A 103,470-nucleotide genomic window follows, 5' to 3' on the forward strand; every position below is an offset into this window, starting at 1 on the left:
TCTGTTGAGTTTCGATGGAAGGATTATTATCCTGTGGTCTTCAGGTATTAGGGATGAAATTTCATGTTGACACATCAGATTATAAAATATTCTCCTAGCATACCACATGTTCCTACCAAACTTTTTATTTTGCACTGTATTTTTGGACTTCGTTCGCTTCAAGCCTCCTACCGATGTTGTGCGAATTCAATGAGGAGCAGCTCTGAGAGTTGGCGTTGGGGCTGGAGGCGAGTGGCCACCCGTTCGTGTGTTGTGAGTTGAGAGAGAGAAGTGGATGCCAGAGGGATACGAGCCTATGAGGAGAGGGTCGCCAGGTAGAAGCTGGTGGTGCCGGGGTCGGTGGTGGCCATGGACGGTGGAGGGCGAGGGTTTGGGATCTTGAGGGCTCGGCCAGATTTGGGAGGGGAGCTGAGAATAGAAGGGTTTAAGACTTCCAGATGAGGTTTTTTAGGGTGCGAATTGGGTCGAGTTGAATATAATTAATATATATGCATGTACATATATGCATGTATAATAGAATAACAAAAGCAAATGGCTTGCATGATGTATGTGTGTGTATATATATATATATATATAATAAATTGTATTATTCAAAATAATAAATTTATCAAAAATAATAAAAGGTTAATTTGAGTTTGGAAATAGGGGGCATGAGTTTATAATAAATAAAATTTAGGATTCAATGTGATGCTAAAATTTAGAAAAGTGGATTAGTTTTTTATAAAAAAAATCGAGGTTTTGATTCCAAAGGGCTTGAGCATGGATCTAGCATCGTTAATCTTATCCATTAATCATATATACAATCATAATCTTAGCTTAGTTAAACTTGAAAATAAATAAATAAATTAGATATGGAATAAAAAAAAAAAATCTCATGCATCATGCATAGAAAAATAGTGTAGTGAGACTTGATAATTGTAATAAGCATATGGAGAATTAATAGTTTTCATAAGGAGAAATTTTTCATAAGCATGTCGGTGCTTAGTCATCGACATCGATAGCAGTGGGGCTAAGGTGGTGGATGCATGTGAATCGCTGCACGGTGGAGCCCAACTTTCATGCGAAAGGACTTCGGGGGGCCCGAAGCAGACAATGATGATGGTGGAAAGGGTTGCTCGAAGGCAGAGCAACAGCTTCAGACAAAGGGGTTAAGTAGGCTGCAATCCAAAGGTCAGATGTTCTTAAACAAACACGCTATTAATTAAATTTTTGAAATACATTTAGAAAATGATTCAAATACAAAGATCTGCACCGTCGTTATTGTTATAAAAAATATAAAAAACACTCTAGGCTGGTATTATATAGCATGTGAAAAATGCAAAAAAAGATCAATAAGATCGATAGCTACTTTTGGTGTGCTTGATCGATGCAACAAAATCTCTGAATTTCCAATGACAAAGTAAGATATTTCACAATCTCATAATGTATCATTCATTTAAGTTGTTTCTGGATCTTCAGTGCTCATAGAGTCTCTAATAATCTATAGATATAAAGTACATATTGATGTCAAAGAAAAAAACGAATCTATCATTTTTGTGATATTCGACAAAAAAATGAAAAAATTAGTCCAAATATCAGCCATGGAGCTTCTAAATGTATAAAATGGTGATGCTGAAGATATTCTTCCTATTATCAACAAACTATGTAGCAGAACATATATTTTTCAGATTAAGGATTGACCTTGAAAAGATAGCTGATAAAATTATCCATGAATGCCAACTACCAACCATATTCAAATAACCAAGAAAAAATACAATCGTATATTCTGATGAAGATTGAATGATCTAAAACAAAGCATTATATACTAAGATCCTAAAATTATACTTCATATTTCACGATACCTAGTATATTCTAAACATCATAAATTACTAATTTCTAAATAATTTTACTATTTCAGTTTGTTTTAATCTAAACTATTATTTTGAATGTTTGATTTATTTTTCTGTTTGCTCTAATTAAATTGTAAACTAAATTATAACATTTATAGTTTGTTTTATATTGAAATCTATTATTATGGTGACTATTTTTCTACATTTGCAATATCAATAGGTCTGGGCACCGTCCGGCCATTATACTAGTAGTAAGTTAATACAAAAAAAAGACAAATAACAACATGTGAACATTAGTTAGGCTACAAAAATCTCCTCCCACCCTATTATGACCACCAAGACCTATCACATTAGCAAATGGGCTGGGATGTATCTTTTGCTTGAAAGAAGGATTCGTTTTCTTTTAGCCGAATCCACTGCTGGACTGTGCAATAGTCATTTTGAGTCCGTGCAAGTAGATGAGTGAAGGAGGTTGGAGTGCTTGGAGCTGTGTAGGGTGCACTTCAACGGTCCATATCGTGAAAGGAGATCAATCATTTTTTTGCACAAAAGATACAAGCTGAATCGTTACCGCACACGATCCATGCCGTGCTACCAATTGCCACGATGACAGTGCTACGCCTGCCATTTAAGGAGGGAACCATATGAAATCTTGGAGCATTTTGATACGAATCAAGACGTCCGAAACAACAGCTTTTTTAAAGCTCCTGTTTTTTTGCGGGAGAGGTTTTAGATTCAAACCTTAGGGTTGCACGTGACTTGTGATTTTTCCAAAACGAATACGTTGTCTAAATGCATGGCATGACAAACATATTACATGGGTGTCATTTTAACTGAAGTAGGATGGTGATCTTATTATAACGTGAGCTTGTCCCTTCCCCTAACTACTTTCATCATCAAATGACTGATCCAAGAAGTTGACGGTCTCCCCATTGGAAATCTAGGATGCTACAGCATAATTAAGATTGAAAAAATAATCAATTAAGTAATACTGACAGAAAGTTAACTATCAAATATCAAGAGATAATTCGAAAGAGAGACTGAGAGGTATCTCTTATTATTGGAATACACAGAGAATCTTGAACCCCCCATCCCCTCGTACATATCTTCATTAGGAATCTGATTAATGCCGAATTTCAAAGTTTAAATGTCACAAAGAATAGGTCATTTTTCTCATCATTTGGAAAGGGTCTAAGTGAGTGGCTCATCAAGAGGGATACCTGTGTAAAATTTTTACTATATATCTTTCAGCAAACCATAGGATTTACTGCCAAAGTAAATAAAGCTATCAGTGATACCTTGTATGTATCCTCATTAGAAATCTAGTTGTCGTTGATAATGATTTTATGAAAAAAAGTGTCTCCCATCGGATGAACACATCATTATATCTTCTCTCTCGATCTACCGGTTCTCGAGCTACCGGAGTTCCTTATCTAAGAATCCTTAGATTTATTCATTTATATCTTGTTGCTTCACACCATCATTCTCTAAAAACTACGTCGCAATGCAATTTATCTGCTGAATGTCGCATCATTGACAAGTCATGCATTAATATTGCCAAGCTAATGAAATAATGGATGACAAACACAGCCACATGACCATCCAATGTAGGCCGCCACCAACATGGCTCTCCACTTTCCAGCATATGCTATGATGTTGTACATCATGCTTGTGGCAATCAAGGAAACCTTCGTGACCACACGGGTGTGAATGTGAATATTGGTGCCTTTATGTGCAATTCCTCAGCCTGTTATTTCTCTGGATGTGATATGTCCCTTATCTCGTGGAAATTTTGCCCACGTGTACTCTATTTATTCTCTCTCCCTCTCATCTGTATCTCAACAGAGATTTTATACTTCACTGTATCTACCACATGGTCATGCACTTGGCCAATCACTATCATTCATTTTTATAAGCTCTATTCATCAAGTATTTATCCCAATGCACTGCTTCGTTGTAGAATGAACGGCTGTCATTATTAACGTGCACGTGGCGCATGTCATGTGTGATATAATTTCTCGTACCAAGGATGTGTTGGCAGTTTTTACTTTCTCTTCTCTCTCTGTGGACCCATGCGTTCTGTTTTTCTTCAAAAAATAAAATTCTCAACCAAAAGTCACATCATATTTTCAACAAAGTTAACCCGTACATCAATAATTTTGCACAGATTCCTGCACATCAGTCGCTCACCAACCAAGTTTTTTCCTTTCCAAATGTTCGTTAATTACTTCGGTAATAACCATGTGTGGATCGAAAAAGTATAGCATTCGCAGCAATGTAAAATTAATAATAATTAGAATTCTAAATGCAATTTGATCGGAGTATCGAACATTATATATACTGTTTGTCAGCTAATAAAAAAGTGTTGTATTATCTGTTGAAGACTTACTCCTATGGCATCACTCTTGGTGTTAGATCTCAGTTGAGATTAGCACCCTAAGAATGAGATGAATATATAGAGTGGCAAAGTGAGGATTAGCCCCTCCTAATTTTAAAAATATATATATATAAAAACAGAAGAAAATCATAGTTAGGATACAAAAGCCTCCCCATTATGCTTTCATATTAGCACTCTCCTTCATATTAAAAAGCAACCGCTGCTTGGATGGTGTCGTACTAGCCATTTGAATAAGCAGCGATTTGTAATCTTGGAGCACTTCAACAAAAATATAAAAAAACTAAGAACAACTGAATGCATGGTATGATAATTGTTGGGCCAAACCTTCAATGTGAGAAGAATGTAATAAGATGCAGTTTATAGATAAAGAAAAATATTTGCTGTTAGTGTTGGTTATCATCGACAAGCTACGATGGTAATCTTTACACAAATAACCAGTGCATTGACATGAAAGCGTATTTTTTAAAAAAAAAAATAAAATTGCATTGCATATCTTACTCTTGTAATGCGGATTAGTCCTAATCTTTTATATAAAATTATTAAATAGATAATAATGACAAATTAAATATCAAATTTCAAAATAGAGACAGGAGAGGGATGATGAGATATTCAAGATTGGGTATTTCTTTTTTTTTTTTTTAAATGCTCGTAATGATAAGTTTCTATAACAAGATTATTTTTTTAAGAGTCAAATAACATTCCATCCACGAGCAAATTTGACAGATCCATATTCTCAATATTTTTTAAAAATAGCATACATACTGTGAATTTGTTCCTCAGCCTGACTCGTAACCACCCATTTCAATCAAGCCTATCCCTCCACTAGAAGTTTATGATATCCCACTAAAATAAGATTGAAGAAAGCAATTAAGTAGCCAATCCAAAAGGAAATTAACTATCAAAAAATCAAGAAACAATCTGATAGAGGTTTTGAAACCTAAGAACTTGCTCATGATTGAAATTCCAATGGATTATCTTGAGATAAATTACTACAGATCAGGTGTATGACCATGGTCTCGGACTTTTTCGTGATTTTTTTTTTTGATACAAGCAGATGCTCACATTGATCTAGTGAGCATGTCTCAAAAGATCCAAAAATAAAATATCATGTAGTGGACGTGGACAAGTCTGACTCTAACGTCAGATCTAGTCATTAGGTATGTTCAGCCACATGAGAGGCAATCCAATTAACGACATTATTTGTCTCATGGAAGATATGCTGAATAGAGACTGTAGTGAAATCACGAAGGCAGATTCAAATATCTTGAATGAGCAGATGCACCTCCGACTGCATCGTGTCACTCCGAATCCAACCTATCACGATAGTAAAGTCTTCCTCAATAATGATCCTCTCCACCTGCAGCTCTTGTTGGGACAGACAATGCCAGCCCAAGGGTGCAAACGGGTTGGGTCGGACCAGATCATGAGTGATCTCGATTCGATCTAGTTTTTTGATCGGATCTAAATAATGGACCCAAATCCAGCCCAACAAAAAATCGAGTCGGATTGGATCGGATCCATGATTAAATTTTTCGATCCAACGGGTCATTCGAATTGGGTAGGATCCATGTATAACCTGATCCCGATCTATGAAATACGGGTCCGATTTGGATTCGGATATGGGCTGATTCGGATCTGAGTTATAAATAACAAGATCAATAAGTAGAAAAATCTATAAATAATTTTATTTGCACTATAAATTTTGATCTTGATATATGAGACTATTAGAGTCCCCATATCCCACACTTTTCATCCAAGAACTCAAAAAGTTTAATCACATTTTTTTCACCACTGCTCCTGATTTGGTTAATCCAAATTCAAAATATTCTATCAAAATTTTAAAAGATAAAGATTTAAAATTAATAGAATACCTTTTTAAGAATAACAGATATTAAAGCAGGCTTGATCAAAAATAACATTCATGTAATATAGGAATAAAGAGAGATGAGAGATAGATTCGGATCGAGTTGGATTGGATCATTTATCTCAAGATCCAAATCAACCTAAAAGCCTCTAAGGATCGGATCGAACAAAGTCGGATCAAAATTTAGTAAACCTAGATTCGATCCAAAAAATAGAACATGTCCAATTTTAGAATTTGATCCAGATCCATCGGTCTTTTAAAATGGTTCGGATTGGATTTGTGCGGGTTAGATCGGATTGGATCACAGATCAATCCGATCCATTTGCAGCCTTATGCCAGTTCAAGCAGTGCGGAGCTCAGCACCTGGGACAAATGGCTCAAAGAGATGTGATCCTTCCATCGTTAACAATCTAGCATCAGATCTCTGGATGATAAAGTCAGTATTATTTTTATCATCTCTCGTACTATCATTAAAATTTATCTTGATATGTCCCGAAGAAGGAAGTCCTCAAAATTGATAACCTCAAAATGGCTGTACTCATCGGCATTTCATCTGCTAACCTTGACACAAGTCCAAGTACAGACCCAAATGGTAGCTCCTAAGGCCTCAGACGCCGAGTCTTGTTGGTTCCGCAAGATGTGAAAGTCTGGCCAATGGCCAAACAGAACAGATACGCCAACATCCTTGGGTTCGTAAAGGGTTCCATCAAGCATATGCTCCTTATTTTGGAGAACACTGTAACAATAATTGCATGATGATTCAAGAATAGTTGAATATTTGAAGAGAAAAACCGAGAATAACTCCAAGATTTCTCAATATTCCGGAGAACGCTAACAGAACTTGTGAGATATTTTTAGATTTTTAAACCTTTTTTTTTTTTTTTTTAAACACTACTGTTATACGCCGGTAACGGCGGTCCAGCTGTCACCAACATTTGGAAAAATAGCTCTCTTTCAAAGGAAAAGGTCTCACTCTATTCTGTCTCAATCCACCTCCACGGATGCATTATTTACTTCCTTCTATTCCCCCCAATCCCCACCTTGTTCTGTCACGGTCACCTGTTCCTATGCCAACCTTGAAGAGCTCCGTCGGAAGCAAGAGCAGCAACCTCCACCTCGGCGGCGGCGCCGGCGATGGTTTCTTCTACTGCGCGCAAGACGAGCGCTCCAGAGCCCTCCGCTCCTCCTGGATCAGCCGCCTCCGCCTCCCGTCCCTCCCCCCCTCCCCGCCAGTCGTCCTCCTCCTACTCCGCCGCCGGCTGCGCCCTCCCCCGCCCGGTGGCCGCCGACTCCCCCTGCACTAGTGATGGAATCCTCGGCCTCAAGCACACCGTCTCCACCGACGAGTCCTACACCCCGACCTCCATCTTTAATCTCAATTCCGCCTTCATCGTCCGCCACCACCTCAATTACATCCCCAAGAAGCCAGCCTCCCGGCCGCCGCCGACCCTGCCTCGGGCCCACGTCGTCACCGGCTTCGGCCACTTCCAGGTCAGGACCGGAAGTGCCCTCTCCGGACGAGCTGATGGGAATCCCGGCGGTGATGGTGGGGTGACGGAGGCTCTTGGAAGGCGGGATAATGGAAAAGATGGAAACTTTGCTTGGTTCCGGACGATGGCTCATCTCGGAGAAGACCGAAGAGGAAAAGAGATATATGGGGAGGAGGGAGAGATTGGATTTTGCAAAGGAAGGCAGCAGAAATCTTTAAATTGGGAGGAGATTAGGGATCGGAATGCATGGTCCCTTCCGCAGCAAAAGGTGGCTGATGGCCAGAATGCTGTCCGCCTATCGCCAATCTTTCAGTTTCAACCTCCTCTACGTTCTGGCTACTTGGGTGATAGCAGGGTTGTTGGCCATGGAGAGATGGCAAGAGACACGGGCCTATTTGTTCCTCCTGTGGGCGAGGTAAACTCCCACTTTGTGGACACTGACCCTGCTTCTTCTTCACAAAAACTAAGTCAGATGAGGCTTGCAAGTGATGAAAATGCTCCTTCTTCACAAAAACTAAGTCAGATGAGGCTTGCAAGTAACAAAAATATGTGCTCTCCATTAGCGATATCATACCTCCCTCCACGGGATCTGATCAATGAGTCTGCATCTCAGAGGGCTTGTGATCAGCGCTTGTCTGTCGATCCATGGCATGCTAGTTCTTCTGTTCAACATGTAGCAAGAAGCAGAGGTGAATCCTCAAGTTGCCTATGCTATTATATGTGTTTCTAATATGGAATTAACATAGTTAAGTATGGTCTATTAGAATAACTCTCTTTCTTTGCAGGCATTGCTTATCATGATGGCACTGACGACACTGCTCCAAGTAGAACATTTTCTGTAAGAAAACCTATTGCTTACTGTGATCACACTACAATGATATGATACATCGTTGTCTTGCTTGCCTAAACTTCTTGTTCTTTCTAATATATAGAAAATCTTACTCGAGATGATTATGATAATCAATATTTTAGTACCTTCAATCGTATATGGAACTTAGGTAATGCTTGTGCATCACTATGCCGAGGTCCAAGCATTTAAGGCACTAGGACTTTGTCCAATTAGTCTCCAAAGAGGCGAATGCTAATGAAATGACTCATTTCTCACAAGCTCAGTTGAATTGCTTCCTCTACACAGTGAATTGATTGGACTTCATTGTCAATCTTATTACGATTGATAAGGGATCGACTCCATCTTCATGATGGTGCATAGCTTCTCTAAGATGGCACCTTTTTTTTTCATTTCTCTAACATAGTTGGTACAATGGATGCTGCTTACATCCTATTTTGATATTGTTTGATTCAATGAGATTCTGTTCACCCCTGTTTTGGAAGAGGAGGTCATGTTTGGAAGTCATTCTGGGTAAGTTGTGGAGGAAGATAGGCAGCAAGCTGCAATTCTCAAATGGCCATCATCCCCAGGTGGAACGGCAGACTGAAGTCACTAAATAGCAGTTTAAGGAACTTGTTCCAATGCATCAAAGAAAAATGTGTGGAAGCATGGGAAAAGAGAAGTCAATCAGACCATCACAAGGGTTCTTATTTGAGCTGATTATGGTCTTAAGCTATAACATTCACTGGATCTTGGTTGAATACATTGTAATGCCTGGCTAGTGTTGTATTACTGGATACCTCATTTTCTTTTTAGGAATTATGGAGTGCCTATACTTTGGGACATGACATAACTCTGTGGCACTCTGGAAAAGGAGTGTCTCTTTTATGTTGGCTTATGTCACGACGTTTTGGAATTTCCTGCCAAAAAAAGCAACTGTTGATGCTTGATCTCTCAACTACTTTACTGATGCAAAAATAGTAGTCTAAATTGTTTAAACTTTCCAGTGAAGCATTTTTCATGTTTCTTCCTTTTCTTCTATGTTATTATGATGCAAATATAAGATTTCTTTAATCCCAAGTGCTATATCCTCATCAATTTTAGTCATCAGCATATTTTTATATAATTGTTTTTGCATATTGCATTGTATCAAAGTGTACTATATCATGGTTTTTAGAGATTAAAGTGCTGGACACTTATTTAACTATAAGGGCATCTTATGCATGAGGGAGACCACCAAATTTTATCAGCATAACTGTCTGCATCATTGCTAATGGCATAAAAGGTTGGGAATTATGGAAAAGTGATTTGGTGGCAATACATCTTAGCATGTAATGCTATACTGTGGGTTCTAATACAAGCTAAGCTTAAAAAGATTGAATCTTGCAAGATCATATGGATGCCATGTGACCTAGTCTTAAAGGCATCTTTCAAACAAACATCCTTGTAATTCTGAGGCATGACCAAAACTACTTTAGAAGAGATGACCAATAAAAAAGTGACGTGTTATGAAGTGATCATTGAAGGAAAGTATGAATTACTGAAAGAGGAGTTGAACTTAGATCTAGAAGTTTATTATCAGACTTTCTTGGAGTCAAGATCTCAGCAAATTAATCACCACCAAATGTGGAAATTTTTATGATAAAATCAATATGTTGGAGACACTTAACTTGAAGGCTATGATATAGTGGGATTTCTATCATTAACAAGTCCAGCCTGCAGACCTCTAGTGTTATTCCTCACCTTGCCAACATAGATTTGTCTTTATTGTTAGTTAAATTCCCTAACAAACCTGCTTTTCTACCAGTCAACTGCACTGACCAGACATTCTATTGCCATCTTTTACTGTCATTCTCCTACAATGGATGTGTTTAAGTCACTAATTTAGTGGATAACTCAGCCATCAGTATCATATCTCAAAGCTCGTTTCACTAGTTGGAATTGACCAAGTGTGTCAAAATGGTCAGTGAGGTCCAAAAATTTGATTTTCATTTCAGTTTTATTTGAACCAATTGTCTTTTACTTTCAATAATCGGAACCTCAGCTCCGATATGGGTCAAAATGCTAAAAACGAAGCTTAAAAATAACCAAGGAGAATATATTAGACATCACAATAGTGTATATAGCATTGTTTGTAATCTTTTGATGTATTATTCTGTATATGCATGCCAACATTTTTATAATTTTAAAAAAGTTAAAAATTTTGCTCTTCACATCATCTAGTAGTTTGGTATATTATTCTTTTCTTTTTAGAACAAACTAACACATGACAATCCATATGTCTATTAATTTTTTGCATAATTATTACAAATCTCTCTTCTTCTCTCTTTCTTCAAAAAATCTCTCAGAACCTATAAAAATCTCTTAAACCTTGAAAAGAAATTTATATTTCTCCAGAATCTATATATCTAAATGTCTTCAAGAACTTGACCTTAAAAAGACATTTCTTGAGAGATGAATTTATTGCCTATGAATAGTTCTGCTCTATATTTTTTCAAATAAATGAAGATATAGCTCCAAAATAGTTAACAAAATAAATATTTGAAAATAAAGAATGGATTAAATGAAAGAATGGATGATATAAAATTAACAAACCCCTGGATCTCAATTTAAGCTTTAGTTTGCTTTAACCAGAATTTGCTGGCTGAGAATTAGATGAGGACTAAACAGTTTCAAACAAAGTAAACTTATCTGCTGAAGTTGTCCAAGTTGAGACATTTTCAGACAATTACTGGGCAAAAAAATTGTTTCAGTTTGGAAGAAAGCTTAAGTTTGTTAATGATACTTAGTTGGTTTTATGTTAGTTCTTCAATGGTACAAAAAGGTCACTTGCTAATATACCCTGTCATCACTGTTGCACCTTCTCTGCTTTGACTTAGCTGCACTTGTTACCTCTTGTGCCTGTGGTCCTTCTTTTGTGATCAAACTTTCTTGTAAATCATACAACTCATTCTCAATCTCATTGCTTGGATCTTTACTTATATAATCATGCTTAATGCCACTGGTTTTTGCAATTGGACCTTCACTCTTTGACAAGCTCTTAGTGTGCCTATATATTGTGGGGCAGGGTTGGGAAGATGGCATTATGTTCTGGAAAGAGGTTATAACTTATTACTGTACATCTGTCACATCAAGCACATGCCTAATGTATCATTTTGTGATTTATATGGATCTTGATTTGACTGTGTAATGTTTTATAATGATCCCTAATGCAGTAACATTATCCTTGGTTTTGAGTCCCGTAGGAGTATGTTTGAATACATGTTGCATGGGAACTGTGCTTTTTTTCCAACAGTTGCTCCTTAAGTTTTGCTGATCACAACTACAATGGAATTGGTGATAACTTTTACTTTCTCTAAGGATATTGTCTAATTTTAAAAGAAAGAAGGAGAGGGGTCTCCACCTAAATGCTGCTTTGTCATGAATCACTATCATAGATCAAACTAAAACTTTTCTTGAACATTCATTTAAAGCTTATCTATGCATACGTAGTGTCTTTAAACATTTGAATTGTGTTACACTTTGGATGTTCCAGATATAGGTGTAGATTATCAAGCAAGATATCCTGCAATATTGTTCAACCATAGGGCACAACCATGTGTATCTGTGTGCTATGCACATGCATGTGTATGCATATTACATAATCAACAACTTTATCATTGAATGTACAGATTTCATAACAGAAAGGAAAATATGTCCTTATTTTTATCATTTTCAGGTTAAACAAGTTATTGTCATATTCCTTGGTGAGCTAGAAGTTTGTTCTAGATTCCATTATAAATATACAAGCATCAAGATACCGATCAAACTTTTGGGAGATTTACCAGGAACCAAAGACTTGGGTATCATGTGCCAATGGGTATGTCAATATGTGCTTACTGGGCTGTGCCAGTGATAGCATATGCAAGCAGATAGCATGCCAAGCGTGCCATACAGCTGGTGGCCTGTTGTTGTGCCAGTGTTGCATGCAATAAGTTATTGGTATGGTATGCATGTATCCTGTCTTGCTGTACTAGCCAGCACTTAAATCGATGCTTGCTACCACCCAAGCAATTGCTTTATGTTTTTTTAAATAGCTCAAATAGCTTATAAAATATCAATTAACATTATTTCTTTATGCATTTCTAACTAAAAGCGCAATAAATGCTTTCTTATTCAATTGGCCGCCATGCTGTTGCTTGTATTTTCTTTCTTTTTTTTTTTTCTTTTTTTTTTTTTGTTATCAGTTGCTAGTTTGTCATATGCAATGCATGTTAGCCTGGCAGACAATAACAATGGTTACTTTCTCCTCCTATCATTCTCTCTGCTTCTTGTAGGAATCTCATATCTTGCATCACAATGTGGCACCACGCCACCTTGAAAGACATGCTTCTGCTTACATGGATGAGCCAGAGGAACCTTTTTCATTTTGGAACATGGGAAGATTAAAAGGAAAGAACACTGTTTCCTCTGTCTCTCAAACAATTGCTTTGACTAGCAATCTTAGCAGGAAACAAAATCCAAATATTGATGACTTTCATCCTTCAAAGTCTAGGAAGCTGAGCAGTGAAGATTAGAGGCTGGGTGTCATGTCAAATGATCTGCTGAATTTCAGAAACCATAGGTGGGAAGATGAAATTACAGTGGTCAAACATACCGAAGCAGATAATCAGTAGGACTAAAGAGCTGTATCTTAAAGTCATTAAGTTAAGAACATGGAAGATGATGGTCAAGCCATTAGGTTTAGATGAAATCTTCACTTCAAGCACCCTTTTCCACCTGTGAGTTATTGGCAACCTGTCATTCAATATTTGTAAGCAGCAGTAGCTGTTGTTTTCAAGCGTTCACCAAAAATTTAACAAAAGGTACTTTTTAATGATTATGTAAATTACTGTATCTTTGTCTTAAGCTTTCTTATAATTCGTGGACCATTGAATAACATATCCTACAAAGTTGACTGTAATATAGCATTTTGACTTCTAATTTTCTTTCTAATAGCATTTCTTTTGAAATTAGGGTATCCTACATGGAAGTGTATCTGATCTCATTTATGCAGTGATGTGTGCTACATTTATGTTGGTGACACTCCATTCAGCATATTTCCATTACCTAGATCAGTGGCTAGCCTTGTAATTTGATGTCAGATCAATTAGACCTTCAGAAGAAAGTGTTGTTTGTAAGATCCCTGTTTTGCTTGGTTGCAAAAACAAATGTATTTGCTTTGATTTAAGAATAAATGGGAACATATAATTTCTTTCTAGTTATTGATATGGGTATAAGAAGGAAGCCATATTGACATGCACAAAAAATAGAATAATAGGGAATAGCCTAAATGAAACAAAAATTAGGAAGGAGAATTATGACCTTGTAGCTTCAACTTGATGGTTGATGCAATACTGTCTGCGAAGGATAACCTGACTGCAAACCATTGCCAAGAATATCATAGAATAGGACTGGTGTAGGAGAATTTTAACGTTGATTTGCAATAAGCAATAAAATACAGGTTTTGGATGGGAGGCAGAGATGACAAAGATCATTAACCATACATTCCATAGGTTGGAGTTTTTAATTGAAGTGTTTACAGTTTTTAAAGGATCTATAGTATATGCATTTGGGTGGACTGATTATGGGGTGATTTTGATTCCACTCCTTCCTCTCTTTGTGATATTTTATTTTCTGATTTTTTAGATGTATTCATATTAGAATTATATATTTCCTCTGTCTCATCACAAAAAAAAAAAAAATTATTTTCTGATTTTTTAGATGTATTCATATTAGAATTATATATTTCCTCTGTCTCATCACAAAAAAAAAAAAAAAAAAAAAAGAGAGAAAAGGGTCCATAGTGTATTGGTACTGCAATTAATAGAGAATGAATGGTGGTTGATAACTTTAATATCATTTACTTAATATAGATGAGATTAGCAGCAGGTTGTTGCAGCCAGGATGCTCAAAGAATAAGTGGTCATATTAAGAATTATTCAGTCTTCCGCGTTTATAGTTGTTCAGCATTTACTTGTAATGGCGCAGTGGAGCTATTGAAGAATAATTATAGGGTTAAAGGTATAGCCTTCTGGCTAATAGGAGGGCAAACAGATCCGAGCCGGCTTTTTTTTATGTTTTGCCCCCTTTTTGGTGGATAAGTGTTGTGGCAACTAATAGTTACTTGACAGATTGTGTACAAAGAAGTACATCACCGAATGCTGAGAATATCTGAATAAGAAAACTGAAATTGAAGTTGAGAGGAATAATCTTTTCCACATTAAATAATTTATCAATTATTGGATTAGAAGTGGGTGATTTGCACTGGCTCAAGAATTTTGAACAAAATTCATTATCTCGATACCGAACCTCATACCGATAAAATTTTACTATAGTGTTGGTATACGGTATGATATGATATGTCTGTGTTGGTACGTAGCAGTTCGGCATATCAGTAGTAGAGTGGTATGGAATTCTATGATTTTGAAACTTAGCTCCGAACCGTCCTATTGTTGCACCCACCAATGGTTGTTCAACAATCCTGAACCCAACAGATACTCTAGTCGGGCCGACTCCCACCAGCAGATAATTGAACCTGCTTTTCTTGATGATGCTCTTTCAAGCCACTAGCAAATGCAGCTACCTGTACAACAACCAAAATCAAGGGTTCTTCGAGAAAAAATAAATTTTTTTTTTGGTGGCTTCTAGAAAGACATGTTTGCTGTGATCTGATTAAGACTTCTGTTTTGGCTGCTACATGGAAGTCCAATTTCATGTAACCTATCCTCAAGTGGTTCTTTCAAATTTATAATTGAATCTTGATTTAGGTCCACATCCTCTCACCAAATGCGGAATTCCAATCCTATCAAAAGCAGAGTTCTGGTCTAGACCTTAATTTACTTTTAGCACTTCCAAGAACCTCTAATGACAAAAGGGTCTTAAATTAAGTATCTAGATCTCGTTTTCTAGTGATCTTCTATCCATCTTTTCCGAGAACACCAATCTTGCATCCACTAAGAGACATATATTGTATTATATCAGAATCCTTCATTTTTTTGGTTGAGGGGCCCAAGCTGCTTTAGGACACAAGAAAAGCATACAAAGTTCTGATTATATATAAGCAGACATAACCAAACCACCCACCCCCAGAACCAACATCAAGGAGTTCTAGGTATTCATCGAAAAGGGACTAAACTCGCTGATGCCACCGACACAGTTTTATCCTACAAACGGATCCCCAACACATACTTACATCATTAAACCACCAACTAAATAAGACCATTATCCTGATATCCTGCAGTAGACTGGTTCAGAGTAACATAGGTACATAATTTAGATGAGAGGTACGTACGTTGATATGTGAATTAAGTATGAATGGATGCATGTCTGTCGGACCAACAACCTTAATATTTGATTGTAGAATAGAGGAAGAACTTAATGTTAAGTATTGCCACAGTTTAACAAATTAATTGGATTCCATTGACACCAGGAAGTCTTGCGGGATGGCTTCCGCCACAGTTGGGCATGAGCCATGGCCCCTCGCCACCATTTTCTCCGAAATCTTGACTCCTCCGTTACCAACACCAAGAAACACTACGAAGGTATTTGGTTCATAATCAAAATTGAAATGGCTGAAAGTCGAAATCGAAATGATTTAAAATCGGAATCAGAATGATCAAATCCTCCGAAGCGTTTGGTTCGTGATAGGAATCGGAATCAAAATCAAAATTGGAATAAAAATTTAAATCCATAGAGGAGAATAGGGATTGAATTTTATATAGATTGAATCATTTTCATTCCATCCTGAAATTGAAATCGGAATGGAATTCCTTCCAACCAAACGATTGGAATGGAAATTATTCATTCCGATTCTGATTTCTGACCCCCACTCTTTTCGATCAAATACCTCCTGTATCACCTCAAAGAAATTCAGATTAATTTTCACCAAAATAAGTTCAAAATTCTTTAGAAAATTCATGTTTTCGTGATGAAATCGATGGAGAAAGAGATGTATATCGCTCGTAGGTTTTGCCGGTTAGGAGGGGAGATTGAAAAAGGTTGATAAAAATTTAAATAATAATAATAATAATTTTTTTAAAAAAATAATAAAAGATAGAGAGATCCGTAACCAATAAAATAATAATAAAATATAAAATATAAAATATTTTTTTCAAAAAAATAATAAAAAATAAAAAAGCTTGGTAACCTTTTGGCTACCTGCCAGTAATCTGTTAATAAAATATCTGAAATAATAATCTGTTAATAATAACAGAATACCGTAAATATCCTAATAAATTGGATTGTTAAGACGTTTTTGTGGCCTTTTATAAAGTAATATAAAAAGTAACGCAGCAAAACCTACCAGAAATAATAAGCATTTATAAAAAAAAATACTGAAGCAAAAATTTTAGTTACGAAATAGATCAACAATCTCGTACGAAACCAAGCCCCTCAATTATTTGACTCTCTTGCCGACGTCGGAGTGGGCCTTCTAGTTGAGCTAGTTCTTATGGACATAATACAAGTGCACATGGCTACAGACTCACACCAACTCCACTTGTCCTATAAATTATTAGATGGACCACTCCATCTAATAATTTGTCTATCTAATAACCTCTCCTCTCATCCGCTAATGAAACAAAAGAGCTAGTGGGTGGAGAGAGAGAGAGAGAGAGAGTCTGGGGGATGAATGACGGCAATGGCAGGAGAGAAGGCACAAGAAATGGAGAGATTAGAGAACGGCAGAGCAGCGGAGCCAGCAATCAAGTACAGGGGATGGAGAGTGATGCCATATGTGATAGGTATCCAGTACACACACTAACAGTAGCTTTGATTTCTTTTTCAGCGGGCTTCTTTCCTTTGTTCATCATTTGATTGAAATAAGGTGGAAAATATATATATATATATACGAGCAGGAAATGAGACATTCGAGAAGCTGGGGACCATCGGCACGTCGGCGAACCTTTTGATCTACCTCACCACCGTCTTCCACATCAACAGCGTCACCGCGGCCACCACCCTCAATATTTTCAATGGAACCACGAATTTAACTCCCCTTCTCGGGGCTTTCCTCTCGGACGCGTACTTCGGCCGATACATCACTCTGGCATTTGCTACCGTTTCTTCCCTACTGGTACTTCGCTCTAAGATCTCTCTCTGTGTTTTGTTTTTGTTTTTCTTTTGGTAATTGGTAGAACTCTGCCTTCCATCTCAGAAAGTGGAAATTCTGCCTCTTTTCCTTTATTTTTGTGGACCAGCTTGGTTTTGCCTGATGCTTACACACATCATAATCTCCCCTTAGATCCATAAGGCTTACATTGCGGAGAAGGACACTTAATTTACATCAATTAGCACGCTCAGCAAACCTTTATAAAAAAAACAATTTTAGCTGAGGCTATATTTTAGTACTCCTAGATAGTTACCCTTCCTTAAGAAATATATATATTGGCTTGGATTACTAATATAATATTCTTAGTCAGTGGGCTCAAAGCTGGAGTTCACTTTTACTTTTTGAATTTGGCTTCGGCTGAAGCCCATAGGTTGAAAAACTCAATTGTCTGTGAATGGTGACCAAACCACAGCCTAACTACTCCAAACCTGGCTAATTTCCCTCATCGTAAAAGCTGTGGAAATTGAGCATGTGAGTCATCGATCTGTATTCAAATATGTACTCCATCCAAAGGATGGGAGAAGATTCGTCCTCGCATGTGCATTTGGTAGCGGTGGTCATGAATTACTGGCATGTGCGGTGGTTGGGTTTGTGTTCTTGTTCTACTTTCCATGGATGCCATCCATCCTCTCTTGGGATGTGTTACTTTTTTCTTTTTTAATAGCAAAACTGTCTCTTGGGTTGTTACTTAAATGAGCAATATATTTCTGACACATCCCTTAGAATATAAGTGTGTATAGGACTAAGCAATAAATGGAACTGGATATAAATATAATTGTCAACTTAAGGACCGAGTGGTAAGATCCCCTCAAAAAAAACCTGGATCTTGAGATCTAGATAAATAGCATAAGCATTATTAGTTAGTATTAGATATTTGCAGATTGACACATGTGAGTGTAGCATGAATCATGATTATTATCTTCTAATTTAATTTAAGTTTTTGATCATATATAATTTACTATATATATATATATATATCTCTAATTTTGATGAGTGTATTTAACTTGTTCTTCTCTCTCTTCCAAGGCAATAACAGCAACAAGAGCAACAAATTTAATTGAACCAAATGTAAAATGAAGCTAGATCAGTGAGAATTAATTGCCAAAATGATAGTTAAGCAAAAAGCTATATGTTAAATCTTTCTATGTTTATTTCAAAATGGAAGCAATCATAACGTAGAGGAAATGGGCTGCAAGAAGCCATGCTTTAAAAAAAATAAAAAGTGGCACATAAAAATTACGGGTTAATACAAGAGAAGATAATGACTAAGAAAAATGATGGAGAAATTATATATCCAGATTATTCGACAATGGTAATTACTATTCCCTTCTTTTATTGTAGGGCATGCTCATCCTTACCTTGACTGCTGCAATTTCCAAGCTGCACCCTCCTGAATGCTTCCAAGGCCAATCATGCATGGGTCCTTCGCCAGGCCAGCTTGCAGTCCTCCTTTGCAGCTTCGGGCTGCTGGTAATCGGCGCCGGAGGAATCCGGCCATGCAACCTACCCTTCGGTGCCGACCAGTTCGACCCCCATACGGAGTCCGGAAGGAGAGGCATCGACAGCTTCTTCAATTGGTACTACTTCAGCTTTACGTTGGCCATGATGATTGCCTCCACGTTGATCATCTACGTCCAGAGCAACGTGAGCTGGGCACTGGGCCTAGGCATCCCCACCATCCTCATGTTCTTCTCCTGCGTCCTCTTCTTTATGGGGTCCAGGCTCTACGTCAAAGTAAGGCCTGAGGGAAGCCCCTTCACAAGCATTGCTCAAGTTTTGACAGCAGCATTTAGAAAAAGAGGGCTGAAGCTGCCTGCTGACTCCAAGACATCCCTCTTCAACCCTCCCCATCTTAGTGCTCTTGTCACCAAGCTTCCCCACACGGAACAATTGAGGTAAACATTATTATCTATCTACCGCTTCTTTAATTTTGTTATGCGCAGACATCATGCACGCATATAAAGATGGAGACTATAATACAACATTTTACGTATTGCATATAATTTATATGATCTTAAAATAATTGTGAGAATCTTATTAGGTCAGTTGAGTCATATTTGAATCGGTTTTAGGTTATACTGAGCATCATTTGGATAGCACTTTTTATCCTTTTAATCTTTACTTCATGTAGTGTGGTGGTTTATGGTGTCAGGTTTCTTGATAAGGCTGCGATTGTGACGACTGCAGATGAAATCAAGCCCAATGGCTATGCTGCAAATCCATGGAGATTATGCAGTATCCAACAAGTTGAAGAGGTAAAATGTCTCGCAAGAATCATTCCCATATGGTCCACGGGCATCATCTTCTACCTCGCGATCGTTCAAGAAACAACTTATGTGATCTTTCAAGCCCTTCAAGCTGATAGGCGTTTTGGGAAGAGTAAATTTCAAATACCAGCTGCTTCTATCAATGTATTTGCCATGCTGGCATTAACAATTTGGGTGCCTATTTACGATCGCATTTTAGTCCCACAACTTCGAAGAATCACCGGGAGAGGAGGGGGCTTAACACTACTACAAAGGATGGGAATTGGAATCATTCTCTCCATAATTGCTATGGTAATCTCTGGATTGGTCGAAGAACGGAGGAGGAGTTACGCCCTTCACCGGCCGAACCTTGGGACTACACTGACTGGCGGTGCCATCTCATCCATGTCTAGCTTTTGGTTGGTGCCTCAGCTTGTGCTTTTGGGTGTTGCTGAGGCTTTTAATTTGATCAGTCAAATCGAGTTCTACTACAAGGAATTTCCTGAGAACATGAGAAGTGTTGCTGGGGGTCTGCTCTTAAGTGGTATTGCATGTGCTAATTACTTGAGTGGTTTCATGGTGACATTAGTCCATCGAACAACTGGCCACAATGGGAAAGAAAATTGGTTGGACGGAGATCTAAACAAGGGAAGATTGGAGTATTTTTACTACTTGATTGCTATAATTGGAGTTCTCAACTTCATGGTTTTCATTGTTTGTGCCAAGTGGTACCGATACAAAGGCCTAGAAGATGGCTCTGAGATTGCCTTGGAAAAAAGCAAATTAAAACCTTCCCCTGCTTCAATTAATACTTGAGATGAAGATTATTCTTGTCTGTATGTTGTGTTTTAGTTGTTACAATACCGGTAAGGACATAAATGAAACAGATCAATGATGATGTATTTTAATTTTTTTTTTTTCCTGCACATTTGTATGGTCGCTAGCCATTCTCTGTCCCATTCCTTGTACGTGTTTAGAAGGTCAGAGGAAATCAAACCCATCTTGCAAAAAGAAAACCTTCTTAATGTTAACAAGCCATTCATATGTTTCTTTGTAATTTTCCGGATAATTTTTTTTTTCTTTTGTTTTTAAATTTTGGAAAAGGGAGGGGAGAACTTGTCATCCGCTTCACTAGCGAATGAAGGCAATCTGAAGGGATAGAAGTTCTTATTCGGAACTTCTGCTAACAAGACGAATTGTAACATTCTTTGTTGCCATCTGTGAAACATGTAGACCGTGGGTATCCTTGGCAAGGAGACAGAGTCTGTGTCTCGTGTTCAAACAGGGGAAGTCGGGCCAAGCGGGTGAGGCCTCGTACTTCTCTCCGAATTAGCTGGTGGGTTAAAAAAAAAAAAAAAAGGAAACTATTTAGGAAGTGTCAAACCAGCTCGGCTGAGAGCAGTTTCCACGACAAGTTTATGCACTGGAAAAAGGGTCTTTACATAATTTCTCTTGAAATGAGGTTGTGACTCTCACGATCAAGCATGATTCTAAATAAGTAAAGACGATTTTTTCCGGGATGTCTTTTGGGTACAAAGCATGGATCCACAAGTCCATCAAAAGTTTTTATCACCAAACGCTTAGTTAGTTTTTTTTTTTTTTTTTTGAGAGGGACGTGGTAAAATTGGATTTTATTAAACCAATCTAGAATAAAAATAACTGCAAGAATCAGTAAATAAAATATTAAAAAATTCCATAGAAATATCTAGAAAATTTGTCTACAGTGTTAAGCCTTAATGATTAGTCACATATTGCTATCCAATTTATCGTACTATTTATCTTTTTATAAACATATATAACTTCAAAAGAGTATAAGGCTGTCTTTATTTTTCAATAATTCTATCAAAATGGATGAGAACCAACCTCCAAAAAAATAGATCTAGATAACCATCTAGTAATTATCAACAAAATTTCTTTCAAATATAGTTTGAGTAGTCTTCAAATTTTTCTAATTAAGCATATGACATATATATCTTCCTCATGCTGTACTTAATATCCCAATAAGATGAGAGCGTGGACATCAAATAACAACAGTCAATCCTCGGCACTAAGCTATTATTACTTGATTTTTTTAATCTAATTCTCTATTAAGCTGTCATTGGACCATTCTTAAGCTAAAGCTGTATACCCTGAGACCCACATAAACCGGATCCGGAGTGACTAGTGAGGGCGCATGCAGGGCAACGGATCTCAACTTCCATCAGTCCTATGGAGCAACAACAGCGCGCGCGGATAGCCGGGACAAGGATTAGACCAGGCACCATGTAACGGCCGCCTGGGACAACCTTTTCCCACGCGGCGCCCATCCACCCCAACGCCCGCTTTACCTTTCGCTCTTCCACTTATCCCATGCAGATGCTAACGTAGCTTAATGTGTACGTATTTTTGGGTCCAAAAAAAAGGTAATGAAAAAAAAACTTGGCTCTCCCTCTCCCCCCCTCTCTCTCTAACCATTTTCTTGATTAATTAATATTAAAAGAGAACACCGTAGCTACTGTTAGATCTCCTCCAGCTAGCTCTCTCTCTCCCTGTCCCCCCAAGGGAGAGAGGGCCAGGAAAGATGGCGGCAGACACTAGAGGTGATCTAGAAACAATGGAAGAATCAGAGAACGGCACAGCAGTGGAGCCTCAAGTCAAGTACAGAGGCTGGAAAGCAATGCCCTATGTTATAGGTACGAGATTCAAATATATATGTATATATTAAAAAAACCTTAGTTCAGATTGGTTTTAGTGAGTGACGGGAATGGGGAAATGGGAGCAGGGAACGAGACATTCGAGAAGCTGGGGAACATCGGGATGGCGTCGAATCTGCTGGTCTATCTCACCACCATATTCCACCTGAAGAGCGTCACCGCGGCTACCACCCTCAACGTGTTCAATGGGACTACAAACTTGGCCACTGTTATTGGGGCCTTCATTGCAGATTCATACTTGGGCCGCTACACCACCTTGGGATGGGCTTGTATTGCTTCGTTGATGGTATGTGCTTCCCTCCTATGCGCTTCTCTCTTCTTTTGGATTGTGGATTAGCAAAGTAGCTGACAATGCCAATGTTGTCCGACATCCACTATGCACACCATTTTTCTCAATATCCTGTCTGAATTATAGCGTGCTTTAGCTGTGCTCACGTACAAAATGATGCAATGTGATTTGTAAGGCTTATTTCATATCCTAGCAAGCAACTTGAATCCACCAAATTGTGCAGATTGAGGTTGAAGGTCGTGTTGAACATGTTGATGATCTAGCATGAGTTGGAAAAATCTTGCTCCATTCCAAATTTAGGATGCATTTTGTTTTCTATAGCATCATCCCGAAACTAAGAGTTCGGGAATAAGGAGAAGGAATTTTTGTCTACTGCTTAATTAGTCGTAGGGCCTACTAAATAAGTAAATAAGAAGAAGAACAAATTGGAGAAACGACAAATACTGAAAATTTCATTACAGAAACTAGATTACAATAAAATTGATCACTTTGCCCCACTTACAAGATGAATGATCACAAGAGTTTACACAGATACAATGACCCTTTGTATATCCTTATACAAATATATCATTATAATTCAAAAAATGTAACAATTAATAAATTCATAGAACTCAAAGAGACATCACATATAAACAGTCAAAGCCACATTCATGAACATTAGACTAATTAATTACTGCTAATTAACACCTCATTAAATTTAGTTTACTTTTTAACACAAATTTTTCAACCAGATGTTGGAAAAAAATCTTAGCATCGTTGCCTTCCTCAGGGCATGCTCGTCATCACCCTCACAGCTGGAATCCCTGAGTTGCATCCTGCCCCTTGCATCCGAGGCCAACAATGCATGGGGCCAACAACGTTGCAATTAGCCATCCTGCTCATCGGCTTCGCCTTCCTTGTGATCGGCGCAGGAGGCATTCGGCCATGCAACCTACCCTTCGGCGCAGACCAGTTTGATCCCAATACAGGGGCGGGCAAGAGGGGCATCAACAGCTTCTTCAACTGGTACTACTTCACCTTCACCATAGCTGTGGCAGTCTCCTCCACCATCATCATCTACATCCAAAGTGAAGTAAGCTGGGCTTGGGGCTTCGCCATCCCCACCATCCTCATGTTCTTGGCTTGTGCTTTCTTCTACTTGGGGTCGAAGATCTACGTGAAGGTGAGGCCGGAGGGAAGTCCCTTTACCAGCATTGCCCAGGTCTTGGTGGTGGCATTTAGAAAGCGACGGCTGAAGCTGCCTGCGGAACCAGAGAAGTCTCTCTTCAACCCTCCCCATGCCAGTTCTCTCGTCTCCAAGCTTCCGTACACCAACCAGTTCAAGTAAGCATAGTAAAAACCCTCGCTTTTTCCTTAAATCGTTAGAATATTGCTATAATTTTATGATATATATAGATTCTTCCCCTTGTAATTATTATTGTTGCCTTTGTTATTGTATTGCTTATTTATCTTTTCTTCAGCTATATATAGTGACAAGGCAGAAGTGCAGGATAATAGAAAAGGAATGCCTTGGCGGGACTCGATTGTGTCTCGGACCAAGTTTTTAATTTAGCTTCTTCAAGAGAGAGGAAAAGATAATAGGGAGCGATCCTCTTTATCAGGAGGACTGATAGTATCGCAACATCAAAATTTGACTATTTAGAGTCCTTTCTACGTGAGATAGTTACCAATGATTTCTGAGCGAACTTGGTCAAGCTGCGGTGATCCTGGTGAATGGAATCGGCATAGCGTAAATGTCTTTCTCTAGCAGGCTGACCATGGCCGTAAGAGGAGCTAAGCGACTAACGAAAGTGAAAGTCTTTGTGCATCGTGTGCAGAAGTGTAATAAAATTGATATAAAATATATCATTCAATCACATTGAAGTATATAATTATTATTTTTTAATATATATTTAATAATATATTTAATATTTATAATATTATTTTTTATTTAAAATTTTAAATGATAAAAATATTCTTCTTCTTTCGAAAAAATTATGACATCCTATGATCATATCATTACATCTTATGATCAATTTATAACTTCATGCATGCAGGATATCATAATTTTTCTTTCAAAAATTATAAAGAGAGTGGGATATTTTGGTTATTCAAAATTTATAAATTTTTTAAATGATGAAAATATCCATCCTTTTTTATGACATTCTGTGTATAGGAAATTATAATTTTGTTGTAGGATGTCATAGTATGGTCATGGGATGTCATAATTTTTTTAGAAAAAAAAGTATTCTCGTCATTCAAAATTTCAAACGAAAAAGCGGATATGCAGGCATTAAATGCGCGTTGGAAAGTGATGACTACGTGGCCCAATTAGATTGAATGGTGCATTTTTTTTCTACACCACATGTGATGTACAAAACATTACTCCAAACGAAAAGGTTAGTAAAGCCCAACCCAAACTACCGACGAAAAGCTGGATCCATTTTAGGACTAGGATTCAAGTTTTAGGCCCAAACTCGCCGATTGGACATGATTCCTATGGGCCTAGACTAATTCCACCGACATTGGGCCCAGAGTAACCAATTTTATGATAACTAAGTATATACTGTAGAACCTGATGCAAATTGTGGGCTGGGCCCAATTTGTTTGGTTCCTCTAAGGGTAGCGGTCCTAGCGGAAGGTGTTAGCCAGGCAACATGGCAGCCTTCACATTGGGAAATCCTAGTGGTGGACTGCCGCTACCACCAATACTTTTACTTTTAAATAAGCTAGACAACACTACAGTATGACCTAATGCAATATTAGGACTGTGTTTGGATCCTGGTGTTCAGCAAATATTTTGCTCCTCCTCTAGTGATATTAAACTCATAAGTGTTTCTCACTTTGCTCAAAAAAGAAAAAGAAAGAAAATATGTTGCTTACCCTACAATTTATGAAAAGAACTGTGATGATCACCAGCGTAGAACAAATTGTCTACCAGTATAGTTTGATCAAAGACTTCAATTATGTTGATAAGTGCTAGAGCATACCATTTCCGGTGGCTATTAATCAAGCATCTTATCTAGTGCTCTAACATATCCTTTTATTTTCTCAGCTTTCTTGACAAGGCTGCAATTGTGAGTCACACAGATGAAGTGGGACCAAATGGCTTAGCTTCAAATCCTTGGAGATTATGTAGCATACAACAAGTTGAAGAGGTGAAATGCGTACTGAGGGTAATTCCCATATGGTCTACAGGGATCATTTACTACGTAGCATTTTCCCAACAACATACGTACATAATCCTTCAAGCCCTTCAATTTGATAGGCACCTTTGGAGGGGTAGCTTTGAAATACCTGCTGCTTCTTTCACAATCTTTCCCATGCTCGCCCTCACAATTTGGATACCTCTTTACGATCGTGTCATAGTCTCAAGGCTTGAAAAGTTTACTGGAAAAGAAGGAGGAATCACATTGCTTCAGAGGATGGGAATTGGGATCATTTTCTCCGTCGTCGCGATGATCATCTCTGCAGTAATTGAAGATCAGAGGAGGAGGCATGCGCTTCACCGGCCGACCATCGGGATTGCGCCTAGTGGTGGTGCAGTTTCATCCATGTCCAGTCTCTGGTTGATTGCTCCTCTCATGCTCTTGGGCCTTTCTGAGGCTTTTAACATGGTGAGCCAACTTGAATTCTACTACAGACAGCTTCCTGAAAACATGAGAAGTGTTGGTGGGTCTCTACTCTTTTGTGGCATTGCAATCTCTAGTTATTTGAGCGGTTTGCTGGTAACAATTGTCCATCACACAACTGAAGCATATGGCAAAGAGAATTGGCTGGCTGAGGACCTCAACAAGGGAAGATTAGACCTCTTTTATGTGTTGATTGCTGTGATTGGAGTTGTCAACTTCTTTCTTTTCTTAGCTTTTGCCAAGTGGTACAGATACAAGGGCTTGGATGATGGCTCGGACACAGACTTGGAAGGAGAACAAGTACTTCAATGCTAGAGGTAGATATTTTATGGGTAACTTATGTATCGAATGCTAATGCCATTTGTTACTACATCCATCATCTATGTGATAAGTAATGTCATCTCGAGTTCATGTACATTGTTCATTTTTCTTTCCTCGGTGGAAGATAAAGCGTTTATTATATCATTATTTTTTTAAAAAAAAAAGCTTCCTTATTAAGGTGGAGTTGGAAATCATTGTTAAATTGGCATAAATGATGAACTCTGGGCTATTTAGTATGCACAAAAAAATATATACCACACTGCGCTGCCTTGAAAATGCTTGCGTATGTTTTTTGTTGAATGAAAGAGAGGCAGAAATAGACATCTAGCATTTATTGAAAATTAGAAAAAATTATAAGAGAGAGAAAAAAAGATTTTAAAAAAATTATAACATTATTGGTATATAGAATAACATTAAACAAAAAGTGAAGAAAGAATACATTAGCATTCGTAAAGATTTCTAGGTATATTTTTAACCTTCACCTAAATTCTTTCAAAATTTGAAAGAAGATCTTAGTCACATAATGTAGATTTGTCATTGAAAATATAAAGTCTTTCTGATGCTACAGCCGCTACAGATTATTCAGAAAAATTTTGAAATTTTATTTTTTTCAATACACCCACACAATAGCCACAAGAAGTATAGGAACAACCATCTGAATCCTTTTCTGAAAGTTTCTCTGAATTCAATTAAGATAAAAAAAGATAACTAAAAGAGGTAAGAATGTAATACCTTAAGAGCCAAGCACTTCACCTTCCAAATAGATGAGAAGAAGTGGTAGTAAATAAAAAGATGGTCCACTATCTCTGAATTCTAGTTGCACAATAGACATCCACCAAGGTTCTTATACCAAGTTTCTTTCCAATCACCTCTCTAATATTTAGTTTTTTCCTCCAATACAATCAAAGAAAATATTTAATTTTAAGAGTAATAGAAAGACTCCAAAGAAAAGATGCGGACCTGCATTTAATGCCCATAGTATTGAGAAATAAATATAAAAAAGCTATAGAAAATTTGCCATTATTACTTGATTTTCAAATGATTTGGTCCTCTTGATTCAAAGTGATTGTGGCAAGAAGACCTAGATGAATTGTGATTAGATCAGCAAAGAAGCAAAAGAAGATATCCTAATTATCCAATTCATTATCCTTTGATTAAAGAGTTCGGCCACTGTTCTATTTTTCTTCCAACTCTTGGAATATAAATCTGGGAAGATAACTTGAAGTGGGTGTCTCAAATCCAGTTTCCACCCCAGAATAAGATATTTTGACCATTACTAATTCTGAACTAGATCTGTTCCATAATGCCGGCAAAGCATGAACTACATCTCTCTGAAGGCTAGAACATTTTTGCCCTGATTTTCAGGTCATAGAAAGTTTAATTTTTTTATGATAAGCAAACTGAATCTACTGCTTCCATAATCCTATATCAGGGAGGAGTCTCCAATCTCATTAGCAAGAAGAGAGAGATTTAGCTAAATGATATCTTTTGTATATGAATTATTTTGCCAATTCATTTTGCATGAGATCTTCAAAGAACTTGAAGCATCGGACGACGGCAGGTCCTTGTATTTCAATAGAAAAATATCAGGTGGGAATGCCTACATTGGGGTCCCCTCATCTAAATCCAATGTTTTATAAAATATTGCTTTTAACCTCGCTGCTTCTATGACCTCTTCCACCATGTGGAGTTCGAACTTTCCTCCATTGTTTTCTTCTCTAGTGCTTGCTGATGCCCATTTGCCCAGTTTCACGGTCCATAATGGGGGCAAATAGCACCCCTCCTTGTTACTAAAAAGATACCTATCAGGCAATTACGTCTATGATGATCTCTTCTACCGTTTTGCTTTAGGGTTATTGAGGGCAGAATAGCAGCTTGCTGATGGGCATTTGTCCGGCCTTCCATTAATTTGCGTTTCTTACTTTTCTTTTACCCATATACTCCTACATGTTCACTTTCTGACATGCAATCAAGAAGAGAAAAAGAAACGAATGAAGAAAAAGCATACTGTATACTTTAACAGAAGTATATTTATCAGATATGTGGTGAAAAAAAATTGTAACAACTAAGATCCTAGGCATATATCAAATACCCCTTTCTCTAGATTAACCATTGCAACTGCTTCTACAACATCACAGACACGACAATATTTCTGGACATTTTTAGAATTAATTTTTTCTAACTTTCTACACCCTACCTGGTTCTCTGTTAAGCCTTCTCTTGTTGCTGACTTAATTTGCTCTAGAAGACGACGGCTATGCGTCATTGAACTCTTCTTTGGATTCTTCCCTTTCCTTCTAATTCCTGTTAACTTTTGAACTGTATTCCCCTGTTCTAAGCTTATTAACTCTGTTTTCTGATCTTGGTTCTATAAATAATCTATTCTTCAGATTTTAATAGAGGGGTGGCTTTTAGCTTCCCTTTCAATCAAAAAAGAAGAAAAAACCCAATAGGACAAGTAATCCCAAGCCATCCAAAGTTAATATTATCCAGGATGTAAGGGAATGGCTTGATCCATTGGTCGGCAGTATTTTAGTATTTTAGGATTCATTTGGTTCGGAAAGTGAGGGAGGAAAGTATGGCCAACAAGAAGTGTAAAAAATTTCTCTTATTTGGTAGGATTTTTCAAAAAAGAGAGCGATTGAAAAAAAAATGTTTTCGTACAAAAAAAAAAAACTATATAAGACATAGATTTCTGACTTTCTCCTGAAATAGAAATTGAAGACTTTTTTTTTCAAAAAATATCCATTTAAATCATCAAAAATTCTATCCACCATGATTTACAGTAAAAAATATTTTTAATCATCATAAATCTTTAATTGAAAATAATGATAGTACATAAAATAAGATCAGATTTTTCTTGTATCAAGGATATGATAGGTATTTTGTATAGTTTTCTTAAAAAACTGGATGCTCAATTAAACATAAATCATTTTGAAATTAATCACTTTCTTATAGTTAGGGTTGGAAGTAAGTCAAGTTAGGCCAAGCCACACCCCTACCCAAACCCAACTTAAAACTTTTTTTGGCCTTTGGGCCGGGCTTAAGCCTGAAAGTTTTTGAAAAACTCAGACTCGAACCCGATCCGAGCCTGGTCCGAACCCGATTAAACTAGTCTAATCAAGTTTTCCTCTCTTAAAAAATTAAAAAAATCTAAGTCCTAATTTGTTACAGCCACGATGATGACAATGACGATCTCCTAGAGCTCGAGCTTAGCTTGATTAGTGCTGATGACGTCGGAAAAGGTGACGCTGATCTCCGAGACCTCTTAGAACTTAGATTTGGAGTGGTCGAAATTTATGAGACCGTTGAGGCCTCCCTTGGGCGCAGCAAAGAGAAAAAAGAGGTTGGTGAAGGTGAGAAAAAGAGAGAAAGAAGTTGCAATGAAGGTGAAGAGGCTATTACCACTGCCGTCTATAAAGACAGAGATGTCGACAATGTTCATAGCGAGGATGTCAATAAGGTTGGGGTTGTTGGGGATGATGACAGTGGTGCGACGGCCATTGATGGCGATGAGCTAGAGGGCACCATAGTCCTTACTGAAGCGGATGCGCTCCACCTTGCTTTCTTGACGGGAGCTCTCGGAGAGGTCCGAGGATGCCTGAGGCTTGGCGGCAGTCAACAGGGACTTTGGTTCAACTTGTCTGGTGATGGGACTTTTGCAGACTTTTGCGGCCTGCTGAGGGACTCGACTAGGCTTTTGCAAGTTGGACTTTAAGCTTAAGCTCAAGTTTGGCCAAAGATATATCCGAATCCATCTTAAAAGACAAACGGACTCGATAATCAGACCCAGATTTGGCTCGAACTGTTTCGGGCTTATCTCCAAATCCGATTCGAACTTAGTTTCAGCCCTACTTATAATCAATCAAATATGTCAAAATTACTTTCTTAGACATCACATACGCAGAAATCAGCTTTCAAGAAATGATATTTTTAGAGAAAAAAATCTCTCCATGAATCAAATGAATTAGTTTTTTTTAATAATAATAATTATTATCTTTTATTTGGTGGAACGAACAATTAAATTACTTATCCAAGGGTGTGAACAAGCACCCAATCTTCAAAGCTGGGTGTCAAAGAGGATTTGCTCTGGCAGCACAAAATCCGGATGCAGACGCATCTTTTTCCACAAACTCAACCTCAGAGCACCCACTCCATGCACGAGATCCCCACCGCGTAGATTCTGGTAAAAAATGCAGCAAACAGGTCGTCCACATCGGTCTTCGGTAGTTGGCCAGTCCCCATCAAAAGGATAAGATTCGGGTAATTGGCGTTGATATAATCTGTTTGGTACGTTCCCTTTTTTGGTCTAAAGTTGATAGGTATGGTCAACCACATCACGAGTTCGAAAGCGCCTTCTATAATTCGCGCACCGACGAGCTTTTAAATTCTCAATCAAACCATGTTAACAGATACACCATTCAAGCCACGCCCAAGACGCCATCGCCATCTCCATCTCCACACGCTACGGATGGAGCCGCCGACTTGTAATATATCACTCATCGGCACCAGTTGTGTCTTCGCATTAATGGTGACTTCCGGGTAGGTCACCGTCATTTGAATATCTGATGGCAAAAATTCTGGGAGTGGGAAAGCTCAGGTTCATCAATCCACCAGCCATTGGTCAATTTGACAATGATAGGTGATTGGGGAAGATAGGTATATATGGCCGACGTGCCCTACTTATTAATTTTTGTTGTCATGATTAATTCGATGGCATAATGTTGTATGGAAAAGATGATTGGTTATGGCATGAGTGATGCACGAATCTAACCCATCCACTAAATATCTGGATCAGTGATATCTCCATGTAAAATAACACCATGCATGACGCATTTACACGACTAAATGGGGATGCATTTGTGGAGCATTGTGTTTGTTGTGAACTCACTGTGGAATCTTTTCCACTGTGAGCTCGTGAAGACTAGTGTCTATCACTGAGCTATTTTCTTGTTGACGAACATATTCTCTTGAGCTGGATCGCACGCTAATTTGTTGGGCACCTCTTCAGCCGTGAGTACCAAACAGCAGGCACGAGTGGCTGGCAATTATTGATGCGGCTCATGAACATGTATTTGACTGTCTTCTAGCCCAATCAAACTTGGAAACAGTTGTTAGCTAGTCAAACTTATCCAAATTTTCAGATTCAAAATATAATTCCAAGGCGAAGTAAATAGTCTCAGGTTGTGAGGCAAGACAAGTTTGTGTCATGGAAAGGAGATGGTTACGTTGATAATTTTTTTTGATAATTTCACAATCTATTTATTCCTTTTTTTTTTTTTTTAATGGTCAGGTAGGTTGGTTCTATTTTTCCTTCGAATAAAAAAGAAGAGAAAAGCTCCACCTATTTTGTAAATTAAGAAAATAAAAAAAAAAGTACAAGACCATCCTTTCTCAAGAATGAGACCAGAGGTAAGGGCGAAATAAAGATATTATATTCTTAGGTTTAAATGAAATTTAGAGAAGCAGATGGCAAATATGAAGTTTGTTTGGGATCATGTGCTTATTGAAATTTATTCGATTAAGTCCATCCGAATGTGGTCCACACTAACATACATCAGGATTTATTTTATTTAGTTTAATTTGATCTGAATTTTAATTAAAGATAAACCTCCAATAAAATAATAAAGATATACTTAATGGTTACTATAACAAACTTAAACTATATAAAACTATTGTGGATAACGTCCATTATGATTGATTCAAATACTACGAGTGAGGTATATATATTATAAAAGAATACTACGGGTAAGGTATATATATTATAAAAGAATACTTCTTATAGATTTGATCCGAGAGCTTGTAAGGTCCTTCTTCGAAGTACTGAAAGTTGGGATTGAAAAACCAAAATGCTACTCGTGAAGAGAGATGAACACATCTAGCTCCATGGTATTGCTTCCTTATCGAAGAATATCCTTTGCTTCGAAGGATATCCTTCCATTCTTTTCCATCCATCTAAAGTGTCCATGAGAAAGCAATGACGAATGAACCCATGATGCGCCAGTGTAGGCGCTTGGTAGAGCTTGTCTTGTCCTCCATTCTAATCATGTTGTTTTAAGTCGTTCCTCTCGATCATCTAATCCTTAAGAGATTTACCGCATTATGCCAACACCATTGAGTAAATTTGCAACTTATCAAAATATAATCAATCATCTCTGAGTTGGATTTACAAAATGGACAGGCAAACATAGCGCTCCACCCTTTCTTTTTTAACCCCTCCCTTCTGTTTACTTTGCCTCTTAAAGATTTTTTCGTGGTGCAGTAGCTTTCCATGGCTTCAGTGAGTAGACTTTATTCTTGGCTATTTGTAGGGATGATGGTACGAAAGATGCGGGATTGTCCATCGTCTGAGACTTTTTTTCACTTGTACCTCTCCATGTCCTTTTGGTGAGAAATGGTTTGTTGAAATCTGTGAGGATAAAATTCTGACTTCACCTTCCTTTTTTTTTATCCCTGCATAATATTTACCAATTAACAAAATTCTATACTGGGAGGAAATAGGTTTGCCACAACTGGAAAAAATTTTCCAGTCTGTCAATCTTTGCCTTGGCCATGAAGGAAGGTAGACTAGGGACATAATAAATAGGTACGAATGACAGATAAGAATTTATCAGAGTAAGTGTGAAAGTAGCTGGCATTTGCACCCGATAGCCTTTGTTCAGATCTTTCAAGCAAGGTATTCCACTCTACCTTATTTAGGGCAAGAGGGGTGACGGGGGGAGCCCTAAACAACTGATAGGGTAGGAGCTCACTGAGGCCAATAAGGGTGCAGTATCAGAACCTCGCCCCATATATACGAGCAGGCTCTTTCTAAAATTTACTTTTTATCCTAGATGCCATTGGAAATGCTAAGAATTTGATTTCAAATGTATGAGTTAATGGGAGGCCCCTGCTTCACAGAAAAAGTATAACGTAATCAGCATACCGAAAGCTCAAGTCCCCCTATTCTACAATATGGTCCAAGTCCCTTGATAAATCCATGGCCGCAAGTTCTGTGTAGTATCTTGGTGATTATGTCCCTTAAAGATTAATTAATGAAGTATGGGATATGGGATCTCCTAGTCTGAGTAGATTCTGGTATTGAATCTGGATAGGGGTTGTATCTTTGTCGCCAAAGAAGGATTTACTTTCCTGTGTGGTGCGGATGATCCAATAGTGGATTTGAACGAAGGAAGGTGAATCCTTATTTTGCATGAAAGAATAACCCAAGCCCATGGAATCCAGTTTCCAAGTTGTCTATTGGTCAAAACTACCATTTTCCCTGATTGTGGGATGGTAGAGATCTAGCTAATCAATTTTGCACCAGGTCCTCTCCGCTGTAAAGAGGTACGAATGAAATCCCATTTGATCAGTTTGTGGAAGGCTTTCTTGAAATCTAACTTGGAAAAGATTCCCTTCCTTTTTTGGACAAGGGGTTGGTTGAGTCTTAGGTGTGGCAACTTGTATGAATCTGGTGTTAATAATATATATCATGCATTAAATTTGTTTAAGGTATGTCTGGAATTTCAATTCTCAACCAACTATAGTCATATTTTATTTGATTTTGATAAAAGTTGGCTTGTGTATTGAGTTGTTCAAATTAAGTTCCAAGGAAAAAAAAAAAAAAAACTTGTCAAACTAAACTTAAAATTAGACCTCATCAAGCTCAACCAGATGGAATGGGACCTAAGCTTTAATCTATTAAGCTTTAATTTAAAGTATTAGGGGAGCTTCATGAGAGTCAACCTTAAAGAACCTCAGTCCAATGACCCCTCAAGACTATTGTCCGATAGGCAAACATCATTCTCCTTCCCTAAACCTAATTAATTCAAATCCAATCGAACTTTGAGAGGGACACCAATATAACGCATTAACAAGAAAAGGTAGCGCGTGCACCAGAACGACTCTTAGGAATGGTGGGTGAAGTCCCTTTTTATAAACGAATAAAAAATAATATCATAACTTTAAAAAATTGGACCACATCTTGATACTCTTAAATGGAAACTCTCAGATGTCTCCGTCCGGAAGCTCGAGTCTATCCAGCTCCAAATTTTAATTTCTTCGTGTACGCAGATTGCACTCCACTTGCTTTGTATCTGATCTATTTTAGTCATTAAATTGGCTACCCTACACCCGTACGCACTGCGTCATGTCCTTTCGGCCGCAGGCGAGGTCGAGCTTCTTTTCTAAAGCAAATGCGGCACTGCAATGCAGGTACAGAGGCCCAACATTGGACTTCCATCGCTGATGGATTGATGTCCAACCTGGATGGCTCGGCAGCATGTGAGTTTGGATCTGCCGAGTATTTATTTGGTCTCGTATTAATTATTTATTAATTTTTTTTAAATATTAATATTAAATTAAATAAATTAAATAATATTTTTAGATTATATTTTTAGATATAATTATCATAATAATATTAGAGTCGATCCAGTCTTTAGCCCATATAAATTATAGATGGGATCCTGAGTTATTATACTCGTATTGGACAACAATAAGAACCAAAAGAGGAATCCCAAGTGGCTCTGGACTTCATCCCTGTAGTCCTCTCGTGGTCTCAAGCCAAGACGGCTGCCATGTCTTGATTTCATGTGGTCAGCTGCTCCAAAAGAAAGGAGTGCAATGGTTCAACCGAAGATGCGGCAAAGCTGTCTTCCCGCAATTAAAATATGTCAATTAGACTGAGATCAAGCCTGGCGAAGTGGAGAAGCTTCTAATCTCACAAATAAGGTTGACTCCCATCTCCTTGATGTCAAGAATGACTGCAAGCAAATCACCGTGGATTCTAATTCTATTAAGCAAATTATTACAGCCAGAAGCCTGGACCAAGCAGCACAAAGTTCAGCCAAAGAACAAAAGGAAGATGTCATTGTAATGGAATCCGCAAACCACCACCATCCTCATTGGTTGTAAATGATGAAGCCCGCAATGAAGGAATTAGCGTGATTGGACGGTCTAAATTTATTTTCAGATGGCCTGGATGAGTGGGTTCTGAAAAATAGCAAGTTGCTAATGGGCTGCCATATTAGCAACTGAATAGGAGAAGAGTTTAAGTTCTTACCATTACCATTAAAGCAAAAATTGGTGTGAGCTAGTATAGAATTCCATTCCTAGCACTATAAATCAAACCTATGTTGCTTGTCCGTTTTTTTTTTTTTTTTTTTCTTGGTAGGAAGCTTGTCCAGTTGTAAAGCAGGAGTAATATTGCATTTCACAAGTAGATGGGGATCAAGAAGGGTATGTGATTGGGATTACTATTGGGGCCGGGGTTAGGGTTGGGGCGACAGTTCTTGTATTTGTAACTATATTTTTAATAATTAGTTCAATAGGTTTATAATTGTAGTAAAACCAATTTTTTGTTTGTTTCCCCTTTGGGGGAACGTGAGACGTAAATGGTTTTTGCTATCAATATAGTATTTGTTAATTATGTCCCACCGACTACTTTTTCTGTTGGGATTTAAATCTATCATAAAAAAAATAATTCTACAACTTTTCCGTATTTAGTTATTCTAGGACTAAGTTGACTGTAAGTCTAAGTACTACAAAGGATGCAGTTTGATTTAGCATTCGCTTGATTAAAATATATCAAATTATTGAATAATTTGATAATTTTTAAAAATCATCCACCTGAGAATATGATTGCAGAAAAAAATAAAATTTAACATATTTAACTCATAAAAAAATTAATCTAAATAATAATATAAAAAATATTATTATATTTAAATAGAGATAATTTATATAAAAATAATATCTAATTTTCAACAATATCATTCAAAAAATAATTCAAATAATAATATTTTAAAATTTTTAAATATTGACATGAGCTAATAAATATTTTAAGGTTAATTATATATTAGAAAATATATTTCTTATTATAAATAAATTTTAGTATGTTTTGGTGTGTAAATAAATATATTAATTATTAAGAAATCTTATATTATATTTATTGATAAATAACAAATATTTTAATTATTCATTAGTAGTATTTACTAATAAATGCATTAATATTATATTAAATATATTAGTATTTATAAATATTATTAATAATAAATATATCAATATAATCAAAATTAATTATATTAATATAATTAATATAATATAAATGAGGGTACTTTCGTCAAGAAATAATATTTTTAGATTATCTCAGTAGTTTATTGGGAATCTAATAGTGGGAAAACAAATGTCATCTTTATCTTTTTCTCTCAAAAAAATAAATATAAATTTATCATTTATTTTACTATATTTTTCATCCATTTTTTATACCAAATATAATATTTTAATATAAAATTTATTTTTATATATCATATTATCTCCAACCAAATGGCGCTCATAAGATTTTTGATCAAATTTACAATGATCTAAATAGCATAAATGATCATCTCCTGTAATCGGGAGTGACAGTTGTAGATATCCAAATAGATCTTGTTGTGGTTATGGGTCAAGAGGTCGGATCTCCGCATACGTGAGATATTGTTCATTTTAGCTTATAACTAATTTTGGGCTTCAGTGAGTCTTAGGTTTCAGTGGACCTTAGTCAATTAGAGCCTCACAATTTTGTCCTTTAAAACGCATCTTACGTGGAAGAAAAAATTCTAATCTATATAAGTCATACTCTCTCTTGACTCTAACCGATGTGGGACTAAAGAAGCCCTTTCTACACCACAACACAGCCCTTCAGTCAAGAGGAAGTATGTGTGGATAGGAGGCTTCCCACAGACAGCTCCAATGTTGCAGTTATGGGTCAAGGGGTCGGATCTTCACATACGTGAGGTATTGTCTGCTTTGGCTCATGGTCATCTTTGGGCTTCAGTGGGCCTTAGGCTTCAGTGGGTCTTGGTTATTTAGAGCCTCACGATTTTGTTCTTTAAAAAGTGCCTCACGTGGGAGAGAAGATTCTAATCTATATAAGCCATACTCTTTCTTGACTCTAAGTGATGTGGGACTAAAGAAGCCCTCTCTACAGTTTGGTGCCTGCTGAGCCGAACAAAATCCGTAATAATCCAAAATATTTCGGACAAATTCCAAAATTGAAAATCGAAGATCCATCCGAAGATCTTTGATATAGAAGGCTACCTGGTCCGAAGGTGGGTTATTCATCCGACCATCGATCCTAGGGGCAAAAAGTTGAAACTGCTCCAGGATACAAAACTGCTTTCAGAGCCGTTCAACATCTGATCCCGAAAGTGAAGAGGACTCCACATCCATACTCGATTGGAATTCATCAGTCAGATTCTCCGACCGATCTTCCCGAGAAGGAGAGGCCTTAGCCATGAGAACAACTATGAAGAAGACAAAGACTTTAGAAGAAAGGGAAAAAGACTCAAAAGAAAGACGAAGTTGATCTGAAAGTTGGGAGCGATAACCTTTGACGTTGGGATAACAATCCGGCAAAGTCTCAGCAGCAAAAGCAGTAAAAAATAAAAATTTGGTTGAGAGTGACCCTATATATAGGATCCCTCAACGATTGAGATGAAGGCGGTCAAATCAAAGATCTACAGATGATGATACGTAGCAACATTTGGATCGATCATTGATCGGACGATTCGATGCACCTCCCTTAGATTGAGCCACGTCATCTCTATCCACGTGAACAATTCCGATCCAATAACATTCGGACATGTGGAACAAATCTACTTGTCAGAATCCTATCATCAGATGTCGAATCAACTTTCCGAAATGGCGTTTGACACTGACAACTGATATCGAATCGTCCGATCAATGTGACAGACAGCTGTACCTATCAATACGATAAAATAGTCGATTACCCATTTCTCGAAGAAAATGGCATCAAAATCAGGATTCGATGTGATAAAAAATAACTCTCTTCGTCCAATGTGACAAACTACGTGGTAATATATACGTCGACTTATCTTAGACTTGAGAATGGAGAACAACTGTTGGGGTAAGTTAATCGACCCTCGACTCAGTTCAACCGACTACCGACTCTGACTCAACAACAGCCGACTGATCGGACATACAACTCCGACTCTACATCGGCTGAATATGCGGTTCTGATTTTTCATCGACCAATTGAGTGAACCGCACCAACCTATTACCGGCTGACCGACTAATGATTCGACTTTTATCGACGACAGCAGACGACTTAGACCATCGGTATAACAGAATTACTAGCCGATGATCGCTCATGAATTCTACCGACATATGATTGATTCTACCGACATATGATCGGTCAATTTGCTCAACATACCATAACCGTCATGAACAGTTACTGGCCGCATATCACGACATGATTAGTGAAAATTAACAATCTACTACGTGATTATGGTCCGATGATTTAGTGTCATAAAATACGGAACTACGTCCGATGGTTACGAAAATCTCATCTATAAAAAAGGGATAAGAGAAACAGGACTTGTAAGCTTACGCTGGATCAAAATTCTGCTACTGTTTATATTTAACTTCTGTTCATCAATTTTCTCTTCTGATTTAGATATTAAAAAAATTTTATCAAATATAAATTTAATTTATATAAATATTATTTTATATATATTTATTTTCAATGACAAACGATAAAAATTGACCGCATCATATATACCAATATGCTATTGAGCTTCTTTATTTGCCCCTCTCTGCATCTCTTCTGCAGTTTTTTACCACATATGTGCATCCCTAATAAAAAAAGTTCTACCATATATAAACTACGTTTGTCATTATTGGAATCTATTCTTTTTTTGGTATTATGACGGAATATGGAGGAAGTAATGTACTTTCCTCATTCAATTTAATTAATTAAAATTAAATATATGATTGGAATCTAATTCGATATCTAATTTTAAATATTTTGAAAAAAAGTTTCCACTTGTACTATGGGCGGCCGATTCTTCACAACACTCTCTGACTCTCATAGGGAGTGGGAGCCAAAGAAACGTGCGCAGGAGAACCCTTCTTATTTTTTTTGATAAAAGAGAAACCTGTTCCGGGGGAAGGTTTCGGCACTGTAGACTCCTCCAGTTCGCGCCCAAATCGAAAACGCCCACCCCCATGACTTGACCGAACGATTGCAGACTCGTCACCACGTGGTGTGTCTCGCCTCTTTGGGGCGTTTCATTTGGACAGCGGTTGTAGCTTTCGAGCGCGTAAGAAGGCCTCGCCTTCCTTCGCGCGAATCCAGCGTTGGATCATCAGCTCTGCGCTTTGGATACGTTCAGAAGGATGATTGACGGATTCGGATCGCTTTGCCTGCTGTGCGGAGGGTGATCCAACGGTGGATTCGAAGGAAGGAAGGTCAATCCTTACTTCAGCGCGAAAGATACAACCCCAATCCGTTCCATTTCCCCGACTCCCAGTCCTCGCCCAATTAATCCTAGTTCTTCTCTCTCTAATAAATGATCCCGGCCCGGCCCCACTTTTTGCCTCCCACTGTTACACGGAACACCACTCCAGGATATATATATATATATATATACACACACGCACACATGTACACCTCACTCCGAGGTATGGGTGAACTCGGAAAATAGATCAAGATCCGAGAGAGAGAGAGAGAGAGAGAGAGAGAGAGAGAGAGATGAAGAAATCCTGGCGGAGGTTCTTCATCGACTGCTTGAAATGCTCGCCCTCCACCCCGAAAGAAGTGGTGGCGGTGGACGGGGAGGATAATAATGTCCAGGTGGTGGAAAAGAGGAAGCCTGGTGGCTGGAAATGCATGCCCTACATCATCGGTTCGTTTCCAATTAATACCTGTTCTTTTTTCCATTGTTATTACGATCGGTTGTTCGATAGATGGATGGAATTAGTAAGGGGGAAATTATATGGCGATAGGAAATGAGACGTTCGAGAGGGTGGCGTCCTCCGGGCTGACGGCGAACTTCACCGTGTATCTGGTGAGCAGGTACCACATGAAGCAGGTGGCAGCGGCCAATTTCGTGAACGTTTACAGTGGGGTGGCGAACTCTGCGCCGCTGCTGGGGGCCTTCATCTCCGACGCCTACTGGGGCCGCTTCCGCACCCTCGCCTATGCCTCCGTCGCCTCCCTCTTGGTATGTACGCCCCCCCCCCCCATCCTCCTCTCGCGCTCTCAAATTTTTATTTCCTTGATATGTACACCTCCCTCTTGGTATATCCGCCCCACCTCCATCTTCCTTTCTCTGCCGTCAGAAAGAGGGGTGTGAGAGTACGGACGGCACCACCAACTAGACCTCCACTAGGGTAGTGTAACGGCAATGTTCCGAGGTACTCTGTGTGGGGAAGAAATCGATCCTGAGCCGTTGATTTCAGACTCCGGGTTTGATTGGAGTGACGACTTTTTTTTTTTTTTTTTTGAAGAAAATTGGAGTGACGACCTTGATTGACGAAACGACGGACTTGCGCGTTTTTGTTGGGTGTCGGGACATGGGGGTCGGGTGATACGGTTCGGCCAGCATATAGGTCACTGAAATCTAGTTTATTTACTTGTAAATCTTCAACTTTTTCTCAGATTTTAAGAAGTTAGTTCCTCGTATTATATGATATTATTCGCGCTTCCTTTTAGTCTGCTTAAGCTAAATGTGTCTTAGATCGTTTTGATTGGAGGAACACTTCGTAATTTTTGAAATTTATATACTAATTATAAGCATATAAAGTAATGAATGTATGTTCATTTATCTATGATTGAATAGATAGGCAAGGAAAGAACTTGTGTTCGTGATGTAAGTCAAGAGGACTGGTCATAATATAATTACAGTAGTCGGTTGCGTGGTTAGCCTGAAGGTTAATGAGACTGCAGAAATAATATGCCAAAAACTGTTGTGTGCACTTTTTCATTTACCAAGATTCTGACCCACAAATTGAAATAGCAAAATTAGATTTAAAAAAAATACAAACCATGTTTTTTTTTGTTTAAACTCTTCTTTGCATGTTAAGTTGCTGGAAAACATGTGAAGGAAATGAAGCCTCAATAGAAGTTCCCTGCATCCTACCCCCCCACACACAAAAAAAAAGAAAGAAAGAAAAAAAAAGGAAGTTCCCCGTAGTCATGGGACTCACGGGATCTGGTCTACCAGACTAGGAACAACTGAATGGTAGACGTTAACTTTATTTGTCTTATATCCTTTAAAGCGGCACTACATTTGGTAACTCCAACCTGCTCTCCATTTTACTTTTCCCCTTCCTATTCGATTGACCGTTGTACAAGGAAAGCCTTAAATTATTTTTACTATATTCGTGGCGCAAATGATACGGATGCTTTTCCCCTCGGTAAGATTAACGGAGACGCCCCTGCTGCGCCGGCGCATTTGGTGTGATTTCATGATGGGTGATGGAACATAATAGTAAAATAATCCAGTTCTGTTTGAGCTGTGCAATGTTGAATTATTATAGAAGACATATATAATGCTATAATATACACCCGCCAGCTCGCAGCTTTTTGTTTTTGGTATGTCCGCTTTTTTTTTTGTTTGTTTTGAATGCGATGTAAATGTCCACATGAAAAAAGTGGTTGGAGTAGGTTCTTTAATGTAGTCATGCTGGTTTAAATAAGAATCCATACGGGTCCAATCAAACACCCAAGTTCTGTCAGAGTTCGGCTGATTCAGGACTCTAGAGTTTTTTTTTTTTTTTCTTTTTTGTGGAAGTAAAGGAGGAGCTGAAGCTGTATTAGAAAAAGGAAAACATGAAAGAGAACCACGAACCCAAGGAAGAAGTAAGAGAACAAAACAGTAAAACAAAAGATTACATAAGACATACAACGACTATTGAGAGCAAAAGCCCGTAAGGAGGACTTTAGAGTTTGCAATAGAGCTAACTTTGTAGAGCCAATAATTGGCTACCTAAAGGAAACATGTTCGCTTTAACAAAAAAAAAAAAAAAAAAGGAAACATGTTTGGAAAATATATGTTTGTGTATAGTGTATTGCTAAGGATCATTAATTTGGATAACATTTAAAACTAATTCAAAAAATTTCCTTGGTTTAGGGGTTTATAAAAAAAGAGTGCTGTTACAGTAAGATCAAGGGATACAAAAGACGAAATTTGATACAAGTGCTTAGCTGACCTGATGATCCAGCAAAAACTCACATTAAAATCAAACATCATGACAATATTATGTTGGATTATAATTAGTATATCATTGAATATATTCATTAATTCTTCTGTATTGTTTAGAAACTGTCCATATTAAACGTTTCTTGGTTCTCCTGGCTGAACTAAATCATTTAAATAGTTTTGAACGTTCAATATCTACTTATAATTACCCTTCCTCATAGCTTGGTTGCATTTTAATGATTTGACCACAAGGTACACATGTATTTGTTTGTTCTTTTGGGAATATGTTTTTGTACAATCTTAGGACCAACGATATGTTGTTTCAAAATTATAGTCTCACTCTACTCAACAGTCACATGTACTTGAAACCATTTTATTCAACATATATATAGGAGTGTTGCTAAAGCTCCCAACAGCTCACATGCCCTTCAATTATTAAAATGATATTAATGGAAACTTTAGGGTGACTCGCCTGCTTAAATTCCAAATTCTTGGCAAGGAGCATTTAATGCATCATATGCTCCAGAAGTCCTTTCGATACCTATAATTACCATAAATAAAAACTTGTGCCCGATGATATAATTTCACTGGATTTTTTTTTAATAAGTCTTTTAACCACTAATGGATAATTCTATTAATCTAATCATGACGACGGACAAAAAAACTACAGGGAATGGTGGTCATGACCCTCACGGCGGCGATCCCCCAGCTCCGGCAGCAGAGCTGCAGCCCCGCAGCCGAGCAGGCAGGGCAATGCGAGGGCCCAACAAGGTCCCAGCTGGGCGTCCTCATCCTCTCCCTCGCCCTCATGTCGGTCGGCTCCGGCGGCATCCGGCCGTGCAACCTGCCCTTCGGCGTGGACCAGTTCGACAAGACCACGGAGTCCGGCCGGCGCGGCCTCGCCAGCTTCTTCAACTGGTACTACTGCACCTCCACCGCCGCCATCATATTGGCGATGACCTTAATAGTATACATCCAGAGCAGCATCAGCTGGCCGGTGGGGTTCGGCATCCCGGCCGGCCTGATGGTGATTTCGATAACTCTGTTCTTCCTTGGGATGAGGCTCTACGTGTACGTGCCGGTGGAGGGCAGCGTGTTCTCCGGCATCGCGCAGGTGTTTGTGGCGGCGTACAAGAAGCGGAAGCTGGAGCTGCCAGCGAAGGACGATGTGGTGGGGCAGGAGAGAATGCTGTACGACCCGCCGACGGTGAGCCATGGGGTGATGAAGCTTCCGCTGACGCCGCAGTTCAGGTCAGGCTCTTGGCCGTTTGCTCGGATTTTTTTTTTTTTTTTTTTTGATTTAAGTGCAACAGTGGGTGTCTCGGGACTTGGGTGTTTACTTTCCCGGCAATTCAAGTTGGGTCCTTGGGGGGGGTTTGATAATTGATATCCTAGAGGTTCCTAGATTTGTGTAGTCGAGCACATGGTGCGTACGGACTAGGGTACGCCACCAGGGTACGTACACTATGGTGTGCCCTGTGGTGGTCCAAATATCAGGACTTGCCGTGCCTAGGAATCTCTTGGGACAAACTTCTACCAGAAAATTGCCAAATGCCAAGCAATGAAGCTAACAGTTGCTGAGTGCAAAGATACAGTCTTAATGGTACAGGCTTCACTTGCGTGTTCCAGAGAGAGGAGCAAGCAACCAGGAGGGGAAAAGTGAAACAAAATTTGACGAAAATTTTTATTAATTGTAGACAAAATCCTAAGCCACCTTTAGACGAGCCTCAACAAAGTTGACTAAAAATAGGAAACCTGTCTAAAAATAAAAAGAAATATGTTAGAACTAAAGTCAGAAACTAATACTAGTTGCGAATGAAAAATTCAACGGAATTTTGATCAGAAACCCCCGAAAGTCCAATATCGAAATGCTGAGGACTGGGATCTTCGGCGACGAAATTGTGGCTCCTACGAGAACCATCTGGCATGGTGAAACTAGTTATCATTCAAGTCCTAACCATGCTTAAAAGAGTACAGACTAGTGTCTATTTGGGAAACATTATGGGAATATCAAAGGCGTTTTATGAAATAAAGAAAACCAGTGGTAATTAAGTAAATTTGGGTTGATAGAACATCACTGAGGTGGATGCTGCGTCGATCTCTGTTTGATTCAACAGCTAGCTAGATTAGAGTGTGACTGCTGGCAGAAACAAAAAATCGAATGTGGTGGATCCCCAGATTGTTGAACAAATCTAGTCGATCTCGAATTTTGCAGTTTCTTGAACAAAGCGGCGGTCATATGCGAGGGAGATACGAAAGAAGACGGCACCCCGGCGAACTCATGGAGGCTATGCAGCGTCCAACAGATAGAAGAAGCAAAATGCCTCATCCGCATCCTCCCCATCTGGCCCGCCGGCCTCTCCTGTTTCGTAGCATTAGCTCAGCAGTGGACTTTCGTCATCCTCCAATGCTTGAAGATGGATCGCCACCTGGGCCCACGCTTTCAGATCCCCAGCGCCTCCGTCCCCATCGTCGCCTTGCTCGCCCTCACCCTCTTCATCCCCATCTACGACCAGCTCTTCGTCCCGCTGGCCCGGAGGTTCACCGGGATAGAGAGTGGGATCACCCTTCTCCAGAGGCAGGGAGCGGGGATCGTGATGGCCGCCTTGTCGATGGTGGTGGCGGGCGTGGTGGAGCGCAAGCGGCGGGACTCGGCCGTGGCCCACGGCGGTCTCTACGGGTCGTCGCCGCTGTCCGCCGCGTGGCTCGTACCGCAGCTCGTTCTGATGGGCGTAGCGGAGGCGTTCAACGCGATAGGGCAGGTGGAGTTCTACAACCGGCAGTTCCCGGAGCACATGCAGACCATAGCGGCGGCGTTCTTCACGTGCAGCTTGGCCGGGGCGAGCTATCTGAGTGCCATCCTCGTGTCCGCCGTGAGGAAGTATACCAGCTGGTTGGAGGACGACAACAACATGAATGCCGACAGGCTCGACTACTTCTATTATCTGATAGCCGTCTTAGAGGTGGTGAATACCCTCTATTTCCTGGTTGCTGCCCATTTCTATCGCTACAAGGGTGCTGCTACCGAGGTGGAACTGAAGGAAGTAAGGGAGGCGAGGGCGGCCACTCAGGCACAGGGGACGACTACTGGTGAAGGTATATGTTAGGAAGGCATGCTGCTTGGTGTAGCATATAGTCATCGCGGTGTTTTTACTTTTTTTTTTTTTTTTTTTTTCCTTTTCAAGGTAATGGCATAGCCATCGTTGGGCTGTATAAGTGATTTCAGATTCGGACAAAATTTAAAAAGTTTATCAGAAGTTCCAGAAATTCATATAACGAAGAAATTTTTTTTTAAAAAAAAAAAAACTTTCTGACGTATTTAAATAAGTATAAAAGAGGCAACAGTAATATATGATAGCCAAAAAAAAAAAAAAAACAGTACGAGCAACAATATATGGTACCATTAGTTTGTGATATATAAAATTTTTGAAATTAGCGATGAATAATTTAAAAATAAATTGTAAAGTTCATGCATGATTTAAGAATAATTGGAGTACTTCTGGATTGTTTTGTTTTAAAAGAATAATTTGGAAAGCGGCACCCCGGAAGGACATCATGGCTGGGTGGCGTGGAGCATTGCAAAGGAGTTGCGAGTCTCCTGCCATGAAATGGAGTGGCAACCTGTATTAGAAGAGAAAAAGGTGGATAAAAAGAGGATGATGTCCAGGGAGAGTGGAAGGATTTGTGTGCTCGTGGTTTTCGGCTCATTCCATCGTGAAAAAGAGTCCAGAATGAAAAAATAAGTCCGAAATTGTAGTGGGCTAGGCCCCGTGCTACAATGGTTGGGTGCATGCGTTAGCTTTTTAGTTTGCTAATCGTAATGCCTCCTTCCCCCTACACGTTTCCGGATCCATTTAAATTGCCATGGCTGGCATTGTTATGTCGATTCGATCCTTCGCCTTTTTAGGTGCAAAGCAATCAACAATTCAAAATATCAAAAAATGAACACTACGGGCATCAACGACCACGAGGAAAGAAGGCCGAGTACCATACAAGTACGCGCATGTAGCCCAAAAGGAGGCCTAACAAGTCCGAAAAACAGAAAGTCGTAACTCCACCAAAGGAGCAAGAAAAGGACATCGATGCCCCAACATGGGTGTGCGCGTGATATATGCACCTCCTCTTTCCCTTGCGTCAACATCGGTGGAACCATGCCCTCCTCGCTTCCTCGAGCAGGACGCAGAGCGCCCAACCAGAGCCATGGCTCCGGAACCTACGAGGACATTGGCACACAACGAGAGCGGGAGGAAAAATCGTGTTGAAGCAGGCGCCGAGGAAGGAAGAAGAATGCTAGAGCAAGACGTTTGTTAATTTTGGTGAAGTAGCAGAACTGAAAAGAAAAACATGGCCGCAAGCAAGGACGCTTCTGACGGCCAAGGAATCAGGCCAAGAAGCCAGATCCGTCCAAAGCACAGAGGCAGATTTCCTGGACTTTAGGTCTCTAGAATGGGAGGAGAGAGGATTCAGGTGCTGTAATACCCAGGCTCAAACAAACTGGGCTGGTCCTGACAAGGGGGAAAAAATAAAAAAATAAAAAAAATAAATGTACGAATTGTAAAGCATTGGACCAAACAAAAAAAGAGGCCGGCACGTGCTGTGCTGGACGGAAGGGTTGGACTCCATCGGAGGCCTCTTCCTTCTCCCGATCAACTTCCGGTCGGAGTCGAAAATCACCATCAAAGAGGAGTTGAACTCCTCTCCTCCAGTTCAAAATTTAAAGGGAAGAGGGCTTCCCTCTCATTTCCATTACATACCAAGGCCCAAACCGGAGGTTCATCGGAGTTTTGTTCCCTTCTTCTCTTCCCAGGCCCTTCATTGTGCTCATCGGACGCATGATCCAATCGCCGCTGGAATCTGGATAAGATCCTCTGATTTTCAAATTAGTTTGGTTTGCCATCTACCCTAGCCCATGGAGCTCGATTTTTCGACCGGCAATTGCCGAATTTTTCCTAGAAATTCCTACCCCTGTTTTCCCTGATTTCCTCCCCTTTCTTTTGATATTTCCAGTGTCGGTAGCCATTGCCGACCCCGGGTTTGAGATCCACCAGCCAATGTCGTAGTCTCAGCTGTTACCAGCTAGAGCCATGCCGGTGGTGATCCATTGTTCCAGGAATAAACGGGGGGAAGAAATCCCCTGTTTCATCGTGAAACCAAAGGAAGAGAGAGAAAGAAAGGAAGAGAAGAAAAAAAAAAAAAAGAAAGAAAAGAGAGAAAGAAAAAAAAAAAAAAAAGGGACAAAAAAAAGAGAGCAACTAAGATTTTCTCACCTTTCATTTTCTATCAACTTTCTCTCTCTTATCTATACGATTTTCTCTCTAATTTCTCTCTCTAGAAACATCTCACTTTCTCCGCCTATAAGATTTTATCTTTACAAACGGTTCTCTTTAGATTGTGTCTCTTTTCTAGAAGGTTCTAGGTCCCAGAAAGATCTCTAATAGTTTTGATAGATTTTGTAAAAGGATCTTAACTGTTGACTGTCGGACAGTTTGCTGTCTCCATCTTGATTGGATCGAGTATTATTAAATTTCATCATTGATTGCATCCTAATATGATCTTTGAATTTTACTTGATCAATTGGATATCCTAGATTGAATCAATAGAAAAGTCGATCATTATCGCTCAACCAGTCCTGTAAGAATTTTAAAATTTAAAATTTTTATTTTAAAAATAATTATGATTAAATTTTGATAAAAATATAATTTTGAATATTAGATTTTAAAAGAGAATTTCGAAAAGCTCGCCATCCCTGCAAAATTAAGATGGCTCCATATTGAATAAAAAAGACTACTCAAGTTGCTACTACAAAGATATCAAACCAATATGATAGTGGTACTCCTTAGCAAGTTGACTGTCGGATAGTTTGCTGCTTCTATCTTGATTGGATCGAGCATCATTAAATTTTATCATTGATTGCATCCTAGTACGATTCTTGAATTTTACTTGATCAATTGGATATCCTAGATTGAATCGATCAGAATGTCGGTCATTATCGCTCAGCCAGTCCTGTAAGAATTTTAAAATTTAAAATTTATATTTTAAAAATAATTATTATTAAATATCGATAAAACTATGATTTTGGATATTAGATTTAAAAAAAAAAATTTGAGAAGCTCGCTGTCCCTGCAAAATTAAGATGGCTCCGTATCGAATAAAAAGGACTACTTAGGTTGCTATTATAAAGACATCAAACCAATATGATAGTGGTACTCTTTAGCAAATTGATAGCACCGCTCAGCAGAAAGGAGTCATTGATTCTATCCGAAATACTCGGATGGAGTAGCAAGAACCAAATATAGCCCAAATAGTGCAAAGCTTAATTGGCTTAGTGTAATCACAATAATAGCTATAGCAACAGTGACTGCAATAATGACAAATACAATAATAAGCATCGCCACCGCAAAGACATAGGGAGCAGCAAAATTAACAAAGTAATATCATAGAATTAAAAAATTTATCTCCATTGACTTTCAAGGAGACTATACTTTTGAAAGCTAATAATTAGATTATGGAGATTGAGAAGACGTTTGTTGTTTAGGAGTGTCAAGATAATAAAAAGATTCAATATGTAGCTTATTTGTTAAAAGATAAAGTGTTTAATTGGCGGTAGAGAGTGCAATACAAATATATATAGGATAGGGAGCAACTTACATATGAGAGATTCTAAAGGGCATTTTATGATCAGTATTTCTCTTGGAGTGTAAGGATATCGAAAGAATAAAAATTTATTTATCTAAAATAAAGAAATATGATAGTTGTAGAATATAAAGCTAAATTTATTGAGCTTGCCAAGTTTGTTTTGAGGTTGATTGAGGATGAGCGTCACTGAGTGCATAAATTTGAGATGGGATTGAAGAATATAAATTAGAAAGTAAATAGTACTATATGAATTAACTACTTATGCAGATGTAATAATAAAGTATTAATAGTTGAAAGAGAAATCAATGAAGAATGTGCAGAAAGAAAAAAAAATCAAAATAGAAAAAATATGTCTAATAATTTTCAAGTATAGAATAATAAAAATACTAGGGACTTGAATAAGAGGTCAGTGAATGATAATTCTGGACAAGCTAACGGCGTTAAATAATCTAGATACGGTAAACCTCATGCTGATATTGAATATTATAGAATCATTGGTGCTTGCTTTAAATGTGGCAAGATAAGTTTCAAAATAGTTGAGTGCTTATAGAGACTGAGAGTTATCCTAACTCAATAATTGAACTAAACAAAGATGGAAATATGAAATTCTGGACCCAAGGAAGGGTCTATGCTCTTACGCAATAAGATTGTGGACTTTCGATATAATGGTAATTGGACTAATCAATTGATTTCGCTCGTAAGATAAGTAATGATCCACTTTCTCTAAATCTTTTATTTATATAATATTATTTTGAATATAGAACAAATTGTTAATGGATTTATATATATTTTATGAATCTTATGAAAAATGTGTTTTGAATGAAAATTAATACGAAATTTTAAAGTAATATTTCTTGGACTGTTTCTATTATTATTTATTGATATGAAATTATATATAGATATTTTGATTTGACTATGAGATATATGTTATTTTGTGAAATTTTTTTTGATACAAATCAGATTCAGTCTAACTATATTCGGAATCTTACTAATTGGGGGCTATGAATTGACACTTTTAGCTTATGTTTCTGTTTTTGACTCTATTACAGAATATAAATATGGCATTCCGACCTCACCACAAGGTATAAGTGTGATATTCTGATTCGGCCATAAAGTATAAGTATGATATTCTGGCCCCACCACAGGATATAAATATGGTACTCCAGCTTGATCAAAAAATACAAATATAGTATTCTGATCCAGCCATAGGGTATAAATATGATTATAATTAAATACTGATGATTGAGTAAAATTTATTTTGAATCAAATTTTTGAATATGATTGATTTCAAAATTAGATATATGATTATGTATATGAATATTTGAAGATACTGATATTAGTGAATTCATGCTTTGAAAATGAATTTGATTATGTTTCTGTATTGATTAATGATAAATTATATTTTAATTATTATAATTTATATTATTATATGAATTACTTAGTTAAGATATTTGTTGCTTATTGGACCATCTAGCTCATTATTCTCTTTCTTTTTTAGATTTAGATGTTTAGTTACATATGCGGATACTGTTTTGAGAGTGTGATTAGAAGCGAGATTAACAGTATCAACATAATTTAGATTTAAATTTATTATTATATTTTATAAAATTATTATTTGAAATTTAATAGATATAAAATTTTTAAATTTTATTTATTAATTAGATTCGTTAATTAAATTTTAACTTTTAGTATTTAAATTATCTCCATTGTGATACATTTGATATTATGATGAGATATCTTTCATGCTTATGGAGAATATACCCCATAAATATGCAGCGATTGTCATGACTTCTGATTCACGATCTTTGATCGGAAGTGTGACATGCCTATTTATTTTATTTGACAATATCATAATGCTAGGGTAAAAGGTTTTTCTGTTTCGAAAATTTTATAGGCGCCTAAAATTTAAAGGAAAATAAAACCTCTAAGTCTCTGGTGCTATTAAAATCTGTTAATTGGAATCTGCCCCACTTTTGCTCGCCATATCAACATTATGTAATTTAAAATTATGCATGCGGCCTATGTTGTTTATTTTTTTCCGCCTGGAATATAGGAAGAACTAAAGTTCAACAACAAAATCAACCTGATTGGAAACCAGCGATAAATTTCTATAGCGCCAGATAAATAAAGATTTTCTTAGATTCCTCAACAACGAACACCCCAAAAAGAGAAAAAACGATTCATTTATTTTAATTTATTTCTCATAACTTTGAGAGTTTTTACCTTGGAGCAAATTTCAATTTCACTAATTTTTTCCGCAGCCCTATTAATTGCCTCTTTCTTTTTACACTTCAATGGCACCAATCATGTGATTAAATGTTTATACACGAGTTCTACCAAATTTCCTATCATCATCATGTTGTCCAGCTTTAAATTTGATACGTTGATCACCTTTTTGTCATTTTTTACCAAAAATACAGATTGCGGGTGAGCTTGAGAAAACTTCCAACAATTTTTCCCACCCGTGCCATGCACACACCATATCCTATATAACATCGTTTCAACACCCAAATCAACCTAGACATATCATGTCTTCCCCACTCCTTGAAATCTGCCCCGCTTGGAGGTCAAATCTTGTTTATAAGGAGTCAATTGTAAGGAAAAAAAGCTCCATTTTTTTTTTTTGAAAAAAAGGATCTAAGTATGTCGAAAATTTGACAACAGTTTACAAACTGCTATAATCTTGACATCGATCCTCTGATTCGATGACAAATGCAAGGCAAAGCATCTTTGGTCAAAAGAGCGATCAGCTGTGGGACCTGGAATAGTGGTGCCCGCTGAGGCTTTAAGAAGACTAGTAGATGGATGGGGATTTAGTTCATTCAGTAGTACACAAGCAAGTCCAAAGGCCTCCAAGATTTTTAGTACAAGAAGTAGACAATGAGTAGGGCGTGAAGGCCTACAATGAAGATATTCTCCATTTAAGAACGTGAAGAAAAATTTACTTCACCAAAAAGGAGTTAACATTCCCACATCTTAAATTCTTGATTATGGATTATTAAAAATGAATTGAAAAAATTGGATTGACTAGTTTGTCTCTGCACAACAGGCCACCAAATTTCATTCCTGGCATGTATACAGCAGTCAAGGGATGATAAGGAGGTTGTTCTCATGACCGTAATTGTGCACAATGGGGCGCAGTGGGTCAATTTTCCAAACACCATCAACAATGAACTTGACCTGTACCATTATGAGAAGACTATCTGGAAACCAGGTGACAAGTTAACAATCTAGTAAGAAATGGATCGCTTCTTACCTCATACCGGCCAGGATACAATTTGAGGTGCAAAGAAAAGAAGCCTGAACTTGATTGTTCCATCCTCCTCTGCAAAATATCATAAACAATGTAAATTATGGATTGCATACTTGAATTTTAAATAGGAAACTGTACCAGAGAAATGAATAGTGGAATGAATAGACATGCAAAATGGCAAAAAAAATGTACACTGACACAAATGTTCGACATAATGCAAGTATACAAAAGGATGGGGAAATGTTCCTATCTGTTGCAATATATGAGGTTTCCACCTGTTCTTAACAACTCCAAATGTACCAATTCGTTAAACTGTAGTTTTGCCCAGCTATGATTCAGATTAGTAAAAGTGGGGTTTTGTCTATGTACTGTTATCTCTTCCGGTTCACACACACACAGAGGGAGGGAGCCAAGGACTACCATAATCAAGCAACCAAGGAGGGACTAGACGGCCTTACTTATCTGATGATAAGAACCTCATATGCAGAGGTGTCTTTATCTTCTGTTATAAGATGGGATTGGATTAAGAGATAAATCTAACTAGGCACCAGTAGACAAATGCCCTGGACCAACATGAGCAAGTAATGATGAAAGGAAGCCTTGAACGCTGCGAGACCAATTAGGTGACTTTCAGAATTCTGTGCTGATGTTAAGAATGGGGAGCAATATTTTTATGATAGTGAATGAAAGGGGATTCACATGGTGTTGGTAGTCATATGGATAGTTGGAATACCAATAACATGGCCTATTGTAACCATTGAGAAAAAAATATTGTTTGATGTTTTGCAGTGCTTCAAAAATGGGTTGGATCAGTAATAAATTCAAACATGACTGAATCATGTTACAAGAGGAGGGAATCCTTTTGTGGTAGTGAATGAAAGGGGATTCACATGGCATTGGTAGTCATATCATATGGATGGTTGGAATACCAATAACATGGCCTATTGTAACCGTTGAGAAAAAGATATTGTTTGATGTTTTGCAGTGCTTCTAAAATGTGTTGGATCAGTTACAAATTCAAACATGACCCAATCTTGGTACAAGACGGCCATGATCCTACACAAGAAACCAAGGGCCTGTTTGGATGCTAAAACCACTTATCCAGCGACATCCTAATTGCTGGTAGGAAATAGATGGAAAAGAAGGAATGGAAAAGGACAAGAGATGAAGGAATCACATAACCGAAAGGGGGCATGGTGGAACAGATCGTCCCTAAAAATTAAAGAGGAAAATCACCTATTTATTCAAATACACTATCCTAATTTTCTCGCATTATGTATGTTTACAGCCCTCACAAATTTTCAAAAATCTCTTCCGCATGCGCTCATTTATCCCTTTCTATTTTTCAACTCTGTTTGGCCTGGGCATGTTAAGCATGGATAATCTATTCTGGCATCCAAATGGCCCCTAGAAAGCATGTTTTAGATATGATGTTAAGGGAGGCAAGACACCACATTGCTTTAGTATTAGCTGTACAAGAGTATCATATAAGCTTAGGTCAAGTATATGCACCACTTGGAACAGTTCAAGAAAATACCTACCTTTCTATGCACTTATGCATGCTAAAGATGCAAAAATTTTAGATATTCCTTGGTCCAGGCCCAAATCATTCGAACCCTATGCATAGCTAGGGACAAAAGTTGGTCAGATTTCTGAGAATGTTTCCATAACAAGGGGGTGGACTACATACAGCTCAGGAAGCCATGAATTATTTGATTAGAGAAAAATAAAAGTTTGCAATTTGCACCAAGACAATATCCCCCCATCTAACAGCTAATTAGGGAATCATTCAATATCATGAAATAAGATAAACATTTAAAGACTTAAGAAAAACAAACCTGACTTGTCCATCCATCAAAGGATCCAGCCAACAGAACCTCTTTGGCAGAGTTTGGCCAAACTATGCAGGTTGTACGAAGAAGGTTCAGAGCATTCTCAGCAGCATCAAGCCTTTTTTGTTTCTCTTCCATTATGTTCCGTGCTTCTCTATAAGATACAATATTATTAGATGCTTCTCAACTAGAATTCAGGAACGATAAGAGATCCAAGTAGAAAATGTTACATACATCAACTCAAGCGCCATCTTGCCTTCAAGCACTGCCAGTTTGGCACGGATTGACCGTAGTTTATCTCGGGCTTTCATAATCTCAGTCTCTTGAAATTCCCAAGCATCAGAAAGTTGATGTAGCTCCTCCACTGAGCTTTGTTGTTCCTGAAATATTACAAAACTAATTAAAAACTGTAGTTGCAATCATTATAATCAATAGTAATTATGAATACGAATAGACACTTAACATGTACAAAAGGGATCTCAAAGAACCAAATTCATATGGATATAAGTATGTACACATGCAGCTGGATATTTGCTCACATGAAATAGCAGAAAAATGATTGTTCTTATTTAAGTAGTCATTAATTTGTTGAAGAAACACATCATTGGACAAATGGATCCATTGCATGTCTTGTTTAGGATAAGTAAGACAGAGAAAAAGAAGAGCTTCAGTGCAGGTAACAGAGCATGTCTACTTATTGCATTAAGAAATTCATCACTTCTGACTTGGGATAAAAAATTATTGCATGCTTGATTAAGTTTACATATAACACATCGCATATTAACTTAATAATAACATATATTGCATATGTACCCAAAAAAAAAAAAAACATATATTACATATTTAAATGCCTTTTGCAACACTGAAGAAACAAGAAGGCTATTTATGCTTATGGCGTCAATGTTAGGTGCAAGGCAACCCGCCCAAAAGAAAATATGCCAATTTTGTTGCTATCATGGCACTTTTGACTTCTTCCCGATTAATGCACCTAGACAGTTGAATGACTTGCTTCTTGCCGCTGCTTTAGATTGTACCGATTCTCAATTAATCCATCCTCCCCTACAACAAACACCCCCCCCCCAAAAAAAAAAGAAAGGAAAAAGGAAAACCACGAAAAAAAAGAGAAGAGGACAAGGCCAGAATTATAACTATCCAGCCTTGTCCCAGCTATTTTGGGCCAGCTTATAAATCCTCTTTTGTCAAGCATTCCTACTGAGTGCAACCTATAAATGTTATTTTCAATATTTTTCCATACCACTTTAATATACGTAGGAAATGCAATTCATGATGATGTTCAGAAATAGTTGATGAAGAAACCTGTATGAAGAAGGGTCAACTTTATCATTACAGAATCTTCATCTCCTTCATTAATTCCTCTATTTCTTTTATGTCTGGGACACAGATGATGATGAGACTTGATACAAAGTATAACAGGAAAGCATTTGCTACTAATGACAAATAGCAATGCCATGAAAAAGAAGCTTCTATAAGTGCTTTCTGAGTAATTTTGCTGTGCAAATAGGATTTTTACAGTGGTTATATGAAAGAATTGCCATATGTAGGAGCAGGGGCGGTTGAAGGGCAAGGCCACCGAAGCCCTTGCCTTAGGCCCCCGCCTCCAGGAGGCCCCCCGCTTGCGCGCATCCGGCATCGCGGTCCAGCCTCCGCCTCCCGCCTCCGGCGTCCTGGTCCAGGCATCCAGCCTCCGCCTCTGGCGTCCCGGTCCACCCCCCCGGCCTCCACCGGTAAGTTTCTTCATTTTTTTTGTTTTTCGACACTCCCCCTCCGCCCCGGTTGTGCGCCGGGCCGGCGGCCCGCCGGTCCGCCTTCATTTCTCGAAAGCCGGAGTCTGGAAGAAGGCCTCTCCCTGGTTCCGTCTTCGTTTTTAGCTTTAGGCCTCCAAAGATGTTGAGCCGCCCCTGTGTAGGAGCATAGCAGGGAAGCATATGGTATTGATGTTTCACCTCCAAATAAAGACAAGTTAAAGCTTCAATTTATACCATGCAGATAATGACACGGCTCTACCCTCTTGCAATATTTTTTTTCCCCACTTTTGATTTTCTTATTATCATGTATAAGGGTGTGGATGAACAAATGTATTAAATATTTGAGTCTAAAATGAGAAATCTCAAATATTTGTTTTTCAAGGGTTTAAATATTGGTATCAGGTCTTGGCTTGATTTGCTCCTGGGAGTTATGGAATTGGATGGATGCTAGGGTCAAGACAGACTGAAACCGTCACTAACAACAAAAAATAAAAAGGAAAAAAAATAAAGAAACAAGTGGGGTCCTGGTCTGTCTCAACCAGCCTGGTGCATCCCAAGTGTGGAATGCAAGCGGGATGGTTGGGACATCTGAAACCATTAATACATTGGTGTCCCAAATGCTCTTCAGGAGCCAGTTTCCTATCAGAATGGTACCTGTTGGTGCAAAAATCCGCCGGCGTCGGAGAAGCTGGAGCCGAGGGAGTCGCGGTCGCCGTCGGGACCTGCAAAAAAAGTCTAAACCGGAGTTGGGGATGCTCCGGCAAGACCCTCCGACGCTCAAGTCAGTTCTCTGCCTCAACAAGAATGGAGTGCTCGAACGAAAATTTTAGCAGAGTTTTGAGATAGAAATTAGAGCTTAGAGAATAACGTATCTGGAGGTCCCCTTTTTATAGGTGGAGAGCGTAACAGATTGACAGCGACGTCTGTAACCGCCTGGTGGTGGGCCGTTCGGGGCCATGAGGAGTTTGTTATGGAGAGTAGTGGAGTGGCGTCGTGGCCATCGCCGTGGCCTGCCACGTGGAGCCTGTTGTGGAGAGTGAAGTGATGTTCGTTGTCGTGACTTGTCAGAGAATGATGGAGCCGCGTGGGATCCGTCATAGGAAATGGAGCAGAGTCGCGACCATTACTGTGGCCTGCCAGGGAGTCCAAACCTGTCGGTCGAAGCTCGATTGGGATGTCTGGTGGAGAGGGATAGCTCTCCGTTTGAGAGGAGCTCGGATGTTGCTGGCGAGCTTTCTACCGTTGGGTGCCTCGGGCACTAGCAATGCAGGCGAAGGTCATCTGTTGTAGAAGCTCGGTCAGGAGCTTTCTGTGGACGAAGTTCAGTTTCACGCAGAATCCGGCAGAAGGTCGACCGGCAGCGGATGTCGGATGGCGCTGGAGAGGTTTACCCGTTGTAGGGGTTCGGCTGCTGAAGCCCGTGCGTCGTAGGAGTTCGTTCGGAATCTGTCCGCTACATAAGTTCGGTCGGAATCTGGTTCCCGTAGAAGTCCGGATGGGGATCGTTTGTTGAGGAAGCTCGACCAAAGCCTGCCTGTAATAGAAGTCCGGAAGGAATTCGTTCACAAGGGAAGCTCGAGTGGAGGCTTATAGTAGAAATTCGACGCGGACCGCTCGTAGTAGAAATTTAAAGTAGACCGCTTGTAGCAAAAGCTCGGAGTAGATCGCTTGTGGTGGGGGCTCCTCAGGGCTGAAGTCCTGCTCCCGTAAGAGCTCGGACGAAGTCTACCTGCAGTAGGAGTTCGGAGAAGAAGTCCGGCTCCCATAGGAGCCCGGATGGTCCGCCTTCTGGGTTTCATCCGGGCTCCTACGGGAGCCGGACTTCTTCCCCGAACTCCTACTGCAGGTAGACTTCGTCCGAGCTCCTACGGGAGCCGGACTTCAGCCCTGAGCTTCTATTGCAGGTAGACCTCATCCGAATTCTTACAAGGACCGGACTCCGAGCTCCCACCACAAGCGATCTACTCCGAGCTTCTGCTACAAGCGATCTACTCCGAGCTTCTGCTACAAGCGATCTACTTCAAATTTCTACTACAAGCGGTCCGCGTCGGATTTCTACTGTAAGCCTCCACCCGAGCTTCCCTTGTGAACGAATTCCTTCCGGACTTCTATTGCAGGCATGCTTCGATCGAGCTTCCTCAACAAACGATCCCCATCCGAACTTCTACGGGAACCAGACTCCGACCGAACTTATGTAGCGGACAGATTCCGGACGAACTCCTACGATGCAAGGGCTCCAGCAGCCGAACCCCTACAACGGGTGAACCTCTCTAGCGCCATCCGACATCCGCTGCCGGTCGACCTTCTGTCGGATTCTACATGAAACTGAACTTCGTCCACAGAAAGCTCCTGACTGAGCTTCTACAACAGATGACCTTCGCTTGTAGTGCTAGCGCCCGAGGCACCCAACGGTAGAAAGCTCGCCAGCAACATCCGAGCTCCTCTCAGACGGAGAGCTACCCCTCTCCACCAGACATCCCAATCGAGCTTCGGCCGACAGGCCTGGACTCCCTGGCAGGCCACAGTAATGGCCGCGACTTTGCTCCACTTCTTATGACGGATCCCACGCGGCTCCATCATGCTCTGGCAAGTCACAACAACGAACATCACTCCACTCTCCACAACAGGCTCCACGTGGCAGGCCACGGCGATGGCCACGACGCCACTCCACTACTCTCCGTAACAAACTCCTCATGGCCCCAAACGGCCCACCACCAGACGGTTATAGACGTCGCTGTCAATCTGTTACGCTCTCCGCCTATAAAAAGGGGACCCCCAGATACGTTATTCTCTAAGCTCTAATTTCTATCTCAAAACTCTGCTAAAATTTTCGTTCGAGCACTCCATTCTTGTTGAGGCAGAGAACTGACTTGAGCGTCGGAGGGTCTTGCCGGAGCACCCCCAACTCCGGTTTAGACTTTCTTTGCAGGTCCCGGCGGCGACCGCGACTCCCTCGACTCCAGTTTCTCCGACGCCGGCGGATTTTTGCACCAACAGGATTGGCGCTAGAGGAAGGGTCTGTGTCTTCACAGTACCCTTGTTCTTAAAGGAGCGTTCAACGGGACCACCTCCGGTCATCTTCTCCGACATCTCCTCCGATTGCCTACCTGATCTCCACCTGATGCCTCCCCGAAGGGCATCCACCAGGCGGTCAACGGCCTCCGCGGTCAGATCTCAGCGAGCTCCGCAAGCCCCGGCCTCATCTCCGATTTCCCAAGCTCCTCCTCCGGTGACGGCAGTCGGCATGGAGCAGTTTGACCTGTTGGTTCAGCAGGTCAGAGGCCTCACCGAAGCAGTGCAGGCCATGCAGCAGCAGCCGTAGGCATCGGTGCGGCTGGAAAGAGCGTCGCCAGAGTTCCAAAATCCGACGACTGGACAGGCCACATGGGCCAGCAGCCCTGTCTTTCCCAGAAAAGAAAAACAGAAGGCAGAGAATCCTCCGTCCAATCATGATTCAACCCCCGGAGAGTCCCTACCTCCGCTCCACCAGAAAACCCTCGAAGCCCGCAATTGAGAGGACCTCCTGGATCAGAGATTCCAGGAGATGAACCAGCGGATCGAAGAGCTCCGCCGCGCTCCCACTGCTTACGGTAAGGACATCTGCACTGGTCAACCTTTCTCTCAAATGATCATGCAGGAACCAATCCCGTCGAACTTCAAGCTCCCTCAATTCGAGAGCTACGACGGGACCTCGGATCCGGTCGACCACCTGGAGGCCTTCCGGACCATGATGCTGCTCCATGGTGCACCAGACGCCATGTTGTGTCGAGCTTTCCCGTCTACCTTGAAGGGAGAAGCAAGAAATTGGTACTCAGCATTGAAGCCGGATACAATCTTCTTCTTTGACCAGATGAGTCATCAGTTCGTGGCTCATTTCGTCAGCAGTCGGCATCCCCGGCGAGGTTCAGAGTCTCTCATCAACATCAAGCAAAAGGAGGGAGAATCCATCCGAGCTTACGTCAACCGCTTCAACGCCGCCGTTTTGGAGGTCCGGAACCTGGACCAATCGGTTGCAATGGCCGCGTTAAAGAGCGGCCTTCAAAAGAATGACCTCCTCTTCTCCCTAGAAAAGAAGTATCGCAGAGACTTTGCTGAACTACTGGCTCGGGCCGAAGGATATGCCCGAGCGGAGGAAGCCTTCAAGCTGAAGGACGAGGAAGCCGCGAAGGAGCGGCAGGCGGGCGACTCCAGCAAGCTCGCAGTTGAAAGAGGGCTAAGTGAAGCCCGGCCACGTTCTCGGACTCCTCCCGAGCACAAGCGCGCCCAGACTCCTCCCCGAGCACGCAAGCAGAGAAGCCCGGACCGCAGGGTTCGGCGGGGCTCTCCCCCAGGAAGATTCCGCAGCTATGCCCCCCTCAACGCATCGAAAACCCAAGTGCTGATGGAGATCAGAGAGCAGCTCCCAAGGCCAGAAAGGATGCGCACACATCCCGGAAAGTGCAATCCTAACAAGTTCTGCCTCTACCATCGTGACCACGGCCACGACACAGAGGAATGCATTCAACTCCGAGACGAGATCGAGGAGCTCATCAGACGAGGTCGGCTCGACAGGTTCATTCGATGCCGACTTGAGGGTAGAGAGGATCGGCCAAGGACCCTGCCACAACCTGAGCCGCCGAGGGAAGAGCAGCCCAGAGATCGGCCTCCAATTGGGATCATCAACTCCATCTCTGGAGGACCTCGACGGGGAGCAGACCTTCTATGACCATGGAATTTGAAAAATCTGTAAATGTATTACTAACGACCTTGCTTTAAATCAAGATTCCTTTCAGATTTGCATATCTTTTCCTTTTGGCATGGACTCGTAACGACAGGGGATAACCCCTTCAGATAATGAAAACAAAGCCATGTTAGGAACATGAGGAGAACCTTGTCCTAATATGAGCAAAGTTGAAAGTCCGGTTATTTTAAGACCGGACGGGGGGAGAGGCACATATAACGGCCCTTATGTGCCCCCATAGCCCTGCTAGGGACAGGAGGAGAATCTCGCCCTAACATGAGCAAAGTCGAAGGCCCGATTCTCCTTAGACCGGATGGGGGGAGAGGCCCTACAACGCCCTTATGCGCCCCCACAGCCCTGTTAGGGACAGGAGGAGAACCTCGCCCTAACATGTGCAAAGTCGAAGGCCCGATTCTCCTTAGACCGGATGGGGGGAGAGGTCCTACAACGCCCTTATGTGCCCCCACAGCCCTGTTAGGGACAGGAGGAGAACCTCATCCTAACATGAGCAAAGTCGAAGGCCCGATTCTTCTTAGATCGGATGGGGGGAGAGGCCCTGCAACGCCCATATGTGCCCCCACAGCCATGTTAGGGACAGGAGGAGAACCTCGCCCTAACATGAGCAAAGTCGAAAGCCCGATTACTTTTAGACCGGATGGGAGGAGAGATCCTGCAACGCCCATATGTGCCCCCACAGCCCTGTTAGGAACAGGAGGAAAACCTCATCCTAATCTGAGCTGAAATCGACTACATCAGGGATAGGAGGAGAACCTCGTCCTGATGCCAACTAAGATCCGGTCATTCAAGATCTGATAAGAAAAAAGAGAACCTTCTCGACGGCCCCTCCGCGCTCCCGTGACCTCACTAAGAGCAGAGGAAAAACCCTCACTCGAGAAAAGGAAAAGAAAAAAAAAGACAAAGTTAAAAAGGAAAGCGACGAACTACACCAGCGACAAATGAAAAACAAATTACATCAAAGATACAGGGGACCCCGCCTCAGCGAGGACGGGAATTCTTATCAAAAATCCTCATTCTCCAAGAGGGCTCTCAACACAGGCCTGGGATAAGATGGCTTCCTCAAGGCGACGAGAAGTTCGGACCCCCGAGCTCGAACTCCGAAAAGAAGCGTCAAACTCGAGTGGCCCCGGACAAATCTGCGGCCATAAACAAAAGGGACGGGTTAATGCGACAACGATTGGGTACCTTCGAATGACATCGATATCGAGCAAGATAAAAACCGAAAGAAGTTCGGCAAACGACAACTTAACACATGAGTAGAAGAGGTAATGGAAAATTTTCTTTTCATTTCATTAGCTAAGTATGCATTACAAAGTCCTTAAGGCCGAAAAAGAAAGATGACAAGAAAAGCAAGCCAACGTGGCGATGACCAGGAACCTTCAGACAACATCGAACGAGACAAAAAAATATAATAAAAAAAGTTCGGCGGGCGATAATTTAACACAAAGCGCGGACAAGGTAACAAAAATCTCCTTTTCATTTTGATTAACAAGGTATACGTTACAGAGCCTAGAAGGCCCAAAAAAAAAAAAAAAGAAAAACGACAAGAACAAAAAAAGAGGACACATAGAGGGACGGAAGGCAAAAAAAGCCCTAAGGGGGCCTGGCTTCTTCCGACTTCGAACTTTCGGCTTCGACCCTCATCAGGGAGTGCCTTAAGCTTTCGACTTCTTCTTCCAATTCTTTCTCCCTCGTTAGCATCTCCATATACCTCCGATGAAACCGTTGGCTTTCGTTCTCCGCCTCTCGGAGCCTTTTTTTCAGGACCTCGGACTCCGCCTCCGCGTCTTTGACCGCCTGCTGCTCGTATACCAGCTGGATCTTCAACTACTGCAGCTCGGTCCTCCCCTCCCCAAGGGCGATGGATAGCTCTTCTATGGTTCCTCTCAGGGATTGGAGTTCGTTGGGGTCCCGAACAGGGGCGAACTGGGCTCCTTCAGATAACTGCCTTTGAAGGCGGGCAACCTCGTCGGTCGCCATCCTGAGCTTCCTCTTGTAGTCGTCCACCTGCTTGCACCAGCCGGCCTGGTATGCATTGTAGTTCACCTCGGCATCCTGGAGCTGTTGCTGAAGGTCGGAGAACTTCTTCAACCATTCTCGATCGTGGTCGGCCCGAGTCGAAAGCCAGGACGAGCTTCCTTCCAGCTGGCCAATCTTCTCCCGTGCAGCCAACAGCTCCGCTCCAAGAGAGCTGATCTTGGAAGCCTGAGCCCAAGATCGGTCGCTGGCGCGCTTCTTATGTTCCTCGAGCTCCTTCTCGAAGTTCGCCTTCCTCCGACTGTAATCCATGATCCCTTTCACGTGGAGGTTCCGGAAGTAGGTGGCCTCCGCAGTGGCCTCTGAGTGGCTCTCCCTCAGCCGGCGAAGTTCGTCCTCCATCTTCCTCGATTTTTCTGTTAAATGACAGACTTTCTTCTCCAGATGTCGGATCGTGGACCTCAGCGGAACTCCCTGTGGCAAGGGAAGTGCTTTGGCAGGACACTACCATCGGGAGACAAAAGCGTCAAGACGCAGCTCATTGCAGAAAGAAAAAAGAAAAGAGAAGGGAAGTTCCCCATAAGGAGGAGCTCAATTTTATTGATTGAATGTCTCTTAAAGACAAAAGGAAAAAGAAAACCTGCAGTGAAAGAAAAATACAAAGTCAGAGGTTTCAGACCTCCGAAGCAGGAGTTGGGGAGCCCGGTGTTCTTGGAAGGGGAGCTGCGGTGGCAGCGGCAGTAGGAGAGGGCCCGGCTTCATCTTCAGATGCCTCATCCAAGAAGCTGAAGTCGAGCTCGAAAAATTTCTTGACCATCTTCTCTTGGCAGAACTCGAATCCTTTGATGAATGCATCTTGGCCGAACTTGACGTTCAGGTCCCTCATTTCAGCGGAGGCCTTGAACTCCTCCACCGCTTGGCCCCTGGCCTCCGAGATCAGAACCGAAATCTGCTCCGCCAAATTTGTGACCTCGGCCTCCGTCTTCCTCACCATCTCCTCCGAGGCCTGCTTTTCTTTCTCAAGTGCCTCTTGGAGGTTGGCTACCTCGGCAGCCTTTTCCTTGAGGTGGGCGGCCTCGACCCGACGACCTTCCTCCGCTTGGATAGCGTCCCTCCTCGCCCTGTTCATCGCCTCGATATTGGCGAGAAGCTGGTGCCCGATCTGTAAGGACGACCAGAAAGCCAGAATGAAAGCCGAGAAGTCAATTGAATGAAGGAGCGAGGGGAAGAAAGAAAGTGAATCGGCTTACCTCGAGAAAGGACTCCAGAGAGTCCCATACCCACTATTCGGGATCGGCATGGACGATCCTCTGGACGACTTCGGACAGGACGCACCCGTCGACCAGTCGCTTTATCAGGTCCCTGTCATTAAAGAGATTCTCCACCGGCTCTTCCTCGGAGCCGTGGGATTCTTCGATGGCAGCTCGGCGGCCGCTGACCCTGCGGGCCACCGTCTTCTTTCTCCTCCCCCTTTCGACCCCTGGCGCCTCCTCGGAGTGGGCCCCCAAAGCGGAAACCTCGGCGGGAGAACTCCTCAAAGAGGCTCGAGAAACTGGGGGCTCGACATCTGAAGGAACATCGACAGTGAGGGCCGCTTGGGCAGGCATGGCCGAGCTCGTCTCCTCTGTTCTGGCCTTCTTTGCCGATCCGGAGGCCGCAGCGCCTTTTCTTTTGTGAACCTTGAGGCCCCCGGCAAGCATCCGTGCTGCTTCGGCGTCCATTCCTAAAAAAAAAAAAAAGAAGAGAGAAAAAAGAGATCAACAACGGAGTGAAAGAAGGAAGAGGTGACGCACAGTTAGAAAAAAAAAAAAGGGAAAAGAGAAGAAAAAAAAAAGAAGAGAAGAAGAAAAGAAAAAAGAAAAGATGGAATACTCGCAGGATCCAGGGGCCTCAAGCCGATGTTGAATAGAAATTGCTCCTTCAGAAGGTTGGGAAGGGAAGGAGTTAGATAACTAAGAAGTTTCCGGACGGCTTGAAGGTCGTTCTCCCCCAAGCTGGGAGCCCGACGGATGGAATCCCTTAGGGAGCCCCAAGGGGGCAATCCCAGCTTTAAATTCGGACATTGGACGTAGAGGTACTTCCCCTTCCAGTTATAGATAGAAGAGGGAGCACCTTTCAGCAACCCCTTTTTGCCGAATTGGGGGGAGAAGTACCACCAGTCCTTTGCCGAGGGGTGGCGCTTGAAGGTATAAAAATACCTAAACAAAGAAAAGGATGGCTGAACTTCGACTACGTGGCAAAGGGAGAGGAACCCTATAAAAAACCTGAAGGAGTTCGGCACGACTGAAGCTAAAAAAATGTCTAGAAAACGAAAAAGAGCAACGATGAAGGACGGGAGCCGGAGTCCAGCACGGAAGGCCTCCTGGTACAAACAGAAACGGCCAGGTGGGGGGTGCTAGCCCGGTCGGCGGGACCAGGAAGCTCCAGTTCGTACTCCGAAGGAACTCCATACTGAACCCTTATCAGTAGAAGTTCGTCCGGAGTCAGAGAACAGGGAATGGAGTCCGGCGCAAAGACCGGACGAGGCCCAACCCTAGATATGGGTTCATCTACAGTGTGAGGGTTCTGAGGGACTGAGACAGACGAACTCCTGGAACCGCTAGAGGCGGAGGTGCTAGAAGACATTTCAAGCAAAAACTCTAAAAATCTCAGAAAAATCGGAAGGAATAAGAGACGAAAGGTTCGTGGGGAACCAAACAGGTGGAATGCGGCAGAAGAAAAATGAAGAAAGAACACCTAAATGACGAGAGAAGGAACGAAAGTTCTGAAACTAACCTAAGCTGCAGGGATAGGGATGACTCAAAGAACACCTAGGGCCAAGACGGACGCCGAAGAAGGTCGGAGCTCTCAAAAAGAAGACGGGCACCAACAGGACTTTCAGGCAGAATGAAACTCCTGGAGGAAGGACGGGTTTAAATAGACCATGGGATCCGGCGTTATAATGATTGCGGATCTCCTCAGGCCGACCTATGTTCGCCACGTGTCCCACTTGTCACAGCAGGCGGTTAAAAGAGGCTGACAGCTGGCAAGGCCATTATTGCGCCGTACCTGGGGCAACGCTCCAGCGGGAATTCCGAAAAGTCTCTTCGGGTCGCCCAGATTTGAAAAGACTCCGGCACGCGCGCATTAAATGCCCGGATATCTGGGGGCGATCGCGCGCAGAATTCAAGGGAGCAACTTCGGCTGTGAAAATTTCTCTATACTTCCTTCATTCGAAACTAGAACTCGGAAGTAGGGGGACTGGTGTTGGGTATAAAATACCCCCCCAGCCGAAGTTCGCTTCAGGAGTGACCCTCCCGGGGTTCTTCCGACGTCCGACTTTGGGCGACATCTATCCGAACCTCTTCGACGGCCGAGCTTCCGCAATGTTCCCAAGTTCTGCCGACGGATAAACTCCCCCAGCTTTTTCCATAAATGTCGACCGGATTCCCCCGACGGACGAACTCCTGCCGCATCTCCCGGACTTCTCCAGCGATAAGCTTCTTCGGTCGTCTATCAGACTGCCTCAAGTGCTCTCTGGATTCAACTATCGGCTGACCTCCTACAAGGGTCAACCGTTCTCCGGACCTCTTCCAGATCTTTTCCAACAGGATTCGGACGGACTCCATCCAAGTTTCTACGACGGTCGACCGCCTTCTGGATTTCATCCGGACTCCTACGGGAGCCGGACTTCTTCCCCGAACTCCTACTGTAGGTAGACTTCGTCCGAGCTCCTACGGGAGCCGGACTTCAGCCCTGAGCTCCCATTACAGATAGACCTCATCCGAATTCTTACAAGGGCCGGACTCCGAGCCCCCACCACAAGCGATCTACTCCGAACTTCTGCTACAAGCGATCTACTCCGAGCTTCTGCTACAAGCGATCTACTCCGAGCTACTACTACAAGCGGTCTACTTCAAATTTCTACTACGAGCGGTCCGCGTCGGATTTTTACTGTAAGCCTCCACCCGAGCTTCCCTTGTGAATGAATTCCTTTCGAACTTCTATTGCAGACAGGCTTCGATCGAGCTTCCTCAACAAACGATCCCCATCCAGACTTCTATGGGAACCAGACTCCAACCGAACTTATGTAGCGGACAGATTCTGGACGAACTCCTACGACGCACGAGCTCCAGCAGCCGAACCCCTACAACGGGTGAACCTCTCCAGCGCCATCCGACATCCGCTGCCGGTCGACCTTCTGCCGGATTCTGCGTGAAACTGAACTTCGTCCACAGAAAGCTCCTGACCGAGCTTCTACAACAGATGATCTTCGCCTGCAGTGCTAGCGCCCGAGGCACCCAACGGTAGAAAGCTCGCCAGCAACATCCGAGCTCCTCTCAGACGGAGAGCTACCCCTCTCCACCAGACATCCCAACCGAGCTTCGGCCGACAGGCCTGGACTTCCTGGCAGGCCACAGTAATGGCCGCAACTCTGCTCCACTTCCTATGACGGATCCCACGCGGCTCCATCATGCTCTGGCAAGTCACGACAACGAACATCAGTCCACTCTCCACAACAGGCTCCACGTGGCAGGCCACGGCGATGGCCACGACGCCACTTCATTACTCTCCGTAACAAACTCCTCATGGCCCCGAACGGCCCACCACCAGGCGGTTACAGACGTCGCTGTCAATCTGTTACGCTCTCCGCCTATAAAAAGGGAACCCCCAGATACGTTATTCTCTAAGCTCTAATTTCTATCTCAAAACTCTGCTAAAATTTTCGTTCGAGCACTCCATTCTTGTTGAGGCAGAAAACTGACTTGAGCGTCGAAGGGTCTTGCCGGAGCACCCCCAACTTCGGTTTAGACTTTTTTTGCAGGTCCCGGCGGCGACCGCGACTCCCTCGACTCCAGCTTCTCCGATGCCGGTGGATTTTTGCACCAACAGTACCAATACTGACAATACTGTCCTATTCCACCAGGACCTAAAGTATTGCTCGTTGTTTAATGACGATCCACATTATAATTTTGATAGAGCACTGTTATTCATTAATTTGATGGGCTATAAGTAAATATTTAACAGATCATTTAAGAAGAATAATAATGGAATTCAATACCATGTGATTTACATTTGTCATGTTCTCAATCGTTACAACAAAGAAAGAATGGAAATTAAGTAGTCAGAAATCAGAGGTGACGCTAAAAGACCTGAATTAGAAATGTCAGTTAAGTGTCGTTGCTTGAAACTTCTATGTTTCAACTTCTCTTCAAATATTCTTGTCCTCAATTTCTTTGAATAATTTTTGAAGCTATTTAAACTCGTTGATTGTTGCAGCCCAAAATTGATAATTTTTAGTTAAAATCAAGGGGAACATCCCTGTCAAAACTGCAACTTCTATTCTTGATCTGTGCTGATACATGAAATATCTCATGCTGCAATACCAACTAAATAGCTAGTGGCTCATTGCTCAATCTTTCCAAAATCAAGAATAATTAAATCTTTCAGATCTTTATTAACTGGTGTTCCAACCCAATATCCAGTAGTCATTCCCTGCCCAATTTTCACTATTGTAATTAACGCATATACAGGTACTCTAACCATCACCAGTCTCAACTTCTGATTTTTAATATTCCCTCTATCCAGTCTTTTATAAGCATATCATATAAACTCTCTTTATTTTGTATTTATTAGCTCATATCATACCTTATTAAGGATCTGACATCCAAGAGCCCATTGAAGATTTCTTCAATTAGATATCTTATCCACCCTTACCATACCTGAGGACACCCAATTTCTTATCATTGCAACCAGGTGACATCGCATGCTCTTGTTCACAAGAACATCCAAATCGTGTTACACATTTGTCACCAAACTTAGCTTAACTTCTGGTGAAACACTAATAAGAAACAATCTAACAACCCTTTTATTTACCCATTTTGGCAACAATTAAATTTGTTTATCCATTATATGGGATGAATAACTTATGATCATTATCAACATACTTGAGTCAAAAAATATCGCTTTTAAGGAACTCACCTAGCATCAAGAAAGTCGAATAGACATTTATTTCATAATCGAAGCCCCTTTCAAATGATTCTAACATCTAACTTCATCATGATGCTTTATCATCTAGACTTAGAATTGTTATTCACAATTATCAGAATTGTACATCTAACTTCATCATGATGCTTTATCATCTAGACTTAGAATTGTTATTCACAATTATCAGAATTGTGTGTGCGCGCGCGCACGCATGCGTACATGTGCGTGTGTGTGTGCATGTATGTATGTTTCAGTTTAGAAAGAGAGTTTTAAACAAACAGAGAAAACATGTAAAAATATCAGAATATCTGCTAAATGATTACTTATAGAAGGATCATGTGAAAGTTACAAATGAATGGGAAAAGGAGCACAACAATAAGCAAAAAGGACCTATATAATATGAAAATCAAAACTTTAGCACCAGAACTATAGCCCACTCTCAGACCTAATTCCAAAATACAATAGTCATTTTTAGTAAATTTTATACAAGTAGTGTATTAGTATGAGAGTATAAATGTTAGTAGTCATTTTATACGTCTCCCCGGCACCGTTAGATAATAATATGTTAATGTCCCAAAGTTATTTTTGAATCTCAAGGTCCCAGAATCAGAGACACAATTAATGTGTATAAATGGGAGAAAAGTAGATCTCTAAAGATAAAAAATTTACAGCTTTCAAAGCACTGGAGTCTAAATATCTTAATGGTTAATTGTTTACTTTCACAATCTTTGCAGGATGTCTTGATGGTAAAAGAGCCACAAAACAACCATAGCAATATATGTTAGAATTTTTGAATAGAATCTAGAATAAATCCTAAGAAAATCGATACCCATCATTGCTCAGTTATCCATCTTTACTGCATTTTTATAACTTAGTTAAAGCAAAAATCTAATAGTGTCACATATTAATAGCTATGAAAAGCACTAACAGAGTAAAAACTGTAATCCATATTATGAAGTCTCATCTAGAATTAAAGAAATGTAGAAACAAATCAGATACCTTCTCCTTAGCCCTTGACCTAAGTAAGTGAAGTGCAGAAGTGAGATCTGACTCCAAGTGCTGAAGGCGAACACGTATCTGACTTTGGTCAGTGTGTGATTCATTTCTTCCGGTACTAGTTCTGGCTGCACTATCTGTTAGTTGCATCTTGCTATCCGTAGAAACTTCATTTGAATGATCATGATCTAATATATTTATGTCACCAGTGGGAACAATTTCAGCAGCTGCATAGAACACATGATACAAACTGAAGTGCTGTAAAATATTAAAACCCAACAACTTCATCAGATAGTATGTAACCTTCAAATTTGATTGCAGGATTGCCTGCCCTCTGAAGGCTCCAACACCTCCATGTATCAGGCTTTGAACTTCTCATGCCATCAACATCCGCTGATGTTCCATTTTGTGAATGAACACCACCAGATATGCTGGTCATCTCACTCCCACCAACTTTCCTTTTACGACTAAAGGATACTGCATGTTCATCACCCTATATCAGTTAAAGAAATAAGATTCTGAAGATTGAACAAGAAAGAGAACTGCCAGTGTAATCAATTGATGAACACTATCACAACATATCAACTTATCAACTAGTTTTGAGAACAGCTACATATATTGGAAGTTAAGCTGTCTTCAAGAAACCAGATGGTCTATCTGGCCATCCCACAATAGAGTCTAAAGCACAGAACTTATTCAAATATATGAAAGAAAGTGGAAAGTAAAAGTTGCTGTTGGCAATACACAGCTCAAATAAGCCCAAAAGGACTTGGATAGGGAACAAAATTAAAACTGTTGCACAAGAAACTCGCATCATATTTGGGCCTAAAGCTCTGTTTGGCTAAGCTTTTAGAGTGCCAGAAAGCACTTTCTGGCTCTCAGAAAGCACTTTAGAGTGATACAGTGATGTTTGGTAAAAATATCGAGAAGTTATTTTGGTTTTGTCAGAAAGCTGAAAAAGTCTACTTGGAAAAAGCTGTATTTTGAAGCTTTTCCTAAAAGTGCTTTTTGGCTAATATTAGGAAGCTGTTTTGCTTTCTCTAAAGTATTTTATCAATATGATTGCTAAATAGCAAATAGCTTTTTGTAAAAATTCTACTTCTAAAAGTTCTACTTCTCAAAAGCTCTACTTACAAAAGCTTCAAAAACTCTACTGCCAACAGCAATCCCAAACAGGGTCTTAATCTCAAAAGACATTTAAGTTCTAGTATCGTAGGAAAATTATAGATGAAGAGAAAAAGAATCCAACTCAAAGTAGACTAATGCCCAAAACCAAAAGGTTCAGTTACATTTGGACCCAACAGAAAACTTGGATCAAAACTGGACCTTCTAAAATGATTTCTTTTTCAATATTTCTACATAACTTATCAAAACTTATTTATAGAAACTAGCCACTATTATGATGTACTTTGACATGGTTGGAAGTTTTATTTTTAATTTCTAAGTTGTTTATTAATAAAAAAAATAGATAGGCAGCAGTGTTTCCTGCAGTGAAAGAAAGGTAATTTATATAGTGAACCATATTATCTCGTTGTCAGAATGGATTGGAACCACACTGAACCCCAAGCCAACTTAAATCAGGCATCTACTGGTTCCATCCAAGCCCTTCAAGAGCCAACAACAAGATGGGTCCATCTTAAAGAGGGGTCCATCCAAAATCGATTGTTTTGGGCAAAATCATAGACCACATCTTGGTTGATCTAGCACCAATCATGCCTAACCTAATCCAAACTGAACCCACATCATTATTCTTGGACATTTTTGCAGTTTTACCAGTCAAACCGACAAGTACTGTGCTTATGACCTAAGTTATGTTCCTACATTTCCTACAGTATCTGGCATTTTGTATTTTGAACCCAAAATCACAGAAATTACATCCACCAATAACCATCCCTTGCTAGTAAGGGCAATTTTGCCGTTTAGGCTTCAGTGGCTAACACCATAGTTTATAGATAAAAGGAAATCTATCAGACAGTGGATCAAACTCTCCTTTTCTCTCCCCTCAAATCATTTGTTCTCTCTACTTTTCCCTTCCTTTTCTTCTTTCCTTTCTTTTCTCCTTCATTTTTCTTCTCTGTGTTTTCCTCTAAGGCTTGACATTTACATGTTAAATATCAAGTTTTCTAGCCTTTAAAGCATAATAGACATGATCCAAGGACTAGTGCATTTTGTTCGATAATTCATGATGAATACCAGCATCAAATACATAGCAATGTTCACCATCACGGTATTGAACCCCACACCAGGGCCATTCCATTACTATGTTGGTATGCCTCCCATACCGCATATGAATTTGGTACTGGTACAATATGGTATGGTCGGGATGCATTGGTACCAATTAGTATGACAAACCATGATACATAGTCTCTACAAGATTACAAAAGTATTACACCGAGTACACAATGGAAACCTTATGTATTTTGCAAGGGAATCCAAGATTACGGCATCCAAGATTACATAAGTATTTCACCTTGGCAAGATAAGTCATCTAATACAGGCCTGAAATTTGCAAAAGCTTCCATCAGCATCAGAATAGATAGTTGGAACAGCAGTTTTTATAACCACCAGCTCTTTTCACACCAAAAACTGAAGAGAAGACTTGTCAGCTCCTATAAGTTTATTTATCTTCCTCTTTATATGAAGATTATGGTATCTAGTGTTTGAATAGAAGGCTTAACAGCTGTCACAAGTAGATGTGACATGCTAAGTTGAAATACAAGCTTGGCCAACAATATAATAAATGTCTTAAACAGTTAGCTGTCAATGAAGCATGAATTTCAATCACCATAACGAGGTGCGAGCACCATCCTTCACCCATGAAAGATGTGATATATAACATCCCCTATGATGCATGTACTTCCATAGCATGCTTAGAATGTTAATCAAAGCACTGCATCCTCTGGCCTGCATATACAGTGTAGTGCTGCAAATGCATTTACAGGCCTCAAGTAGCTTGACTAACATTACTTATGGAGGAAAGATGAGTCATTGGAAGGGTGTCATAACTCTAAAATTTTTCAAGAACATAAACCATATCAACTTTATTTTGGCATTCCCATCATTATATCTTAACAGAAAAGAGATGTACATTAAAATCAGTTTTGTTAGGCCTAATGTGCCTTTCTTGCTATTTAACAGATTTTTTCTTGAACTAAGAACCTTGCTACACTAGCCCACAACTCATGAAGTCATATTCCTCCTATGGACGCCAGTAATCTATCATTATATTTAATACCATCAACATGCTCACAAATGAGACATTTAGATGAAGGTTGTTGGTAAATAAATAGTACTCCAGCATGGCAAGTTTCAATTAATCATCATGGGAAACCATCTGTACTATACTCTGACTGTAAGTGAGTTTGTATGGATATACTCAAATTATGTAGAACAACTTGGATTAAATTCAACAAAACCTTACTGAAGCTCGTGCTTGGCATCTTTAATGTGAAGGAAGAACTGACCTGGAGGGATGCCCACCAAGTGTTCAACATCATGAAATCCAGAGTCTTAATTTGTAAGAGGTATGCTACATATACTGGTGTTCATGTAGCCGTGATAAGTGTATACATGGTCAGAATGATGAACCCGCTCTCTATGATGGTGCATCATCAAATACAGAAATTTTTTGGCACGCTAAGGTGGCTTAAAATGTGGTGCATGCTACTTATAGACCAACACAAGAAGCATGTACATAGAGAAAATATTCTAATGAACATATATATCACAAGAAATTAAACAACAAAAGAGTCAAAAAAAAAAATATTTAAGAACACTATCTAGGTGTTACCATCTGGTATTGTGTTCTAACGATTTACCACCTTCTTTTTCCTTGTTTTTCCCCTTTTGAGTGAAGATTTCCTTTATAGCTTTTACGTTTGCCAGAAAAGCTAATTATGTAAATATACTAAACTCCCAAGAGTCTTGGAAATCGAGAAAGGGTGAATAAGTATTCATCTTCTTTGGCGTCAGTATGGAATTCTTTTTATATTGTTGGAACTTTAAAAGAAAGAAAGGAAAGCACAGAGAAGCTGGCAAATATAAAAAGAAACTCTTCTATCACATAACCCAATTACCAAAAACTGATAAGAATCCAAGAAACATCAACTCACTCGTATCTCCTGGACCAAACGAACCTCGACCATTCACTCCTTTCTTGCTGGAGCCCATGCCAAACGCCAAGCTCCTCTCTACCTCCAGCCTGCTCAATATTCCCTCAATCCCACCATCCTCCCCACCCTCCGTTTCCCTTCAAAGATTAAACAACACAATCCATCAAAAGCAAAGAAAAGCGACCAAGAATCGAACCAGACAGTAACATCAAGGCGAGCATCTCTCACATCGATCTCCCAGAAGAAGAAGCCGTGGAAGAATCCTTCGAACCCGGAAGCCTACCATCATTCACCTCGGAAGAAAACCGCTGCTGAGACATTCTTTCATCTTCTTGGAGGGACTCCTTATTCGAAGAATCAAGACTCTTCAACGAATCAAGATTGTCCCCATCACCGCTCTCATCCTCCAGATTCCACCCGTAGGCAAGCCATCCGCCCTCGGCGGCGATAGCGTCCGCCAGATCCTTCCTCCCGGCCGCGATCAGCTGCTCCCTGGTCGGAAAGAAGCCCGGATTCTCGGACGTCTCCATGAAATTGTATACCTCCTCCTCGAGAACCCACTTCCCCTCCGGCCCGGACGCGTCCTCCCCCTTCGCCTTCCTCTTCCTCGGCCCCCTCAACCGCGTTCGCCGCCATCGATTGGCAAGCCCTAGGCCGGCGTTCTTTGATTGGACGAGTGAGAGAGAAGGGGATTCTTGGGGGGCTTGCCGGAGGGCGAGGAGAGGGAGGGGAGGGAGGCTAGGACGAGAGAGGCGAGAGGGAAGAAAGGCGGAGGGACGCGAGGCCGTGATAGAAGCCATCTTGGCGCATTTCTCCAACGCGAGCTGGCGTTCTTTTAAGGGTGTCTGTCTTCCTTCCTTTCCTTCTGCCTGCCTTTCTCTTGCGAGATGGGAAGCGACAGCGAATAGGATTAAAAAGCGGGGGAAAAGCAAACTAGAGCGAAGAAGAGAACAATAACGACTGGGAAGGACGGCTTTCAGAAGGCGGAGGACGGGAATCCGGTTTGTGGTGATCGCGAATGATTGGTGGGGCGCTCGCCTTGACGTGCCCCGTGTGCACGTGAGGTTCGGTGGGATCGGCGGTCGAGCGAGAGGGATGGAAGATACCAGAGGTAAGGATAAGAAAAGGGCGCGGAGGAGTGGGGCGCGCGCGAAGGGGTTCGGGTGCGTATTTAGCGCGAAAGATGGATTCACCTTCCTTCGCGCGAAACCACCGTTGGATCGCTCAATAGTCGTCGACGTCTGTGCATGTGATGAATGAAGAATTCGGATTGCTTAACGATCTGTGCGGGGCGCGGTCCAACGGTTTAATTGGCGAAAGAAGATCGATCTTTCTTGCGCGCGAAAGATACAGCCCATACCCCGCGCGACGGGGCAGAGAAAACGGAGCCGTTTGGTGTTTCGCCGGGACGCTATCGGAGAAGGCCATTTCGGGGGAAGTCAAACAGCAAAGCCGGTTCTGGATAGGCAGGCGGGTCCCGCGGGAGGACCACAACAGTCTCTGACACCAGGGAGGTCCAAAAAAAAAAAAATCATCTTTTCTCCTGTTGACGGGGTAGCGGCCAAGCAAGGATCGGTTATGTCCGCATCCATATCCATACCGGATTGGACGTGAAGGATCCTAATTGGAACAATACTGGCACGTGTTTACAAGCAAAAAAATCAAAAAAAAATATATTATTGGCACATAAAAATATAAAATTAATTGGTTAATATAACTTAATTCAAAATATTTTACTATTATGATATAATTTATTTATTTAGATTTATATAAAAAATCAATTTATGTGGTCTTTGTATTGCAAGATATAATTGGATTATATCAAATCTCACGATGGATAACACGCGACATTATCCTTTCTATTTCATCAATCCCCGACTGGGTGCTATCTAGTGTGAGTATGCATCGAGATTTATCCTGATTCACGTACAACAGGTGCGTGCGATAATTTCTCATTTGCTTGGGTCCATGACGCAAAGCCTCCTTTAGTACTGCTAGATACCATCTCCAAAACAAGCTCTACGCAGTCTTCATACGCTACAATTAGTTAAATCCTTGTTTAAACAAGGAGAAAGACAAAAAGTGTCGCAACCGTTTCTTTAAGAAAAGTTTAACAACTAAAAATGAGCACGCATTTTATCCATCAGGATTACAATAATAAATATTTCTTCTCACTCTTAGATGGGATCATATACTGCCAAAAATAAAAAAGCTTACTGAAAGATGGATATTGATGTCCATGAAAGTGAGGGCGGGGCATGATAAATCGCTTGAGACAGTGCTATTATGCATTTTGGTGTTCGAGGCAATCAAGTTGGTTGATTCCCATGATAGAATTCGGTGGCTTAGGGAGGGCTTTGACTTGTATGTGGGCCAATGGAATTTGGATCCAGGGAGACTCAGAGGTCTGGACTTGAAATGTTCATCAACACCATCCTCATGCTGCAGATATTCAGAGCACACCCACTGTACTCTTTTGTGAGAATCCCGTATCTATCTATATAATAATAATAAAATAATATATAGATATTAAAAATGACATTCTATATTGATACATAAGATTAAAAATAATCTCCATGACATCACACATCAAATTTTATTTTTTTATTTTTAAAATAAAAAATATAAATATAAATAGTATGATAAAAAAATCTATCTATCTATATACTAATAATAAAAATAAATAGTATGATAAAAAAATCTATCTATTTATATAATAATAATGAAGTGATACACAGATATGAGGATCGGATGATATTCCATGTTGACACGTAAGATTATAGGATATCTATCCATCTATAATAATAATAAAGCGATACACGGATATTAAGAGTGGCATTCTGTGTTGACATATAAGTCTATATAGTAATAGTAAAATGATACACGGGTGTTATAGGTGGCATTCCGTGTTGACCCATAAGATTATAAGATATCTATTTATCTATATAATAATAGTAAAGTGATATACGGATATTAGGGATGATATTGTTGACTCGTAAGATTGTAGGATAATCTCCCACAATACCACGTATCAAGTTTTTTTTTTAATTTTTTAAATAAGAAATAAAGCATAAATAGTATGATAAAAAAATAAAGAATCATAATAGTAAAGCGATATATGGGTATTAGGGGTGACATTTCATGTTGACACATAAGATTATAGGATAATCTCCCGCAATGCCATATATCCAATTTTTTTTATTTTTTTTTTATTTTTAAAATAAAAAATAAAAGTACAAATAGTATGATAAAAAATACAGAATATTTTAAATCTATCGTTATAATAATAGTAAAGCAATATACAGGTATTAGGGGTAGCATTTCCCGTAATGTAAGATTATAGGATAATCTCCCGTAATGTCATATGTCAAGTTTTATTTTTTTTATATTTTATATTTTTTAAATAAGAAATAAAAGTATAAATAGTATGATAAAAAAATAAAAAATATTTTAAATTATTATCTATCTATCTATATATATATAATAATAGTAAAGCGATATACGGATATCAAGGGTGGTATATCTTGTTGACACGTAAGATTATAAGATAATCTCTCGCAATACCACATGTCAAATTTTATTTTTTTATTTTTATATTTTTTTAAAATAAAAAATATAAGCATAATAGTATGATAAAAAAATAAAAATATTTTAAATTATTATAACTCAGTTTTATTTTAAAAAGAAAAAAAAAGAAGTAGATAGAGTTGCGGTCGTCAAAAGCTAAAACTCTTTGCCCTCCATCTACACTGCCATCTCTGAAGCTTGTGATCTCCATCTACCTTCTTTAAAAAATTAAATCTTAGTAATGCCGATTATAGTGAAAAGGTAAAGAAAACTCCTCAGAAGCAAATGAAACAATCATCTAGACCTGATTTTGTGGTACTCGAGTCTCCACCAGAAGATGCCGATGACATTCTCAAGAAGATAAAAAAGATAGGGCTCATCCCTAATGCAGCTATCATGCTGGATGGATTTTGCAAAGATGGATTGGTTCAAGAAGCAATAAAACTATTCAGATTAATAAGTGAGAAGGGAACAATCCCTGAGATTGTGATTTACACGGTGGTTTTGGAAGGCTTCTGTAAGCTAGCAAAGTTTGACAATGCAAAGAGGATTTTCAGAAAAGATGTAAAAAAATGAGAAATGTCGAATGCTTTTAGCGATGCAATTCTGATTTAGGACTTATGCAAAGAAAAAAAAACTAAAGTATTCTATTGAGTACTGTACGAAGATGTTGAATGCCGGGCATTTACCCTAAATATAGTAATCTTCATTGGTTTGAGAGGTCATTTTTGAAAAGAAGAACTCTTAAAAATTCTTTTAATCTCATCAGGGTATTAATTGGTGAGAGCAATCTTTTATATAAAATATTATCATTCTTATCAATTAAATCCTTGCAACGTGAGGGTTGAATGCTAGTTTATTGTAAAAGGAAATTCTCCTATAGATTTTTTTGGTAAATCAAGGAGTTTAGAGTTCTAAAGAAACTATTTTGCTTGACTTCTCCCACCCTGAATTGTTGCTGGTGGTGAGTCATAGACCTCACTGTTTACCAAAAAAAAAGGAATTTAGCTAGTATTCTCGGACTCTTCAAGTCAAAGCACCAGAATTTTCAAGGAATCATAGTTGAAATATCATAAGCCAATGTTTAAAGATGCATCATGGCTTAGCAAAATTCTTATCATCCTCTAAGCTGCTTTGTAAATTGTTTCTAGTTTTGAGATCCATTGTTTTGTACATAACCATGGTCACAGAGTCTTTTTCTGGGAATACAGGATCAACTTTATGAATCTTCATTAGAATCAATACTCCTCAGGTTTCCCTTTTTTTTTTCTTATGATAGTTATTCTCATTAAAATTTACCTCTCCTACTATATCAAAATTTTATTGAATAATTTTGACATCTGACCATGTTAATGAAATTAGAATCCGAAGTTTCATATTTACCATAGAGTAATAACTTCTTTAAGCCCAATCTATCAAATTAAGCTCGGCATTAACAGTCTATATTTGCTGTTAACTTAGCCATTCACAAGGGGAACCCTTCATTGCTCATTTAACAATTAAATCAAATGCTTTCAACAATCTAAAATAGCAGCAAAAAGTTTGTTCATAAATAAGACACCTCCTTGGATTTCTATCCACAAACTATCTTGTCTTGCGGTAGGTTTGATTCTCTCTCTTTCCCAGCCTGCCCTCTCTTTCACGCTGGTGAAATAGCCCATGCCTCTCATGACACCATCGCATAGTGTATGACAGGCAAGCCTCAAAAAGTTAAATTCTTAGATAAGGTGTTAAGGCGGCTTTCGCGGCTTTCTAACCCTTGGCCTATCTGATTTTCTGTGGATTAACATCCTTTCATTTCTATTGAAGCCAGCCAACCACATGAAAGCATTTGATCATTCTGGTCAGGATTTAGTACTAGACCTAAAAAGATAAGGGCCTTTTGCATTCGATGACTCACTTCACAGACCTAGTAATCTAAAGGAAGAAGGCGGATAGCTACTTTCCTCCTGCTAGTACCCTATCCAGGCTTTTGTTGTCATTTCTTTTAGGTTGAAGAGGGAAGGTCAAAGTTTTCACCGGCACCAGTAGCAATATACATTCCCAGTATCTCGATAGCTCATAGGCAGCTAGTTTTCGGACTCACAAGAGCCCTATTGAGCTTCACAATCGCACTTCTTTCACCTTACTTGCTGCATGTCCAAACAAATAGATTAAAGAAGCAAAATAGTGGTTTGGCTGTTATGCGTGCTAGAGGTCTACGGGATAGCCTGGTTGCTTACGAGGGGTACTATACGCTAATAGTAATTGTATCTCAGGAAGGAAAGCCGCATAAAAAGAGATCCTCAACAAATCATATTAAAGCAGTAGTCGGATTTCATTAGACGGAGAGAATATAGCATGTAGAAGCTTATAAAGTCGATAGTTCGGCTTAATGCTCGCCACAGATAGTTCTATAGCCCCTAGGATAAAGACATGACCATAGAATTTCATTAAAAGTGCCATTGGGCTCCTCAGGAATACCCACCAATTATTATTTGTATTCATATCAGGATTTCGAGCTAAGGCTCCGTTGGGACGAGCTGGTCGATATGTGGTCTCAGAGGGCATGGAATGTCATGGCAGCCCCATCCACTGGCTTTGGATAAGGAGTGTATGTCAACTTTGCCTTAGGATTGAGTAGCTCCCACCTAAGAAATTTGCAAGTGAGTAGCATCAGCAAGTGCCATCCACATACCCAAATGGATTTTTCTCGAGAAATAGAGCTTTAGTTTAAGGAAATTACTTGTATCCCAATGCAAGATGGTGAAGAATGATAGTTAACTGTAACCGAGCAAGCATGTTCCCAGCACAGATCCTCGGTCCCCCTCCAAATACTTGATATGTTCCAGGCTCTGGTGGTCTCTGCAAGAGCTCACAACTTTGCAATGAGTCGCAAATGGACAATCTGTTTCCTTGTAAACAATTACCCTCATCTAATTCTTCCATCGTCAAACTTACATTCCATCGTTCAGGGTTGAAGCTCAGTGGATTGTCGAAATTCTTCGCATCTATGTGGAGGGACCGGATCCAAACAAGAACTTGCCAGCCTTTTGGTATTACAAAGCCTGCATGATTTGATTATTCAGTTCCTTCGAAGATGTAAATAAAACATACCAGATAGATCGACATTGTTTGAAACTAGTCTTATTTACCTTTGTAATCAACATCTCTGTTGGCAACACGGAAAATAGAGGAAGCAGGGTTTGCTAATCTTATTGTTTCTTCCACCACCTACAGTCAATAAGGACAAACATTAGCCAAGTTCTTAATGCTTGGATTAGAGAAAACCGATCCATAGCGCATTTTTGACCTTTGCTGTATATTTCATTTGCGAAACATCTTCCATGGTAATGAAGTCCCCTTTCTTTCTCTTGCTTATCACTGTGTTCTCTTCCTGCACGAAAAGGGGTTCACCACATCATCCAGAGATAATGTGTAGGCAAGGGCAACATTCTTGGGAAGGTGGCTCAAGTTACCCGAAGCCTTTGAAGGACCTCTGGTGATTTAGAGATGTGGTAAAGAGCCCACATCATGGCGAGGGCAGTAGATTTGTACCCACCAATGACAAAGGTGATCATATTATCCACCACCTCATCATCACTAAGTTGCTTTCCTTCCTCGTCCTTAACCCGCATCAAGCTATCCATCAGATCATTGTTTTCATCAGTTTCACTCTTTCTTTGCTTCCTCTTCTCCAATTCTACCTTCAGCATGGCAGCGAGCTTCTTCCGGCACTGCCAGTTAGCAAACCAAGTAATTCATGTCCTATAAATATAATGGAAAGAGATACATGCGACACGGGGGGCAAGGATATGAAATCTGAATGTTTCCAACCCGAAGAGCATGGTGAAATGGTGTTCCAGGGAAACTGATTGGATATGCTCTGAAACCTGCAATTAGGCCTTCAAAATACTTGTGGATCTCATCCAGGCGTGGTCCAGGTTCCATACTAATAAACATGCTACATATGTTCTCGAATGTCACCTGAAATATATACCAGTGGAGTTAACATTTAGTATCTGTTTTTTTTCTTTCAAAACATTAAAGCTATGTTTTTCCCAGAAGACCCAGACCATATATAGTTAAGCAATTTTGCCAAATGAATTACAAATTAGTACAAACCAAACCAACCTGCATGACAGTCTGGTGTTAGTGCATTACGAAAAAAATGTGCAAATCAGTACCGCAAGACGCTTTCATCAACTACTTCCTCAGTGATATAAAATTTTGTAAGATAGTTTAATTTAATCATCCCAATATAACCTTATCAACAATTTTTTCATAAATCAATATGATGGGAACCTAATTCACCGAGAAATTAAGAACAAACTCTGAATTACAAAGAAGAGTGAAACAACCAGACCTTGTTGGTTTCTAATAATGCATTAATGGTGCCCTTCTCCGCCCAGCACTGAAGCGCGGAGACCATCCGTGGCTGCACCATTCTAGCAATCCGCCGGAGTGAGTTGGGCTGGTTGATCGCATCAAGTATAAATCCCCTGAGCCTCGCATGCTGCTTCCCCTCCACATTGATGATAGAATCGCGGCCAGCAAGCTCCGGTGCCGGCCATCCGATGCGAAAATCCTCAGCCGACTGCAGCACAAACTTGTTGCTAGCTGGAGAGCATGTGATGATGGTGGGAGACCCAAACAGATAGCTCCTATACATCCCCACTCCTTCCCCATATCTACATACAAGTCAGTATATATATATGAATTAACAGCCACAGTGACAATAGGAGGATGGTGATGGGGAACTCTGCCGACCTGTTTCGCTTGGAATGGATGAAATCATCGGGCCGGCGAAGGATCTTGTTGTACCAGAGGAAGCTGAGGGTCTCTCCAAGGAAGGGCAGCCCCATGTGGCCTGGAGGAAGCTTTCCGCCACCTTGTTTGACATTATTACCGCAGGCTGATCTCAGTTTCAGGGAGGCTAGGAAGCGAACGTCGTTCCAGTACCAGATGGCCTGGACCAGTAACGGGATGGCGCCGAGCAGCAGGCCAAGCCACCAAGCAAGCTCCGAGACGCCCATCTCCGGTTGCTCCTTCCTTTCTCTTTCTTCTCTCTGTGTCCTGCTACTTGCTCTGCAAAGGCCACCATCAGAAATTGGATGACCATTTATGGCCGTCCATCTGTCGACGGCCCTATCGAATGCTGTACAGTATTTTAAGATGCAAATCATGTACCGCAGAGGATCTATACTTCTCTTGCTGTTTGATTCCTTGTCTTCAATTATGGAGGTGCCTGTCGCGTAGCAGCGCAAGTAGACTCCATATTATAATAATACAGTGATCGGGTAAAGCCTCCTTTTCTCATAAAAAAAATAGATGCAGAGAAAGAAAGAGAAGGGACTTATGTAATGGGAACAGGTCGGGGTCAACTGGTGGTGCTGGCCGGTACGGGAAAAAAAAAAAAAAAAGGGACCACACCTGCACCTAATCCCATGCACCACTTTAATACAGGGGGAGACGCGGGATTCTCTGCGATAACACCAAAACACCGCACGGTGTGATACATCGCACGCATCATCTACCACATAATAGATGATTATATATGATTGTGCATGTACGCAAGTGTAACTGTACATATCATTCATCGTGCGATGAACGCTACGTACAATGCATTGCACCGTGCTACGCTGATCTTGTGTTACTTGCTAATAGAGCACAGAAAAATATGCCAGTTATTATATTACGCTATTGGCAAATTGATGTACTTTGACTCTGGATCTAAAAAATTTGCAAACAAGCTTAAATTGATCCCAAGTTTGACATTATTTTACCGAAAGTTTTCAAGTTCAAATTCATGACCTAATTAAGAAACAGCGTCACATTTTGGTTCGGCTCTGAATTAGGAAATAGAGCAGCGCTGGAACAAGGACCACGAAGAAATGTACTTGTCGTGGCATGTGCATCATGGGCATGTTAAGCATGATGCATTGTTTCATCGATTTCTTATATCATCTTGAGCTTATGAGATCAAGTGCTGTCTATGTTATGGTTGAGAGGGTTCCAGTTTATTAGAGGAGAGCTGTGCAAGAGGAGGCCTCATCTACCCAAAAATTAAATGAAAAAAAGAAAGAAAGAAATTAAAGATATACAAATCAAGACGGACTAGAGTTCAATCTACATACAAATGAATCTGCATAAGAAACTCAACCCTAGATCTTACTTAAAGGTGAAGGCAGCCATCATTTGATGAGAACCTAATCAACTTTCTTGGCGTAGCCTATCTTAGAACTTCCTATTCTCAAATCAGAGCAGCTGAAACAGGTTACTCAATCTGCAGTAGATATGCATGGGTTGGTAAAGATGGCGTTCTCAAAGCGTGCTGAATGCAATGGCAGCCCCATCAACTGGTCTTTGATGAGGAAGGTATCTCATCTTTGCATCAGGAAGTACAACAGAAAAGCAGCATTCTCATATATCATTGGTTGTTCTCATGAAATAGAGTTGTCTAAGACATTTAGTTATAGCCCAGAGCAAGATGGTGAAGAATGATTGTAAGCTGTATTGGTGCAAGCATGTTCCCAGCACAGATCCTATGCCCCCATCCAAACACTTGGAATGTTCCAGGCTTTGCAGGTTGCTTCAAGTGTAAAAGCTCCAATTAATTAGTCACAAATAAAACAGCTTTCTTGCTTGTAAACTAGTAACGGGTGCATTCTTAGTGATGCTAACTTACGTTCCAGCGGTCGGGATTGAAGCTCGGTGGATTGTCAAAATTCATCGGATCTGTATGAAGGGATCGGATCCAGACAACAACTTGCCAATCCTTCGGTATTCTATATCCTGCATGCCTTATTTGTTTAATTGCATTCCAAGATGAAACATAATAATATACATATCCAATACAGGGCAGGGGGAGGGGGAAAAACTCATTTCATTTACCTCCATATTCAACATCTCTGCTGGCAACTCGGAAAAGAGTGGGGGAAATATTTGCCAATCTTATTGTTTCCTCCACTACCTTTTTTTTTGGAAAAAGGAAAAAGTTAACCTATTATTACGTTTAGATTGCACAGAATTTCATCCAAAGAAAATCCCAGACCTTAGCTGTGTATTTCATTTGTGATATGCCATCCAAAGTAATGAACACCCCTTTCTTCTCCTTGCTTATTATCCTGTTCTCTCCTGCCTGAAAAGAAATAACTACGTGCATGATTTAAAACGATAGAAATACGTAGAAGAAAAATATTTCTCAGGAAGTGTCTTCAATTATATCCGAATTGCTTGTGAAGAACCTCAGGTGATTTAGAAATGTGATGAAGGGCCCACATGGTAGCGAGTTCTGTCGATTGATACCCTCCGACGACTAAAGAGTATATTGTCTACCACCTCATCATCAGTCAGTTGCTTGCCCTCCTCGTCCTTAATTTGCATCAGACCATCCATTAACTGTTTACATGGATCTCATTCGTTCTTCCCTTCCTCTTCTCCGGTTCTTCTCTGTGCACACTGTAGTCAGCTTTCCCTGTCCCTATAACTGTAAAAATTTGAATATAGGAGAATGATTTTGAAAAGAAATATTATGGTAACTTTTTCTCACGCAATATGGTGAGGAGATCATCCATATTTATAATTGAAAATATACAAAAGATTTACAATCATAATCATATAAAGATAGAAAGAAATAACAAATGATCATGATCATACAAAGATAGAAATGGATTCTAGGATCTCCCCTCTATTCAAAATTTCAAATTCAAAATTCAAAATGTTGCCTAACATAATCATACAAAGACAGAAATGAATCCTAAGATCTCTTCTCTATTCAAAATTCAAAATATTGTCTAATACTCCCTCTCAAGTTAGAGCGTAGAAATTATGAAGGCCCAACTTGCGCAAGATGTCATGAAAGTGATCACGGCCACGGACCTCAGTAAAGATGTCCGTGAGTTGTTGCTTGGATGAGACATATCGAATGGTAATGTCACTGGATTGGAGATGATTGCGGATGAAATGATTGTCAATTCGATATGTTTCATGTATTCGTGAAATACAGGATTGGCGGTAATGTGTAAGACGACTTGATTGTCACAATATAATAGCATAGGACTACTTTGAAAGATCCTAAAGTCTGAGAAAAGCGTGCGAAACCAAAGTAGCTCGCTAGTAGTGTGAGCCATGGAGTGATACTCAGCTTTTGCAGAAGAACGAAAAACAGTGGTTTGCTTCTTAGCATGCCAAGAGATAGGAGCATCTTCTAAAGAAATAAAGAAATCCGTAGTAGAATGCTTGGTTATAAGACATCCTACCCAATTTGTGCCACAAAATGTATATAACTATATAACAGTAAAGAATTCTTATACTTGAAAAATATAAGCCTTGTCTAGGAGAACCTTCAAATAGCGAAGAATATGGTGAACAGCATTAAGATGAGGTTGGCGGGGAGACTGCTTGAATTATGTCAAGATATGGATAGAGTAGGCAATATTTGACCTACTAATCGTCAAATAAATGAGATGCCCCAATAATCGCCGATATTGATCCGGATCATCAAGGGGTGGACCATTGTCTGATGAGAGCTATAGTTGTTATTGCATTGAAAAATCAATTGGTTTAGTTCCCAACATACCACTCTCTTGAAGAATATCGAGTGTATATTTTCGTTGGAAAATAAATATTCCAGAAGAAGATTGAGCAACCTCTAACCCTAAAAAATATTTCAAAGTGCCTAAGTTCTTGATGTGAAAATAGCTTTGTAAGAAATCCTTTAAGGCTTGGCAGTGAAGAGAGTCATTACCAGCAATAATTATATCCTTGATGTAGACAAGAATAGCTAGGAAAGAGTTTCCATCCTGCTTTGTAAATAGAGAGTGGTCGGTCTTGAATTGGATGTATCCATTATGAAGTATGGCATTTGAGAATTTTTCGAACCATTGAATTTTTCGAACCATCGTTGATGTAGGGTAGATTTGCCGTTGCTAATAATGATAATTAGTGACGAGATTATTTTCATCAAATTTTTAGCAACGAAAGTTAGTCGCTAATAGTCTTTTTTTCTTGTAGTGCTAGTACTATGGTCAGATACATGATGGTTGCATACTCTTTAAGGCAAAATCTTAAAGAATATATAAGGCCTCAAAATTCATTATAACCTCAATATCCATAAATAATAATGATCTAATTTCATAACACTTAGCAAAACTTGTACGATTACAAATTCAAATCTTTCAATTATCAGATATTAATGATGTTCTATCTATTTATTCATTCATCTACGAACCTAAATCATAGTAAATTATGAGCATTCTACAACTCTGAGAAGAAAAAGAGAAATGAAAGAGAAAATCTCCGCATATCAACTAATATATAGTATACTTTGAAAATAGCAATAAGCATAAAGCATGAAATCTTATATAAAATATTCAGAATAACTGAAACATCCATATAATCATATATCCAATATCCATCTTATCCAAAAAGATGTGTCATCATACATCAACAAATAAAATCTTTTATTCAGTATTAGTTTCATATCTTGACATCTATTCCTCGTATCATGATTTTAGATTTTTTAATCTTTTTCATTCTGACTTTGGACTAATCAAGATCATACAATAATCTTTATCGGATCGAATTTTCATAATCTTTAATTTTTGGATTAAATTTTCATGATTTTTTTCAGATCAAATTCTCATGATCTTTCTTGGATCAAGTTTTTCATTATTTTTCTCAGATCAAAGTCCCGTGCAGAAGCCTATGGGGATTGTCCCAGGCATAAGTTTCTGGCTAGCTATTCCTTGATCTTTATCGGATCAAATTTTTACAATCTTTATCAAATTGAATTTTCATGTGGAAGCCCGTAGAGGCTATTTCACATGATGAGGCTAGTCCAAATCATATTATTTTCATTTGATTATTATATTTTGATTTCATTAAATTAATTTCAACTTACAATGTAATCAAGATAATTATATCATATTTATATAATCATATCATCAATTACTGATATATATATATATATATATATATATATATATATATATATATATATATATATGAAATTGACACATAATGTGCCCATATTGAAAAGTCATATAAAAAATTATAGTATCTCAAACATAACAAATCCAGCAACATGAATTCAATGGTGCAAACCAACAATACAATTCTAATGGTAAAAATAGCTAGTGATTATGTATAGAAATTTTTTATCTTAATTAGCAATAAACTAGACTTACTAGATTATGATTTAAGCTTCAAAATCCTACTCGATATCCTCTTGCCTGATAGATTACTCTCCTATGTATATATATATATATATTCAAATTAATATTATAAAATAAATCTAATAAATCAAATTAATTATTTAGAACCCTCTATCGAGATTCACCAGGGTCCACCCCCAATCCCAAAATTTTTTCTTTCTAGAATTTTCCATAATCTATCTAAAGAGAAAGAAAATTTTAGAAAGAGAAACTTATAGAGAAAAAAAGCAGAGAGAGAATATAGAGAGGGAGAGAGAGAAGAGAGAGAAATTCTCTCTTTTTCTTGTTTTCTTTTCTTTTTCTTCTTGTCCTTTTTTTTTCTTTTTTTTGATTTTCTTCTTTGTTCTTCTTCATGGAAACATGGGAGGGGAAAAAAGCTTTACGCCTCTTATCAAAAAAAAAAAAAGCTTTACACCGGCTGCCCTTACAGCGGCGGTCCCAGACGGCAACAAATCCCTCGGTGGCTTCATCCCTCGAACACTTGGGCACAATCACGATCGATGAGGACAGTCGGTCCGGGGGGAGGAAAAGAAATGACGAAAATAGGGGATGACTTTTTTCACAGAGTTCGATGACCACCCAACCATCTGAAGCATCAAAAAAACTAAGAAGAAGAAGAGGAAGTTCATAGACCATACATTGTTTCCGACAAGATAATAGGTCTTCTCTTCTGATGAGAACTTGCGGTGGCTCTTGGAAGCATCCAACAGAAATCCAAGGAAATCCCATGGATTTCCCTAGCAACTGATCAAGGATTGAAAAGCGATACACAGGGGAACGATTTAGAGGCCTTATATAGATCAATTCCTAGAGTTCTTGTCAGAATTTCAACGAGTCTTGGGATTCCTATTCTGGGTGAAAAATGGAAAAGAAAGCAGATGAGAGTCTGCCTCCTTGCCTCACATGCCAGTCACATGAAGTCTTAAAGAATTTTTTTTTTGCTTTAAGATTTTTGTGAAGAAAAATTCTAACAAATCTGGGTTCTTACATATCTACCAACAAATCGTTATATATATGTAGTGGCTTGGACCAGCTGCGATTTGTGCGACCTTGTCTTTGAAAAGTTTTATAGCGTCATCAGGAATCATCTCCATACATTAATAATCAGTTTCCATTAATCCATTTTCTTTTTTTTCCCACATTTTGGAAGACCAAGGATTCGGTAAGTTGGGCTTGGCCTATAATGACACCATGGGGATACAACGGCACGTAGAATACATCATGTTTCTCAAAGGGTTTGTCATGAATAATGATTTTAGTATCTTTATGAACTATGAAATTTTTTGCCGCACTCCTGCATTTATTGCCAAAAAAATTAGCCGAATTACCTCAGTGATTTTGAGTTACTGTAATTGAACAGACGGCAGATTTATTCCGCTACAAAGCAGATTTTTGTGAGGTAATTTGGGCGGAATCTGGAGTTGAAAATTTTCCATTCATTATTTAGGATCGTCCCTCGTAGAGATATTTTCTTTTAGATATTTTTCATTTGTTATTTAGGATCTTTCCATCATTAAAAAATAAAAAATAGAAAAAATGGGTTTAGATAATTTTAATCCTATTGTTATTTCTATTTAGAAAGCGTATTACTCCATAAGGAGAACAAAGAACATGGATAACTTTGATTAGTGGTTTTAGGTACCTCAAATTGAGGTTTCTTGCTTGACCTCCACAAGTAGTTAATCAAATATCAGCTTCTTGCAGAATTGTGGTACCTCAAATTGAGGTTTCTTGCTTGACCTCCACAAGTAGTTAATCAAATATCAGCTTCTTGCAGAATTCTGCGCCCACCATGCAAACAGGCAGCCTGTTCTCTAACCACAAATGCTGGGCGCTCGTCCTGTTTGTCCATGAAAGTTGTCTATTTTAAATGATTGTGCAATCAGATTAGTCCTATTTTTAAGTACTGTTAGCATTTTAATTAACTGGCTTGTGAAACGTCGGAGAAATATATTTTTTTTTCAAATAGGAAGGCCGGAGCCACCCTACCACCACCCTACCAGGTACATGGATCTATCATGCTGTTACCAGGACATTTCCACCAACAAAAATCCCGGCGGGGCGGTGTCGAAGTATAAGGTACTCTCTCTCTCTCTCTCTCTCTCTCTCTCAAGAGTCAGCAAAATGCACTACTGTTGCTAATGCTCCAACACGAAACATGGGACGTTTCGAGTTCCAGTAGTTCCCAGTAAACCATAGATTACATTTGATAGCTAGTAATTTATTTAGGTTATCGATAATTTAAACTAAACCCATAGGATTATTGTATTTAGTATGTATTGTGGATCTGTATCTTGGCTTCGGTTGGAAGGATCTTCGGCTTCGAACGATCTACAGAAAATGAATGCTTGACAGATCATATGCATACAAGTCATGATGGTCGTTGGGTGTACTCTATTGGGATGGCTAGACGATTTCGCTTCAGTCATGGACATCCTAGTTTAGCTCGTCCATGGTCAACTAATTCTAAATCACCTGAGGCCAACAATGCACGCTCCACGATCTCCAAAATCTTAGCTTTTGATGATCTATTTTAGCTCGTCCATAGCCGAGTTAAGCTCTCCATCATCAGATCTACCTTTTTTTCTCCTAAATTGAAAAAATTCAGATAAAAAAGGATTTCTCCGTAATTGAATCTCCCGCAAAAAAAAATAACTTCTTCAAATCAATTCACGCGCTAAATCCAAAAAGCTATCAAGACTCTGAGACGTATACTACCGATCTAATTTCTCCCTTATAAATAAAAGGACAGAAATCCTCGAAGTAAGTTCTCAATTTTTGCTCTCTTCTTCTCATTATTCTCCATCTTCTGATTTAAGCATCCGAAGATCTTCACCAGAGAACACCCCAGTGAGGACTTTTTGTAGGTATTCGGGTAGAGCTCCAGTGATAGCATCACTTCGGCCATCCTCACCTCGACATCCAACATCAGATGCGGAGATCAGGAGCAACAGTATGCCTTTTAGGTGGCAATCCAGACTACCTCTTAGGAGGCAATGTAGATAACCGTGGAGAAAGATGGCCATCTAGATTACCACTTATTTAGCAATGTTGAAAATTTTTTTTGAATAAAATTATCTCTTAAAAAAAAAATCATACAAAATCCACTCCTCGACCCCTCTCTCCTGACGGCTCTCACCCTCCCCTTCTTCTCGAAACTCCCTTGTCCCCTCACCGCCCTCGATTGCCTCCTCTTTGCTCATGCCCTCGTTATCTCTAGCCACAATCTTTACTTCTAGCCACAATCCTTACTTCTATGCCAGCGTGGACATCTCCTCCCTCACCTCCATCAATGCCGCCCCCTTCTCCGATGATCCAACTACCATCCCGAGTTTTGGAAGACTGGCTATTGTGAGTGTGGCGACGTCTGCAACCTCGCCCATGAGGTCTTCGAGAGCACTGGCTCCACTCGGCGTGCTATCAGACCCAGCCCTGCAAGATGGCACCACCTGTCGCCGCCTTGTTTGCTTCTTTTTGCACACCCACACCCAGTGGGTGCAGTGCGGACTGTGGCAGGGTGGGGCCGTAACTGGTGCGGTGTGGACGGCTGCAATGGGTGCCTCATGAAAGGAGAAGGATGCGGCCATGACAGCGGGGTGGAATAGATGTGGGGCCCATGATAGACTGTGCGAAGGATGGCAGTGGGATGGGGCTGTAGGTGGCACGTCGGAGGGGGGTGGCTACCAGTCGGCCATCCGCAGAGGAAGGTTGGTCGGAGGGATAGGAGGAAGGGAAGGAAGAAATGAGGGAAAAAAAGAAAAATTTTAATTTTTAATTTAAAAATTTTAAATTTTAAATTTTTTATCTATGTTATTTGAAACCGCATGTTGACCATACGTTGAACATACAATTTCAGATAAAAATGATATGTTCAACGTGAGGTTTTGTCGCATCCTTATCATCTCATCCATATTTTGATAAATAAATTAAAAAAAAAATAGATTGAGAAATAAGTATTAAAACAATAATATGTTAAAAAAAATACTGCAAAGCCACCAAGCTAGCTCCGAGACGCACATCTCCGGCCGCTCCTTCCTTTCGTAAGGTCTTACTATTTGCGTTGCAAAGTGTCGTGTCGTGGTGGATGGTCACCAATAGAAAATGAATGACCACTAAATAAAGCACGTCCGGTATTCATCGCAGAAAATCTATACTCTTGACCGATACTCCCATTAATGTTTGATTCCTTTATCTAGGTGCATGCCATGTAATAGCACAAATAAACTCATCTCAATATATCTATATATATATATATATATATATATATATATATATATATATATATTCTGTAAAGAAATTTTGAAGTATTATTAATTCAACTTCTCAAATAAATTTTATTATGCCAGGTAAAGAATACTTCTTCATATTAATTATATTATTAATATATAATATTATTATATTTTTATAATTAAAATTTATTTATGTAAATAGTTGAGAATATAAAATGATCTTAAAAATTTAAATGAATATTATTTTATTATTTATATATAATTTTTAACTTAATTAGATATAAAAAATAAATTATTTTTATACATTCGATCCTATGCAATCCACGGATCTCCGACTAGTTATAATAATATAGTGAACGGGTAAAACATCCTTCAGTTCTCGTAAAAATAGATGGGGAGAGTGAGAGATAGAGAATGGGATTTATATGCAAGGGGAACAGGTCGGGCCAGGTCGATGTTGGCCGGTATAAAAGAATGACCGCACTTGCATGGCCTGGTCCTATGCACCACTTTAGTTTAGCGGGAGCCACCCATGATCTTACGTTACTTGCCAGTGGAGCACTGAAAAAATATGCCAGTTATCAGTAGCGCTGATGGCCAATTGATGCACTTTGGCTTTGGATCTAAAAAGATTAGAAACAAGCTTAAATTGAACCCAACTTTGACATTACTTGACTAGAAGTTTTCAAGTTCAAATTCATGACTTAAACAAACAATATTAGATTTTAGATCAGCTCTAAATTAGTATTAACCCTAAAATTGATTTTGATGATGGCAATGATATTTGAGTATAAATTATATTTATTAATGATGTGCTTGAGAGTGTTTGTAAACTATCTCAAAATGCTCAAAACACTTTACTTAAGAAGCTATAGTCTCAAAAAAATTCAGTTTTCCAAGTTTAAGTCTTTCAAGTTTGGAAGCAAAGAAGTTTATGAATTGAAAATAAAATCTAGTCTAGATGCATCTTTAAACAAGTATAAATTATTTTTGAGAAGCCAAATCTAGCCTAAAAATATTTTAGATCAAGAAAAGATATTTAAAATTTTTTGTGACATACTTAGTATGCTGAGCCGATCCAATATCAGTCAACAGAAAAAATAAAAATCTTGCTATACTCAGAACAATCTCTTTGTGCTGACCTAGTGATTAACATAATCGACTAAGTTTGGAGCTTATAATGATTAACATAATCGATTAAGTTTGGAGCTTAGTCAACTCAGTGAAGAAGAGAGTTGACTCTGTCTCAAAGGAAGATGGATATAGAAAGTAGTATAAATTAGCAAAATTTTATGAGCCGACCTAAAGAATCAATGAGTCAATTTAGTATTATAGTGAGCCGACTAAGGCAGGATTTGAGTCAACTCAATCAGAATGCTGGACTTTTGGCATCTACTATTGGACCAACTCAGAATTTCATTTAGCCGATTCAGAGCTGAAGATTAGTCGACTCAGAGCTTGGATCAACTGAATCAGTGAATTCTGATAGAATAATGGTTAGTTTTTCAGAATTTTTGAAATATGGTCAATTACATCCCAACGACTATTTTTATACTTCCAATGGCTAAAGTATTATGTGAATATCTTTTTGAGCTAATAAATTTGAAGTATTTATGGAAGGAACCAATTTTTTGAAAAGAGAGGGACACATTGAGATTATAGACAAGTAGATAGAATGTGAAATCAAAAAGAAAAATAGAAAAAAATTTAAGAAAGTCATAAATTCAATTCTTCTTATATTAAATTTGATTGAAAAGAGAGAAAGAATAGTTAAATTCTAGTCGGCTACCGGTAAAAAAAAGCAGATGTAGATGAGATGTTTAGCACCGTGCTATCACAAAATTATTATGTTTGTGATTATATTTATTTTAATTTTTTTATTATTTTTGTGGCAGCTTTAAATTTTCTGCTTATCACCTTACTGGTATGATCTATATTATTTTTATTACAAACTGTTTCAAACATATATTTTATATTTAGACTTCAGTTTTTAAGAAACCCATATTGACTCCCCCCGGTTCCCCCGCCCGCCCCCGCCCCCGCCCCCGCCAACCCAACACGTGTTGCTGTCTCTGGGAAACAATTAGGAAATAGAGCAGCTGGAACAACGATCATGAAGAAATGTTGTCGTGGCATGTGCATCATGGTAATGTTAAGCCTGATATTTTTATCATCTTGAGCTTGTGAGATCAAGTGCTATCTATGTTATGGTTGAGAGGTTTCCAGGTTATTAAAGGAGGGATGTGCAAGACGAGGCCTCATCTCCCCAAAAATTAAATGAAAGAGAGAAAGAAAGAAGAGATACACAAATTAAGACGGACTAGAGTTCAATCCACATACAAATACATCTACATAAGAAACTCAACCCTAGATCTTACTTATGGGTGAAGGCAGCCATCATTTGATAGGAACCTAATCAACTTTCTTGGCATAGCATATCTTAGAACTGCCTGTTCTCAAATCAGAGCAGCTGAAACAGGTTACTAAATCTGCAGTAGATATGGTTTGGCAGAGATGGCGTTCTCAAAGCACGCTGAATGCCATGGCAGCCCCATCAACTGGTCTTTGATGAGGAAGGTGCGTCATCTTCGCATCAGGATCGAGCAACTCCCACCTAAGAAATTGGACACCAAAAATTTTCAAATTAAGTAGGATAGAGAAGAAGCATTCTCATCTGTTATTGGGTGTTCTCATGAACTAGAGTTGTCTAAGACATTTACTTATAGCCCAGAGCAAGATGGTGAAGAATGATTGTAAGCTGCATTCGTGCAAGCATGTTCCCAGCACAGATCCTATGCCCCCATCCAAACACTTGGAATGTTCCAGGCTTTGCAGGTTGCTTCAAGTGTAAAAGCTCCAATTAATTAGTCACAATTAAAACAGCTTTCTTGCTTGTAAACTAGTAACTGGTGCACTCTTGGCGATGCTAACTTACGTCCCAGCGGTCGGGATTGAAGCTCAGTGGATTGTCAAAATTCATGGGATCTGTATGAAGGGATCGGATCCAGACAACAACTTGCCAATCCTTTGGTATTCTATATCCTGCATGCCTTATTTGTTTAATTGCATTCCAAGATGAAACATAATAATATACATATCCAACAATACAGGACAGGGGGAGGGGGAAAAACTCATTTCGTTTACCTCCATATTCAACATCTCTGTTGGCGACTCGGAAAAGAGTGGGAGAAATATTTGCCAATCTTATTGTTTCCTCCACCACCTTTTTTTTTTTTTTTTTGGAAAAAAAGAAAAAGTTAATCTATTATTATGTTTAGATTGCACAAAATTTCATCCAAAGAAAATCCCAGACCTTAGCTGTGTATTTCATTTGTGATATATCATCCAAAGTTATGAACTCCCCTTTCTTCTCCTTGCTTATCATCATGTTCTCCTCCTGCACGAAAAGAAATAACTACGTGCATGATTTAAAACGTTAGCAATACGTAGAAGAGGAATATTTCTCAGGAAGTGTCTTCAATTATACCCGAAGCTTGTGAAGAACCTCTGGTGATTTAGAGGTGTGATAAAGAGCCCACATGGAAGCGAGTGCTGTCGACTGATACCCTCCAACGACTAAAGAGACTATATTATCTACCACCTCATCATCAGTCAGTTGCTTCCCCTCCTCATCCTTAATTTGCATCAGACCATCCATTAAGTCACTGTTTTCATGGATCTCATTCTTCCTTCCCTTCCTCTTCTCCAGTTCTTCTCTGAACACTGCAGTCAGCTTTCTCCGACACTGTTACGTACAAATTCAATTCATCATACAAGGACCAGCACTGGTCTATAAAAAAAGAAAAAAAAAAAAAAGCAAAAGACAAATTGAAGAGCATGTGTGGTACTCGACTAAAAATCTAGAAAATAACAATAAAAATATGCAACCTTGAGCGCGTGGTGTGCTGCTGACCCTGGAAAATTTATCGGATACGCTCTAAATCCTTTGACTAGGCCTTCAAACCACTGATCTATCGCATCTGTGACTGGGCTGGGATCCATGCTTACAAACAACTTACATATATTCTCAAATGTCACCTGAAATTTACGACATAAATTTTACCGCATATATTTTTGATATCAGAACCACGTATGTATCATGGCTTTTCCCATTGGTAAGAAGATCAAACCTTTTTGGTTTCGAGCACGGCATTGATGGTGCCCTTCTCTGCCCAAGAGTGGAGCGCAGAAACGACCCGTGGCTGCACCGTGTGGGCGATTCGCCGGAGTGCTTGGGGCTGATTAATCGCTTTAACTACGAAGCTCTTCAGCCTTGCGTGCTGCTTTCCTTCCGCGTTGATGAGGGACGAGAAGCCAACGAGCTCCGGTGCCGGCCATCCGATGCGAAAATCCTCAGCCGACTTCAGCACAAACTTGTTACTGGCTGGAGAGCATGTGAGGATGGTGGGAGACCCATAAAGATGGGTCCTATACATCCCCACTCCTTCCCCATATCTACATACAAGTCAGTATATGTATTAACAGCAACAGTGACAATCGGAGGGTGGTGATGGGGAGAACTCTGCCAACCTTTTTCTTTTGGAGTGGATAAAGTCATCGGGCCGGCGAAGGATCTTGCAGTACCAGAGGAAGCCGAGGGTCTCTCCAAGGAAGGGCAGCCCCATGTGGCCTGGAGGAAGCTTCCCGCCACCTTGTTTGACGTTATTACCGCAGGCTGATCTCAGTTTCAGGGAGACTAAGGAGCGAACGTCGTTCCAGTACCAGATGGTCTGGACTAATAACGGGATGGCGCCAAGCAGCAGCCCCAGCCACCACGCTAGCTCCGAGACGCCCATCTCTGGTTGCTCCTTCCTTGCTTTCTCTTCTCTAAGGAAAAACTTCGTTGCAACGAAAATCTTCTCCTTCTGTGGTCACTAAATGATCATCCATTTTCGTTTAAATAGCAGGACCATTGCATTAACACCAGTGCAACGGTGATACCCCGTCACCGTTGTAACTTTCCAATAAAAATTTTCCTTCTGAATCACGTGGATAAGCACTAACAACATAAGGACAGGAGCATTAACAATGTTAGGTGATTAAATGTTAATAATTTTTTTTTTTCTATTTTCCTCTCTTTAATACTATTTTTGTACGAAAAGAATATTTTTGTTATAAATACAAATTAATAATATATTATGTATAGATTGTATTCCAAAAATAAATAACATCGATTGATCCATTAAGAACTGAAGATGGAAATATTTTGATAATATCCGAAAAGCCTAGGTATGAGATAAATAAATTTTAAATGTATTTTTTGTCTTGATGATTCATTTTCTTATCAACAAAGTGGGTTCTGATTTTTAAGCAATTTCTTATCAGCTAGTGCTAAAGGTGTTCGATAAAATTTCTGATAGAAATATCATCATGGATGTTTCATATCCTCTATACATCGTTTTGGTTATTGCATATTTATTTTGATGATTCATTTTCTTATCAATAAAGTGAGTTCTGATTTTTAAGTGCTTTCTCATCAGCTAGTGTTAAAGGTATTCGATAAAATTTCTGATAGAAATATCATCATGGATGTTCAATACCATATATGGATCATTTTGATTATTGCAGAAAGCTAGAAAGCTAAAAGTAATATTTTGGATATTTTCATATATTATGTGTTTTGAATCATTAAGTCTTTCAATTTTACTATTAAGAGGCAAAATGCATTTGACACATGCTAAAACAGAATTATATATACTATTATATGAAGAATACTGGTTGCTTGAGGAAGTGATAGCATTTTTTATGTCATACATTCAAACTTCAAAATTTTTCTTCAGTCAACATCCCGCCTACAATTCATTTTCCTACAAGTGCTTAAGATAAAAATTAGGTATGATAGAAAAAAATAAATAATCTTTTTTGGTTCACTAGGATTATCATCATTATAAGTTCCATAATAAGAACATAAATAATCACGTTGCTTGATAACTGACTTATCAATAGCACTGTAGCGAACATTACCTTTCCGAACATTAAATCCTTTTGGTATGGTGTATCCACAATACAACTTATATATACTTTATCTTCACTGCAAACTGACATTCCAATTTTCAGTTTAGTCAGATCATCGTCAATGCTTACACCTATTTATGATACAATATGAAGAAAACAATATTCATATATAAAAAACAAGTTGTAACTTTTGTTCTAAAATTGATTTGCTAATTAAAAAACTTATAAATTATAAGTAAAAGAAAAAAATAAAATCTAAAATAGTGAGATTAATATACCTACATTAACATTCCCACCTTCAATTTCTAATGGACCAATCGATGCCATTTATTTGATACACAATCTATATATAGTAAATACAATAAACAATAGATTAAATACTTTGAATGTATTATAAATTTATATTTACCATGTTCTAATGAATGTTCTCGCACAAAGGTGGAGCGAAAGAGAAAGAAGCTAGAAGAGTTTTTTTATTATAGAAGTGTTCTGGAAGATGAAACGGTGACATGGTTATCGTATTCTAATGAATATTCTCGCAAAAAGATGAAACTTAAGAGAGGAAAACTGAAAGAGTTTTTTATTAGTATTTAATCACCTAACACTGTGAACACTGGCTTTATATTGTTAGTGCTTATCCATGTCACCAAAACTAATGATTTTTATTGGCATGTTATAACGGTGACGTGGTATCACCGTGAATATTTACTTCCATCTTAGATAAAATTCTTATAATCGGATCGATCATAAAAAAAATTATGATCGAATCGTCATCGCCTATCACATCTTTAAAACATGCCGTATGCGTATTAAAAAAATAGAAATAGATAAATTTTAATGATATTTGAACAATTTTGATAAACTTCGTATATGGTATATTTTGAAGATGTGACAGATGATGATGGTTTGGTCATAAATTTTTTATGATCAATCCAACCATAAAAATTTTATTCGTCCATGTCTTGCCTTAGTGTTTGATTCCTTGTCTACAATTATTATGATGTCTGTCCTAATGTTTAATTCCTTGTCCGTAATTATCGAGATGCCATTCTGTCGTAATGTTTGATTCCTTATCTACAATTGCCGAGGTGTCTGTCATGTAGCAGCATAAGTAGACTCCATCTCAATATTATAATAACATAGTGAGTGGGTAAAACCTCATTTTCTCATTGAAAAATGATATATATATATATATATATATAGAGTATATATATATATATATAGAGAGAGAGAGAGATGAGATGAGATTCATGTCAGGGAACAGGGTGGGGGTACACTGGTTGGCGATGTGGGCCGGCATAAAAAAAATGACCCCACTCATCTCTCGCACTGGCTGGATCTCACGCACCACCTTAGTTTAAAAGGGACCACCCATGATCTTACGTTACTTGCTAGTGGAATACGGAAAAATATGCTAGTCATCATGTATTGTTTTTTTTTTTTTGGATAAAAATTATCATGTATTGTTAATGCCCGATTGATGTACTTCGACTTCGGATCTAAAAAATTTACAAACAAACTTATATCGAACCCAAATTTGGCATTACTGAAAAAATTCATGACATAAACAAACATCATAGTAAAATACCTTGGATCCAGCCCGATTTAATCGACCAGCCAGACCAAGCTAGTCCAACCATGACCCAATTAGGTGCGGGCGAATGAACAAGAGGAAAGAAAACTCCCAAAAGAAATCTTTCTTCTCTAATTCTATCAAGAAGAAGAAGAGGTCTAGGACAATCAAAATCCTAGATCTTCTCTATAAAAGAGTCCTTACGTACCCTCTTATAGCCTCCATCCCAAGCGGCCAATTCTCTTCTCTCTTCCTTCTCCATATCCTTTGAGTTTTTGTCGATCTTCCTTTTATCGTATTCATCAGAAATTAGAGTCAAACTTCCACTAGAGCCAAGATAAAAAGCCCCGATCCTCTTTCTTCTCTTTCGTTTCTTTCTTCCATTGTCCGTGGCATGGCCATCGATCGTCAATTTTACAAAAAAATCCACCAAAGTCGAATGTCTTATTTTTCTTATTTTGGTTGAGCCTTCTTCCTCTTTTCCAGCCACCATCGCAGCCATCATCTTTAGTGCCGCACCACCGAATCATGACATCTGACCTTCTTACCACCGTTTCTGAATATTTTGACTAACAGTGATCGATCAATGACCGAAAAAATCAATGAAAAGGGATGAATCCCTTATTTTTTTGAGTGTCTTTCTTATGATTTCCACCATCCGACCCTTGTCACCGACCATCCACCGCTGCCCACTATTGACTATGCCCTGCCACCTATAGGCGAACCTTCAACCATGCTATAGGACCATGACCATAGCCCAAAAAAGTCCGATGAAAGCCCTTCCCTTGTTTTCCAAAAAAGAAGAAAGAAAAGAAGAAGAAGAGAGAGACAGCTCTGTCTTGGATTTCTCCATCTACTCTGTCTTTCTCTCTCTAAGAGCACCCAGATATCCCAGTTCGAAGTTCTATCTTCCTGCCATATTGGACCCAATCAGGGTATCCTTAGGAGGGATAAGAAATCTCTTTTTTTTTCTCTCTTTTCACTCACTTTTTCTCTCTAAGAAAACTTAGGAACCATGTATCACATCATACCTTCTTTTCTAGAGATCCGTGTTGACTCCAGCAAGATGACTCCAAACTGCTTTGGTACCGAGATGGTTTGTTGGACTGATCATCTGATCAACAATCTTTTTTCATTATCATTTTATATTATTAAATTTATTAAATAAAAATTAATTATAATTTAATATTTTAAATAAGATTATCTTATTCTTCTAACGAAATCTTAAGATCTACAAAAAATGAGGTATATGGATCTTAAGTTTCTTATTTATTTTTAAATTATTATATTTTTTATACAATTAATGTATTGTTGCATGAAATCATATTTTTCATAAAATAAAGATTAGTATTTGAGATATGAAAATGTATATTTTATTATATCAATAAGTGATTCTATGTTTACGAAGCATGGATTTTATTATTTTTCCATCTATATATATATATATATATATTTTAAAAAAAGATATAAAGATTTAAAGACTCTCTGATAGTTATCAATGAATTTTTAATTTAGAAAGATCGACATTTAGAGCTAGCATCTACAAGAAATATAACCTTACCAATAAGTATAAAATTGGCATGTGAAGCAAGAATTTTATTAATTAAAAATATGATCCTATTACATATATAAAGTGATCATAGTACGAAAATTTATGAGCAATATTTTAAAATATGGTATCAATAGATGATAAAATTAACTTATGAATCATCACGCTTATGCAATATTCATGATTTATGCATGCATGACTAATTGTATGAGTTGTTTTATTATATATATGCCCTATAAAATGATTTATTTTATATTATCTATTATTTTTTAATATTATTTTATCATAAAAAAATTGATGCTTGATCCGGTAAGAAAGCATAATTTTTACTTACTATATTCGTGTGTAGCTCATACATCCTTAATTTTTTTTAATAAAGGAATAAGGTTAGAAACGGTGAAGGATCCAGATTTAAGGATCTCCATAGCAAATATAAAAATTTTGTAGTTGAAACTTAATTTATTGCACGATCGTGAATTTATAATTAAAATATTTATGCATTTTGAGATATGAGTTTAGTATTTGATTTTGAATTTAAGTGCTTTAAACCAATATTGTTTAATTAATGATTTGAATTGAATCTTTTTATTATTTTTATTTGGGATGCATCTTTTATTCTATTTAAGATAATGAATGTTGGGTTTATATTGTCATATGGATTACATCCCTCGATTGGAAGGCTGTATTATATCCTAGATTTGAGGCATGACAATCAAATTTTAGTTCAGCTCTAAATAGGAAATAGATCAGTTGGAACAAAGACAATGAAGAAATGTTGCCGTGGGCCTCGTGGCATGTGCATCATAGGCATGTTAAGCCTGATACACTGTTTCATCTATTTTTTATTATCTTGAGCTAGTGAGATCACGTGCTGTCTATATTATGGTTGAGAGGGTTTTGGGTAACTAAAGGAGGGTTGTGCAAGAGGAGGCCTCATATTGAAGGAGGAAAACTGCTTTTCCTTTGTAGGATCTTTCAGATTTCATCAAATCTGGAGCGAAATAATTTAAATAAAAATTTATCCTACATATATTTCAGATCTAAGTCTCTAGATCTAATCTTAATATCTGATATTAAGTCTAAAATATATCTAAAAGGGATGAGGAAATAAGTAATACCTCAAGGATAATCTGATTATCCTGTAGATGATCTCTGCACAGCTCGAGGTTCTAATGTAGCCACGCAAGCGCATGGCCTCTACCGATATCCACTCAGACAGGATCTGGAACGTCTTCTCCTCACGAATCTATGCTCCAAAAATTAGATCTCTATCTGATTTGGAAGTGCTTCAGAACTTCTTCTGAAGTTGGAGCAGCAGCCTGTCGAAGATGTCCAACAGCCTTCTGTTCCAGGCATCACCACGCTTTGGATCTTTGTCAGATGGACGTCCAACTCTTTGGACGTGAAGAGGAGAGGAAGGAGAGCAGGGAAAATATGAAGAAGAGGAGAGGGGGCAGTAGCTATTGGGTTTTGTGCATAAAACAACTTCTTCCTCAAAACCCTAGGCACAGCAGGGTTTATATAGACCCTGTATGCTGCGCAGTGCCACATCATTCAACTAATCAGAAAATTTCAATAAATTTTGAAAAAATTATGATTGGTGGAGTGATATCATCTGGTCATATCAAATAAGAACCCCACCTTTTCTCCCAAAGATGGCGCCAACATTGGATAAGCACAAATAGAGGTGGCGCCCAAGAGTTTAAATTGATCAAGACTCTCCAATCTTTATCCACTTGGGGCGCCCACTTTAATCCAATTGGGCTCACACCATAATCTGATTATGGTGCCCAATTTGATATGGCTTGGCTTGTGAACACTCCACAAAAATCCTCCAATGAGTCCTCTTCAGTTTAAGACCCATATGTCAACTTTTGACAGATGTCCTAAAATGAAATTGGCAGGTGCTAGGAATTAGCAGGTATTGTCTTAAATTCATCTCATGAATTAAGACAAGCCTTTTCTGAGTTGGACAAGCTTCATTTAGACTGAAAGAAATCTTCTCAAGGTTCTCTGGATGAGTCAAATCATATTTGGCTCAGTAGAGACAGAAAAGATTACACGAGGAGAAAGTTAGGCTCAATCGAATGCTAGCACGATTTTTTTGAACCTAATTGGATCTAAGCCAAATCAATTGGGCTAGCCCAATTGATGACATCCAGATCCTAACCCTTGTTAGTGTGACCCAGTTAGGTTCAATTCTGTATGATAATGAGACATGTCGTGATCTCATCATCGATATCATTGAAACTCCTTTCGATGGATCAGAACTCTTCTGATTCAGACAATTAGAATGATCGATCATCAATATCATTCTAATTGCTCCCAAAATCTACCAGTGACACCTAGCAGTATGTGATGGCAACCCATCAAAACTGAAGACGAACCTCTCAGTGCAGCTACCTGTGTGATTGAGTTCCTCTATCATGAGTCCTGACTAAATTAGGGTTAAGGTGAACTCGTCA

General features: G+C 39.4%; 6 protein-coding genes, 1 non-coding gene and 1 pseudogene across 8 annotated transcripts; 4 read left to right on the plus strand and 4 right to left on the minus strand.

The window, feature by feature from the left end:
* The first annotated feature begins 7,077 nt into the window (after nt 1-7,077).
* LOC105054012 (uncharacterized) lies at nt 7,078-13,372 on the plus strand. Its single transcript, XR_012138679.1, has 3 exons — nt 7,078-8,270; nt 8,367-8,419; nt 12,727-13,372. It is a non-coding gene; the product is annotated as an uncharacterized protein (transcript).
* Nucleotides 13,373-17,004: 3,632 nt separating this feature from the next.
* Nucleotides 17,005-20,824, plus strand: LOC105054030 (protein NRT1/ PTR FAMILY 2.9). Its single transcript, XM_019848024.3, has 4 exons — nt 17,005-17,172; nt 17,287-17,504; nt 18,882-19,435; nt 19,693-20,824. Exons 1-4 carry the CDS (start codon nt 17,061-17,063, stop codon nt 20,600-20,602), a joined length of 1,794 nt encoding a protein of 597 aa, XP_019703583.1. The 5' UTR covers nt 17,005-17,060; the 3' UTR covers nt 20,603-20,824.
* Nucleotides 20,825-22,270: 1,446 nt separating this feature from the next.
* LOC105054003 (protein NRT1/ PTR FAMILY 2.11) lies at nt 22,271-26,844 on the plus strand. The gene is made up of 4 exons (XM_010935373.4): nt 22,271-22,458; nt 22,548-22,765; nt 23,538-24,091; nt 25,803-26,844. The coding sequence occupies exons 1-4, from the start codon at nt 22,347-22,349 to the stop codon at nt 26,692-26,694; spliced, it is 1,776 nt and encodes a 591-aa protein (XP_010933675.2). The 5' UTR covers nt 22,271-22,346; the 3' UTR covers nt 26,695-26,844.
* Nucleotides 26,845-40,132: 13,288 nt separating this feature from the next.
* On the plus strand, nt 40,133-45,916 carry LOC105053989 (protein NRT1/ PTR FAMILY 2.13). The gene is made up of 4 exons (XM_019845916.2): nt 40,133-40,361; nt 40,462-40,679; nt 43,330-43,910; nt 44,875-45,916. The coding sequence occupies exons 1-4, from the start codon at nt 40,208-40,210 to the stop codon at nt 45,764-45,766; spliced, it is 1,845 nt and encodes a 614-aa protein (XP_019701475.1). The 5' UTR covers nt 40,133-40,207; the 3' UTR covers nt 45,767-45,916.
* Nucleotides 45,917-52,093: 6,177 nt separating this feature from the next.
* Nucleotides 52,094-75,034, minus strand: LOC105053977 (protein FLOURY ENDOSPERM 6, chloroplastic). The gene is made up of 8 exons (XM_010935337.4): nt 74,165-75,034; nt 73,937-74,073; nt 70,128-70,301; nt 69,828-70,051; nt 54,615-54,760; nt 54,387-54,534; nt 52,552-52,620; nt 52,094-52,475 (listed from the first exon to the last, which is right to left on the minus strand). The coding sequence occupies exons 1-8, from the start codon at nt 74,734-74,736 to the stop codon at nt 52,380-52,382; spliced, it is 1,566 nt and encodes a 521-aa protein (XP_010933639.1). The 5' UTR covers nt 74,737-75,034; the 3' UTR covers nt 52,094-52,379.
* Nucleotides 75,035-79,796: 4,762 nt separating this feature from the next.
* Nucleotides 79,797-82,606, minus strand: LOC105053968 (ent-kaurenoic acid oxidase 1). 2 transcript variants are annotated; one of them, XM_010935326.4, is made up of 9 exons: nt 82,253-82,598; nt 81,849-82,173; nt 81,320-81,469; nt 80,962-81,219; nt 80,796-80,879; nt 80,638-80,716; nt 80,444-80,550; nt 80,229-80,347; nt 79,797-80,133 (listed from the first exon to the last, which is right to left on the minus strand). In XM_010935326.4, exons 1-9 carry the CDS (start codon nt 82,516-82,518, stop codon nt 80,043-80,045), a joined length of 1,479 nt encoding a protein of 492 aa, XP_010933628.1. In that variant the 5' UTR covers nt 82,519-82,598; the 3' UTR covers nt 79,797-80,042. The 2 variants fall into 2 exon arrangements, with proteins under 2 accessions (XP_010933628.1, XP_029123445.1); XM_029267612.2 differs by having other exon boundaries at nt 80,229-80,550; nt 82,253-82,606.
* A 1,200-nt stretch (nt 82,607-83,806) lies between these two features.
* LOC114914823 (ent-kaurenoic acid oxidase 1-like) lies at nt 83,807-84,880 on the minus strand (annotated as a pseudogene).
* A 9,350-nt stretch (nt 84,881-94,230) lies between these two features.
* LOC105055332 (ent-kaurenoic acid oxidase 1-like) lies at nt 94,231-96,724 on the minus strand. The gene is made up of 9 exons (XM_010937104.2): nt 96,459-96,724; nt 96,059-96,383; nt 95,817-95,966; nt 95,416-95,673; nt 95,242-95,325; nt 95,073-95,151; nt 94,864-94,970; nt 94,649-94,767; nt 94,231-94,542 (listed from the first exon to the last, which is right to left on the minus strand). Exons 1-9 carry the CDS (start codon nt 96,722-96,724, stop codon nt 94,452-94,454), a joined length of 1,479 nt encoding a protein of 492 aa, XP_010935406.1. The 3' UTR covers nt 94,231-94,451.
* Between the last annotated feature and the right edge of the window lie 6,746 nt (nt 96,725-103,470).

Source organism: Elaeis guineensis, chromosome 2, assembly GCF_000442705.2.
Source record: "Elaeis guineensis isolate ETL-2024a chromosome 2, EG11, whole genome shotgun sequence".
NCBI lineage: Eukaryota > Viridiplantae > Streptophyta > Magnoliopsida > Arecales > Arecaceae > Elaeis > Elaeis guineensis.

Excerpts from the sequence above, each read along its gene's own strand:
- LOC105054030 (XM_019848024.3), top strand. The coding sequence starts at position 17,061 with ATGACGGCAATGGCAGGAGAGAAGGCACAAGAAATGGAGAGATTAGAG. Across the intron at positions 17,173-17,286 it reads AGTGATGCCATATGTGATAG|GAAATGAGACATTCGAGAAG; the intron begins GTATCCAGTACA and ends ATATACGAGCAG. Across the intron at positions 19,436-19,692 it reads CCCCACACGGAACAATTGAG|GTTTCTTGATAAGGCTGCGA; the intron begins GTAAACATTATT and ends TTATGGTGTCAG.
- LOC105054003 (XM_010935373.4), top strand. The coding sequence starts at position 22,347 with ATGGCGGCAGACACTAGAGGTGATCTAGAAACAATGGAAGAATCAGAG. Across the intron at positions 22,459-22,547 it reads AGCAATGCCCTATGTTATAG|GGAACGAGACATTCGAGAAG; the intron begins GTACGAGATTCA and ends AAATGGGAGCAG. Across the intron at positions 24,092-25,802 it reads CCGTACACCAACCAGTTCAA|CTTTCTTGACAAGGCTGCAA; the intron begins GTAAGCATAGTA and ends TTATTTTCTCAG.
- LOC105053989 (XM_019845916.2), top strand. The coding sequence starts at position 40,208 with ATGAAGAAATCCTGGCGGAGGTTCTTCATCGACTGCTTGAAATGCTCG. Across the intron at positions 40,362-40,461 it reads ATGCATGCCCTACATCATCG|GAAATGAGACGTTCGAGAGG; the intron begins GTTCGTTTCCAA and ends ATATGGCGATAG. Across the intron at positions 43,911-44,874 it reads CCGCTGACGCCGCAGTTCAG|TTTCTTGAACAAAGCGGCGG; the intron begins GTCAGGCTCTTG and ends CGAATTTTGCAG.
- LOC105053977 (XM_010935337.4), bottom strand. The coding sequence starts at position 74,736 with ATGGCTTCTATCACGGCCTCGCGTCCCTCCGCCTTTCTTCCCTCTCGC. Across the intron at positions 70,052-70,127 it reads TCCTGCAATCAAATTTGAAG|CTGCTGAAATTGTTCCCACT; the intron begins GTTACATACTAT and ends TGTTCTATGCAG. Across the intron at positions 54,535-54,614 it reads AAGATGGCGCTTGAGTTGAT|AGAAGCACGGAACATAATGG; the intron begins GTATGTAACATT and ends TGTATCTTATAG.
- LOC105053968 (XM_029267612.2), bottom strand. The coding sequence starts at position 82,518 with ATGGGCGTCTCGGAGCTTGCTTGGTGGCTTGGCCTGCTGCTCGGCGCC. Across the intron at positions 81,220-81,319 it reads CATTTCACCATGCTCTTCGG|TGCCGGAAGAAGCTCGCTGC; the intron begins GTTGGAAACATT and ends GCTAACTGGCAG. Across the intron at positions 80,880-80,961 it reads AGGTCCTTCAAAGGCTTCGG|GAAGAGAACACAGTGATAAG; the intron begins GTAACTTGAGCC and ends CTTTTCGTGCAG.
- LOC105055332 (XM_010937104.2), bottom strand. The coding sequence starts at position 96,724 with ATGGGCGTCTCGGAGCTAGCGTGGTGGCTGGGGCTGCTGCTTGGCGCC. Across the intron at positions 95,967-96,058 it reads CCGTGCTCGAAACCAAAAAG|GTGACATTTGAGAATATATG; the intron begins GTTTGATCTTCT and ends CGTAAATTTCAG. Across the intron at positions 95,152-95,241 it reads AAATGAAATACACAGCTAAG|GTGGTGGAGGAAACAATAAG; the intron begins GTCTGGGATTTT and ends AAAAAAAAAAAG.